This window comes from Myotis daubentonii, chromosome 4 (assembly GCF_963259705.1).
Source record: "Myotis daubentonii chromosome 4, mMyoDau2.1, whole genome shotgun sequence".
In the NCBI taxonomy this organism is placed as follows: domain Eukaryota; kingdom Metazoa; phylum Chordata; class Mammalia; order Chiroptera; family Vespertilionidae; genus Myotis; species Myotis daubentonii.
In genome coordinates this window covers 36,217,814-36,353,163 of record NC_081843.1, presented here as the reverse complement: position 1 = coordinate 36,353,163, position 135,350 = coordinate 36,217,814, and the positions used below count along the sequence as shown (strand labels likewise).

General features: G+C 43.5%; 3 protein-coding genes, 2 long non-coding RNA genes, 1 other non-coding gene and 2 pseudogenes across 17 annotated transcripts; 3 read left to right on the top strand and 5 right to left on the bottom strand.

Moving 5' to 3' along the window:
* Positions 1-9,804: 9,804 nt before the first annotated feature.
* Positions 9,805-17,813, bottom strand: LOC132233284 (paired immunoglobulin-like type 2 receptor beta). Of its 2 annotated transcripts, XM_059693695.1 has the most exons (5): positions 17,534-17,807; positions 16,841-17,245; positions 14,992-15,189; positions 11,808-11,857; positions 9,805-11,382 (listed from the first exon to the last, which is right to left on the bottom strand). In XM_059693695.1, the coding sequence occupies exons 1-5, from the start codon at positions 17,595-17,597 to the stop codon at positions 11,254-11,256; spliced, it is 846 nt and encodes a 281-aa protein (XP_059549678.1). In that variant the 5' UTR covers positions 17,598-17,807; the 3' UTR covers positions 9,805-11,253. The 2 variants fall into 2 exon arrangements, with proteins under 2 accessions (XP_059549678.1, XP_059549677.1); XM_059693694.1 differs by lacking the exons at positions 9,805-11,382; positions 11,808-11,857 and adding an exon at positions 13,333-13,721 and having other exon boundaries at positions 17,534-17,813.
* Positions 17,814-22,865: 5,052 nt separating this feature from the next.
* On the bottom strand, positions 22,866-23,592 carry LOC132232373 (androgen-dependent TFPI-regulating protein-like; annotated as a pseudogene).
* Positions 23,593-24,457: 865 nt separating this feature from the next.
* On the bottom strand, positions 24,458-50,156 carry LOC132233281 (NXPE family member 3-like). Of its 4 annotated transcripts, XM_059693693.1 has the most exons (8): positions 49,592-50,156; positions 47,903-48,011; positions 46,453-46,606; positions 39,561-39,675; positions 33,363-34,087; positions 30,020-30,093; positions 29,700-29,912; positions 24,458-27,659 (listed from the first exon to the last, which is right to left on the bottom strand). In XM_059693693.1, the coding sequence occupies exons 4-8, from the start codon at positions 39,654-39,656 to the stop codon at positions 27,127-27,129; spliced, it is 1,641 nt and encodes a 546-aa protein (XP_059549676.1). In that variant the 5' UTR covers positions 39,657-39,675; positions 46,453-46,606; positions 47,903-48,011; positions 49,592-50,156; the 3' UTR covers positions 24,458-27,126. The 4 variants fall into 4 exon arrangements, with proteins under 4 accessions (XP_059549676.1, XP_059549672.1, XP_059549674.1 ...); XM_059693689.1 differs by lacking the exon at positions 46,453-46,606; XM_059693691.1 differs by lacking the exon at positions 46,453-46,606 and having other exon boundaries at positions 49,786-50,156.
* A 119-nt stretch (positions 50,157-50,275) lies between these two features.
* LOC132233280 (NXPE family member 3-like) lies at positions 50,276-114,179 on the bottom strand. Of its 8 annotated transcripts, none has more exons than XM_059693683.1 (7): positions 113,423-113,533; positions 100,562-100,665; positions 88,499-88,606; positions 72,783-73,525; positions 64,549-64,628; positions 63,985-64,197; positions 50,276-51,001 (listed from the first exon to the last, which is right to left on the bottom strand). In XM_059693683.1, exons 3-7 carry the CDS (start codon positions 88,559-88,561, stop codon positions 50,469-50,471), a joined length of 1,632 nt encoding a protein of 543 aa, XP_059549666.1. In that variant the 5' UTR covers positions 88,562-88,606; positions 100,562-100,665; positions 113,423-113,533; the 3' UTR covers positions 50,276-50,468. The 8 variants fall into 8 exon arrangements, with proteins under 8 accessions (XP_059549666.1, XP_059549667.1, XP_059549668.1 ...); XM_059693684.1 differs by lacking the exon at positions 100,562-100,665 and adding an exon at positions 90,033-90,116; XM_059693685.1 differs by lacking the exons at positions 100,562-100,665; positions 113,423-113,533 and adding an exon at positions 114,015-114,179.
* On the top strand, positions 78,367-78,718 carry LOC132233283 (uncharacterized). Its single transcript, XR_009452579.1, has 2 exons — positions 78,367-78,589; positions 78,626-78,718. It is a non-coding gene; the product is annotated as an uncharacterized LOC132233283 (long non-coding RNA).
* Positions 109,070-119,243, top strand: LOC132233282 (uncharacterized). Its single transcript, XR_009452578.1, has 2 exons — positions 109,070-109,523; positions 116,682-119,243. It is a non-coding gene; the product is annotated as an uncharacterized LOC132233282 (long non-coding RNA).
* On the top strand, positions 111,638-111,744 carry LOC132233896 (U6 spliceosomal RNA). The gene has a single exon (XR_009452750.1). It is a non-coding gene; the product is annotated as a U6 spliceosomal RNA (small nuclear RNA).
* A 12,359-nt stretch (positions 119,244-131,602) lies between the features above and the next one.
* LOC132232372 (dynein axonemal light chain 1-like) lies at positions 131,603-132,375 on the bottom strand (annotated as a pseudogene).
* Between the last annotated feature and the right edge of the window lie 2,975 nt (positions 132,376-135,350).

Genomic DNA, 135,350 nt, shown 5'->3' with positions numbered 1-135,350 from the left:
AAGATGGCCCCAGGCAAGGTGGCAAAGTAGACCCCAGCACTACCACGGTGTGGGGGTCCTGGCCAGGTCCCGGACCATGGAGTGCAGGGAAGCCACTGGTGTGTAAAGGGTGTGCAGGGACCCCTGTAGGCCTTCTAATGCAGCACTATGCTCTGGGCGGTCTCCATAGCCATCAGGGACCCTGTCTAACATGTGGCATGTAGGTAGATCCTCTCGTTTCAGGACTGTGGGGAAGTCGGGTTATTTAGAGCTATGCACTCCTACCTTGGACAAACAAATTCCTGCCCTCACTTTCCAGAACATAGGTATTCTGCTCATTACTCAGGCCTGGCCATTCGGGGCAACACATCACTTTGGCCACACTGATTGTCTTCAGGATGGACAGGTCACCTAAACAAGTCCAGTCTTGGTACTATTAAGGTTTTCGCTAGAGCTAGTGGAAAAGTCTAGTTTTTTCTACAAGACTGACATAGGAGGATGCATCATCTTGTCATTTGTCCAGACAGCCCACTGCTGCTGGAGACTAAAAATGAAGCTAATCAGTAGGGGCAGAAGTGAGCAGTTACGAGAAACAGACCTGATGACAAGTTTGAGTGCTGAAAGTCAGATCCTCTGCCTCGAACTCATCAGTCACCTGACTAATCAACTCCTTTCCTGCCTAAGCTTCTTTGACTGTTTTCAGTTGCTTGCAGCAAGAGAAGTTCTGAATGGATACAGACACGGGTGAAATGAGCCATTACAGGCAGTGAGGATAGTGTGGAGAGAGGGTTAACAGAGGGAAAGCAGTGCTTAAGATATTAAGTTGGGCCCAGAGTGTACGCTTAGAAGTTTCTCTAAAGCTTCCTTTTTGTGAAAACTCTCAGGAACACTTGACCTATATGATTAGATTCCTCTGCTCATAAATATTCAATGGCTCCACATACCTGCAGGACAATCCAAACTTTCTCTTCTGGTCCTTTTCAAGTCAAAGTTTGTCCAGTTTGGCTAGACTGCCTGCTTCCTTCCAGACAAGCCCACATCCTCTTTTTTTTCTGCAGGCCTTTGATTTTGTTCTTTCCCTGTTGTCTTCCCTCTCTTCTCTACTTTCCAGGCTCAACTCAGGTCACCTACAGAAACCCTCCCTGATGTTCCCAACCCTACCTTAAACTCTTGTAATGCAGTCTCTATATTATTATTATTTTTAAATATATTTTATTGATTTTTTACAGAGAGGAAGGGAAAGAGATAGAGAGTTAGAAACATCGATGAGAGAGAAACATCGATCAGCCGCCTCCTGCACATCTCCCACTGGGGACGTGCCCGCAACCCAGGTACATGCCCTTGACCGGAATCGAACCTGGGACCTTTCAGTCCGCAGGCCGACGCTCTATCCACTGAGCCAAACCGGTTTCGGCCAGTCTCTATATTATTCACTTAGCCTGGTGTTGGTAATTTTTTTCTGGAAATGTCCTCTCCCCATGGTTCCCCTTGAGAGCAGAAACTATGCAAGATACTTCTTTGAATGCTACAGAGCTCAGTATTTTGTCTATAAATGTTATGAAATAAATACATGCTATTTTTCTGATCTACCTGGTTAGCTGTTACCTGCTGCCCAGCTCTAACTCCTTGTCTAGGATTTAGATGTCAATCCCTGCCCAGCCTTTGAGAAGTTCCAACATCATGTCCACTTACACAAACAAGGGGGTGTCTCTCAAAGCCCTCCCTATTCACCTTTCTTCACAAGGCTCCAGGCGTCTTGCCATCTCCTGTCATGGCCATTCACGGCAGTGACACACAGATCCTCCATCACTGCCATGGGATGGAGTCCCTCATCATATGGATGAGTTGGCCCATTAGGCAGCCCAAGATTCTATCAACAGTGCAGAAGGAACATCCGGAGCAGGACACCAAGTGCTCCATATCTCAGTGGTAGAAGCCAGAGGGTTTGGGAGCTAGAAGTCTAGCATGGTATGGGGGTCATGGGAAGAAGAATATAACAGGGTAACTAGTAAAAAGCTAACATTTTTTGAGTGTTTACTCTGTGCCACATGCATGTACTATAACCATCCTCTTAAAATAGGGAAATTAAGTGAAGTGAGTTGGTAAATGTCAGAGCAAGCATGTGAATGAAGGCTTCCAGACTCCAATGCCCATTCCTTAATTACTCTAGGGGGAGGTTAATCCCAGGTTATGGACATAACTCTCTAGGTCAGCTAGCCTCTACTCCAAACTATCCCAGATGCACTCATTCCAGCTGTTCCTTCTCTTGGCTGCCATTTGGCTGTGCGTCAGAGAAAGGCCCTGAAGGAGAGCTTTGTTGGTCACATTCCTGGAGAGACAAATGTCTGTGATAAGAACGAAGGCATGCTGAGGGCTAAAAGCTTGATTTTAGGTAGGAGACTATTATAATTTTAACTAAGTGGCTAGATGTATGTATACAATCTATATATAAAAAAGCCTAATATGCTAATTGTCCCTCCAACTGTTCAACTGTTCAATCAGTCGCTATGATGCACACTGACCACCAGGGGGTAGATGTTGTGACCAGTTGGTTAGCTTGCTGCTGGGGTCGGGCTGATCAGGACTGGGTGAGATGGGCCCCAATTGTGCACCAGGACCCCTCAGGAAATGTTGGAGAGCCGGTTTCAGCTCGATCCCCACAGGCCAGACCGAGAGACCCCATTGGTGCACGAATCTGTGCACCAGGCCTCTAGTATGGTATCTGATATAATAAAAGGATAATATGCAAATCGACCTAATGGCAGAATGACCAGTTGCTATGATGCGCACCGACCACCAGGGGGCAGATGTTTAGTGCAGGAGCTTCCCTCTGGTGGTCAGTGTGCTCCCACAGGGGGAGTCCTGCTCAGCCAGAAGCTCATGGCTGGCAAGTGCAGCAGCGGTGGTGGCGGGAGCCTCTCCCGCCTCCGCAGCAGTGCTAAGGATGTCTGACTGCTGTGGGGAGTGGGCCTACGCCGTCAGTTGGACATCCCCTGAGGGCTCCTGGACTGTGAGAGGGCACAGACCGGGCTGAGGAACTCCCTTCCCCCCCAGTGCACGAATTTTGTGCATTGGGCCTCTAGTAATTAACATAAAGATAAAAAGGAAGTTAGAAACCAGGTAGAAGGTGAAGATAACTTTATCAGGAACTTGAAAATTGTATCAGGATACTTCCTGAAATTGAACACTGTATTCACTATCTCAGCCTCGCTTCCACTCTAACCACTCCACTAAAATGGCTCTGGATGACATTACTCATGAATGTCGTAATTGACAAATCCAAACTTCCTAGACACACACACACACACACTGGATTTTGTATTTTTCCTTTTGTAGTAATAGAAAACATAAGAGCTTGTTTGGAGAGAAATTTTTTCTTGTGTTTACATTCCAAAAGGATCAAGGAGTGGATGAAAACTTAGACAAACGCATGATTGGAAACAACCAGAGAGTTATGAATATGCTTTAAAAATCATCTAAAGAATGAATGAATTAGCTTTTATTGTACAACAAACCACCCCAAAAAGTAGTGGCTTAAAACCACGAAGATTATTTCTTAGAATTCCATGAGTCATCTGGACTGCCTTGGCCAGGATAGCCTCATCACTCATCGATGCTTCAGCTGGAATTGGTGGATGGTCGCGCCTCTCTCTCTATGGTTTCTCAATCTCTGATAGCCAGCCCAAGCTTGCTCAGAGGGTGGAAGAGGGATTCCCAGTGTTAGGGCAGAAGCTCCAAGGCCACTTACAGTTCAGGTTGAGGTTTAGAAATTGCACAATATCGCTTACATCACCCTTCAAAGCAAGTCATAAGGCCAGTTCAGATGCAGGGATGAAATACCCTCCACTTCCTGAGAAGAAGCTGCAAAGAATTTCTGACTTTTTTGTTGTTGTTGTAAATGTACTACAATGGGCGTGTGCATGAATTGGTGAGGCTAAAAGTTCACCAACTTCATTGTTTGGTTAAGTCCTTTTTATACTTTCTGCCTTTCCCAGAAGCAGCTGCTAATCACACCACACCATTCCCTCCTCACTCCCAGAAGGGGGCAGCATTTATTCACAGAGAAAGCAAAGACCATTGTTCAGCTATCTCTGCTTCAAGATACCTTACCTGAGAACTCGTCAGCATCTGCACCCAGAGCCACCTCCAGAAGAGAAGCAGTCCCTTGCCCACTCTTACCAGGCATTTCCTTTATATCTTTTTGCTGATTTCTTTTCATACGTTTTCATTCAGTATCTCAGTCTGGCTTCCACTCTAACCACTCCACAAAAATGATTCTGGATGACATGGCTCATGAATGTCCTAATTGGCAAATGCAAAAGACATTTAGTGCTCATTTTACTTAACCATCCAGAAGCACTTGACATTCCTTCTTGAAACTTGCATTCCACACCCTCTCCCTTGGATTCCTAGACCACGCATAGCTCTGTTCTCTACTTAATGCCTACTTCCCTCACAGTCTCCTTTGAGGGCTCTTCTTTTTCCTCATGCTCCTTTATTAATCTAAACAACAAAAAATTTTTTTTTGGTCAAATGTCATTGGTTATAAGAACATTTATGAGAACAAAAAAAATTACAACCTGGCCAGTGTGGCTCCATTGGTTGAGTGTCACTCCATGCACTGAAAGGTCACTGGTTCGATTTCCGGTCAGGGCACGTGCCCAGGTTGCAGATTTAGTCCCCCGTCAGGGTGTGTATGGGAGGCAACCGATCGATATTTCTCTTTTGCATCCATGTTTCTCTCTCTCTCTCCCTCTTCCTTCCTTCCTTCCTCTCTCTCTAAAATCAATAAAAATATATAAAAAATAAAAGGTACAAGGAATACTAATGCAACAAATACCTGTGTCCTCACCACCCAGTATAAGAAAGATGCTTTGTCATTACTTTGAAGTCCCCTTATGTTTTTCTCTAGTTCTATCCCTTTCTTGGCCCTTCAGAGGCAACCACTATCTTTTATTTTAAAATATGTTTTTATTGATTTCAGAGAGAAGGAGGGAGAAGGAGAAAGGGATAGAAACATCAATGATGAGAGAGAATCATTGATCAGCTGCCTCCTGCATGCCTCCCACTGGGGATCGAGCCCAAAACCCAGGCAATGACTGAGAATTGAACCCTGACATCCTGGTTCATGGGTTGATGCTCAACCACTGAGCACACTGGCCAGGCACAGCCACTATCTTGAATGAGGTGTTCAACATTTTCTTGATTTTTTTTGATAGTTTTACCACAATTGCATTTCTACACAATTTTATATTTTATATAAATGAAGGATTAATTTTATACTTTATGTAAATAAATCATATTGTAAATATCCTTCCACAAATTGCTTTTTTCATCAATATTATGATCCTGAGATTTATTCATTTATTGTGGGTAGCTGCAATAATGTGTAGTAATTAATTTTATGGAAAACTACATAATGTTGGAAAAACTAAATATCCACATGCAAAAGAATGAAATTGGATCCTTAACTTAAACCATACACAAAAATTAATTTAATTTTGATGTAGTCCCATTTGTTTATTTTCTCTTTAGTTTCCATTGCCCTAGGAACAGTATCAGTGAAGAAATTGCTTCGGCATGTCTGAGATTTTGCTGCCTGTGGATTCCTCTAGTATTTTATGGTTTCCTGTCTTATGTTTAAGTCCTTTATCCATTTTGAGTTTATTTTTGTGTATGGTGTAAGTTGGTGGTCTAGTTTTATTTTTTTGTGGTCCCACTTCTAGGAATATATTCCAAGAAACTAGAAACACCAATTAGAAAGGATACATGCACCCCTATGTTCATAGCAGCACAATTCACCATAGCTAAGATCTGGAAACAGCCTAAGTGCCCATCAGCAGATGAGTGGATTAAAAAACTGTGGTACATCTACACAATGGAATACTACGCTGCGGTAAAAAAGAAGGAGTTCTTACCATTTGCAACAGCATGGATGGAACTGGAGAGCATTATGCTAAGTGAAATAAGCCAGTCAGAGAAAGATAAATATTACATGATCTCACTCATTTGTGAATATAATGAATAACATAAACTGATGAACAAAAACAGATCCAGAGACAGAGAAGCATCAATCAGACCGTCAAACCTCAGAGGGAAGGTAGGGGAGGGTGGGGGTAAGGGGGAGAGATCAACCAAAGGACTTACATGCTAGCATATAGGCCTAACCAATGGACACAGACAACAGGGGGGTGAGGGCATGAGTGGGGGGGATGAGGAGGTAATGTGGGGATACGGACACATATGTAATAACTTAATCATAAAAAAATAATTTAAAATGAATTAAAGACTTAAAAAACATAAAACTCCTAGAAGAAAACAAAGAGACAAAACTCCTTGACATTAATCTTGGTCATGATTTTTTGGCTATGATACCAAAAGCAAATGCAATATAAGCAAACATAAATAAGTGTGACTACATCAAGCCAAAAAGTTTCTGCACAGCAAAGGAAACAATCAAAATGAAGAAATAATGCATGAAATGGCAGAAAGTACTTGCAAACTATATATCTGATAAGCATTTAATATTCAAAATATATAAGGAACTCATACAATTCAATAGCCAAGAAACAACCCCCCCAAAAAACGATTTAAAAATTGACAAATGGCCTAGCCAGTTTGGCTCAGTATATAGAGTGTCAGCCTGTGGACTGAATGGTCCTGGGTTCTATTTCAGTCAAGGACACATGCTAGGGTTGTGGACTCAATCCCCAGTGTGGGGTGTGCAGGAGGCAGCTGATCGATGATTCTCTCTCATCATTGATGTTTCTATCTGTCTCTCCCTCTCACTCTCTGAAAATAAGAATATATATATTTTTTACAGAGAGGAAGAGAGAGAGATAGAGAGTCAGAAACATCGATGAGAGAGAAACATCGATCAGCTGCCTCCTGCACACTCCCTACTGGGGATGTGCCCGCAACCCAGGTACATGCCCTTGACCGGAATCGAACCTGGGACCCTTCAGTCCGCAGGCCGACGCTCTATCCACTGAGCCAAACCGGTTTCGGCAAGAATATATTTTTAAAAAATTGACAAATAACGCGAATAGACATTTTTCCAAAGAAGGTATACAAATGGTTAACAGATATATGAAAAGATGCTCAACATCACTAATAATCAGGAAAATACAAATCAAAACCACAATGAGATATCACTTCATACCTGCTAGGATGGCTATTATAAAAAAGACAAGAGATAGCAGGTATTGGCAAGGGTGTGGAGAAAAGAGAAACCTTGTGCATTGTTAGTGGCAAAATAAATTGGTGCAGCCACTATGGAATCAGTATGGAGCTCCCTCAAAAAATAAAATAGAATTACCATATGATCCAATAATCCCACTTCTGGTTATCTATTCAAAGGAAATGAAATCCGTATCTCAAAGAGATATCTGCACTCTGATTCTCAATGAAGCATTATTCACAATAGCCAAGATATGGAAACAACCTAGGTGTCCATTGACAGATAAATTGCTAAAGAATGTGTATGTGTACATACATATAAATACACACAGGAATATTACTCAACCTTTAAAAAAAGAAGAAAATCCTTCCATTTGTGACAACATGGATGGTACATTTTTATTTTTAAAAATGAACCTGCCGTAACCGCTTTGGCTCAGTGGATAGAGAGTGTCGGCCTGTGGACTGAAAGGTCCCAGGTTCGATTCCGGTCAAGGGCATGTACCTTGGTTGCGGGCACATCCCCAGTAGGAGGCGTGCAGGAGGCGGCTGATCGATGTTTCTCTCTCATCGATGTTTCTGACTCTCTATCCCTCTCCCTTCCTCTCTGTGAAAAATCAATAAAATATATTTTAAAAAAAATGAACCTGTCTTTTGACCCAGTGATCCCACTTCTGGGAATATATCCTAAGAATCCTGAAACACCAATCAGAAAGGATATATGCATCCTTATGTTCATAGCAGCATTATTTGCAATAGCCAAGATCTGGAAACAGCCAAGTGTCCTTCAGTAGATGAGTGGATAAAAAAGCTATGGAATAGCCCAGCCAGTGTTGTTCAGTGGTTGGGTGTCGACCTATGAACCAGGAGGTCAGGATTTGATTCCCAATCAGGGCACAAACCAGGATTGTGGACACGATCCCCAGTAGAGGGCATGCAGAAGGCAGCTGATCAATGATTCTCTCTCATCATCTCTCTCTCTCTCTCTCTCCTCCCCCCTCTCTCTCCATCTCCCTTCCTCTCTGAAATCAATAAAAATATATTTTCAAAAATAAAAAAATATTTTAAAAAGGCAGTAGTATATTTATACAATGGAATACTATGCAGCCATACAAAGAAGGAAATCTTACCTTTTGCAACAGCATGGATGGACCTGGAGAGTATTATGCTAAGTGAAATAAGCCAGCCAGAGAAAGACAAATACCATGTGATTTCACATGAGGAATCTAATAAACAAAATAAACTGAGGAACAAAATAGGTCCAGAGGCATGGATGCATGGAACAGACTGACAGCTCTCAGAGGGGAGGGAGGAGGGGGAACTGGATGAAAGGAAGTGAAGGGATTAGCCAAAGAATATATATGCATAATCCACAGACACAGACTGCAGTGTGGTGATGGCCAGAGGGGAAGAGGGGCAGGGGCTGGGTGGAAGCGGGCAAAGTGTGTATGTGGGGAAGTGGGGACATCTGTAATAGTGTCAACAATAAAAATAAAGTGGGGGGGGGGGAAGGCATCACCACACCCAAGGTTTTCTCCTGTTATCTTCTATCTGTAGTTTTGTGGTTTACATTTAGGTCTATGATCCATTTTGAGTTAATTTTTTTTAAGAGTGTAAGGTCTGTGTCTAGATGATTCTTCTTTGCATGTGACTGCCCCATTGTTCTAGCACCATTGTTGAAGAGACTATTAAAAATATTTTTATTTATTTCAGAGAGGAAGGGAGAGGGAGAGATAGAAACATCAGTGATGAGAGAGATTCACTTATCAGCTGCCTCCTGCACTTCCCGTACTGGATATTGAGCCCACAACCTGGGAATGTGCCCTTACCAGGAATCCAACCTTGATCTCCTGGTTCATAGGCCGACGCTCAACCACTGAGCCACACCAGTTGGGCGAGATTGTCTTTTTTCTTTTTCTTTATTGTTTTCAAGTATTACGTATGTTTCCTTTTTCCCCCATTGACCTCTCCCCGGCTGTTCCCACCCCACAACACATGCCCTCAACCCCCTACTGTCTGTGCCCATGGGTTAGAAATTATCTTTATTCCATAGTATTCCTTTGCTCCTTCATCAAAGCTCAGTTAACTATGTAGGGATCCATTTCTGGGCTCTCCATTTAAAAATTATCTATTTATTTATTTATTTATTTATTTATTTTTAGAGAGAGAGAGAGAGAGAGAGAGAGAGAGAGAGAGAGAGAGGAAGGGAGGGGAGAGAGGAAACATCAATTTGTTGTTCTACCCATTTATGCATTCATTGGTTGATTTTTGTATGTGCCCTGACTGGAGATCAAACCCAGAATCTTGGCATATTGGGATGATGCTCTAACCAACTGAGCTACCCAGCCAGGGCTGGGCTCTCCATTTTGTTCCATTGACCTATTTGTCTGTTCTTTCACCAATACAATTCTGAAGCTTTATAGCAAGCATTGAAGTAGACTGGGGTCAGTCCTCCAACTTTGTTTTTCTCCTTCAATATTGTGTTGGCTACTCTGCATCTTGCCTATCCATATAAACTTTAGAATAAGTTTGTCAATGTCCATAAAATAATTTGCTGGAATTTTTAATTAGAATTGCATTGAATCTATAGATAAAGTAGGGAAAAACTGACATCATGACAATATTAAGTCTTACTACCCACAAATATGAAATATCACTTGATTTACTTAGTTCTTGATTTTGTTCATCAGAGTTTTATAATTTTTCTCATATAGATCTGTATATAGTTTGTTAGAGTTATACCTAAGTATTTCATTTTTGAGGAGGATGCTAATGTCAATGGTATTATGCTTTCAATTTCAAGTTCTACTTGTTCATTGTTGGTATGTGAGAAATCAATTGACTTTTATATATGAATCTTGTAACCTGAAACCTTGCTATAATCATTGAATAGGTCCATGAGGGTCTTTTTGTGTGTTGTATTTTTTTGTGTGTGTGTGTTAATTCTTTCAAGTTTTCTATGTGGACTATCATGTCATTTGCAAAAAAGTCTGAGGAAAAAGAGGCTAGAATGGTGCCAAAGGGCCAGCTCCTGGTGGGGACAGAAGGACCTGGATCCCAGGAGCCACTGCCTCAGGAGGCTGGTAGTGTACCCGCTGACGATGAAACCTCCAGTGAACTGAACCTGTAGCAACTCATGGAAGATGTTGGGGGAAGAGTTGGAACAGAGGGTGAAGCCACAGCATACAGATGACCAGAGTTCAACATGGCTTCTTTGAGGAGTCCTTTTGTGCTCCTTTGCTCTCTTCCTCCGGAACAGGAGGAGAGCCTCTCAGAAGGTACATAGAGCTGGTATGTGTTGGGGTTAGTCACTGGCTACAAGGTGAATTGACTAAATTAAACCAGTTTATATGTTAACTAAACCGGTTACTGGTTTACTTGGTTTGGTCATCCCTAAGTAGATGCTTCCTTTTGGCTTCTCTCCCTCCTCCTCCGTGTCACTAACATCATTGTTTCTGTGGGAGGCCTGTACAGTATAGGAATCTGGGAAGGCAATGACATCTTAGTCCTGGGTGAAGGACATCGAGAAGAGAAGGAGTAAGTTCAAATCCTGGCTCGCCATTTGCTAGCTGTGTGGCCTTGAGAAAAGCACAGAAACCATTCTGGTTCTTCATTTCATGTCTCAAATGAGTACATCCTATGCCATATAGGGTTGCTTATGTTTAAGTGAGGTGATGCATGTAAAGGCTTAAATTGTAAGGGAAGTAGAGTGGTTGGGCTGGAGGGCAGACCTTGGGTTACAGCTGCCTAACAGTGTTCAGGGACTTGCAGTCATTGAGCAGAAGCACTAGAGGAGGGGTCTTGGGCATGAGCTATGTATTGTAGTTTATATTTGGCAAGAAGGACAGAAGTTGAAGGTGACATCAATTTTTTTTCCTAGATGCATGCAGGCAAATCCTACAGGTACTTTTATTTTTGTGGGCAAGGGAACGAGACGAAGAGGGAACTGGAGCAGATGGCTATTTTTCTTCGGTCCTTGGTGGCCTTTGACCCCTGCTGGCTTCTGAGTCATCGGTGTCTGGCTGGGATTGTTATGGGAAGTGGTGATCCTTCTGTGCAGCTTACTCTAAGGAGGTCGTCACTCAGTCACACTCCTTAGGTCTTTAACATAGAGTATAGGGTCTCTTCCTGGGGGCTCTCGTGGAGAAGGTGGCTGGGAGGTGCTGTCGGTGAGGGTGAGGTTGAGTTGGAGAGGGTAAGGGAGGCATAGAGGATGCTGTCAACCTGTGTGAGAACAGAGAAAAGGGGTTAGAAGTGGAGGGGGAGCTGACCTCATCTTACATCAGTGATCTCATACCTGAGTGCCCTGCTGATACCACAGTCCCTCTATTCTTTCCACCCCTACTTCTCCAAGCTTCTCTCTAATTCTTTCAGGCTCTAGTCTGAGCTACTTACTTTTGGGTCCAGCTTGGAGTCTCTAGAAAAAAATTAAAATGTGCCAGGATCAGAGGCATGGCAGCCAAGGTAGAGAAATGGGCAGAGGGCTCAGTAGTGCGGTCATCTGCTAGGTCAGGACCAGGGTCCATGGGAGGGATGGGTGAGGCATGGGAAAGAGGAAAACGCTGAGGGGCACGTGTGTGGGGAGAGAGTGTGTAAGGCAGAAGGAAGGGCCAAGGTGGAGAGTGGGAAGTGATGGTGGTAGAACTGACCTTTATGCCCCATGTTCTCGTGCTTCTCCTCAGTGTTATGGAAGGATCCCCTGCATGGGAAGGAAAGGGGAATTGTGTCAGAGGCTGGGTAGAAAGGAGTCAAAACCCGCATCAGGCTGGTTCTCTTCGGGGCTCTGCGACCTGCTTGGACCTACTCAGAAGATGTAGGCAATGGTGTGAGGCTCTCAGAAGGAGGCTGCCTGGAAGAGCTTTGAGAGGCAGTGTGTGGTGCAGCCCAGGAGAGGCCCCTGAGTGCACCTGAAGGAGGGCTGTTCTAGGGAACCGCTGTTGTAGGAAGGGGCACAGGAGGAGAAACCAGAGCGGTGAATTCCTGTCCTCTCTGCCTCGGTTAAAACTGGAGAAGGAAAACCAGCGGCGCTCATCTCACAGCCTCGGGGTGGGTGCTCAGGCCTCGGTCCCCAGGAGGAGACACCATCCTGGGATGGGTGAGTAAGGCAGCTGGCAAAAGTCAGCGAGGGAGAGAGGGTGGGAGGGGGTTTAGGGAAGGGAAAGTGTAGAAATGGGAAGAAGGATGGAGAAAAGGAAACTGGTGGGAGGGTGAGGAGGACCAGTGCTCAGGGCAGGAAGGAGATCCCAGCACAGAGGAGAGGAGGCCAGGCTGGGGGCTGAGGGGGGAAGGTGCTCTGAGAAAAGGCAGACGGCAGAGATGATGGAGGCAGATGATTCTTGTGGTTCCTTTGAGCACCTCACCAGGGAAAAAGGCAGAAAGTACAATGAGCAAAAAGAGGAAAAATGTGGGAAAGGTAGATGTGTTCCAGAAGGATGATGGCCAAGATGGAAAGAAAATAGGATGAACAGAAGGAAAAACTTAGGAAGAGGGACAGAGAAGGTGAAAAGAGGATACCAGAGAAAGAGAAAAGGGAGACATTCTGGGAAAGAATCAGAGAAAGTAATGAGATCCTCTGTTCTTAGTAGGAGAAGTGCTGACCTGTTATGGAACATAAGAAAACGCGGATGGGAAAGTCGAGGATGAGAGCAGCTGTGAAAGGCATCCTAGCGCTGTCCTCAGAAGGAGCTTCCCGTCTCCTAAGTCACCCCCCGCCCCCCGAAACCCCTATGTCTCACTTTGAAGACAAACACTCACCTAGCTGGGGCTCCGGTTTGGTTCACAGACCTGCAGAGGAACCAACAGCATGTCAGTGTGCCTTCCACGAACAGCATCTCTCCTGCCTTTCTGCCTCATCCTACTCTGAGGCCATCCTTGGATAAACCAGGGCAGCAAAGCAGCTCTGCTGAAACCCCTGCTGGAAGGGCCTAGGACTCAGAGTGGCACCAGCTGGCATCCTGAGGCTGCCCACACCTCTCCTGCTTTTGTCCTCAACACCAAGTCAGGAGAGCAGCTCTTCTCTGCACCCTGTGCCCCCTTCACCCTGCCCTCGCTCCCCAACGTTCCCTCTGCTTCCTTCCTCTTTTCCTTCAACTCCTTGCAATCCCTCAACCTTCTCCTTCCACTGCTGAGCCTGGCCCACCTTCCCTCCCCTCCCCGTCCCCCCCCTCAGGCACCATCGCTCCTCCTGCTGTGACAAACCAGCTTCTTATGCTTTCCTTTGAGTGGTGGCTGTTTCTCTCTCCTACCTCTGAACCTCAGGGCTGGGATCTGTGTTTACACTGCAGCCTGTTCCTCTCTTCCACCGAGGACTCTGTTGTTCCTCCCCACCTCCCTGCACTCTCCCCCCCAGCCTCCTTCTCAAGTCTCTCCACAGCATTTCCCAAGCATTTGGCCCCAGTTCACACACATCCTCTCCACCACTGCCCACCTTCCTGTGGGGTCTCATCATCCACAGGGACAATCCTCGCAGACACTGGACTCACCCATCCCCCAACTCCAGTGACCTCCACTCCACTCTGCCATACCCTGGACATTATTTTTTTTAATCACTGGGAATGAAAAGTCTGAAATATTAAATGCTAGTATTATTTTGGTGCAAATGATAAGGTAGGGAGATAATGTTATCTCAAATGGCTATGCAATTGTTCTAGTAATATGTATTGATTATACATGCTACCTTTTAACCTACTAAATTCCTGCATATATTTGGGTCTACTAGTATTTTTATCCTGCCTATATTTGAATTTTTTCTTTTCTTCCATTACTTTATCTTTTATATGCTAGCATTGCATCCTTTAATTATTGTAGCTTAATAATTATAAGTGCTGATGCTCATCTAGTTGAAGAATCATTTTTCTCCCTGAACCATGGTCTTTGACTGTTTATGTTCCCTAATTCACTTGGTAGTTTCATCACAGCCTGTTCACCCAAGTTGTAAACATGGGACTTCTGGCTCCCTCACACCTACATCAATCCAACCCCCATATCTTACTTGTTCCTTCTTAACCTTTTCCAAGATCTGTCGCTCTCTTTCCACTCAAGCTGGCACTGCATGCCCTGGTCTAATGCCCTGGTCCCTCCACTGCAGACTGGATGTATCTGCAATACCAAGTGAGGTTGCCATCTGGCTGCTTCACATTGCCTTTGGGATCTAAGGCTTTTGGATGTGATTTACAAGGTCCTCTTTCCCCATCTCCTGCCTCCTCCACAGCACTGAGCTACTTACAGTTCCACAAATGGTTTCCTTCTCCTGAAAGAACAGTGACCTCTACACCATCCTTGCCACTTGCCTGGCTAATTCTTTTTTATTCTTTGAGACTTTTTTGCAGGTGTCACTTCCTCTGGGAAGTACTCCTTGGTTACCCCCTCCTTTATTGCAACTACTTTAGCTCTTTCCAAATGAAGCAATAAGCCCTTCAGGCAACTGGCCCCACCCCTTCCTTCCCCAATTAGTTCCATGAAAGGGTCTCTGCTTTGTTTACTTTTGTATCTCTAATTACAAGTCAGGCCCTAGAAAACAGGTACCCCACCAATGCTCGCTGAGCTCAGTCAACTTCTTGTTTCTTCTTCTCTCTAAATTTTTCATGGCAGACCCTCCCCTCTCCATGAACAAAAAGGAGAGGACGGATGAGAAATGATTAAGTCAAGAAAAGTTGTGGAGAGGGGCTGGTTTAGAGCCATGATTTTCAAACTTGATCACTCCCAGACAGCACTTGAGGAGATCATTAACAACGATTCCCAAGACTAGACCTCATCCCAGCAGGGATCTGCAATCATCCTGGTGCAGGTGATTATGGGAAGCCTGGGGAGAGAGGAGGGTCCTGGACCACTCACCTTTGCTTCTCTTCCACATGAGGTAGACCATCAGTCCTAAAATTGCAATTTTGAGCACAGTGCTGACCACTGCCATGCTGACCACAACTTCCTTACTCAAGGGCCAAAACCCTGATCTCCCTTTGTTCCCTGGGACACCGAGGCCATCTGTGGTGGTGGTGCTGGTGCTGGTGGGGTCCTTGGTGGTTTTCTCAGTGGCTGAGAAGACATGAGAAATAAGCAAATTCTTCCTTAGGGGATTGGAGTATCTGAGTGAAACTGTCACATCCTGTTCCCTAGTTTGGGGAACATTGGGGGTGGGGAGCAACCCTCTGAAGCTCTCACACCAGGAGAGGAGTAACAAGGTGAAATGCTGAAGGCTTATCACATATATCATTCAGTTCAAATCCTGAATCTACCACCGATCAGTGGTGTATTTCATCACCTACAAATAGGGATAACTAGATCACAGGACTTAAAAAACCCATTTATTGTGGTCAAAGACACATAACATAACATTTATCATTTTAACCATGTTTAAGTCAATGTAGTGGCAGTAAGTACATTTACATTGTTGTGTAACTCTCACCACCATACACTTCTTTCTAAAATAAAACTCATCCCATTTGAACAACTCCCCATTCTCTCCTTCCTCAGCCTCTGACAACCACTATTCCACTTCCTGTTTTTATGAATCTGACTATTCTAGACACCTCATATAAGTGGAATTTCCCAGTATTTGCCCTGGAGACAGGAAAACCCATGTTTAAGATTCCATGCCCCACTAAGCAATATAGGAAGAACTATTAGTGCAACACACCCCATATTGGGTTAAAAATAGGTCAGGATAACAAGATGATTCAGTCAATAGGTGAGGTAAGAGGCTAGTGGTTCAGAGAGTAGGCTCTGAGGTTACATTGGGTTCAAAACCCATCGGCACTAGTGGGAATTTGGGCCAGTGTTTAGGCTCTGCAAGCCTCAGTTTCCTCATCTGTAACATAAAGATGATAGCAGTACCTACTGTTATTGTGGGGTCATGGTGCAGACTCACTAGGGCAATGCATACCAAGGATTCAGCCAGACAGTGCACAGTAAGCAGGAACTGCCCTTATTGCTGTTGCAGAGGGACCTCTAACAACCAGGACAGAGGAACAGGAGCAGGATGGAGAAGGGGACAACACAGAGGCTCCCATGTTGTGTGTGTGTGTGTGTGTGTGTGTGTGTGTGTGTGTGTGTGTGTGTGGTGGGGTGGAGCCCTGAGAGAGGCAAGGAAGGTAAAGAGGATTAAGACAGAAAGAGGGAGATGGAGGAGAATAAAGAAATGGGACTGGGAAGGGAGCATTGAGGGTCATGTTCTGGGAAGCAGGGAGATTGGGACAACAGGTGCTGGGGTGTTACCAGGGGTGGAGGGAGGGGTGGGAATTCCTTGGGCCGATATGGGGTCCCTCCTGTGTGTGCCAGGCTGAGCTCATGGCTGTGGGGGGACACAGACGTGGGGCTAGCTGGGGCTCCACCTGCAGACACAGGACAAAGGAAAGCCAGGCCACATCCTGTAAAAGTCAAGTCCGCCTGGAGGACATGGGGTGAAGGCAGGAGGCAGGGCTGGAGCCCCAACGTGGAGCAAGAAGGAGGATAACCGGGGAGCCTGGAAGGTCTGAAGCCTGGGGATGGGGTGGGGCTGGATCTACGGGGCAGTGAGGGAGGGGCAAGGAAGGCAGCCCACGTTGGGGGAGATCACGGTGAAAAAGGTAAAGCTGGCAGAGGCTGGCAAGCAGTCAGGGAGAGGCGTTTGAGAGAAAGGTCAGGAAGAGAGGCGCCTGGACCAGTCCTGGGGGATGAGGGCACCCGTGGCCGGGGCAGCGGGACTCACCTCTGGTGATGGTGAGTTTGGTCCCTGGGATGGACTGCCACACCTTCTCGCCTTCGTTCCGTGTGGTCAACCGGACTTGGCAGAAGTAGCTACGTCCATCCTCTCTCCACAAGTTGGAGATCCGGAGGGAGCCGTTCCTCTGGCCCTTTGCCCAGTTCAGGGAGAGGCGGTTTTTAAAATCCTTATGGATGAACGGTGAGGTGGTGAACGGCGGGGTTGTGTTGTAGATGAACTCTCCATGGAAGTCTTTCCATCTCCAGGATATACGCACGTTGGGGTCGCTGGCTAACTCCCAGGGGTAACAGAAGGAGAAGGGGATGTCGATGGAGCCACCCTCAGGGGCTGAGAGGTGCTCTGGTTGGTGGACTTCATAATTAAGGTTTGAAGTGCATTTTGCTGAGCCACCTGGAGGAGGGAGGGAGAGGGAGGGACTTTGAAGCCACTTGGAGGGACCGAGAAGATAACCCCGGACCATCTGGCACCCTCACCTACGGGCGGAAGTGTGGCAGAGAATAGGACTGGCCCTCTGGCTGGGCGGGTAGAAAGGAGGGTGAGGGATGTGGGGGACCCAGCACTGTGGGACCAGCCCAGCCCAGCTCACTGCTGTGGCAGGTGGGAAGCCTGGCTGGCCACAGCCCCTCCCTGGGGCTCCCCTGGGGCCCTGGTCAGAGCCAGGGGGTCCTGGCCACTCACCAGCCTGCAGAGCTGCTGGCGGCAGCAGGGGCAGCAGCAGGAGCAGCAGCAGGGGCAGACCCATGGCCTCGCTCTCCGCTCTCCTCGGGAGGATGAGAAAACAAGCAGCGCCTCTAGGCCAGAGGGGAGGCTGTGTGGAGGGGCTGCCTCAGGCTAATCTGACCACCGGAGAGGCAGGACCAGGCTCCTTCCGAGGACTGGGAGGTGGGAGCCCTCCCCAAACATGCCTGCCCAGGATGGGCCGCACTTCCGTTTACAATCTGGCTTCTTCTTTTCTGATATTGCCAAAGAGCTTCCCCTGTGGTCAGTGACCAAGAGCCATGATATCGGCCCCCCAGTCCCCACCTTCATGCTGATGGGTGTGGTCCTGACCAGGGCTGCCTGGGGCCTCTCCCCTCCCACCTCAACACCCTGTCTCTGCCAGGGACTTTCCCATCTCCTTAGGAGTCAGTCCCGTCTCTGTCTCTCACTCGCTCTCCTTTTCTCTGCTTCTCTGAGTGCCTCTCAGCCTCTGTTTCTCTCATTGCAGGGGAAGGGGCAGCAGCAGGACCAGCTCAGGCTCTTTCAAGAGAGGAAAGGCAGCCAGGAGTCTCTGTCCAGCTACAGCCCCTGGAAAAGGAGGCGGGAGGTGCTGGTGGAGATGCCCCCAGCCCCAGCCCCAGCCCCACCCAGGTGCATCCAGCTGGCTCTTGGCCCCTCGCCCTCCCCTGTAGTTCACAGGCAGAAACAAGACCCACAGGCCCATTCTGTTCCCTCTGCATCTCCCCCGCGCTGGGATAAGAGGTGAGTGTGGTCTGACCCTTCCATCTCCCCAGAGAGTGGCTTTCTGGAGGCCATGCCTTTACCCACAGAATTCAAGTGTGGATCTGCAGGGCCCTCTGTTCTCACCCTTCGCTTATGAGACAACCAAGGCTCGGAGAGGGTGTGCCCAAGTCCGTGACTCTCAAGTGATGGGTCCAGGACTGGAACTCCACTCTTGCTGAAGCCACAGAGCCTTCTGGATGCTTCCACCTGGCTGCACCACAGAGTCTCCAGGCCTCAGCACCAGAGTGCAGAGCTCTGGGGTGAGCCGCAGGAGGCTGTATTTTTATAACGCTCCTTAGATAGTCCCATCTACCGCTGTGGGAGCCCTGGCTAATCCAGAGTCTTCCATGGACAGAGGGGCTTAAGGCTCAGAGCAGTAATGGGTCACCCCAGGGACAGTCCCTGGGACCATCCCTACTGGAGGGCACTGCCAGCCTGTGACGTGGTGAACGGGGTGAGAGGTTGGGAACTGGGACCTTTGGTGACTCACAGGAGGCTCTGCCCATTGCCTCCCCGAATGAGGTTGCCATCAACTTACTGAGTAGACTGTGGGAGTGGGTGGGCATGATTTCATCAGAGGAAGTGGCCTTGGTTTTCTGGAGATGGAAGCAGCGGACAGACTTCCTTCCTTCCTTCCTGCCTTTATTTATTTATTTAAAATGTTTTTATTGATTGCAGAGGGGAAGGGAGAGGGAGAGAGAGAGAGATAGATACATCAATGATGAGAGAGAATCATTGATTGGCTGCCTCCTGCATGCCCCACACTGGAGATTGAGCGTGCAACCGGGCATGTGCCCTGAGTGGGAAATGAACCATGACCTCGTGGTTCGTAGGTCGATGCTCAACCACTGAGTCACGGCAACCAGGCCTGACTTCCTTTTTAATCAGTTTCTTCCCCAATCCTAACAGGTTTCTTCTACATTTCTCCCACAGTCAGCAAGGCAGTCCCCGCCTATCTCTGTATCTGCTTTCCTTTACCCCCTCCCCAAGGCCTGAGAAGAAATGTTTCCGGTTTTTGAGTCAGGCACTAAACATCCTCTTATCTGAGTCAGGCACTAAACATTCATTGCCTCATTTCAGCTTTGCAGCATTCTGTGGTGGGTGTACTGCTATCTTCACTTTACCCACAGGGATGTTGAAGCATCTTCACTCTGTTGACGAACTCCTTGTCTCTTCTTCCTTGTTCCTTCTACCTGCTGTAATTTAATTTAGTCCATTTCAAAACTTTTCTCTTGTCACCCACATGCCTGAAGGGGCAAAGAGAGGGAACAGTTATCAGGACCTAAAATAAGTGCCCCTAGGTGCAGGGAGAGGGCCTTTGGCGGAGGCAAATAGCAACTCAGGGTAATTCAATAGGGAGAGGATCTCCTCCCCTTGGTCAGCAGATGTCTCCCATGGGCAGGTCCCAGTGGGCAACCAGAGGGCGAAGGCCCCGGGTTATGTGGTCAATAGGAATCAGCCGTCATGCAGGGTGGAGAAGGTCGAAGAGTGGATTTAGGGGGACGAGGAACAAGTGGATAATCTAACATCCCATTCGTTGCATTCTCCGTCATTAAAAAAATTAATAAACTTTTAATGACAAGTTTTAGGTTGAACTGAAAGTATAGTGAGCTTTGAGTAGGAGAATTAACGTGCCCTGATAAAAGCTCTTCCATGGTGTCCTATTATGTGACACCTTTGAAGCCATGGCCTTCACTATCATGCTTGTTCCACTCTCCCTGACCTCTCTCTCCACCCTTCCTCTTGCTCTTTAGGTGCAACCATCCTGCTCTTCTTCCATTTCCTCACACTCCTCACACAGCTTTCCACCGCCAGACACTAGTCCAGGGGTGGGCAACCCCTGGCACGCGTGCCAAACATGGCACACCAGTAACTTTTGCTGGCACGTGAAACCCTCTCTTATAATCTTCCATTTACAATTGTGAATCTTTGTTCTCAGTGATGAATTTTGTTAAGTCTCGCAATAGGAGTAGCCTGAGGGATGAAAGTAGTAGCTCGTGCATATCTCTGAAGGTCACGAAATATAAACCTGATGTAAAATCTCTGTCATCAGTGATGCAGCAGCAAAAGTCCCACTGATAATATCAAACGGAGTCAAAAAACTTTTCTGTCGGACTATCAGTTGTCATGTATACATTAAAAAATAAATGTATTTTTTCATCATCATATACTGTGTTTTTGTCGCTCGAATGAATTTTATTATTTCTTCAAGGTTCTTCACATATGTACACCTTAAGAGATATCAAGTAGGAGTAACATGTTCTCAAAAAATTAGGGTTGGCACGCAGAAGAATTTTGAGTCAGAGATTTTGCTGGTTTTGGCACGCACTCACAAAAAGGTTGCCCACCCCTGCCCTAGTCTGATGTTTGTATTACCTGACATGCTTCCGCTCCCCAATTCTACGTCCACCCTTCAGTTAACTTATAAGACTTTGTTAGACCTCAGTACAAACATTGCTTCCTCAGGGAAGTTTTCCTGACCCCCGAACCAGATCAATGTAACTTGTGATGCAGCTTTGGGGTACCTGGTGCTGTTTCTTCCTAACGTTAATCACAAGTTACCCTTCATGTTTATTTCATTGAATGCTCTCTCCCTGCAGAAGCTCCACGAGAGCCGACTGTGCTTGCTTTTGCTTCCTGTGCCATCCCCTGTACATTGCACAGAGCCTGGCACATAACAGGTTCTCAGTAAATAATTTTTGGGGGGAAAGGTCAGTAAATATTTTTTTAATAAATGAATATAAGCCAGAGAGATAGCCAGAAGAATGGAAACCTATGAGACTCTCTATGTCCTGAGAATTGGGAGCTTTGCTTTACGAGTTTTAAAAAAAATCACCCTAGCCGGCTTGGCTCAGTGGCTAGCGTCAGCCTGCAGACTGAAGGGTCCCAGGTTCAATTCTGGTCAATGGCAGGTACCTCGGTTGCAGGCTCCTCCTTAGCCTGGGCCCTGCTTGTGCAGGAGGCAATCAATTGATGTGTTTCTCTCACATCAATATTTCTATCTTTCCCTTTCTCTAAAAATCAATGGGAAAAAATCCTTGGGTGAGGATTTTTTAAAAAGTGCATTTTTGCCTTTTATTTGTTTTTATTTTAATTAATTTTTTTTAATGTAGCAATCAAGATTTAATTTAGTTCCAGACACAGTGTTATCAGGTTTTACTCATTTTCACCAAATTTCTCCTGTATCATGTTTGGTTGGGAAGCCCAAGTACAATTTATTTTGGTGCCCAACTCCCCTGGGCTTTATGACACACCAATAGATTTGACTATTTTTTTTAAACCCTTTTTTTCTCATGTGGCTCTTTTTATTTATTTATTTTTTAAAATATATTTTATTGATTTTTTTTTACAGAGAGGAAGGGAGAGGGATAGATAGAGAGTTGGAAACATCGATGAGAGAGAAACATCAATCAGCTGCCTCCTACACACCCCCTAATGGGGATGTGCCCACAACCAAGGTACATGGCCTTGACCGGAATGGAACTTGGAACCCTTCAGTCCACAGGCCAGCGCTCTATCCACTGAGCCAAACCGGTCAGGGCAGATTTGACTATTTTTACCCACCACATATTTCTTTACAAAAACAGACCTGGAAAATTCCATTAGGAAAATCGAAGCAGGGTTCCTGAATGTGCTTGCTGACAATCAGTTTTGTTAAATCATAAACTAGCTCAGCAAAGTATTTTGTACCAAAGCAATCTCAGCAGTCCTCATAATTATATCACTTCCCACTTAAACTGTTCCCCAAGTAAAATGCACATTCATTTGACAAGTTAATCAATACTTGAACGGAAGACATTTTGACAATGTCATTATGTTCAGTGTTTATACCTGCCTTGAACGCTTGTTCATAAGGGGGAAAGAGTTCCTAATATTTTTATAACTTATCTTCTCATTATCCCAAATAATTTGCTATTATACCATATGAGGTAGAATCTCCCTACACTCCTGTCTCAATTGAGGGGAGAAAAATAGATAAGAAATTCGTGAAAATAACTAGCTTATGAAAATGCTTGTTTTTAGGAAAGTTGGGATTATTAAAAAATGGCACAGGATTGGGAGTTAAAATATCTGGGAGACAAAAGCTCTTGGCTCAGTTTTGACACTAACTCTTTGACTTCATGCAGGTAACTTCTCATCTAGGTCTTCAGCAACCTCCTCTGTAAAGTGAAGAATTTGAATGATCTTACATTCCTTTCTCTGTCTAAACATTCTCTAACACTGAGTTTATGAGTTTCTTTGGGTTATGGTCAGAATTCTACAGAGTTCAGACAAAGGTAACAAATTTTAAGACAGCAGGAGTTATTTTTGCATGGCCAGTAAGCCTTTTAAAACCCGAGTCTTCAAATTGAGCTACCTTCATAACCCTCTTCTTAAATTTAAATATTGTTTCCTGTCCTTTCTACTTTCTTATGTGTCTCCACCACCTCCCTACACACACACACACACACACACACACACACACACACACACACACACCAAAAACCCCAAACAAACAAAAAACCCCAGAAAAAAACCCCCACCCTCTTGTGTTTTCTTCCTTTTGAATTCTTGAAAGACAGCATATAATCACATGTTTTTCTTTGGCTGCCTCTTGTCACCCCGTTTCCACTGTTTGAGCTTTTCTCCAAGTAGGTAGATGCAGGCAGTAAAGATGTAGTTGAGAGAGAAGGCTGCTAGACCCACTGGGCTGAGTTGGGCAAACACAGGATACACCCACGTACCAGTCTCAGAGTAGACCCATAGGACCCTGCTAATGTAAGGAAGACCGGCAGCAGCCAACAGGTGAGGCCTTTCTTCTTCAATGGATAGCAGTGTGGCCTGAAGATGACTTCAGCCAGGGAGAAGGGGAGTGTGAACGTGTGCATGGCATGATTGAGCCACACTGGAAAGATATCATCTAGGGCCGTAGGGTAAATGAGTTCTCCATCGTAGAGAAAGAGGATCCAGAAGGACAAAAACACAAATGTGGATACAGGAAAAGCCAGTGCGGTGAAAAGCAGGTCTCTGAAGGCAATTATTAACTTAATGTCTTTTTTCCCTTTAATTCTCTTCAGCACATCTTCCAGGCAGGCGACCCCATAGAAAATGGCCTGCAAGAACAGATTAAGGAATGTCAAGTACTTCTACTGGCCACCATTTAGAAAGATTTTGGACATCTGCTTATTCCTTCCTTTTTGTGAGATGTGATAATTGAGGAAAATATACCAGATCAAGACAAGGAAGTGGTATGCACATGTAGAAGTCCTCGTCATGGCTTGCTCTGACCAGGAAGCTGTGAACGTCTGAAGTGGCTTTGGTCTGGCGTCCTTGTGCCGGGTAAGGGCTGAAGTCCTGCAGCAGGCAGGGGGGCGGCGAGGCAAGCAGCCCTTGGCTCTTGTCTTCTTGAGGGAAAGATTTCAATCAAGAGACAAAGTGTTGAAAAGCAACCAAGAACTTATTGACCACAGCAAAAGAATATTTAGGACAGCAAGACAAGGAAGGGCATGGAAGAAGCAATAGGAGCGCCGAGGCGGACTGCCTTCGCTCCCTGGGAAGAAGAGAATGGGGGCCTTGGAGACAGGTCCAAGGGGTTAGCCCTGGACGAGATGCTGCTGCCCGTGGCTCCCTTGGTTGCAAGTCTCATGGAGTCCCTTAGAGGTCAGGGGATGCCTGCCTGTGGGAGAAGGAGAGAGGGAAGGGAATGGCACTGGAGTGCTCCCTGGAGAGGGAGAGAGAAAGAGAGAGGACCCGTTTTTGCCTTTTAAATGGGAAGGTAAAAACTGTGAATAAATAGCAAAAAGGTTTCTTTTGTTCTTATGAAAGAACTCTGTAAAAACCGGAAGCTGACACAGGTTCAAGTTCTTAAGACCCAAGCTGTGAAGATGTGGATGTGACTGAGACACATTGTGCCATATTAAGGTAAAATAACTCCCATAAGGAGGGCAGGGAGAGTGGGAAGTTAAGCGGGTACGTATGTATCTCACCTTTATTCTTTAGCATTATTTCACCAGCGAGGCTAAAACTTTACAAATTGCTATAATGCAGTGTTTTTTTTTCTTTGACATTTGAATTAATTAATTAATTAATTAATTAATTAATTATTTTTAAAGCAAAAACAGAAATATATCATTGGGAAAGTGTATCAAATGACTAACCCAAGAAAGACCCTCTTTTATTTTTTAAATTGAGATACAATTATCAAATAACATTGTTAGTTCCAGGTCTACCACACAATGATCCAATGTATACAAATATTGTGAAATGATGACTACAATAACTAGCTAACATCCATCATCACACATAGTTACAAATTTTTTTCTTGTGATGAGAACTTCTAAGATTTACTTTCTTAGCAACTTTAAAATATACAATACAACATTTTTAAGGATTTTTAACTCATATTTAATTACAATATACTTGTAATGATGACACCTCACTCTCTAAACATTTCTGTTACTCAACATAGGAGAACTATTTGTAGGTACTAAATTCTATAGGTGGGAAAATCAGTATGACTAAAATGATTATTAAAATTCTACTTCTAGATGCTCAAACCACACTCCAGCAAGTGGCATAGTACAAAACAATGATGAATTATTAATCACAGTTTTTCAGTTAGTTCATTGATTTGAATGTGGTAAAAGTTGAAGGTTAAAGTTGAAGGTTGACCAACTAGCTCTGAATAGAGCAATCCTCCTGAGTCCCAAGGTTCTCCAGTGGACCCCATTCAGTTGCCTTCATCTGACTCCTCCAGAGACGAGGTGCTGATAAAGTTCTCATGCAATACTGTATTATTTACTACTAGAGGCTCGATGCACGAAATTCGTGCAAGAGTAGGCTAGGCCTTCCTTCCCCTGGCTGCTGGCACTGGCTTCCCTCCAGCACTTAGGACCCGGGCTTCCATCGCAGCCCCAGCTTCGTCCGGAAGGATGTCTGGAAAGACATCTGGTCTAACTAGCATATTACATTTTTATTATTATAGATTATTATAGTAGACTAGTGGCCTGGTACATGAAATTTGTGCATGGGGGGGAGGGGTTGTCCCTCAGCCCAGCCTGCACCCTCTCCAATCTGGAACCCCTCGGGGGATGCCCGACTGCCAGTTTAGGCCCGATCCCTGCCTGCCTGCCTGATTGCCCCCAACTGCCTTTCTCTGCTGGCCTGATCGCCCTCTCCTGACCTGATCGCCCCTAACCGCCTTTGCCTCAGCCCCATTACCATGGCTTTGTCTGAAAGGACGTCCAGAAGGTCTCCCGGTCTAGTTAGCATATTATGCTTTTATTAGTATAGATAGTCACCATGCAGTCATTACATCCCAGGACTTATTTATTTTATAACTGGAAGTTTGTACCTTTTGACCCCCTTTATTTATGTTACTCATGCCCCTCCCTCACCTCTGATAACCTGTATCAGTGATCTAATTTTTGTCTTGTTTTTTTCAGATTTAAGATATAGGTGAGATCATATGGTAATTGCCTTCCTTTGTCTAACTTACTTCACCTGCATAACATCTTCAAAGTCCATCTAGGTTGTCGCAAATGGCAATATTTCTCTTTTTCTATGGCTGAATACTATTCCATTGCCTATACATGCCATATTTTCTTTATCTATTAACCCATTGATGGACACTTAGCTTGTTTCTATGTCTTGGCTATTGCAAATAATGCTGCAATGAACATTGTGGGCCCAGATATCTTTTTAACTCTGTGTTTTCCTTTCCTTTGGATAAATACCCAGAAGTGAAATTGCTGGGCCATATCAGTAATGTTTTGTTTGACTGAAGTTTGACTTTTGTTATTCTTTTAGGACATCAACTATATTTCCTGAGCTATTACATATTTGAAATGTTTGTTGCCTTTGTAGCTGAATAATACTTTAGCTAAGTGCAAACTTCTGAAGTTTTTTTAGTTTGTCAGCTTTGCAAGCATTGTTCCACTGGCTTCTAGTGTTGAATGTTTTTGTTGTTTGTTTGTTTTTTGGTGTGTTTTGTTTTTGTAAATATTTTTTTAATGATTTCAGAGAAGAAGGGAGATGGAGAGAGAGAGAGAAACATCAATGATGAGAGAGAATCATTGATTAGCTGCCTCCTTCATGCCCTCTACTGAGGATTGAGCCCACCAACCCAGGCATTTGTTCTTGACCGGAATCAAACCCGGGACCCTTCACTTCTCGGGCCAATGCTCTATCCACTGAGCCAAACTAGTTAGGGTTTAATGTTGTTTTTGATTAATTTAAGTCAGTGGTTTTGAACCTTGGCTGCACATTGGAATCACCTGGGAATCTTTTTAAAATCCTGATTTCTGGGCTTCATCAACCGGAAATTCTGTTTCTTTGTTACTAATGTTGCGGCCCCACCCCATAACAAAGAAACAGAATTTCTAGAGGATGAGGCCCAGAAATCAGGATTTTAAAAAAAGATTCCCAGGTGATTCTAATGTGCAGCCAAGGTTGAGAACCATTGATTTAAGTCAATCTAAGTTTTCCTCTTGTAAGTGACTTAAGCCTTTTTTGCTTAAATGCTTAAAGGATTATTTCTTTATCTTTAAAAAACCAGTGATTTTACAAGTGATGCCTTGAAGCTGGCTGTTTTGTGTCAGATTTCCTGGTAATGCATAACAACATGGACTTCAAACATGTAAAAGAAATGGTCTAAATAACAAGTTGAAAAATCCACAATTGTGTGAATTATGACATGGATTCAGTGCATTAGAAAGGTCAGACAAGGGGAATAACGGGCTGAGAGGCAGAGCTTGCAGGCTTGATCATCACACTAGCTTCTCTGTCCACACAGCCCAAGGCAGAAGCATTCAGGTGGGGCAGATGAAGGAGAGGAGGGAGTCCACCTCATTTTGGACAATGAGCCGCACTGGGTGGATGCTGTCAGGCAGGGCCAGGCTGGAGGTCATTTCCCAGGCATCCACAAAGGCCACACGGAGGTCAGCAAAGGCAGCTCGGAGGAGCCGGTTCACCTGGAGGGTGAACCAGTCACTGCCATACACGGACTTGTAGCCAGTGTTGGCCAGTTTGATGACCACCAGAGTATGGGGCTCCCGGGCCAGCAGCGCAGCCACAGCTGCCCGGATCCCTGCCAGTCGCTGCACAAAGACGGATGGAGGGAAGGTGGTGAAGTGTGCGCCCAGCCCCAGCACCACCACGGTGTGGGGGCCCCCAGCCAGGCCTCCCAGCTCCTGGACCACAGAGTGCAGGGAGGCCACTGGTGTGCGGAGGGAGCGCAGGGGCCAGCCGTGGGCCCGCCAGTGCAGCACTATGTTCCGAGTGGTCTCTACGGCCATCAGGGGCCCTGTCTGATACGTGACGTGTAGATCCACCGGCTTCAGGGCTGTAGGGAGGACAAGAGAAAAGGCTTAGGGGTTAATATAGGACTGTATTTCCTGGTTTAAAAATTTAGCACCATTTTCCTCCATCATTCTATGGCCCAACCATTGATTTTGCTCTCCTTAATCTATAATATTGTCAGTGACCACCTAGTTACCAAGTCTGAAGACCCAGTTCTCAGTCCTTCATCTCCCTGGCTCCTTGAGCATTTTGTCTTATTGATTTTCCTTTGGAATCCCTTCCCTTTCTTAGCAGTGTGTTGTCACTCTCTACAGTCTCCTTGCAGATCTAACACTCCAACTCAGATTCATTCACTGGTTCCACCCCTGTATAAAGGCTTGAGTCAGGCTAGAGTTTCAGGGTTGCCCAGTTTATGTCTTTGCAGAATGGTGGCCAGCCCAGGGGGCCTGAGACTCCTGAAATACAGTCTGTCTGCTTTGTCATGTGCCCTGGCAGAGAGCTATACACACCAACAGAAAAAGGCCCTTACTTTCTTTGCACGAAGTCTCTACCTGCTCGCCCCACCGTGTGCTCCATGGCTGTGTGGGCACAGAGGGGCACCTTTCTCTAGTCCACAGAAAGGTGCCAGATCAACTAGCACAGTCTCTGGTTTTCCCAGACTCTGTCATGAGCTTCCATTCATCTTTAAAAACAGCTTTTGGCTAGAAAACTCACCCACTCCACCCGGCCATGAGCAGAATTGTCCCAAAATGATCCTGGGAAGTCACTCAACGTTGATGAGACATCGAATTAGTTGGGAGTAGAGCTCCCTTTTTTTCTAAAGGGAGGGGCTGCATCCAGGCTCACCCTCCTGGGCGGTGGGAGCGTCAACCCTTCAAGCAGGAGTCAACGTCCCACAGGCCTCAAGGTCTCCAGGGGGAGGCAGCAGGTGTTTTCTAACTTCTGTGAGCAAATGGCAGCCCACATGTATCTTGTGCCAAGAAGTTTGTAGGTAAGAAGGAAGAACTATGGCATGCGTGTATGTGTGAGGGCGGGGGGGGGGGGTCTCCTCCACTAGAGCACATAGACCCACCCTGTGGGCCCCACGCACCTCTCTGTAGGATGGTGGGAGGACAAGTGGGGGACGGGGCTGGGAGCTGATGCTCTTCCTCTCCTTGACTCTCAGGTTGCCCCTTTCTCCAATAAAGCATATCCCTTCATTCCTGTTATGTTATATTGTGGAGCTTGTGCCTGAAAGGCAGAGACCCCGTGTGACATTCTCACCTCCTTGAACATCTATCTTCAGAGGAATAAATACCAAAGTCTGTCTGAAGCTCAGACATCTAAATGCACTTCCAATCCCATGTCTTCAAATGCCTCATCCACATGCTCCACAGAGACCCCGACCCCCACCTTTTTAATCCAATATGAAAAGGTATAAAATAAATATGTCATCTTCTCCCACTCCTGTCTCTTGCTCCCATATCTAGTAAGCATGCCAGTGACTTTTATTCTGAGTTCATTTTATGGTTATCCATAGTGATCTGATCACCTCCCTTCATTGCAGAGCCAATCAGTTAACAAGACTGTGAATTTTTCCAGCATATTACTTCCTTTACTGCTGTTACTCTATTTCTTGTACCAATTTAGCCTCTCTTCACCTCACATGTTGACCATGCAATTGTCTTATGACTTGTCTTTGATCTTTCTTTTTCAATCCAGTCTATCCAACAAACCAAAAACTGCTTAAAAACAGTTGGTGTCTCCCAAATGTCACAAGACAAAACCCCTGGTTTCTCTACAATTATTTTCTTAAATTCCAACTCTATTCCTCCAGTATCCCCCAAGCAACTAATTAGTTCCAGCCAAGGCTATCTATTCATGGTTCATCAAACATATCTACTCTCCTGTTAGAGCTTCTGATTAATTATTGAGATTATGCATAATCTGGGCATTGTTTCCCATCCCTTCCTTAAGGGAATCAGGTGTCCTGTCCTTTTATATCACTCTCCTGAATCCAGGTAGATGCTTTATGCCTTCTCAAAGCCCTGGTTCTGCTCTTTTTCTCTTAGGAGTTGTGCCCTCTCCCCTCACGGCCACTCACAAGGCACAGTGTCACGCAGATACTCCCACCACTGCCGCAGCGTGGAGTCCCCCATCATGTGGACGACGTGACCAGCCAGGCAGCCCAGGATGCTGTCAACAGTGGAGAAGGAGCGGCCAGAGCAGGAAAGAGAGTGCCACACTCCTCGGTGGAAGAAGCCAGAGGGCTTTGGGCCCGGGATCCCAGGATGGCACAGTTGTTTGGGAGACAGCACTGTAAGCAGTTGTTTGTAAGCAAAACAATCAGTGGACACAGAAGAAAACTAAAGCTACAGGCACGGGGTAAGTGCTGCCTTTTCTGTAGGCCCCAGTGTTACTTACCAAGGCTCCTATCGCTCTCCTTGGCCACCCAGATTGGAGAAATACCCTGAGGGAGGACCTTGTCTGTCACATTCCTGAAGAGAAACCAATTGGCAAGAAAGGAATCCTTAATGGAAATGTGTTATAGGAAGGAATCTTGGGCTAAGGTGAAATGGGGGTTCTTGGGGAAAAGGAAGTTCTCAAAGTCAAGGGCACCTGTCCAGAGTCAGGGCTTCTGGGAAACAGTGAGGGCTCTAGGACTAGAGAGGGGCTAGAAACTAGAGTTCAGGGATCCAGGCTTTTTGAATTTCCTGGCCTCAGGATTTCATCAGTGTGGAAAGCAGATGTTTTAAAATGTACCTAGGAGTCTGGTGTGACTCAGTGATTGAGCATCGACCTATGAACCAGGAGATCATGGTTCTATTCCCAGTCAGGGCACATGCCCAAGTCCTGGCTCCATCCCTAGTAGGGAGCATGCAGGAGGCAGCCGATCAATGATTCTCTCTCATCATTGACATTTCTCTTTCTCCCTTCCTCTCTGAAATCAATAAAAAAAATTAAAAAAATGTACCTAGTATTTTGGTTTTATTTAGATATGGTAAGGTCAATAGATCAGGAGATGATCGCCATGGAAAAAATAGTGGTACAGTCCTGAGACGCGGGGACATGATGCACCATGCAGGGCCACATGGGGGAAGCACCAGGGTTGGTCAAGAGGCATAAGGAGCAGGAGAAAATGTGGGCAAAAGTCTTTATTGTGTTTTTTGCAGGAAGGAATGGATGAGGAAAGGTTAACAGCTGAGTAGGTTTAGGAATGAATAGTTTGAGTAATTTCAGTGGGCTCTGGGCTATAGGGGTAATCTCTAGTTGTCTGGGCTAGGGATGGAACTTGCAACCCAGGTACATCCTAGGTACATGCCCTTGACCTGGAATCAAACCTGAGACCCTTTAGTGTCCGAGCCAACACTCTATCCTCTGAGCAACACCGGCCAGGGCAGATGTCATCTTCTTAACGAGGTCTACCCTGATCCCCCTATTTAACATTGCAACCTGCCCTGGACATACTCCTAGTCCTCACTCACCTCCTCCATATTTAAAATTTCCCATAGTACAGATCTTCTTCTAACATCCTATGTAATGTACTTATTGTTATGTTTATTGTTTATCATCTCTTTCTTCGGTCATATGTAAGCTTTACCAGGGCAGGGTCCTTGTCTGTTTGTTCACTGCTGCTTTCCCAGTGTCTTCAGCAGAGCCATACTCATAAGGGGTGTGCAGTCAGCATTTGCTAAAAGAAGGGATGGACTGATTGAAGAGGTTGTGTCATAGAGGAGAGGGAATTTACTTTCAGAGAGGAGGAGGAGGAGTGCAAGAAAATATTCCTGGAATTTTGAAAGATGTGCAAGCATGGTCTATCCTAAGAGTGTTAGGGCCCTGGTGGCCCATAGAGGTATAACATTTCAGGAAGCAGGTGTGGGATTATTCCAGGGGCTCTGGACCCAGTTGGCGATGCCTGTCCTAGCAGAGCTCAAGACCATTCAGGCTTGGACAATGGACACTTTGAAGTGACCAGTGTGGACAGTTGACTAAAGAAGGGAAGATCCCTCATGGTCAAGTGTCAGTTCCTTGGCAGAGCCCTAGACAAGGAGAACACTCCTCACCAGCCCTGTTGCAGCCGTCCTCAAAATTCGACTAAAGTTGATGTAAAGAAAACACTTGAGCTTGGGTTGCAAATGCATGCCCACTGCACATTTGTCGCATGTGTGGTTATCTGTTTAATGCCTGTATTCCATCAGTACACTGTTAGCTCCTGCAGGATGAGGCCATCCTGCCCTGCTCTCCTCTCCCCAGCACCTCCAGGACTTTGGATGGTATCTAGCACAGAGTTGGGGGTGGGATAAGACTCAAGAGAAGCAAACATCTGAAATCAGATGATAAAAGTTCTAAGCCCTTTACACACATTAATTTATTAGTTTCTTCCACAAGTCTATGACAGTGGTATTATTATTATCCCCTTTACAAATTAGAGAACAGAGGTACAGAAAGGATAAGTAACTTGCTAGAGGTCACATGAATACAAGCTGGCAAACAGTGACAGTTGGAGAAGGGATTCAAACCTCACAGTCTCACTCCGGAGACTCTTGGGTTTTCCTCCAAGCAACATCCTGAGACTAGGATGTCAGTATTGAATCTTAGATTTATTTCCAGTTGACTAATGCAAATGAGATAGGTGGTTCTCCCTTTCTGACCAAAGGGAGCATGAAAATTGGTCCTGGTGCTAAATTTTTAAGTTAGGAGGTAAATGGTAGTGGGAATTTTCCAGACAAGAAGAGTGGCCGAGAGCCTCCAGAGATGGGTGTCTGGTGGAGCTGGCACCTCGGGTGTCTCCAGCTCAGCTTGCCTTGGTGCTTTATCCTCATAGCAGCAGTGATAACTTCCATGCTCTTTGGGGTCACAGAGCACCAGACACCTCACCTGTCAGTCCTCCCACCTAAAACATCTCTGCCTCTGGCTCTAGCCTCTTCTCTTTCTTCCCCCTCAGAGGGGGTGTTCCTCCACTTCTTCTCTTCCCCATCCCACCCCCACCCTCAGCCATCTTCTGGGACCCTGTTTTTGCTTCCTTCTTATACTGTCTCTACTGGAGACCAGATACCTGGGTGTCCCATTTTAAAAAATGCTTCCCTCATCCCTGGGGGCTCTCCAGCACCAGCCCTGCCTCTGATCTCAAGGCCAGAAGGGCTCACTGTGAGCAAGTCTGTTTTCATGGTCTCCTCTCCCTCAATCCCATTCTCTGTCCACCCAGGAGGCTTGCTCCCTGAGACTGAGGACAATTCTCAGCCTCTTTTGCTTGGCTTACAGGCTGCAGCCTCTGTTTCTGTCTCATTCAGTGAAATCATATCCATCCTCTCTACTCTCTGACCATACATGCCGGTGACTTCTAAATCTACATCTCTCCTTGCAGGGGCCATCAGAAGGGGGGAGGGGATTAGGACACTTCTCCTTTGCCAGGGGTCTGTGGTTCCTCCTTAAGTTTCAGCTAAATTGTCACCTGCCCTTACCGTCATAGACCAGATGGGGTGCCCTTTCTCCATGTCTTCAAACCAGGCAGTGCATACAGTTAAGCACCTATTACACTTCATGTTTTAAAAAGGCATGCATCTCTTCATTGAAAATGTGTAGAAGGCAGGGAAGTTGATGATTATGCATAAGTAGTCAGCACTTGGCATGGGCATATAATAGGTGCTCAGGAGGTGTACATAGTAGGAGTGAATAGAGAATGATAAGGGCAGGGACTCAGGCAGAAGACTCGTAGGGACCAGGATTTAGGAGTTGGGGCAGTTTCCAAGAATGCTTGGTTTCTTACCACAGCAGCAGGGCCTCCTCTTGTGGTGTGGTCACATTCCAGTAACGTCCACTTGAATGTCCCACCAGTGAGTCGCAGGGCAGGGTGGGTGGTCGAGCGCAGAACCAGAGCTCCCCCGAATCTTCATCCCTATAGTGACAGGTAGACTCTTCCTCCCCAGTTAACAGGGGGTTAATATTGCAAGTCACAGTTTCTTCATATCCTGTGGGTCCCCGAAAATAGCCCATGAAATCGACTGTGGCCCATTGGTCCCTCCAGATTCTTCGAAGAACCCCAACTGCCTCACTGGAGTGGATTAGCCGAACTTGCACCTGGGCCTGCCCAGACCAGAAAAGGGGGAAGGACAGCAGGTATGTGCCGTTCTCTAGATCCTGGACATCCCCAGGGACCCCTGCCTTCAAGTCAGGACCCAACAGCTTTGTCCTAAACAGATCCCCACCGTGGGTCTTGGGCCTGCCCCTATGGTCTCTGGCAACAAGGATGGCCTCCAAGTAGCCTCCCAGGGCATAGCTGGCCTGCGCAGGACCCTTCAGGTGGTAGGTGGAGGTCTCAGGGCTGGTGGAGGTCAAAAGGTCCCCCCCATCTCCTGGAGTGAGAGGCCAGTGCAGAAGGTGGGTCAGGTCCGAGAGCTTCTGGGGGAGAGAGCCAGAGGATTTGCGGGCAGGGCGAGGCCTTGGGGACAGAGGGACAGCACTATCAGGCCAGGAAACCCTGATATACAAGATCTGTGGGGAGAAAAAGAGGAACCAGTCAGTGATTTTTGCCTCTTCATATTTTTTTCTGTAAAGAAGTTTTCAATTTACCAAACTTAGTCCTCCTCTGCTTGGTAGGTCTCAGGGATCCTATCTGCCTTCCTTTTTGCTGCTTCTGACCCAAAGCTGTTGTCTGAGCCATCACCACACACATCTGCAAATACCATCTCATGTTTAAAACCATATTTCTGTGAGTTTTGCTAAATCCCAGAGAATAAATAACAGCTCTGACTGCTGGTCCCTACTGGCTTCTGCTGACCACCTGCTTACCTCTGACACACACATTCCACTGCCACCAGAGGGGGTCCAGGCTTGGACCCACCCCCACCCCTCATTTCTAGCCCTCCCCACTCCTTACAAGTCCATCTTCTCTCTGGACTCCAAAACCAGAGTAAATCCACCTTCCCCTTCTATTTCTCTTTCCACAACCCCTGTCTCTACTAGACATGTCCAACCTGGACTTAGAAGGAGGAACAGTTGATGGAGTGGATATGAGGGGTCCTGAGGCACAAAGGTGAGCCATGTGCAGAACGAATGGGGTTTGGGGGAGGGTGTAGGCTGGGTCTCCAGTTCTCTTCAGCCCCCAACAAAAATCCAAGTCCCAGGTAAGCACAAACCTAAGTTGGCCTTGTTTCACAGGAAACACCCATACGGCTCAAAATCATAGTACAAGTGCTTAGCAATTCTTCCCAGGGAAGGAAGTTAATCCAGTTAGAAGGCCCATCAGCATTTGGTGGTCTCTAGCATTTATCTACCCTGCGTCTGATTTATTTTCTGACTACACCTTAGCATTAAGGATCTAGACCCTCTTTCTCAGAGTTCCCTCACAGCATAGACATTAAGTTACATAAACACACTCCTGGCCATTAGATATTACCAGGTCTCACACGGGTCAGGGCACTAGGGATGCCCAAACACCTCTCCTTACATTTCTCCCGGATAAAATCAACACAAACAGGAAACAAATACTTTGGAAGCCCATCAGGAAGGGAGAACTGGTACAGAGGGGAAGGGGCAGAAGGAGAAATTTCCTTCATGCCAAGTATTGAGACCTATCCTAGGGGCCCTTAACTAAGTCCCTGGAATTTGAATTTTTCTGTGTCGTATCACAGGAGTTGCTGGTGCAGTTTGTGACCGAGAACTGGGGTGGCCACTGTCTGACCAGAGACCAATGTACCATGCGGTCAAGAGACATATGCAATTGGGGAATGAGACATGATATGATGGAGAACCACGAGAGCCCACCGATGACTCTGGGAGTGGCTTGGGATTAAGCCCTTTATCCACAGGACCTATTGGAGCCACCACCCCTTCTTCAAGCCAATAGCCAGTGAGATGGTCAGCAACTGTGATCAAGAAGCAATGTCCACTTCACGCAGGTTGGTGATAGGAAGGAACCTGCTTACTTTTCAGTCTCTTGGTTTTTCTTCCCAATATCGAAGGGAAAATAGAGGGAAGAAGAATGAGAAAGGTATGTGTGAGCAGAGCATGCCTCTCTCTCCAACTCAAATCAGCGGGCGCTTTAGCTGAACTTGGCAAGAGGGGAGGAGGGAGAAGGGAAGGAGCTTTAAATAGGACATAAGGTTGAAGTTGCAAATGAATAGCACTGAGTCTTAGACAGACAAACTCGACTGATATAAGAACTGAAATTGACTTAAAATGTATGGAATTAGACTGAGATGTGGTTAAGGAAACTCAAGGGAAGGATAGCATTTAACAGACAGTTGATGGCAACAATGGGAAGAATTAAAATTATTTCAAGTTTATACTCCAACTAGGTCCTCCCTAAACTGGCTGCATGTTCTTTAGTAAGCACCGGCTTCTGGTCCCTGCAGGCACATCGTGGTTTATAGCAACTGTCTTGAAGCTATATTTTAACTGCTTGGGCTTCAACAAGCAAAAACTGGGCATCTGCTATTGACTTTGATCTAACGATCTGTTCCTAAAGCTAGAGTTAGATTACCAAGACAAGAGAGCATAGGGGTTTGTTTGTGTTGTATTCCAAAGTATATCACCTCCACCCTAGGTCAGGTTGAGGGGGCTCATCTCTCTAGAGGTAGATAAGAATTGGTTAAAAAAAAAAGGGGGGGGGAATGCAAAGAAAAAGGTGACATATAAAGGCAGTAATGAAGGAGAGGAAAATGGACTAATTTAAAAAGCATGTTAAAATATTAAAAGCATAGTTGAAACCTTCTGAAGTGACTAGCGAACAATGGAGAGAAATATCATGCCAGAAACAAACCCTCTTCTACAAAGAATGATGTGACACTGAAATATTTTTGCCGATATTGAGTAACACAGGTTACTCAAATACTGAAAAATGCAAAAATAGGAGAAAGGCAAATGTGTTAGGTAGGAATTGCTTTTGGCTGGTAGTAACAGACACTATCTTCAGTGACATAAACAAAGGAAGGTTTATTTTTCTCACAGTAACTGTCTGGAAATAGACAATTGGTGGCCTTAGTTCAGTATCTTAAGGATGTAAGGGCAAGGTCTTTGTGATCTTTTGACAGTTGTCTCCTGGTCCCAAGAAGGCTGCTGGAGCGCCAGCCATCATGTTTACTTTGGGATCAGCAGGAAGGAGGAATGATATAGCACCAAAATAGCTTAAAAAGTCCTATATTATTACTTATGTTTCATTGACCACTCTTGCCTGTAGTGGAGTCTGGACATACAATCTTCCCTGTTTTCCTTACTAGGCACAGGTTTGGGTTAGTAGGGAAGAATAGGAGAATATTTCTAGAATGAGGCAAAAGCTTCAGAGCCACCAGATGTAGTTCAGGAATCTGCTGAAGATGAAACCAACATGGGCTGAGACAGAAACTACCTCCCTGGAGGCATGTTTCATGGGACAAAGCGATTTCCATGCAAGAGGCAGTGGCCATAGCCTTTGCACAGACCACAGAAGACAAAGATATGGTGATGGATTTTGGTCCATCGTGCCACTTGCAGAACCCACAGTGTATGCAGCAATTGGATATCAGGACCATGGAACTTAGTGGGGAACAGGAAATTAAGAAGTTTTAAACATACATGATAGGGGGAAGATGGACCCTTCAAGTAAGAGCTGATGCTGAGGGTCTTGTTACTGCACATTTTCACATGCTTTTTAAATTTGTTATTGCAGATTTTCACATTTTTTGAAAGGAAAGCAATAGCCCACACCGCTTCCTCTGCAAGAGGAAGCAACATGCAGAGGTGGATGTCCCCTGCTGCTGTTGTACGCGCAGGACACCATCCATCACTCTCAGTGGGAGAAGTTTCCCAATAAAATTTAAGCTCATAAGTTGTTCTATGCAGAGCAACTAGTAGTCTGGTGGGGCTAAAACCAAGAAACTTTTCTCTTCTTTGCCTATTGACTTATCTTCAGATACCTCTGAAGCTCAGCTTTGGTCTTTGGCAAAACCAGAGGTTGGATTATACTACGTACAGGGCTCTAGGAACTTTGTTTTCTGGTTTGCTGCTCAGAAGAGGGGGAATTTGCCATCATTTTCTAAATCAAGTGGGTGTGAGTTTTGTGTGGTGATAATATAAGATTCCTATTGACATGGAGGCCCTTCTTGCTTCTTTTCTCTCTTCCCCCATTTCTGAACTCTCAGGACCTGCATATGTGAAACACTGATTCTGCATATGTGTGTCTTTTGTGCAGATCCAGCTCTCCTAAAGGCAGGTTTCCAAGTGTCTAGATTTGGGGAGAGTGTTTCTGACTGACACTGTTGGTTGCCTATCCAATATCCCATTTTTATTTGGGGTAGAATAAAGCTAAATGTGATACATTATCATCATGCAATACATTGTTATTGGTCCAAGCCAATAATGACGTTCACATTCCACATTTTTTCAATTTTCTCTAGAGTTTCCCAGTTCTGGCTAGTAAGATATGAGGAGAGATCTGAAGAGAGGTATCAGAGACAGCTTCCACTCACCTAATAAAAGGGACCAGCTTGCTGCCCTATTTTATTTCCACCTGGGATGTGGATTCGGTGCCTGGAGATGCATCAAACATCTTGCAATAAGAAAGGAAAGGCCATTTCAAACCTTGTTTGTCTTCCACTCCCCACATAATCCTGGTGCTGAGTGTCACAGGAAACACTAATATCATGATAGGATCTCTGGCTCTTTCTTTGTGTCATGATGCTGAGCTGGCACAGTGTGGGATAGGAGTGCTCTTGGAAGCCATTCCTATTCCAAGACATTTAGCTATAACTTAACTATATGCAGGAATGATGGAAAATCACATTAAATAAAAACTAAATGTTCCTCAATTCAAACTTACTTTAATGGGCTCTAAAAAAAAAAAAAAAAAGAAAAGAAAAAGAGAGCCTCTGACCACTCCAACATCCCCTGACATGAAGGAAGCTGTAATAGAAAGATAATGACCTTACCAAGTTGAGATTAAAATATTTTACTATGTAAATTTTACAAAAACACATGACAGTGTTAGCATCCTTCCCAAGGTCTTGGAAGAGATCTATATAAATGAAGGACTCTGAAACTTGGCTTCCTGGCAAATATACCTCAGGTTATGACTACTGCAAAGCCAACTCTGCCCCCAGTCGACTGCAACATGAGATACCATATTTTATAAGACACATCTCAATTTCAGAAATGTTCAAGTATGAAAAAATAAACATCTTAGAATTGACAAAATATGGTATTTGCAACATATATAATAGACAAAGGATTAAACCCAGAAAACAGGAGGAATGAACACAAATCAACATGAAAAAGATAAATAATTCAATACAAAAATGGGCAAAGTATATAAACAGGCAATCTATACTACACTGAGTGGCCAGATTATTATGACCACCCCATCAGTACTTCATTGACACTTCCAAAAATACTGATACAGACCTGAGTTGGACTAAAAATAAGAAAGGATATTTTGTCCTTTGTTCAAATGGTTTTCCTTTGTAAACACATAGATTTATGTATTTGAGTTTTCTTTTACTTGTTTCCCTTAATTATTCCTGGTAAAGCTCCTTTTTTTTTTTTTTTTTTAAAGAATTCAACTTTTTTAAAAAAGCAGAACCAAGAGGAAAAGGAAACTTTTACACGTGCACCAGGTAGGAAGAGGGAAGAGGGTATCCTTAGACAAGGTATGGAGGTAATAGTGGCCTTTTTAGTTTTAAGAACTGGAAAGAGCCAGGAGAATTAGGACAGAAATATAACAATTCAGGGATATAGAAAGCATAGATAGCTTAGGTTTCTACTTTCCCCTCTAATAACTCTTTTGGGCTAGTGTTTTGGATACTCTTACAGCTGCTTCTACCTGATACTATGTGCTCATTCTCTCTCTATGAACTAGTCCCTCCATGACACTTCTGTTCATGGATTAGAAACAGGAAAATGGAATGTCGAAATGGAGAGCCTCTTTTGCCTAGAAAGTAACTGGTTCATGCTCTATGGATAGACAGAGACAAGTGGAAAGAGGCATACTTACCCAAATTGCAATGACTGATCCCACAACCACAATCTTGTGCCACTTGAGCTGCTTGATAAATAGGTCTGTAGAAGCCTGGACTTGTTTGCTAGACATCTGGTATGTGACCAAGACACTAGGTAGATAAAAGTGTAAAACCAGGAGGAATGACATCATAAACATGATGAAATAAGAGTTTCCTACCATTTACCTACTCAAAGAACATCAACTCTGGTAATCATCCATGGATGAGAAGGCTTTTGTAGAAGTTCAGGTAGCCAGTGGAGAAGTTGCATCACACCCTTAGAGCAATTATGATCCAGCAATTCTAGTCATGTCCACAAAAATCTTATGTGAGAATGTTGATAGCTGCCATATTCATAATATTCCCAAATTGAAAAAAAAGTAAATATCCACCAATGGAAAAATAGATAAGCAAGTTTTGATAGATTCATAAAATAAATAGCACTCAGCAATAAAATAAAACAAGTGTCTGGCCTGTGTGGCTCAGTTGATTAAACATTATCCCAGGCACTGAGAGGTTGTCGGTTTGATTCCCGGTCAGGTCACATGCCCAGGGCACATACAGGCTGGATCCTGGGTAGGGGGCATGAAGAAGGCAGCCTTGTTTCTCTCCCATTGATGTTTCTGTCTCTCTCTCCCTCTCCTTCCCCTCTCTCTAAAATCAATAAAAATATTTAAAGTAAAATAAAACAACTGATAAATGCAACAACAAACACAAAAGGTACATATTACATGATTCTCTTAATAATAATTCTAGAAGCAACAAACTAATCTATGATGATAGAAATCAGAATAGCAGTTGGCTCTAGTGAAAAGAGTTGACTGGAAGGGTGCATAAAGAAAATTTATAGTGTTCTGTAATGTCCTTTATCTTGAATTGGGTGATGATTATATGAATACTTACATTTGTCCAAATTAATTATACACTTAAGACCTGTGAATTTGACTATATATAAATTATATCTCCATAAAAATGAGGAAAAACAAAGATTAGAGAAGGAAAATATGTGTATTCATATAACTCATAACTAACTTCTGGACAATATTAACATAATGGAGGTGGTGCATGGGGTAAGATTAAGGGATGTGATAGTATTTGTATTGTTCAGGAGTGAATATACAGATATTGATAGACTTAAGAAAACAGGGGTAAGTAAACATAAGTGTAACAACATAAGACTAAAATTAGAGCCTCCTCAGACTATTCCAAAAAATCAAGAGGAAGGAAGACTTCCAAGCTCTTTTTACAAGGCCAACATTATCCTAATTCCAAAAACAGATACTCTATAAAGAAAGAAAATTATAGACCAATATCCCTGATGAACATAGATGCTAAAATCTTCAACAAAATATTAGCAAATCAGACCCAGCAAAAATAAAAAGATCATACACCATGACCAAGTGGGATTTATTCCAGGGATGCAAGGTTGGTACAATATTTGCAAATATTACCATAAAAAAAATGAAGGATAAAAATTAGCCCTGGCTGGTTTGGCTCACTGGATAGAGCGTCGGCCTGGGGACTGAAGAGTCCCGGGTTTGATTCCGGTCAAGGGCATGTACCTGGGTTGCAGGCACATCCCCAGTAGGGGGTGTGCAGGAGGCGGCTGATTGATGATTCTCTCTCATCGATGTTTCTAACTCTCTATCCTTCTCCCTTCCTCTCTGTAAAAAATCAATAAAAAATATTTTAAAAATTATATGATCCTATCAATAGACATGGAAAAAGCACTCGACAAAATCCAGCTCCTATTTTTATTTTTATTTATTTATTTATTTTTTAAATATATTTTATTGATTTTTTACAGACAGGAAGGGAGAGGGATAGAGAGTTAGAAACATCGATGAGAGAGAAACATCAATCAGCTGCCTCCTGCACACTCCCTACTGGGGATGTGCCCGCAACAAAGGTACATGCCCTTGACCAGAATCGAACCTGGGACCCTTGAGTCTGCAGGCCGACGCTCTATCCACTGAGCCAAACTGGTTAAGGCAAAGCTCCTATTTTTGAAAAATTCTCAGCAAAGTTGGAATAGAGGGATCATCCCTCAACATAATTAAAACCATATATGACAAACCTACAGCCAACATTATACTCAATGGACAAAAACTAAAGGCATTTCCCTTAAGATCAGGAACAAGACAGCGATTTCCACTTTCACCACTCTTATTCAGCATAGTACTGGAAGTCCTAGCCACAGCAGTCAGACAAGAAGAAAAAATAAAAAGCATCCAAATTGGGAAGGAGGAAGTAAAACTGTCATTATTCACAGATGACATGATATTATACATATAAGACCCAATAGACTCCACCAAAAATGATTATATTTAATAAGTAAATTTGGCAAGGTAGTAGGATACAAAATTTATATCCAGAAATTGATGGTGTTTTTATACAGCAATAATGAACTCTCAGAGAAACTAAAGAAATTATCTTATTTACTATTGCAATAAAATATAAGATATCTGGGAATAAACTTAACCAAGGAGGTAAAAGACCTGTACTCAAAAAACTATAGGATATTGAAAAAAGAAATAGAGGGAGATACAAACAAGTGGAATCATATACTGTGTTCATGGATTGGAAGAATTAACATCATTAAAATGTCCATACTACTCAAAGCAATCTATAGACTCTATTAAAATATCAATGCCATATTTCACAGAACAAACATTTCAAAAATTTGCATGGAACCAAAAAAGGCCTCAAATAGCCTCAGCAGTCTTGAAAAAGAAGAACAAAGTTGGAAGGATTGCAATATCATATATCAAAATATACTACAAACCCATTGTAATCAAAACAGCTTGTCCCTAGCCAGTTTAGCTTAGTGGTTAGAGTGTTGGCTCATGGACTGAAGGGTCTCGGGTTTGATTCTGGTCAGGGGCACATACCTTGGTTGCAGGCTTGATCCCTGGTCGGGGTCAGGGCCTGTGTGAAGGGAACCAATAGATGTGCCTCTCTCACATCAATGTTTCTCTGTTTCTACTCCCCTCTCTTAAAAAAAAAATCAATGGAAAAAATATCCTTGGGTAAAGATTAACAAAAAAAAAAAAACAACAAACAAAAACAAAACAAAACAAAACACACACACACACACAGAACCCACACCAAAAAACCCACAAAAAACCCCAGCCCAGTACTGGCACAAGAACAGGCATATAGATCAATTATACAGAATAGAGACCCCAGAAATCAATCCATGCTATTATGGTCAATTAATATTTGACAAAGGAGGCAAGAGCATACAATTGAGTAAAGACAGTCTCTTCAACAAATGGTGTTAGGAAAATTGGACAGATACATGCAAAAGAAGAAAGAAAGAAAGAAAGAAAGAAAGAAAGAAAGAAAGAAAGAAAGAAAGAAAGAAAGAAAGAAAGAAGAAAGAAAGAAAGAAAGAAAGAAAGAAAGAAAGAAAGAAAGAAAGAAAGAAAGAAAGAAAGGAAGGAAGGAAGGAAGGAAGAAACTAGACCACCAACTTACACCATACACAAGAACAAACTCAAAATGAATAAAAGACAAATATAAGTTGAAAAAAATCATAAAAATCCTAGAAGAAAACATAGGCAGTAAAATCTCAGACATCTCACAAAGCAGTATTTTCACCAATATATCACCTAGGGCAGTGTTGGCAAACCTATGACATGTGTGTCAGAGATGACACGCGAACTCATTTTTTTGGTTGATTTTTCTTTGTTAAATGGCATTTAAATATATAAAATAAATATCAAAAATATAAGTCTTTGTTTTACTATGGTTGCAAATATCAAGAAATTTCTATATGTGACATGGCACCAGAGTTAAGTTAGGGTTTTTCAAAATGCTGACACACCGAGCTCAAAAGATTCACCATCACTGACCTAGGGCAAGAGAAACAAAGGAAAAAATAAACAAATGGGACTACATTGAACTAAAACACTTCTGCACAGCAAAAGAAATCATCAACAAAATGAAAAGTGACCCACTGTATGGGAGAACATATTTGCCAATGATACATCTGATAAGAGGTAATTTCCAAAATATATGAAGAACGTATACAACTCAACACCATAAAGACAAACAACTCAATAAAAAATGCGCAAAGAACCTGAATAGACACTTCTCCAAAGAGGATATTCAGATGGCCAATAGACATATGAAAGAATGCTCAAAGTCACTAATCATCAGAGACATGCAAATTAAAATGACAATGTGGTATCATTTCACACCTGCCAGAATGGCTACAATCAAGAAATCAACAAAGAGCAAGTGCTGGTGAAGATGTAGTGAAAAGGAAACCCTACTACACTGCTGATAGAAATGCAGGCTGGTGCAGCCACTGTGGAAACAGTATGGAGTTTTCTCAAAAAATTAAAAATGGAATGCCTTTTGACCCAGTGACCCCACTTCTGGGAATACATCTAGGAACCCTGAAACACCAATCAGAAATAATGTATGCATCCTTATGTTCAGAGAGAGCAGTGTTATTTACAAAAGCTAAGATCTGGAAACAGCCCAAGTGCCTATAAGTAGATTAGTGAATAAAAATGCTGTAGTACATTCACATAATGGAATACTATGCTGCTATAAGAAGAAGGATCTCTTACATAGATGGACCTGGATGTTATTATGCTAAGCAAAATAAGCCAGTCAGAGAAAGACAAATATCACATGATCTCACTTATATGTGGAACACAACAAAATAAACTGACAAACAAAATAGGTCCAGAGGCAAGAATGAAAGGAACAGATTGACAGATCTCAGAGGGGAGCAGATTGGAGGGACGGGAAGAGATTAACCAAAAAACATACACTCATATGTGTACAGCCCATGGACACAGACAATAGTGTGGCAAAGGGCTGGGTTGGAGTGGGGGCTGGATGGAGGGGGCAAAGTGGGAGAAATCTGTAATACTGCCAACAATAAAAAAAATAAATTAAAAAAAGACTAAAATAGAATGTAAAATGTTCAAATCATCAGAAAAAAATTGATTCATTCATTGGAAAGCAGGGAAAGAGAAATAAAGTATAATAAATGAGAAATGTGAAATAAGTTGGAAGAAATGAGTCCTAATTTATACGTGATCATGGCAAAAAATGTAAATAGACAAAGGAGTACAATCAAGAGCATCTGGTCTCGGTGGACATCTCACTGAGAAGAAGGGACTGTGTTTACCACACCCAACCTCTCCCAAACTAAAAGTGTCCTTTTATGGAGAAATTATCTTCCTCCTCCTCTGAGGCTGGACCTCAGAGAAGGGCAAGATTACGTGGGGGCAAAGGCAGGCACACTCCTAGGTGTGCTTTGGTGGCTGGTGACATGTTCAAGTACAACAAGATTGAAGAAGGACCAGGTGGCCCAGGAGCAAATCCCAGGAGGGCCCAGGGGACTACTTATATGGGGCCCAGAGGCTCGGGGCTTATCCAGGTTGTCTCCAGTCAGAGAGAGATGTATGTATTCCCTGGAAACCTGGCCTGGAGCTTGAGAAGCAGGCTTTCCACTGTCCAGCATGAATCCTGGGGGTGGCAAAGAGCTAATGCCACTTGACTCAGTGACCACCTGGCTCCAGTTTGGGGGACTATCAAGCTGAGGATAAACTGAAACTGCTTTTGACCCTCTGCATTTAACTTCTGCCTGTTCTCTACTGTAGAGCTGCAAAGAGCCCTGGGCTAGGGGACAGTATAGCAAATGAGTGGTGTCACCAGTATCATTGTACTTTTCCTTATTATTGTCACCAATAGCATCCGTGCAGGGATTGAGTAAGATATGATATGCAAGTGTAATTAAAATTATGAGGCCCCCCACCCTGGCCAGTGTGGCTCAGTTGGTTGAGTCTTGTCCCATGCACCAAGAGGTTGCTGGTTCGATTCCCAGTCAGGGCACATGCCCAGGTTGCAGGCTTGATCCCTGGTAGGGAGCGTGTAGAAAGCAGCCAATCAATGTTTTTATCTTTCTCCCTCTCCCTTCCTCTCTCTCTCTACAAATCAATACAACGTATTTTTTTAAAAAATTATGAGGCACCATAAAAATGCAAAGCAGTAACAACGCAGGAATACAGTATAGTAGCAACACAGGCCACCTGGGCAAACTTGGTGGCTGGTGACATGTTTAAGATCCACCCAAATGAGGATGGAAGGCAGGAATAAATGTATGAAAGAGATTCCATCCCCCAACTGCTATTAGCAAACTCCAGATACACTCCATGTTATTTCTCCTTTTAAAAAATTTTTTATTTTTATTTTTTATTGATTTCAGAAAGGAAGGGAGAGGGAGAGAGAGAAACATCAATGATTGAAGAGAATCATTGATCGGCTGCCTCCTGCATGCCCCCTACTGGGAATTGCAGGCAGGACTATTTCTTTTCTTGAAACACTGTTGGTGGGACCTTAGCCTCCAATTCTACCTACCTTCTCACCCCTCTCACCTCTTTTAAGCACCTAGAAATTTCACCCTTACCTTCTTGTATCTATAATGTTGTACAGACATCCTTAAAATCTAAAAGCCACCAACAGCCTGGCTGGCGTTGGTTGAGTGTGGACCTATGAACTAGGAAGTCAAAGTTTGATTCCTGGTCAGGTCACATGCCCGGGCTGTGAGCTTGATCTCCAGTGTGGGGCATGCAGGACAAGGATTCTCTCTCATCATTGATGTTTCCCTCTCTTTAATAATAAAAATAAAAGTCACCAACAGGGCTCTAATAAACCCAGTCATCCTGCACTCTTAGGCATCTGCTTCCAGCATGAATACCACATCATGTTTATTCAACATCTCAAACCAAAGGCAAATAATAAGAGAACTTAACTTAGGGCAGAGACAGTGATCACCTCTCTGACTTCATAAAGCAGCTGCTGCCTACGCTTTTATTCCTCGCTATCATTTAGTAGGGAGCTTACTTCCTCTTCAGCACTTACTTCTTGTGGCTGATGGAAAACCCAGGAACCCAGACCACTCTTCCTTCGAAATCCAGACATCCTACCACTCAGTTGATCCTTTTCACTCCTGGACTCGGTTACAGGATTCATATACTCTCCAACGCAGCCTTAGGACCTAAGAAGATACATTCAGCTAGAGAAGATCAAGAAGAGGAATCAACCTAATCGCAAATGATGCACCAGGCAGAGTGACATCATAACTCAAATCCCAAAGGGATGCCAGCAAAGCCTCCGCAGGGAAGTTTGTTCAGCTGATGGGTGAATACGTTACTACTGTAGATACACTTGAACTTACTTTTGGAATTTGGGTGGCAATCAGTGTACATGATTCCCCAACCAACAATGCATTCAGGGCCATCTAGATGATTACCTTGCATCAGGCAGTGGTCCATTGAGGCAAAAAGGGAATGGGCACCATAGTGGCTGGGGCTGCTGCCACTGCCCACTGTCACCTCCCTCTCTCCTTTGCCCCAGTACATGAATGAAAATGAATATTCAGGAAAAGCATGAATTGGGCTACAGAACCACAGGGCCAGTGTTGGGCCTATTGCTACAGCACTGTGATCCAAGACACCTTAACCCTCATTGCTGGACCTGCCCATTTGGACACTGGTTACTGGCTTGTGGAAGGTGGACATCCAATATCCTATCCTAGAGATACTCCAAATATTCTCAGAATAAAAGATTCATTTCATCCCCTCTCAGCCATGAATCTACTCCCAGTTCTCCTTCAAGATTTCCTGTGCTAATTGTCATCTCTGAGGTCTCCTTATTCATTATATTTAAGTTCTCAGCAGTATTTAAACTGTTGACCACTTTCTCCTCCTTGAAGTCCTATCCAATATTGTTCTTTTTTATAACTGCCTGAGTCTCCTACCTTCCTGACCACTCAGATGCTGTCTCATACTCAACATTCTATTTGTTAAGCCCTGCACACATCTCTTTCTCAAAGCCAGACCTCATATCTCATGCCCTTATTGTATTCCACACATTAAAACCAGTAATTTGCCCAGATTGTGATTTTATTTTTATTTTATTTTTAAAGTTTTGTTGTTTTTTACGTAGGGGTAGGATACTATATTCTTTCTTTTTTTAAAGATATTTTTATTGATTTCAGAGAGTAAGAGAGAGGGAGAGAGAGATAGAAATATCAATGATGAGAATCATTGATGGGCTGCCTCCTGCATGTCCCCTACTAGGGTTCAAGCCTGCAACCCAGGCATATGTCCTTGACTGGAATCAAACCTGTGGTCCTTCAGTCTGCAGGTCGACACTTTATCCACTGAGCCAAGCCGGCTAGGGCCAGATTGTGACTTTAATCAATACTGGTTGCTTGATAATCACACTAAATGCCCTATTCCCTAAACCTGCATCCACCCTTTCATCCTATTTTGCTCTCATTTTCTTTCTGAAATCTAAGCCTTCTTACCTCATTGCAGGATACTTCTCAACACTTCCTGTTCTTTCTCTCATTCCTCTATAAAGTCGTGATTCTTCTCTTCATAGCAATTCACAGGGTAACATCCTGCTGATGGCACCTGCAAACACATGGATGATGTGGCCACTCAAGTGCCCAGAATAAGGTCAAATGTGGGGAAAGGGCAGCTGCAGTAAGAGAGAACCACACTTCTTAGCAGAATAAACTTAGAGGCAGAGAACACAACAGCAAAGAAGAAATGTGGGAATAAGGCTGTAGGCAAGAGGAGCTTAATGACTGTAGAACAGTTTGGTCCAAACCCCCAGACGAAGAATAATAACTTCCTCTTCCCACTTGCCATGTGAGCAGTAAATTTAGCCTTAAGTTTTCTAGCAGCAAGGTCAAAGCTAAAGGATACAAAAGGTTTTCTTTCCCAGGAAAGTAAGACACAACTTTGTTAACTCCCTGTTAACTACACGGTAGAAGACACAGGGACGGGAGTTGAGTTGTTTTGGGGAGAACTTGAGATAACAAGGTCCCTGAGGGGAATGGGAGTTTGGCTGAGTAGGATCAGAGTTGCCAGGGCTAAGGGAAGGGAGCGAGGCTCAGGAGACTGCAAGGTAGGGGTCCGGCCTGCTGGTTTCTTTTCAGGTCAGCAGGTTCCATGACAGGCTATGGTCACTTGCAGCTGACTCTTCCCTGAGTGTTCAGGCAAGGCTGGGTGCCAATATAAAATAAGTACTCACCTAAAGCCATAGCCAGGTGATTTCCGGCATCTACCTTGTCCCAGAGTATACATTGAAAGGCCTGGCTCTAGCCCTGCTACTAGTCCAGGGAACAACTTTGAGCGTGGTATATAAAGTCCTCAGGGATCCTCTTGTTCAACTCTGCCATCCGACCTCTTGCCTCAGCCCATTCCCGACTTGAAAATATTGTGTAGCTTTGAGCATAACTGTTTCTCCGCTTGGAGTGCCCTTCTGTGACTCTGTGCCTAGGTAATCCACGATCTTCTTCTGAAACTCAACTCAGGTATCTTTGTGGAAATCTTCCCTAGACCACAAAGGCTGAGCTACATGTCTGTCTTGTACATTCTCATAGCTCACTTCTATTATAGCATCTAACATATGAACCTGTAGTTACCAGGCACATAATCACACACTCTGATTAATCCAAGTTCTTTCAAGAAATGGAAGCCAATTCTGGCTGATTAATGAGTAAGGGGTATTAATAAAAGGACCTTGAGTAGCCCACATACTGCTGGGAGACTGGAGAAGCAGGCCCAAATGCTAAGCTTCCAGGAACTGTACTTTATGCCACCAGCACCACTGATGTCCTACTGAGCAGCAGGAGAAATTCCTGCTATGGTTTACATTGTACCAAGGATGCCCTTTCCATGCCAGGAGCCGGTTCTTGCAACCACCACCACTATTGAAAATTAGGTGCTGTCCTAGATGGTTTTGCTCAGTAGATAGAGCATTGGCCTGTGGACTGAAGTGTCCCAGGTTCGATTCCTGTCAAGGGCATATGCCCAGGTTTTGGGCTTGATCCCCAGTACGAGGCATGCAGGAGGCAGCCATTCAATGATTCTCTCTTATCATTGATGTTTCCATCTCTCTTTCCACTCCCTTCTCTCTGAAATGAATAAAAATATATTAAAAATAAATAAAAAATAAAACTAGGTGCCTCTGTGACCACCCTCACCAGCAAAATGGATTCTGGTGGACCTCATTTTTCAAGTTACTCATGTCTGAATCAAGGGATCTGATATTATGAAGCCAAGAGAAGAGGTGGTTTCAGCAAGGAAGGAGTGGCCCAATGATGAAGGGGGGAAAAAAATCAAAAGGTAAGAATTGAAAATTGTTCATGGGATTTACCTCCAAGAGGATCTTATTTACCTTCGTGAGAATAGTTCACCTTTGCTTGATTAAAGGAAGAGTGGATTGAGAAGTGAAAGGGTGTGAGGTACTATTTTTGTATTCTCTTTAGCCTGAGGGTAGAGTCCATTGAGACTCTAGTTTATTCCGGGCTCTCCTATTAGATTTGCCACGTCGTATAAACCCTTGACCATGTCTTATCTCCTTTGCAAGGCTACAAAACAGATGCTAATGAATTAGACACAAACCCACACAAATGACAAACTTTCATAAAACTAAAAACATACAAATGAGTACCGTAAAACTAGGGACATGTATGTAAGATTGGTGGATTGTGTCAATGTTAATATCCTGGGCAGGATACCGTGCTGCACTATATAGTGTTGTAAGATGTTGCCATTGGGAGAAACTGAGTAAAGTGCATGAGAGATTTCTGTATTATTACTTACAACTGCGTAATCTGCAATCACACCAGTAAAAATGTCCCCCGAAGTGAACTAAAAAGAAGGTATGTAAAATATTTCATTTATGTAAAATCTTTCATTAATGTACACAAGGATTGTCTCCTAGGGCTATCAGTAATTAAACATTGGGGTAGCCCCTCTTCTCTGGATCATTGTTAGTTCGGAGTCCCTTTGTCGCTCTGATCCTCTTCACAATTCCTATGGCTTCCATTCACAAAGCCCCAGAATCCACAGCAGCGCTCAGGTGGGACAGATGAAGGAAAGGAGGGAGTCCACCTCGTTTTGGACAATGAGCCGCACTGGGTGGATGCTGTCAGGCAGGGCCAGGCTGGAGGTCATTTCCCAGGCATCCACAAAGGCCACACGGAGGTCAGCAAAGGCAGCTCGGAGGAGCCGGTTCACCTGGAGGGTGAACCAGTCACTGCCATACACGGACTTGTAGCCAGTGTTGGCCAGTTTGATGACCACCAGAGTGTGGGGCTCCCGGGCCAGCAGCGCAGCCACAGCTGCCCGGATCCCTGCCAGTCGCTGCCCAAAGACGGATGGAGGGAAGGTGGTGAAGTGTGCGCCCAGCCCCAGCACCACCACGGTGTGGGGGCCCCCAGCCAGGCCTCCCAGCTCCTGGACCACAGAGTGCAGGGAGGCCACTGGTGTGCGGAGGGAGCGCAGGGGCCAGCCGTGGGCCCGCCAGTGCAGCACTATGTTCCGAGTGGTCTCTACGGCCATCAGGGGCCCTGTCTGATACGTGACGTGTAGATCCACCGGCTTCAGGGCTGTAGGGAGGACAAGAAAGGACGTTTACGGGTTAATATGGGATTGTGTACCATCCTTTCGTACAAATGAAAATATTAGTCCCCACTTCCCAGGACAGAAGCATTCTGTCTCTAAAACCTAATGCACCCCTGCCCCCAAGTTTCAAGGTTGCCAAGGATCTCATTACTGTCCTTCCAAACACCTCTGCAGTGTGCTTTTATTTCTCTACAGTATTTGACTTCCCTCTGCTGGGTGACCTCTTTTACAAACCTCTGCTTGCCTTCTGTAACCCTACATCACCCCATTCGCCCGCCCCTCTGGTCACTCTTTGCTCAACTATTTGCTTCATGTTTTCCTTGCACTGTATACATGAGGCATTCCCTAAAATTCTGTCATTATCATCCACTTTTCCTTACTATCTATATCTTAGGGAATTCATTCATTTCTACCTCTTCAGTTTTTGACTAAGAGCTAATGGCTTGCTGAGCTTCGATTCCACACTTCCAATTTCCCAATCAATGTTTTCTCTCTAATGATCCGCCATGGCCCTGAACTTTGTACATTGCCTTGACAAATGAATCTACCATTTCTGCACAAATCTCTCTCCACATCCTGAACCTCCCACTACTGCCCCACACCTGTCAGCTATTGTTGTTGGTGACTCTCTAATGTTTTATTGTTTTTTCCTTAGCTTTCCATGGGGAGGCCTTTAGTCATAGCTGATACCTCTGTGTCTCCATCTGAAGTCAAATAACTCATCAAATCCTATTTATTATTCATTTTTAAGGTTTCCTATGTCTAACTCCTGCATCCAACTTTTAGCTCAGGCTCTTAGTAACGCTTGGCTACGCGAATCTTTACAAGTACAAATTGGCACTGTTCTGGCACCTTTGTATACAATGTGACAAAGAGACCAATGTCCTCGCCCTCATGGAGCTTACTGTCGAGAGAGAGAGAGAGAGAGAGAGAGAGAGAGAGAGAGAGAGAGAGAGAGATTTCCTGTGTAGAAGGGAGGATGGAGATTTTGAGGAACTTAAAGAAGGATGGTGCTCCTGGAGCAGAATGTATGGCACCAGGGGAGGTTAGAGATATAGGTGCAGTCTGGTCATATAGTCCCTTACCATCATGTCAATGATTTTTATCTTTGTACCAAGGAAAATTGGAGTCCATTGAAGGTGAGTAGCATGATGCAACTTACATTTTAAAAAGCTCATGCTTGCTCCTTTGTGAAAACCTGGGATGGAGGCAGCGGTACTAAGAAGTGAAATGGGAAGCCCAGTTTAAAGGACTTTTTAACAGGCCACGATGGAGAGAAGTAATGATAGAGGCAAGAGGGTGCTGTACCTTAGCTCTCTAGAACTTATTCATCCTGAATCATTGAAACATATATTTTTTTATGTAGACAGGATTAGAAAATTAATTGGATACCAATTTCTGGTTTTAGCAATTGGGAGATAATGATACTTACTATGCTTTAGGAAGTCTGAATTATATTTTAGTGACTGGGGAAGGAGGATGATGATCCAAAAGTTAGTGCTATATTGAATTTTTGTATGCTTGAGAGCATTAGCATGGAGATATCAAATTGGTATTTGGAGTTCAGAAGGTAAGTATGGACCAGAAAGGTAAATTTGTAATTCATTATAATTACATATGGCATTGGAGCCATAGGAATGGGCAAAATCATTTAAGAAGATGATAACAAGGAAGAAAAGAAGAGGGTCCAAGAATAACTTCAAAAAATTTTATTATTTAGATAATGGGTAGAGGAGGAGGAGATTGAAAAGGAAAGACCAGAAAAATAAGAGGAAAACAATTACAAGTAGTGATAGGAAAGTCAACATAATAAAATGCTTCTAGTTGAATAGGTTATATTTCTCATTTATTCAATTAAGACAAAAATCCAAACCAAACAACATAGGCTGTTGAAGCTATGAGGTTAATTTGTTCATTGTTGTTGGGCATATAAGATGGGGACTTTTGGCAATATCAAATAATTTACTTTGTATTTACTATTTGACACATACAACTACTAGGAGTCTATCCTATAGAACTACTTCAACAAATAACAAACACCGTATGATGAGTAATTCATAGTAGCATTGTTTATAATAGCAAAAATTTGAAAAGGACCAGGTGTCTAGAAATAAGGAACGTTCATACAATGAGTCTTATACAGCAATAAAACAGAATGTACTGATAAAGAGATATATCCCAAATATAACAAGAGGGGGGAGAGGTGCAGAATATGCTATGCTATGTGTTACCTTTTGCTAATGATGCATTGTGATACCCATCATACCCTGATGAAAACAACTGAAAAAATAATGTAAAAAAGTTTAAAAAATTATCATGAGAGAAGAAGGAAAGCATAGGAGATTAAAGAGATAGATTAGGACTGATTCTGGACTGCGGTTATTTGTGAGTAAAGATAGCAGAGATATGAAGCTCTGCTTTTGCCATTCTCAAGAATTGGTGGTGTGCTGTCTTTGGAGATTGTCATGTCATGAATTTGTCATGTCTATGTGAATCCCCCTTGCACAATTATTAAACTTTTATTTTCTCCTGTTTAGAAAGAGAGAGTTGGTGTGAACATGGGTCAAAGTCCTTTGGCACTCAAGGAGGAAAACTTTAGTGAAATACTTTCTGCTTTTGGCTGAGGCTCTAAAAACTGACTTGGAGCCCAAGCTGGTTTGACTCAGTGGATAGAGCATCGCCTGTGGACTGAAGGGTCCCAGGTTCGATTCTGGCCAAGGGCACTTCAAGCCAGGTGGGTGAAAGAGGCAGCCGATCAATGATTTACTCTCATCATTGATGTTACTATCTCTCTTCTCCTCTCCCTTCCTCTCTGAAATTAATAAAAAAAATATTTTAAAAAGCTGACTTGGATCATTTACCGATCCATAGAAGTTCACTGAAAGGCAGATAAGTATTTTTGGTGGCTTCATAGGCTGGAACAATGGGGATTGGAACTTAATATTCACCAAGGGAGAGAACCTAGTGTAATATTCCATGTACCGGGCTAGAAACTGAAGAACTATACTCTGGGTGTGGATGTGTATTGTACTTCCAAGGATTATTGAGATGGCCCACAAAACTTCAAATTTTATTCCTGAACTGTAAGCACTCTTAGCTATCTGCCAGAAAACTCTTTTTCAGAATAAGATAGCATTGCCTTAGGTCTTACGTTATACATAAAAGTATTTTGTCAAATAAACATCCAGAAAAACCATCAAATATCACAAAACATATGATGAGGCAAAACAAAACACAGCAGGGACAAGAGAAAATGGGGGGTGGGGGGGGAGCCTATGGGACCTCCAGATACTGTAATTATCAGTTACAGATTGTAAAAAGCAATTATCCTTACTATGTTCAAGGAAATAAAAGTCTAATTTTAAAATCTCAGTAATAAACCAGAAACTAAAAAAGAGATATTGGAGATTTTAAAAAGAGTCATCTAAAAATTATGGAAGTAAAAAATACAGTAACTAAAATTTAGAATCAATGATTGGATTTAATAGCAGATTTGACACAACTGAAGAGAAAAGTAGTGAATTGATACACAGATTGGGAAGAAAAGCCCAGAATAAGTAAAGAGGGGAAATATGAAGAACACAGGAGAGATGACACAGAGAACAGAATGACAAAAATAAAACATAATTTAATTGGAAACCCAGAGAGAAGGGGGAAAAATAGGAAGAGGTAATATTTAGGAATGGCTGAGAATTTCCCAGAAATATTTAAAGATGAAATGAAGGGCATCAACCTATTGTTTCAAAGATCCCAACAAAGCCAAAGTAGAATTTGGCTAAATAAATAAATAAATAAATAAATCCTTATCTAATCACACTTGATTGAAGATATAAGAAATTAAATGAAAAGTAAGAGAAGAGCCCTAGCCGGTTTGGCTCAATGGATAGAGCATTGTCCTGCGGACTGAAGGGTCCCAGGTTTGATTCCAGCCAAGGTCACATGCCCGGGTTGCGGGCTCGATCCCCAGTAGGGGGCGTGCAGGAGGCAGCCAATCAATGATTCTCTCTTATCATTGATGTTTCTATCTCTCTTTCCTTCCCCCTTCCTCTCTGAAATCAATAAAGAAATTTTTTTATAAAGTAAGAGAAGACAAAATTACCAATGCCAGGAATGAAATAGAGGCTATCACTACAAATATCAAAAGTATAATAAGGAAATACAACAAACAACTTTACACACATACATTTGACATCTTAGATGAAACTAACCAATTTATTGAAAATTACAAACTATTATAACTCGCCTAATATGTAATAGATAATTTGGATAGCTCTATAATCATTAAGAGAAATGTAAGCAACTTAACCAAATACAGTGTGTGCACCTTGTTTGAATTCTGATTCAAACCAAATCTAGTACAAAATGATAAACAACGCATATAGTAACCAAAGAAAGTTGATACAGACCTTAAGGAAACATCATTTTTAGAAATAAGAAAGGTTTCTTCCTCATGATAAAAAGTTCAATTTGCCAGGAATTTGTAATGATTCTAATAATATGGCATTAAGTAAATATAGCAAATTTCAAAATAAACTACCTGGGAAAACAAATTCACAATCATTCTGGAAGGTTTTTTTTATATCTGTCTCTCAGTAATTGGTAAAATAAGTAGACAAATGATTAATAATGATGTAAAGATTTGAATGACATGATTTTAAAACCAGTCCTGTTTAGACAATAAAGCTATCAATTGCAGATTATATATGTGTAACATTTACAAAACTGATTGTTTACTGAGCCACAAAGTGAGTCTCATCAAATCTCAAAATATTTAAAATTTAAAAAATATGTTCTCTGGTCACAATGCCATTATATTAGAATTAATAACTAAAATAGTATTAGTAGAAAGGATATATCATTTTTAAATATCTCAGCAGAAACCAAATTGAACTACAGATTCAATATAATCATAATGAAAACCCCAACAGAATTTTTGTTTTGCAATTCCACAAGTTGATTAAAAGATCCATATGGAAGCACAAAGGGGGGGGGGGGGAAGCACCAAGACTCTTTAAAAAAACAACAAAAATGTAGGTTTTGTCCACCAGAAGTCCAAAATTATTACCACACTATAGTGTTGAAGGCTGGGTGATATTGGTACTGGTATAGACAAATGGATTCCTTAAACAGAATTGAGAGCCCCCACAGGGACATATGGACACCCAGTTTATGATGAAGATGCACTGCACAGCTATGGGGAAAGGATGAACTTCTCCGTCAGTGGTGCCCAGCCAATCATATATCCAAATACCCAAAACTTTAAAAAATAGCAAAGGTGTTCTCTCATCCCTAATCAGAGAAATTCAAATGAAGACCACAGGAGCCACTGCTTCATATCCATAAATTTTTCCAAATGCTAACATTTGATCGTATCAAATGCTGGCAAGAATGTGGAACAACAAGAACCGCCTGTGAAAGAGTAAACCAGTAAAACCACTTTTTAAAGATTGGCAGAATCCAAAAAGTCTCCAAGCACACCTACTCTCTGATTAGCAAAACCACTGCGAGGTGACAGCCTACAGAAACACATGCTCATGTGGACTGTAGTTACTTGAACAAAAAATATTTGTAGCAGCATTTTTCATGATAGTCCCACCAACAATAGAATGTAAAAGTGTAGTGTATATGAGGTAAACATACAATGAAATACCATATAACAGTGAAAATGAGTGAACTATAATTACATGAAAGTATATGGGTGAATCTTAAATACATAATATTAAGCAAATGAAACCAGTGATAACAGGATTTACAGCATACCTTTTCTTTTATATGAAGTTGAAAATCAGGCAAAATTCATATATATTGTTTAGAAGTGCCTAATAAGTTGACAAAACTATAAAAACCAAAGACATAGCCCAGCCAGTGTGGGTCAGTGGTTGAGCGTCGACCTATGAACCAGGAGGTCATTGTTCGATTCTAGTCAGGACACATGCCTGGGTTGCAGGTTCGATTCCTAGTAGAGAACATGTAGGGGGCAGCCAATCAATTATTCCTCTCATCATTGATGTTTCTATCTCTCTCTCTTCCTCTTCTTTCCTTTCTAAAATCAATAAAATATATTAAAAAATAATAAATTTGAAATATCAATATGAATTCATGATTTTTAGTGTAGCTATCTATCATCTATCAATCATATATCTACATCTTCTGAATGTTAAATGGCCTAGAAACAATGTTACCCCAATAATAATGAATACTTACAGTACCCAGATATTAATTTTTCATTTACCATGAATCCTTAAAGAATCAACAAATTCCAAGTCTGGGCAGAATAGTACATAGCGAACTTGGAATACCTCATGCCAGAAATCAAGGAAATTTTCTAATGTTGGAGGTATATCAAAAAGGACATAGGAGCCACCTTGGTAGAGATTGTGAAAATTTGAATATTAGAGAAAATGATGAAAGAAAGTATTTAGAGAAAAGAATGATTTTATAGTAAAATATTGGCCAATTACAAACCAAATTTATAAAAATCCATGTATCTATAATGATACTCAAAAAATAGTCATTTGTCACCATTTTAAACCAGATCTCTTCTTTGTAAATTGATAATTAAAGATAGTTTAATTTTTTCTTGCCTTTTTGGGAGAAGTTATCTTTCAAACTAGCCTATTAGCTCCAGTTAATGTGAGAAAGCATTATTTTTTTTAAAATAAAAGACCATCCCTAACCATTTTGGGGCCTGCAGACTTGAAGGGTCCCAGGTTCAATTCTGGTCAAGGGCGTGTGCCTTGGTTGTGGGCACATCCCCAGTAAGGGGTGTGCAGGAGGCAGCTGATCGATGTTTCTCTCATCGATGTTTCTAACTCTTTATCCCTCTCCCTCTGTAAAAAATCAATAAAATATATTTAAAAATAAATAAATAAAAGACCAGCCAATATGTATACAAAGAATAATAAGAGTTAGAAAACCACCCTTTGGTAACACTTATACGATGAATGATAAAGGCAATAATTGTTTGTTGTGTTAAAATCATAATGACAATGATTAATGGGAATTTCTGGAATTCATACAATGCCAAAATAACACCACTAGATTCCTTTCTGGTCCCAAGGGGAAAACATACTGCACTGTGGAGGGATCAGCCTTAATCCCCTTATCCAGTGGTCATTCCTCTCATCACTAATGATAAACAATCAGATACTATGCAAACAGAATTTACATCATTTATGTACATGCTTAAGTTCAATCTATCCAGCCTTGAACTTTCAATTCTAGTTTATAGGAAATGCAAGAAATAGAGGACAAACTAAATGTCACCATAGTGAAGCAATCAAAAATATCCAGAAGGTGGAACATTTGACAGGGCAGCTGGCCCTGACTTTTCCATAAAGGAAAGTGAAGAAAAGAAGGACTGGCCTAGATGTAACGAAATTAAGGGACAAAACAACCACATCCAGGAATGGATCTTGGCTTTGAAAAAAACGATTGTAAAGAATTTGATTATAAACTGGATATTAGATTTCAGAAAGTATTATTCATTTTTTTAATTGTGATAATCTTATTTGGGTAATGTTTAAAAAGATTCTGTTTTTAAAAGACATTGGAATATTTGGCGGTAGAATGTCAAGATGGCTGTAATCGACTCAAATGCTTAGAATATTAAAGTAAAAAGTAACATGTATATGCCGATGGGAATGTGATGGAAATAATGCTGTTGGGGAAGGTGATGTAGGAGGGAGGGGGAAATTGGTAGGCAAGATGTCCTTGAATAGATCTAGAACTGAAGTAGAAGGATAGGAGCATGGAGAATTCACTTTCAAAAACATGTAGGAAAACAGAGGATACTAGTACCGATGCCCGTAGGAGAGGAGATGTGGTGGAGGTATATCCCTGGAGGTATCTCCCTACAGAAAGCAGATTAGTGACTGCCTGGGACTAGGGTGGGAGGACAGGGAGGGGCACCGGGAAAGGGAGGCAACTGTTAATGGGTATGGGTTTAAAGTCCTACAATTGGCTCCTCTCTGAGGGGGCGTGGCTAGGCCCTGGGGGGCGTGGCTGGACTCTAGGGCGGACCCAGCCAGCTTAAAACTCTGCGGAGTGGCGGCGTCCCGCTCTGTAGTGGCTGTTAAGCGCGGAGCATGGAGGAGTGTGCTTGCCTCTGCGGCCTGGGCTCTTCTCGGGGATGTCGGTGTTATCAGGAGTCCCAGGGCCCAGCTGAGATGGCAGCGGCCGAGGCAAGCAGTGTCTTCAGGAGTGCCAGGGCCCAGCTGAGACCGCAGGGGCTGAGGACAAGCCGGCCCCGGCAGAAAAGCACCTCAAGGCGGACACGGCAGCGGGGTGCTGTGCAGGGAGTGGAGGAATCGCGAGCCCCATGCCGCCCCCGCACTGCTCGCTGCAGGACCTGCCGGTGGAGATGCTGGTGGAGATCTTCGCCTCGCTCCCGGGCACCGACCTGGCCAGCCTGGCCCAGGCCTGCACCAAATTCCACCACATCCTGCACACCGACAGCATCTGGAGACGGCGCTGCCGGGAGGAGTTTGGCATTCGTGAAAACTTGGAGAACCTGGGGATGATCGGTATGTCTTATCGAGAAGTCTATGCGAAGATGTTCTCATACAGAAACCTTTTGGGATTGTGGCAGCTAGATGATAGCTATGGGAGACTGCTGAATGTCGTGGTGGACGGCTTAGGCATTACTGGTTGGACGTGCAGGCCTTCCAAGAACACCCATGTGTACGGCCCACTGCAATCCGAGCCCTCGTTTAGAATTCGCCTGTCGGAGGGGAAATCAGCCGCGGTGGAGTACATGGACCACATCTACAGCTTTTACTACAGCCGCCACCTGCAGAGTCAGAAGGACAGGTTCAGCATCCAGTGGGTCAAGAGAGACCACCGAAAGGATTCACCAACGCGGCTCAGGGGAGAACGGGGGCTGGTGCTGTTGGAGAAGGACAGACGGCTGTATGACTGCCTGACCTCATACCGCCGCGTGATGCTGTCGCAGGAGGACAGACAGCCGCATCGCTGCCTGGCCTACCGCCGCCTCTCCCTCCCGCCGAGCCACCCGGACGACCTCATCAGGCCAGGCCTCTTCCACGGCAAATACGATGGCTTCGGCCCTATGATTGCCCTGCTCAGCTTCCATGGGAAGTACGCCAGGGTCACCAAGATCACGGGAGACTCCATGGGGACGTTAGAGATCCACCTCAAGCGCCGCATCCAGCTGCCAGATGGGGAGATCTTCCGCAACTTCAACGAGCTCTCCCGCGTGGTCCAGGAGATTGACGAGCAGGTGATCTGGGAGCAGCAGCAGCAAGAAGACAGGACTGAGGAAAGCGAGGGCCATGGCTGGCAGAGCCCTGCCCAGCCCAGCGTCGGGGAGTCCGGGGCTGAAGCTTCGGAGGAGCAGCCTGTCCCGTTTGTTCTGCCAGCGGGCGTGCGCTCAAGACTCCACAACTACCCCCAAACCTGCAGGATGTGTTTCTATGGCGTTTACATTGGTACCTTAGATCCCTTCACCTACCCCGGGCGCTTCCCTGGAGTCTTCATCCTGTTCGATGAGAACCACTTGGGGTTCATCGATCTGGAGATGAAAAACTTAATCCTGTTTGGCAGAGTCCAGAACACCTTCCAGAATGTGGAGGCACCATCTCCACAGGACTTCCTGGAGATGCTCTCAAAAATCAAATAAATATCAAAATATAAGTCTTTGTTTTACTATGGTTGCAAATATCAAAAAATTCTATATATGACACGACACCAGGGTTAAGTTAGGGTTTTTCAAAATGCTGGCACGCCGAGCTCAAAAGATTCGCCATCACGGTGTAGGGGGACCCAAAAAAGCTCAGATATATTTCTTCTCCCAGCAAGGAACCTCTCTTCCCAGGTGTGTGGACCTGATATTGAGAGTTCTGTCCCAATTCCCCGCTTCCCAACCCGCCCTACTCTGTATTGAGGAGGAGGAGGGGGAAGGAAGGAAGAAGTAAAGCAATAAAAAGGGTCCAGGAGAAGAGCCCTTCAGTGTACATAGATGCCAAAGACTTCTGTTGGGAAGTACTCTGTCCCGCCACCTAGGAATGAACAAAGCTCAGTTGGAGTCTTGAGTCAGAGGTGTCCCCCGAGGAAGATGAGCTGGAGCTGCTGGCATCTTCATCGCTACTGCTGGAGTCTGAGGAGCTGCTGCTTTCTGCCTTTCCCCCATGCTCCTTCTTTTCTTCAGATCCCCGTGAGGAATGAGAACAGTCCCCATTTGTCTCTGAAGACGCCTTCCCAGGAGCCTGTGGCCCCTGCTGTTTAAAATAGCCCACAGCCTTAGTGCCAAAGCACTAGCTATGCTTTATGGAGATAATGTATCCGTTAGATAAGCTTCCTTAAGGAATGCGCTCTATTGCTATTGGCGATGAATTCAATGTTAATAAATAAACAATATATATTAACTGGGATGTCTTTAAATAGAAACACACATAGAGCAGGGTGATGTACTGACTGATGGATGGGTAATCTGTGGCCGGGGGCTGGAGGGAGGCTGGCCCTGCCTTTTGGCCGAGGATGGTGTTTTTGTGCTTGCTGGTGCGTGGAGTGTTTCTGCTGTATTGTGGAACATGAGGGGAATTTGCTGTAGGCATGTAGTATCTGTCATTTTAGTCAGAAAGTAATTTGTTTTTAGAATGCCATGAAAAATCTATACTTACAGATAATAAAAGTAGTAGATTATGCAATAGAAATATGAAGAAAAAGAATTCAAAGTAACGTATACACTGATTAAAATAAAATTGACTCCAAGAGGGATCTGAGTTTCCATTGCCACCTGGCTGCAACATGGCAGAAAATGGTGGAGTGAAGAAATGCTAGTTGGCACTGTAACCGCCTGTCCTTGGTGTGGAGCTGAAATGACGCCTTCACCCAGTGGCAACAAGGCCATGGAGCTGGTTCTCCATTTTCACTGGGGTGGTAGCAACAGAGCCCCAAAGCGAGCTGAACATACACTCCACCTGGACCTGCATGCTACACCCAAATGGTGTGAGTGCTTGTTAAAAAGAACAAAGACCCACAGTCTCACACCAGAATACCCAAACTGTCCAGGAAACAATAGAAAATTACATATCATCCCAAGAACCATGGTGATCACAAGTTGAATGAGAAAAGACAATCATGCCAACAAGATTACTCAGATGTTGGAATTATCTGATAAGGACTTTAAAAGCAGCCATTGTACAAAATGCTTCAATGGGCCATTATGGACACTAATACCTATTAGTAAAGCTAAAATGTAAAAGATTGACATTCCCAAGTGTGGGTGAGAATATATAGGAACTAGAAGTCCTATCCAGTGATGGTGGGACTATAAAATGATACAGTTTGGAGAACGGTTTGGCAGTTTCTTAACAAGTTAATCATATGTATTCACCTGCCATCTGATCTAGCCATTTCACATTAAGGCAGCAGTTCTCAACCTTTGGGGGTCGAACGACCCTTTCACAGGGGTCGCCTAAGACCATCGGAAAACACATATATAATTACATATTGTTTTTGTGATTAATCACTATGCTTTAATTATGTTCAATTTGTAACAATGAAATTGGGGGTCACCACAACATGAGGAACTGTATTAAAGGGTTGTGGCATTAGGAAGGTTGAGAACCACTGCATTAAGGTATTATTTACTCAAGAGAAATGAAAGCATATCCCCATATAAAGACTTGTGCACAGCCTTTGCTAGTTTGGCTCCGTGGAAAGAGCGACGATGGCCTGTGGACTGAAGGGTCCGGGGTTCAATTCCAGTCAAGGGCACATGCCTGGGCTGCGGGCTTGAACCCCTGTAGGGGGCGTGCAGGACGCATCCAATCAATGATTCTCTCTCATCATTGGCATTTCTCTCTCTCTCCCTCTCCCTCTCTGAAATAATAATAATAATAAAGACTTGTGCTCAAATATTCATAGCCACTTTTACTTGTAATAGCTAAAAATTGGAAACAACCCAAACGTCCATTAACAGATGAATGGATAAACAAATAATGGTATATGCATATAATGGAATACTTCATAGCACTAAATAAGGAACCAACTATTGCCACACTCAGAAATGTGGATCAATATCAAAAGTAATTATGTTGTATGAAAGGAGCCACACACAAAAAAGGGTATACATTGTATGGCTCTACATAAATTAAGTTCTAGCAAATGCAAACTAAGCTGAAAAGTCAGAAAGCAGATGTGTGGTTGCCTGGGGAAGAGGAAGGGTAGAAGGCAAGGATTAGCAAGGGCCACCAGAAAAGTTTTCTGCCACATGGATATGTTAATTATCTTTTTTGTGGAGGTTGTTTTCCAGGTATACATATATGTTATAACTTACTAAATTGTACACTTTAATATATTCTATTTATGACTTGTCAATTACACCTCAATGTTTAAAATAAAGAACCTCAAATTCGTTCTAGTGACTGAGGATGACAATATGGCAAATTTCTAAACTTTTTAAAAATGTCTAAACTTCTAGGAAGACAAGAATGCATCTGAACTACCTGAGATCAGAGATAATATGCTTAGGTGGACTGTCCTCAAAAAACATGGTAAGCAGGAGCCACAACTAGTCTGTTGCTAACTTTACAATTGAGCTCACAGAGAATATGACCACTGAATAGTGGGCCCAGTCCAGCTGTCATTCAGGCCAGCTTTTCGGTTCTACCTTCCCACTCCTCAGATATCTTTGAGACTTGTAGTAACTTTGTACTGGCTGCTTGGATATAATTTTATTTAAAATAACTGATAGAGATGTTGTGTTTGTTTTTCTTTTCTAAATGGGAGGTTATTCACACATCCTGTGACAATTTTCTGTTCTCCATTCATCTTGACTATTTAGAGAAATGGTGCACATGGAAGGTTTGGGATGGTGTTAATTTAACTCGGGAGAGGCTGAGGAAACAACATACATTCCACAGAAGTCACTTGGGTTTTAGGTAATAGGAGAACCACAGCTTTTTTACCAGGAGTCCTACCCTGTCCCCGCAGGGCCACTCACAGGGCACGGTGTCACGCAGATACTCCCACCACTGCCGCAGCGTGGAGTCCCCTATCATGTGGACGACGTGGCCAGCCAGGCAGCCCAGGATGCTGTCAACAGTGGGAAAGGAGCGGCTGGCGCAGGACAGCGAGTGCCACACATGCCCGTGGTAGAAGCCAGAGGGCTTGGCGGCAGGGAGCCCAGGACTGCACGGGGGTCGAGAGGGGAGGGCTACAGAAAAGGAAAAACCAGAACACAACTAACATTTATTATTACAAAATTCTGGGCGCTCTTCTATGTGCTTTACATACATCATTCCATTTACTTTTTTGCAAAAGTCCATGAAGTACTATTCACGAAGGCCCTGAATTGTTAAGCAATTTACCCATGGTCAAGAATAGTGACGGGCAGAGATAGACTTTTACCCAAGAAGTCTGACTTTACAGCACAGATTACTAACCATTATGCATACTGCCCTGGCAGGAGGACTGGGGCTCAACTCCCAGTCAAGGACTAAAACCCCCTACGTCTATTCCCCACCCCACACCTGCCCGGTCCCCAGCAATTGCCAGCCCCACTCACCCAGGCTGCTGTTTCCTGGGGCTGCCCTTCTGATTCGGATTGGAGAAATGCCCCGAGGGAGCACCTTGTCTGTCACTTGCCTGGAGAAACACCAAGAGTGAGCATTGAGGGGGCTGAGCAGGTGAAAACTGGAATCCAGTATAGGGATATGATGGTTGACTTATAATTTCTACTCTGCCTAAGTCCTAAAAGAGTTTGAGGTAGCTACAATACAATGAGCACTTTTATAATGAAGCAATTACAATCAAGAATCAGAAAAAAGGGATGGAAGAAAGAGAAAATCTTAGCAGGAACCTGGACTTCCTGCAATCAGCCTACCCACGAGCTCTCAGTTTACTAACAGGCCAGGCAACAAAAGAACATCCAAGCTGGACCATGCAGTGCTTCTCTGATAAAGAAGGGTACCCAAGCCAGGAGAAAGAAACTCTCTCTTCCTAGCACTACATTCAGAAGGAACATGAGCAGAATAATTTTTGTTACAACAAACTCGGACAGTGGAGATCATAATCCCTCACTACGGAAGTGTGGGCCGTACCTAGCGCTGCCCAAGGGCACAGTGTGGAAGGAGGGGGTGTGGGGGAGTAGTTTTGTGGTGGAGAAACACTGCCAGCCAGGTTAAAGTCCGCACTCAGAAATCACGGCGGTGGCATGTACACTTGGTATAATGTGATGGAAATGTAACCTGGTCTCTGTGACCTTCTTCCTCAAAACCATAACCCGCCTCTAATCATAAGAAAAACATCAGACAAATTTCAATAGAGAGGACTACTACAATATAATTAACCAATACCCCTCAAAACTGTCAAAGTCATCAAAAATAAGGAAAGTATAAGAATCTGTCACAACCGAGAACCTTGACGACTAAATGTAATGCAGGATTCTGGATGGGATTCTGGAACAGAAAAAGGACATTAGATTAAAATAGCAATGTTTTCCCTGGCCGGTTTGGCTCAGTGGATAGAGCGTCGGCCTGTGGACTGAAGGGTCCCAGGTTTGATTCCAGTCAAGGGCACATGCCTGGGTCGCAGGCTCGATCCCCACTAGGGGATGTGCAGGAGGCGGCTGATCCATGATTCTCTTTCATTGATGATGTTTCTATCTCTCTCCCTCCCTCCCTCCCTCTCCCTTCCTCTCTGAAATCAATAAAAATATATTTAAAAAATAAAATAAAATAGCAATGTTTAACCTTCTTTCATCTCATGACAGACACAAATTAATTACTACAATTCTGTGACACACCAAAAAATGCTATTTTTTTTTTTTTTTGCTGATCTGACAAAAAAAAAAAAGGTATAATTTTGATTCATTCACGCTGGACAGCTATTGTTATTTGACTGTTATTTTTTGTTTGTTTGTTTGACAGTCTAAGGGAAAAAAGGTCAGTGCCCCCGACTAGTCAGGTATTGTATGTTTTAAAAATTATTGCAGCTCACCATTGAAAAATCACTGGGTTAAAACTAAAGAAACCTAAATAAACTATGGACTTAATAATAATGTATCGATATTGGTTCATGAATTGCAACAAACATACCACACTACTATAAAATGTTAATAATAGGAGAAATTATGGGGGAAAGCAGATAGGGGAATCTCTGTACTATTTCTTTGTAAATCTAAAACAGTTATAATTCATAAAGTCTAGTAGTAAAAAAATTCCACAGAGAAACAAAAATATTTGTCTATGAAAGTCTTATGCCCCAATATTAACAGCAGTTTGATTCATAATTGCTAAAAGTGGAAACCACCCAAATGTTCAAGAGGCAAATGGATAAATAAACTGTAGTATATCTGTACAATGGAACACCGTTCATCGATAAAAAAGAGAAAATTACTGATATGCAACAACATGGATGAATCTCAAAAGCATGTTACTGAGTGAAAGAAGCCAGATACAAGAGTACAAACTGTATGATTACATTTTTATGCAATTCTAGAAAAGGCAAAACTAATACCTGCTTTCAGAAAGCAAATCAGTGCTTGCCTGGGGCTGGAGGTGGATGAGGAAAATTGACTGTAAAGGGACACAGGGAATCTTTAGAGGTGGTGGAAATGTTCTATTTCTTGATTGTGGTGACAGTTAATGGGTATAAACATTTATTAAAACTCAGTGGATAGAGTGTAGGATGCAGGCTCCTCCCTGGCCCGGGGCCCTGGTCGGGGCTTATGCAGGAGGTAATCAATCGATGTGTTTCTCTCACATCAATATTTCTCTCTGTCTTTCCCCATCTCTTCCACTCTCTTTAAAAATCAATAGAAAAAATCCTTGGTTGAGGATTAAAAACAGAACAAAACAAAAAATCTCATTGACCTGCACATTTCAAACAAAACTATTTCTTTTTAAAAAAATATATATTTCTTTATTGATTTCAGAGAGGAAGGGAGAGGGGAGAGAGAGAAACATCAATGATGAGAGAGAATCATTGATCGGCTGCCTCCTGCATGCCCCCTACTGAGGATTGAGCCTGCAACCCAGGCATGTGCCCTTGGCCAGAATCGAACCTGGGACCCTTCAGTCCGCAGGCTGACGCTCTATCCACTGAGCCACACCGGCTAGGGCCAAACAAGACTATTTCATTGTATATAAATTATACTGTAATAAAGCAGATTAAAGTTTTAAAAAAAATTTCACCAAAACAAAAACTCAGACAATCCTGTATAATAAAGAGCTAATATGCAAATGGTCATCACACCCTTGCACCCTTGTGCCAGAACTGCTCAGACACTCAACACTGGAGAGAGAGGAATGGGACCAGCCAGGCTGCGGCCCGGGAGAGGGACAAGCCGCCCGCCCTGCTGTCCTGGGCACCTGCAGCTGCGGGTCGGGCGAAGCCAAGTGCCCACGGTCCCCTGTGGCTGCAGCGGGCCCAGGCGAAGCTGGCTTGGGTCCTGGGTGCCTGGGACTAGCTGGTGGAGGGAATCTTGGGTCCCAGGTGCAGGGCAAGGCAGAGGCGGTTAGGGGCAATCAGGCAGGCAGAGGTGGTTAGAGGCGATCAGGCAGGCAGGCAGAGGGGTTAGGGATATAATCAGGCAGGCAGGCAGAGGGGTTAGGGGTGATCAGGCAGGCAGGCAGGCAAGCAAGCAGTCAGGAGCCAGCGGGTCCCGGATTTCGAGAGGCAGTCCGACATACCCTGAGGGGTCCCGGATTAGAGAGGGTGCAGGCCGGGCTGGGAGAACTCCCCCTCCCCCCCCACTTCCCTGTGCATGAAATTCATGCACTGGGCCTCTAGTAGGAATATAAGTTGCTGAGGAGGCAATAATGAAATAAGTAGCTATTAAATAAGAGTAAATATTTGAGTGTATGAACTGATGGACGACAGTTCCAGTGAGGCTGGAAATGCTATTGGGCAATCTTTTTGTGTGTTTCCACCATTCCCCAAGTGTAGGACATTTGAGATTGGGAGAAGCATCTTTCTTACCTCATCTTTCTTCCTTCACTTCCCAGGCCCGGGAGAGAGGGATGGGGCAGCACCTCCTAATCAACAGGAGCTTTCTTAACATTCACTTTTTTATCAGGAAATATGTCAGTCTCTGCACCCATCCTCACTTCCTGCTCTCTCTACTCAGGAGATCTGACACATCTATCTGCTACTGCTACCTCCTTCCGCATCTTTTAGATTGTGCCCCCTTTTCTCTCTCTCAGAATATAAACATAATCACATCTGCTCCACTGAATAAACTGCCTCTTCCATGACCTCTTCCTATAGCTACAACTCTGTCAGGTTCCTTTCCTTCATAGGACAACTTCTTGAACGACTCATCTGCCCTTGTTATCTGCCTTATTTTCCTACCTCCTACGCACATTTTAAAATTTACTTTTTTGTGTACACAACATCCAGCTCTACAGGATCTTAACGTTTTGCCAGGTTTGAATTAGATCTTTCTTTAGAAATGAATAGATCAACAGATAAAATTAGAAATAATGTTAAAACTAAATGTTGGGGAGGGTGATGAGAAACTGGACCTCTCAGACATTGCTGACGGGATTGTAAATGGTAAGGCCACTCTGGACAATAATTTGGTAGTTTCTTATAAAACTAAATGTCCACTAATTGTACAACCCAGCAATCACATACAGGCAGCTATTCCAGAGAAATGAATAAAAACCTATGTATGAATATTCATGGAAAGTTTACTCATAATAGTAAAAAACTGGAAATAACCCAAATGTCCTACAATGGGAGAATGGTTAAACAAACGTATACAATGGAATACTAGGCAGCAAGGAAAATGAATGAGTTATTGATACATATAACAACTATTTTCTATTGTAAGTACTAATTCTGTATTAATTATGTATGTTACAGATATAATCTTCCAGTCTATATCTTGACTTAAACTATGTTTATGGGACTTTTTGTAATGGAGAAATTTTTGATTTATATAACACCTAATTTATAAATATTTTTTATGATTTGTGCCGTTTATTATATCTTAAATAATATTTTCCTGACCCAAAATAAAAACAATATTTTCTTTTTGAAGTTTTCCTTTTTTTTTTTTTTTTTTTTACATTTAGGTCTTTAATTTTCCTAACATTGATTTTTATGTATATACTCTAGAGTTCAAATAGAATTATATTCTTTTCTATTTATTTACTATTCAACATATTCTCCATTGGTTTGAATACCTATTATGTTTAGGTAAAGTTAGTTATCTTCATGGATTTAGTCTATTTTATGATTTATTTAACTGTGCCTAAACAAATGAAACTATGCCACATTTCATGTCAAGAGACCTACCTACAATTATTTCACACAAAATGTTAAAATATAAAGAGAAGAAAAAATATATACTATGAAAACACTAAACAAATGAGAATTGTTATAATATTCATAGTATCAAAATTAGAACTTAAGACTAAAAGCAAGAAAGTAACATGAGTAATTTACCATTAACATAAGACAATCACAAAGTTGAATATACTTAACAACATAACCTTGAAAAGTATAGATTGAAAACAGCCTGAATCACAGAGAAATAGTCAAATCTACAAACACAGTATGATACACTTATGTCTAAGCTAATAGATTGAGCACTCAGAAAAATTAGTGAAGATATACATGTTTGGAATAAAAATGTCAACAATCTAAATCAAATAGGTTCAGAATTCCATTCTGGAGAAATAGAGAATACAAATTATTTTATTTATTTTTAAATATATATTTGTATTGATTTCAGAGAGGAAGGAAGAGGGCGAGAGAGATAGGAACATCAATGATGAGCGAGAACCATTGATCGGCCACCTCCTGCATCCCACAACCTAGGCATGTGCCTAACCGGGAATTGAACTGCAGCCTTCTGGTTCATAGATCGATGCCCAATCACTGAGCCACACTGGCTGGGTGAGAATACAAACTATTTTTTAAGAAAATATAGCCCTAACCTGTTTGGCTCATTCGATAGAGCATTGGCCTATGGACTGAAGGGTCCCAGGTTTGATTCCGGTCAAGGGCATGTACCTTGGTTGCGGCACATCCCCAATGGAGGGTGTACAGGAGGCAGCTGATCGATGTTTCTCTCTCATCGATGTTTCTAACTCTCTATCCCTCTCCCTTCCTCTCTGTAAAAAAAAAAATTAAAAAAAAATCAATAAAATATATTAAAAAAAGAAACTAAACATAATTCCTAAGTAGTTCATGAATTAAAGAGAAAATTACTGTGTAAATTACAAAACATGTGAAAATGAATAAAAATGAAGTTTCCATATATAAAAATTTGAAGAATATAGGCTAAAGCTGTACCCTGAAGGAAATTTATAGCCTTAACTATTTTTATCCCATATAAGGAAGATTGATAGATTTGTGAATTGTTTTGAATCATGAAATTAGAAAAAAAAGAAATAAGGGGCTATAATGAGGTATTCCACATATGCTTGCATAAGAGGCTGTTCCCATTGGGCGCTATCACAGTTACTCCTCACCAGATTCCATCCCACTCTGCTTGAGGCTGCTGGATGCTCCAGCAGGCCTGCCCCAATTTTCTGCTTAACACAGGGCTGCTTGCCTAAAAATCTACGATTTCAATAGGCATACTGTCTCTTTTGGTTATTACCACTGATAGGAGTATCTTTTCATATTAATAAATATAATTGTATAAAATAAAAAAGAAATAAATCCTGAAATAAATCAAAGGAACACATATCAAAGATATAGTAGGAACAAATAAAATAGAATGGAGATTCATTTTTCTGATAATATGGCAGAACCAAGTATTCACACCAACCCTTACACTGAGAACCACTAAAAATTCTGAACAAAAAAATTTTTTAATGTTTTTAAAAAATAGATTTTTAAATAATTGAAGATCTAACAAAAGAAGGAATTTTTATGTATTTATTTATTTTTAGATGAAAATCTAAGTGCAGGCAGGAATCCTATACTAATAAAAGAGAAAAATGGTAATTGGCGTACAACCGATACCTTTTTCGTTGGCTAATCAGCGAGATATGCAAATTAACTGTCAGCCAAGATGGCGGCTGGCAGCCAGGCAGCTGAGAATAGGAGGCTTGGTTGCCCCAGCGATGGAGAAAGTCAAGGATCCCCGCAGTTGCGGGGCTCTGAGCTCCTGAAGCAACAACTCCAAAAGATACAATGTTTCAATTATAGAAGCTAAAAGATGGCGGTTAATTTGCATACTCAGGCTCCAAGCAGAGCGAAGCCAAACAGCCCTGAAGCAGCAGGGCAGAGAGGCCTCAGGGCCTGGGATCAGCGGAGCCGAGAGGCCTCCCAGCCCCGGTGATCAGCGGACTCGAGAGGCCTCCCGGCCCCGGTGATCAGCGGAGCCGAGAGGCCTCCCGGCCCCGGTGATCAGCGGAGTCGGAGGCCCCGCGATCAGCGGAGCCGAGAGGCCTCCCGCCCCAGTGATCAGCGGAGCCAAGAGGCCTCCCGGCCCCGGTGATCAGCGGAGCCGAGAGGCCTCCTGGCCCGGTGATCAGCGGAGTCCAGAGGCCTCCTGGCCTGGTGATCAGCCGAGAGGCCTCCTGGCCCGGTGATCAGTGGAGTCCATAGGCCTCCCAGCCCCGGTGATCAGCGGAGTCCAGAGGCCTCCCGGCCCGGTGATCAGCCGAGAGGCCTCCCAACTCCGGTGATCAGCCGAGAGGCCTCCCAGCCCCGGTGATCAGTGGAGTCCAGAGGCCTCCTGGCCCAGTGATCAGCGGAGTCCATAGGCCTCCCAGCCCCGGTGATCAGCGGAGTCCAGAGGCCTCCCGGCCCCGTGATCAGCGGAGTCCAGAGGCCTCCCAGCCCCGGTGATCAGCGGAGTCCATAGGCCTCCCAGCCCCGGTGATCAGCGGAGTCCAGAGGCCTCCCGGCCCCGTGATCAGCGGAGTCGGAGGCCCCACGATCAGCGGAGCAGAGAGGCCTCCCGCCCCGGTGATCAGCGGAGCCGAGAGGCCTCCGGGCCAGGGATCAGGGGAGCCGAGAGGCGTCCTGGCCCTGGGATCAGCGGAGCAGCGAGGCTTCCCAGCACCGGGATCAGTGTGACAGGGTGCGGAGCCCCAACCCTCTGATCGGCCCTGCTCTGTGCATGACAGGAGTGGCGCTGCAACCTCCCTATGGACCCTGCCTTGAGTGTGACAGGGGGTGGTGCCCCAACCCCCCAATCGGCCCTACCCTGAGCATGACTGAGGGTGGCATGGCAACCTCCCAATCCGCCCTGCTCTGTGCATGACAGGAGGCGGGGCCCCGACTCCCCAATGGGCCCTGCTCTGAGCCCGACCAGGGGTTACACCTAGGATTAGGCCTGCCCTCTGCCACCCAGGAGCAGGCCTAAACCAGCAGGTCCTTATCTCCTGATGGGTCCCAGACTGTGAGAGGGCACAGGCCAGGCTGAGGGACCTCCTCTCCCAACCCCGAGTGCACAAATTTTTGTGCACCGGGCCTCTAGTTTAAATAAATAAATGAGGCACTCAAGACACTTTTGCCCTGAGGTCATCTGCTCTGCCTTGAACATCTTATCTCTTATCTTTCTGGAGAATTCCTATTTTTTTCTTTAAACCCCAGATCAATTGTAACCTTCCTTAAATGGATAGCCTGACCAGTTTCTTGTGGTACATATCTGTTTAGAAATGTCTGTCATATAATAGGCCCGCAACAAGCAGCTGTTGAATGAGAGTATAAATAAAGGAGTGGTATACTAGTAAACTGGGGAGGGTCATTGTGTCCCAGGGACAATATTTAGAAAGAAGGATGTGGCTTCCTGTTGGTACAAGCTTCCCTACTCTTATGTTTCCTTACCATGCCAGCAGGGCCTCATCATGTCGAGTAGTTACATTCAGGTAACTTCCACTTGAGTGCCCAACTAAAGAGTTGCAGGGCAGTGTAGAGGGCTGAGCACAGAACCAGACTTCACCCGAATCCGTATTTCTGTACTGGCAGGTAGGCCCTCTTGTTCCAATGGACAGAGGGTCAACATTGCAAATCACAGTCTCTTCAATGCCTGTGGGTCCCCGGAAATACCCTCTAAAATCAACAGTGGCTCTTTTCTCTCTCCAGATTCTTCGCAGAACCCCAACTGCCTCGCTGGAATGGATCAGCCGCACTTGCACCTGGGCCTGCCCAGCCCAAAGAAGGGGGAAGGACAGCAGGTATGTGCCGTTCTCCAGATCCTGGACATCCCCGGGGGCCCCTGCCTTCAAGTCAGGACCCAGCAGCTGTGCCCGAAACAGATCCCCACCGTGGGTCTTGGGCCTGCCCCTATGGTCTCTGGCCACAAGGATGGCCTCCAGGTAGCCTCCCAGGGCATAGCTGGCCTGCGCAGGACCCCTCAGGTAGTAGGTGGAGTTCTGGGGGCTGGTGGAGGCCAATAGGTCCTTTTCTTCTCCTGGGCTTGAAGGCCAGTACAAAAGATGGGTCAGGTTGCCAAACTCCTGGGAGACAGACTCCAAGAGGGAGGGCTTGGGGACAGGTTTAGAGGCACAGCAAGGTGCTGGGGGCCGAGGGATGGTGCTGTCAGGCCAGGGCATCTTGACGTAGAAGACCTGTGGGTGGAGAAAGGAGAATCTATCAATGGTTTATGTTTTCTGCACTTTCCTTCAGGGAGGAGATTTCCACTCACCAAAACCAGTCCCCTCTGCCAGCAGTCCTATCCTGCCTGCACCAAGCTGTCTGTCATTCACTAGCCTCATCAGTGTCTGAGTCATTATCCAGTTAGTTAAAAGGAGCACCTCCTGTGAAGATGAAGTTATATCCCTGGATCTCAATTGTATCCTTATCTCAGCCTTATTCCCTCCACTACCACCCTCATCCCCACGCAACATGCACAGAGATATGTGCAGGCCTACATCTAATTGTCGTATCTCTTGCTTACCTCCCAGAACCTGGCATTCTGATGAAGTGTCCTCTTTTTTCTTCCTATTCCCTCTCTCTACCATCTCACCCCCACCATCTCCAAACTAGATTTCCAACAGAGAACTGGGGGTGGGCAAGTCCATTACTCAGTGCTGTTGAGGGTTTAAAAAGCATGAGGTTAGAGATCGTTTCTTAGGGAGCTCCCGCTCTAATTGGGCTCAGTGGACAAAAGAAGCAATTCGACCACAGAAACTATTGGAAAAGTAAGAGGCTGTAGAAAGGCAGAGACAGAGGTGATGGCTGGAAAAAGAACCGATATATGGTAGGTTCTTTTCTAGGAAGACAGGGTGTTTGCTATGACAAAGAGTCTCCTCCGGGGGCCCAGCGCTCTCTGGTATCACATCCCAGGAAACACAAAGTCACAAATACAGACCGGAAGAGCAGTAGAGGGAGGCCTTGTGTTGTGTGGTGGATACGAGAGTGGGCCTATGTGCATGACCTACACCCACCAATAGTCCCTTCTATTCAAGCAAGTGTGATTCAGAAAAGAAGCAACCAGTGACACATCTCAAATTCCATGGCAGCATATGGAGGGTGTGTTTGAGGCTGAAATCTCAGTTTTGATTGCTGGAGGAGAAAACACTCGCAGGACTGGCTCCTCTCCGGGCTGGAGAGAAGCAGGGTTCAACATCACAGAAGCTGGGCTCAGATGCAGTATTATGCGGTTTCTTGGAATGCTTAGCCCACACAGGCCAGTGGTGTCTTGGAGGAAAGTATACCTGGCAAGGTGTCTGGTCCTGATGGGGCCTGTTTACAGACCCTCATCCTGGGCTGGGAGAATATCAGGGGAGCACTGAATTGGCAGATCACAAGTCAGAATGGCTTCTTGTCCATCTTAACAAAGGGCAGAAACGTGCCGGTGAACATGTTTTATATTCTCAGAGGCAGAGACTGTTTTGCCTCCTGTTGCTTGCAGCTTTGCCACCACACAAAGTGTCCTGAAAATTTGAACTGACCAGCAAGAGTGGCCAAGCGTTCTGTTACGGCAAATTTGAACAGAGTTGAGAAAGACCAAAAGTATCAGTTCAACATGAAAAGAATTATTAGTTGGGGGAGGTTACATGAAAAGAATGATTAGTTGCTTGTTTTGTTATTCCTATGTCATATGCACATTATATATATTCTTTGGCATGTGAAAAATGTTTCATAATAAAAACAAAAATTGTAAAAAATTCTCTGCTTAATTTCTTTTTAACCAAAAAGGAACTATAAAAATAAAAATACAATCTGTCAAGGCAGAAATAAAAGAGAAATCTTCAGAAGTAACATCTTTAAGGTGGTGACTAGAAAACCCTGAATCCTCTTTCCCCCATGAATTCACAGATTCAGCAACAATTCAGTCACTGAAAGGCTTTTATACCAGGTGAATAGGAAAACAAACTTACCAAAGTGGGAGGAGATTCAGGACACCCCTGGTATGCTGTAATATGGTCAGGAAGAGAACCCCAGCTCCCAGCTTCTATCAGCTCTAGTGTCCCAACTTTTCTGTAAGGGTCTTCAGTGAACTGGTTTCTGGCCTGCCAGTTTGCAATGCTGATGAGACCAGCACAACCTAGCTGCCTGGGAGAGAACAAGGACTACTAGCTTAAGCTGGTAGTCACCATAGCTCCTTCCCCCTGGCTCAGCATGGCTCTCTATGCTGGTGGAAGAAGCCAGTCACAGAAAGACAACTATTGCATGATTCCTTTTATATGAAGAATCTAAAATTGTAAAATTTGTGGAACTGAAGAATGGTGTTTGCCAGATGGCAGGGAGAGGAATAAATGGGGAGTTATTGATAGATCCTCCCTTCGCCCCAACTGGTGGGCGGAGTATGATGTAACCTGCAGCCTAGAGATACCTGAGCGACTAACCATGTACCTTATATGGACTATACATTGGACCACCAATCCACACCTGCCAAATACCCTAAGCCCTTGTCCTATAAGGACCCTACATTAAGCCACCAATCAGCGTGCGCCGAGTACACTAAGCCCCCATTCCTTCCCATTCCGTCCTGCAAAAGGCATGCCCACCCCTGCACGTGCTGCTGTCCTCCAATTGGGAGATAGCCCGGCAGGTCTCTTGGCCCTAATAAGGCCTGTAATCCTGGTTTTCGGCTCCCAACTGTTCTCACAGTTATTAGTTAACAAGCGTAACATTTTAGTTAAGCAAGATAAACTCTACAGGTCTGTTGTACAACATTGTATCTAAAATACTGTATTGTATACTTTAAAAATTCTTAAGCAGGCAGATCTCATGTTAAGAGATAATAAATCTTATAATAATAAAATAAAATTTAAAATATTTCTTTTAGCCCTGACCAGTTTGGCTCAGTGGATAGAGCGTTGGCCTGCGGACTCAAGGGTCCCAGGTTCGATTCGGGTCAAGGGCATGTACCTCGGTTGTGGGCACATCCCCAGTGGGGGATGTGCAGGAGGCAGCTGATCGATGTTTCTCTCTCATCAATGTTTCTAACTCTCTATCCCTCTCCCTTCCTCTCTGTAAAAAAATCAATAAAATATATATTTTTAAAAATATATTTCTTTTACTCAAAAGACACTATTAGAATGAAAAGCAGGCATGACACAGAGCTGGAGAAGATATTTGTACCATGCACAACAAATGAAGGAGCTTGTATTCAGAATCTCTAAAGAATTCTCATTCTGTCTAATAATAGACAAACATGGTAATTGACCGTACCTTCACTACGCTTCCCATCGGCTAATCAGTGTGATATGCAAATTAACCACCAACAAATATGGCGGCTAATTTGTATACTGCAGGCAGTGCAGGACAACGCAGCTGCCAGCGTGAGCCGCCATCCCATGCCACAGGCTAGCCCCAGAAGCTTCCCCAAAGCCAGTGATCGAAGTGAGATGGGGGTCTCCTGCCCAGGCCTGACACCTCTGGTGGAGGCGTCAGGCCTGGGCAAGGGGCTGATCTGGCAATTGGAGGGTGATGGGGGTTGACGCCTCTGGCTGAGGCATCAGGCCTGGGCAAGGGCAGAGCCGGTGATCGGGGGGAGATGGGGGTCTCCTGCCCAGGCCTGAAGCCTGGGCCAGAGACATCAGGCCTGGGGTGCAGGTGGGGGGCCAAGCCGGCAATTGGTGTGAACTACAGAGGAAACACCTTTTCTGACCGCTCATTGGTTAAGCTCCCTGTATGCCACTGGTAATATTCTTAGTAACTTGGGTAATAAGAATCCAAAAAGTGATCTAGGGTTTTTCACCACACTCCTGGTGAAAAAAACAAAGGTCTGCTGCTGGAGGGCTAAGAAATGTCATATCCTGCCCTAGCCAGTTTGGCTCAGTGGATAATGCTTTGGCCTGCCAATGGCAGGGTCTGAGTTCAATTCTGACCAAGGGCATGTACCTAGGTTGCAGGCTCCTCCCTGGCCGGGGCCCAGGTCAGGGCTCATGCAGGAGGCAACCAATCAAAGTGTTCCTCTCACTTTTTAAAAAATATATATATTTTATTGATTTTTTACAGAGAGGAAGGGAGAGGGATAGAGAGTTAGAAACATCGATGAGAGAGAAACATTGATCAGCTGCCTCCCACACACTCCCCACTGGGGTTTTCCCATAACCTAGGTACATGCCCTTGACCGGAATTGAACCTGGGACCCTTGAGTCTGCAGGCTGACGCTCTATCCACTGAGCCAAACTGGTTAGGGTGTGTTCCTCTCACTTTGATGTTTCTCTCTGTCTTTCCCTTTCTCTTCCACATTCTCTAAAAATCAATGGAAACATATCCTCAGGTGAGGATTAAAAAAATAATAAAGAAATTATTATTATATGAAAGATACATCTTGAAAATGCTTAAAGAAAGTTGTTATTTTTTTTTTTTTATGGTGAAGGGACTGAAGTCTGTGTTTATGAAAATACCTTGCTGGCTGTGGTGACTGGCAGTGGGTGCAGCAGCGGGGTGATGGGGCTGGTGCCTTGCCCTGATCAGCCCGGTCACCTCCCACAAAGGGTGGCCAGACTGCGGCTTAGGCCCGCTCCCCAAGGGGAGCAGGGAGCGGGCCTAAGCCGTCACTAGGTCATCCCCTGAGGGCTCCCAGTATGTGGGAGGGGGCAGGCTGGGCTGAGGGACACCCCCACCCCAGTGCACGAATTTCGTGCACCGGGCCCCTAGTAGATTAATAAGAAAAGACAAACAACCTAATTGTTTCACAGAGGAAAGTCAATGACCAATAAATATATGAATAGGTGCTTAGCTGAATTAGTAAGAAAAGGATTGCAAACTAAAACCACAATGAAATACCTTTACATATTCAAAGAAAGGTTACAACTAAAAGACAATACCAATGTTAGTGAGGATGTTAAGCACTGAATCTCTCATTGTGCTGGTGAGAACATAAATTGGGAAAACCACTTTGCAACACTGTTTGTCAGTAGGTACTAAAGCAGCGGTTCTCAACCTGTGGGTCACGACCCCTTTGGGGGTCGATTGACCCTTTCACAGGGGTCGCCAAGACCATCGGAAAACACATTTTCGATCATCTTAGGAACTGAGACACAGCTCCTCTATCCATCTCCAGGCGGGTCTGCCCACATGCAGATACGCCCACATACGAGTACCCGGCGTGATGACATCATCGCACCAACCCCATCACATACACCCCGTACAAATACAGGTGTATGTGACAGGGTTGGCACCATAATGTACTTATGCGGACCAGTCACACATGTGTAGAGAGCAGCTACTGTGTAGAAAGCAGCTGCTGTGTTGAAAGCAGCTACTAGGTTGAAAGCAGCAGTATTGGAGGTAAAACGACACTTCATGAATTATAATTACTGGGTAAATGTAAAATCATGTACTGTAAAATCATCAACTACTGCAAAAAAAAAAATATCTGTACCATGGGAACTTAATCTGGATGCTGATCGGTCTATTTATATTCAGAGGTGGTTGCTGTGAATACTGCCCCCTTGTGATAGTAACAGGTATGTAAAAACAACCACACAGAGAATGGTAAATCATAGGAAACTTTAATGAACTGAATTAACTGAACTATGCCATGTATCATCTTTTGTATTATTAAAGCTATTGTTATATATTATTTTCACTAGCAAACCATCCCATGACAATGGATCGTGTAGAGAAGAACGTTAAGAAAAGAAAATATAGTGAGGATTTTTTACAGTATGGTTTTACCTCAGTAATTACAGCAGGAATTGAAAAACCGCAATGTGTTATTTGTTGTGAAGTTCTATCAGCCGAATCTATGGAGCCGAACAAACTAAAACGCAGTTTTGATAGCAAGCATCCGAGCTTTGCCGGCAAGGATACCAACTATTTTAGAAGCAAAGCTGATGGACTCAAGAAAGCCAGACTTGACCCTGGTGGCAAGCACCACAAACAAAACGTAGCAGCCGTTGAAGCTTCATATTTGGTGGCACTCAGAATCGCCAGAGCTATGAAACCTCACACCATTACTGTTGCCAGCGGCCAAAGACAGTGTTCGAGTTATGATTGGAGACGAATTTGTTATGAAATTGAGTGCAATTTCCTTATCTAACGACACTGTCCGCAGAAGAATAGATGACATGTCTGCTGATATTCTTGATCAGGTAATCCAGGAAATTAAATCTGCTCCACTTCCAATATTTAGTATCCAGCTTGATGAGTCTACAGGCGTTGCAAACTGTTCACAGTTACTGGTTTATGTGAGGTATAGTAATGATGGCGACTTTAAAGATGAGTTTCTTTTTTGCAAACCTCTTGAAATGACAACTACTGCATGTGATGTATTTGACACAGTTGGTTCATTTCTGAAAGAGCATAAGATCTCTTGGGAAAAGGTTTGTGGTGTTTGCACAGATGGTGCTCCAGCTATGCTAGGATGTCGATCTGGATTTCAACGTTTGGTACTGAATGAGTCACCAAAAGTCATCGGAACTCACTGTATGATTCATCGGCAAATATTAACAACGAAGACGCTGCCACAAGAGTTATAAGAAGTAATGAAAAGCGTCATAAGTTGTGTCAATTTTGTAAAGGCGAGCACTTTATTTTCATTTTTTAAAAAAAATATTTTAGTGATTTTTTTTACAGAGAGGAAGGGAGAGGGAGAGTTAGAAACATCGATGAGAGAGAAGCATCAATCAGCTGCCTCCTGCACACCCCCTACTGGGGATGTGCCCGCAACCAAGGTACATGCTCTTGACCGGAATCGAACCTGGGACCCTTCAGTCCCCAGGCCGACACTCTATCCAGTGAGCCAAACCAGCCAGGGCAAGGCGAGCACTTTAAACAGTCGACTGTTTTCGCAACTGCAATGAGTTGGATGCACTGAACGATGCTCTGCTATTTCACACTGAAGTGAGATGGTTGTCGAGAGGAAAAATTTTAAAATGTGTTTTTGAGCTTTGTGATGAACTCAAAACGTTTTTTAAATCAGAAAGCAAGACAGCAGTTCGAAGCACTTTTCGGCGATAAAAGTGAACTGCAGAAAATAGCTTACTTGGTTGAGTTAAATTTATCACTGCAAGGACCAAATGCAACATGCCTCGATTTGTCTGAAAAGACCTGATCATTCCAAATGAAACTTCAGCTTTGGCAAAAAAAAAATTGGAGAAAATAAAATTTACATGTTGCCTACCTTATCTGCTTTCTTTGAGGAACATGACATTGAACCAGACAAAAGGATTATGATGATAATTTCTGTGAAAGAATACTTGCACAAGCTTGCCGACGAAATTTCATCGTACTCTCCAAATCTGCCTGACACCCCATTTGCACTTGCCAGAAGCCCATTCGCAGTCAAAGTTGAAGATGCTCCTGAGACAGCACAAGAGGAGTTCATTGAACTTATTAGCAACGATGCAGCGAGAACTGATTTCTCTACAATGCCAGTCACAAAATTCTGGGTCAAGTGTTTGCAGTCATGTCCTGTTCTGTCTGAGACTGTGCTGCGCCTTCTTCTTCCATTTCCAACAACATATCTTTGTGAAACATTTTCCAGCTTGTTGGTTATCAAGTCTAAATACAGAAGTAGACTTGTTGTGGAAGATGATTTTTGTTGTGCTTTTGCAAAGACTGCCTCGAGAATTTCTGATCTGGCGAGAAAGAAGCTATCTCAACCTTCACACTGACGTTGGCTTTTTACGCATACTGTCGCAAAATGTAGCAATGTAGTTTAACTGTTGTTATATTAAGACTGTTACCCGTGCTACACCATGCTTCAAGACAAAATTTCATTTATTTGTAATTAGAAATAAATATTTCATAATATATAATTACATATTGTTTTTGTGATTAATCACTATGCTTTAATTATGTTCAATTTGTAACAATGAAAATACATCCTGCATATCAGATATTTACATTACGATTCATAACAGTAGCAAAATTACAGTTATGAAGTAGCCACAAAAATAATTTTATGGTTGGGGGTCACCACAAATGAGGAACTGTATTAAAGGGTTGCGGCATTAGGAAGGTCGAGAAGCACTGTACTAAAGGTTAATGTTTGCATATCTTAGAACCAAGCAATTTAGCTGGTTGGTATATACTCAACAGAAAGGCATGCATATGTGCACCAGGCAATATTTTAAATAGTTCAAAATTGAATACAATCCAAATGGCCGTCAATAGTAGAATGGATAAGTAAATTGTCATATATTCATATACACTAGAGTACTAACAGCACTAGAGTACTAACATAAAATGAGCAAATCATGGGTTTACACTACAACATGGATGACTCTCATAAAAACAGAATTGTTAGTGGCGGTGTTTGACCTCAGTTCTTGAGTTCAGCAAAGAAAGAATTCAGAGCCAAGAACTCTAGTGCAAGAAGTTTATTTAGAAAATCACAGAGGTAGAAGAAGTGAGCCAGCTGGGCTGCATGGGCTCAGGAGACAAGTTACAGAAGCCAAAGTGCTATTGGAGTTTAGGAGATGGAAAGTGAAGATACTAGTACATGCCTTGAGGAAATAAGGGGACAGGAGGAAGGTACCAACAGAGGGAGATAGAGAGAGTGCAAGTGCACTGGGTCCCTTGTCTTGAGGATTTTTACCTGTTTTCTAAAGACAGGGACTTTAGGGGAGGACTCAGGGAAGGATCACAATAGAATATTCATCAGCTTTTAGTGTGTCCTTTCAGGATTGGTGGTTTCTACTGATTGGTCTGCACTATGGTAGGAGGTCATTAGTCATTGCATCTGGTTCTGATGTCAGCGAAGGCATCGCTTCTTCTGGTTTTGCTGTGTTTCTGGGTTCGGAGCTGAAACAGAACTGAGGCCTGGGTGTTATCTCTAGTTTGACCAAAACTCTGTGTTGATGGTCAACAGACCAGAGGCTTTGTTCCTAAGATTATTTGATGCTGATGAGAACCTCATTGTCCTGAGGGCTTAATGCTTAAGGGAGAAGGCAGCAGGTGAGGCAGGGTGCTGGATGAGGCCAGTGTGAATTAGCAATCTGTTTCACTTTCCCCATTCTACCTGCCAAAGAATTTTCCTAGCTTCTTACTCTCCTGCCTTTAGAATGAAAGAACACACACATAAAAGAATACATAGTATACGATTACATTTCCATAAAATGCAAAATCAGGCAAAAATAAACTATCCTATACTAATAAAAGAGAAAAATGGTAATTGGCGTACGACCGATACCTTTTTCATTGGCTAATCAGTGAGATATGCAAATTAACTGCCAACTAAGATGGCAGTTAACCGCCAAAAAAGATGGCGGCTAATTTGCATATTGCAGGCAGGATGGTACAGCGCCATCAGAGAGCGGGTTGGGGGTGTGAGTGCCAGCAGTCGCCTGAGACCTGATCCCGCCGGTAGATCCGGAAGCGGGCCGGCGAGGCGGCTGCGGCGTCCGCCTGCACTCACGCCCTCAACCCGGGAGAGTGGGTTGGGGGCGTGAGTGCCGGTGGTCGCCCGGGACCCGATCAAGCAGGCCAGCAGGGCAACTCGCCCCCAACCCGCTCTCCCGCCCAGCAGGGGACCCTCATTTCTCCCCATCACTGGTTCTGCCCCCAGCCCAGGCCTGACGCCTCTATCAGAGGCGTCAGGCCTGGGCTGGGGTCAACGCCTGAGGGCTCCCAGTATGTGAGAGGGGGCAGGCTGGGCTGAGGGACACCCCCGACACACACACACCCAGTGCACGAATTTCGTGCACCAGGCCCCTAGTAATGTTTATAGTTGGAAAGAAGAGAGGGTGATAGTGATAGAGAAGAAGGCAAAAATGGAAGCTTCTGGGGTACTGGTAATTTTTATTTCTTGACTTGTGATGATTACACAGCTGTGTTATCTTTTATTTAATTGAGCACTTATGATTTATATATTCTCATGTATGTTATAATTCAACTTTTTAAAAAGTGGAAATTTTTGGCTGCTGCACCAAGATGTCTCACTCTCTCACAGTGAAAGTTTACTCTGGAAATGAAATCAATACTTTATTTTGATCTGATTTCTTTTTCTTTTTTTTAAATTTTTTTTAAAAAATATATTTTATTGATTTTTTACAGAGAGGAAGGGAGAGAGATAGAGCGTTAGAAATATCGATGAGAGAGAAACATCGATCAGCTGCCTCCTGCACATCTCCCACGGGGGGTGTGCCCGCAACCCAGGTACATGCCCCCAACCGGAATCGAACCTGTGACCTTTCAGTCCGCAGGCTGACGCTCTATCCACTAAGCCAAACCGGTTTCGGCTGGATCTGATTTTTAATGTGGACAAAAAGGGGCCACTTACAAAACCTGACTAGATCGGGGAGGCCTGCATGGTGGGCCTTACAAACTCAAAGACTGAAAGTAACCACAGAGTGAGACAGTATAAGGACTTGGGCCCAAGAGTGGAAAAATGCTCAGTGACCAGGAAGCCAGTAAGATGCGGTAGCTAGAAGGAATATCAGATCTGAATGTCACTACCCCCTCACACTCTGCTCAAAGCAATTGCAGAATTTTATCTCCCTTCTAATAGCTTGCTTTTCCTGCCCTGACATGGAAAATTCCACAAAACTTCCTTTTCCCAAAAGCCTATTGTTTCTTTTTTCATGTCCTTTCAGGATTGGTGGTTTCTACTGATTGGTCTGCACACACCCACTTTGTCCCCAGCTTATAAAAACAGCCAAGCAAACTCAGTCCCCAAGCCAATTCAGAGGACCGTCCTTCCTTTTGTGCTGCCTCTTTTGTGCTCAAACATAAGCCTAATAAAAAAAATCTGTCTGGAAATTTCTCTGGGGTTTCCTCTTGATTTCTATGTTGGGGAACTCAAGAACTCCAGCACCAATAACAACAGGATGATCTGAACATAAGAAGTCCTAACTAAAAGCGAGCTGTGGCAGGTGGTGACATCCTAGGCTTATAGTTTCCTTGACAAAGGTCAGTATTTACTAGAAGTAAGCCTGTCTATCCCACACCCTCCAGGATAAGCTCCCACTGTCCCAGTGTCTGTGTCCATTGGTTATGCTAATATGCATGCAAGTCTATTGTCTTTTTGCATCTAAAATAACATACCCTTTGAGCCCTAGCCGGTTTGGCTCAGTGGATAGAGCATGGACCTGCGGACCCAAGGGTCCTGGGTTGATTCCAGTCAAGGGCATGTACCTCAGAGGCAGGATCCTCCCTGGCCCAGGGCCTGGTCAGGACATGTGCAGGAGGCAACCCATTGATGTGTTTCTCTCACATCGATGTTTCTCTCTTTCTTTTCCTCTCTCTTCCACTCTCTCTAAAACCAATGGGAAAATATCCTCAGATGAGGATTAATGGGAAATAAAATTAAAATAACATACCCTTTGAAAGTTTAAGCAACCCCCTTTTTCCAGACCCTCAGAGTACAACCCATACCACTGAGTCCACAGAACCCCTCATTGTTATTTTGTTGTTGTTTTTAAAAAATATATTTGTATATATTTTTATTAACTTCAGAGAGAGGAAGAGAGAGATAGAAACAGCAATGATGAGAGAGAATCATTGATTGGCTGCCTCCTGCTCACTGCCCTCCCTTAACCTAGGCATGTGCCCTGAATGGGAATCCAACCGTGACCTCCTGGTTCATGGGTCAATGCTCAACCACTGAGCCACACCAGCCAGGCAGAACCCCTCATTGTTATCTTGTTCCCCAAATACCATGTTCTACATGCTATAACTGTTCATTGTTAACCATCCTGTATCCTCCAATTTAAAAGAAGTATGTGTCTCTCCATTTTATTCTTTTTTTAAAAATATTTTTTTTATTGATTTCACAGAGGGAGGGAGGGAGAGGGAGAGAGAGAGATAAAAACATCAGTGAGAGAGAATCATTGATTGGCTTCGTCCTGCACAACCCCTACTGGGGATCGAGCCCGCAACCTGGGCATATGCCCTGACCAAGAATCAAACTGTGACCTTCTGGTTCAGAGGTTGACGCTCAACCACTGAGCCACGCCAGCTGAGCTCTGTTGTGCTCTTTATCCAATCTCAAAGATTTCCCTGCTCTGATTTCTTCCACCTCCCTAGTTTACCACCAATGAATTTCATGTAAATCCCTCCCCCCTTTCATGTAACATCTCCTCCTTTGATTCTAATGTATAAAGTAAGCTATAAAACGGCCATTCTCTGGAGCATTTTCTCAATCCATTGAGATTTTGCTTCCTGCAATTGTCAGTTTGGCTCAAATAAATTCAGAAAAATTCTCTACAGGATTGGACGTTTCTTTTGTCAACATTAAAAAAAATTAGGGTTTCCATACCAAACCCCTCCGTGCTATTAGAATAAAGACCAATTTGTGAACTTGCTGTCCTGAGGTTAAACCACTTTTAAGAGAAACCAGAAATTCATATTTTTATGTGAAATATCATACTGTTTAAATATCAATAACTCATTCAATTGTTTTAAGCATAAGTTGAAACAGGCCAGAAGAACTAGTGTCGGAGAGAACCAAGATGGCTGCATAGGTTAACGCCGGAGATTGCTGCCTCGAACAACCACTTCAAAAAACAACTAAAAGACGGAACTGACATCATCCAGAACCACAGGAAGGCTGGCTGAATGGAAATTCTACAACTAGGAGGAAAGAGAATATCATACCCAGACTCAGAGGAGGCGCAGTGCTGAAGTGAAATACTCAGGTGCAGAGTGCGCGCGAGGAGCGGGCTGGCGGCAGAGGGCGCGGTTGTTGTTTTCAATCGGGAGGGTGTTTCAGACTCTGAGCTCCAGATCCGGACGAGTCTTTAGGGACCCAGACTCAAACGGGAGAAGTGGGACTGTCTGACTTCGCTCGGAACTCGAAGGCAGCTTTCTCTCCGAGGTTTGCAGCGGTTGCTGGGACTCTGTGAGGCAGAGCCCCTAGGGGCAGAACTGAGAGCAGCCATAACTGCTTGCTCCAGCCCGCCCTGTAGGTTCCCCGGAGACCCACCCCGCCCAAGCCCTGCGCAGAGCCATTTGCCGGATAGCCTCAGGCAAACGCTAGATTAGCACCGCCCTAGAGATCCAGCACAGAAGCTCTCCCACTGCAGACACAGCGGACTCTCATAGCCAGTTGGCCTGGAGGTCAAATCACCCCTGGTATTGCTGACAACAATCAAGGCTTAACTACAACAAGACTGCGCACAAAGACCACTAGGGGGTGCACCAAGAAAGCATAAAAAATGCGGAGACAAAGAAACAGGACAAAACTGTCAATGGAGGATACTGAGTTCAGAACCACACTTTTAAGGTCTCTTAAGAAATGTCTAGAAGCCGCCAATACATGTAGTGAGATCCTCAAGAAATCTAATGAGACCCTCGATGTTATGATAAAGAACCAACTAGAAATTAAGAATACATGGACTGAAATAACGAATACTATACAGACTCCCAACAGCAGACCAGAGGAGTGCAAGAATCAAGGCAAAGATTTGAAATGCAAAGAAGCAAAAAACACCCAACCGGCAAAGCAAAATGAAAAAAGAATCCGAAAATACGAAGATAGTGTAAGGAGCCTCTGGGACAGCTTCAAGCGTACCAACATCAGAATTATAGGGGTGCCAGAAGATGAGAGAGAGCAAGATATTGAAAACCTATTTGAAGAAATAATGACAGAAAACTTCCCCCACCTGGTGAAAGAAATAGACTTACAGGTCCAGGAAGCGCAGAGAACCCCAAACAAAAGGAATCCAAAGAGGACCACACCAAGACACATCATAATTAAAATGCCAAGAGCAAAAGACAAAGAGAGAATCTTAAAAGCAGCAAGAGAAAGAAACTCAGTTACCTACAAGGGAATACCCATACAACTGTCAGCTGATTTCTCAACAGAAACTATGCAGGCCAGAAGGGAATGGCAAGAAATATTCAAAGTGATGAATACCAAGAACCTACAACCAAGATTATTTTATCCAGCAAAGCTATCATTCAGAACTGAAGGTCAGATGAAGAGCTTCACAGATAAGGAAAAGCTAAAGGAGTTCATCACCACCAAACCAGTATTATATGAAATGCTGAAAGGTATCCTTTAAGAAGAGGAAGAAGAAGAAAAAGGTAAAGATACAAATTATGAACAACAAACATGCATCTATCAACAAGTGACTCTAAGAATCAAGTGAACAAATAATCTGGTGATCATAATAGAATCAGGGACATAGAAAGGGAATGGACTGACTATTCTGGGGGGGAAAGGGGTGTGGGAGATGCGGGAAGAGACTGGACAAAAACTGTGCACCTATGGATGAGGACAGTGAGTGGGGAGTGAGGGTGGAGGGTGGGGTGGGAACTGGGAGGAGGGGAGTTATGGGGGGAAAAAAGAGGAACAAATGTAATAATCTGAACAATAAAGATTTAATTAAAAAAAAAGAACTAGTGTCATCTGTTGGTGGTAGGCAAAGGTGAAGGATGTTGGCCTGGTTTTCTGATTAGATCGCTAAGATAAGCAGGCGAGCTTCTGTGCTAAATTCTCAGATACTGAGTTTTTTCACAGAGCTATCCATTTATTCAAATGTATATCTTATTTTTTTCAAACAGCATGTTCTGATTATATAGATAAAATATTTGTTCAAAAATATGGAAAACAGGAAATTCTGAACAATAAAGTTGATGTTAAAATGAAACAAACAAAAAAAAGAAACAGGCCAAACAAAATGTACCTATAGCTACATTAAACCCCCAAACTCCAGTTATGATCTATGGGCAAACAGGGAAATGCCTTCTCTTACAGGTATTCATAGCTTCTTGTCACAGCCAAGTTCTTCCAAAACACCACAAAGGTCACTCCAGCCAACTCCCCACTCGCCTTTTGGACAGGGATTTTTTTTCTTGAATCCCTAACTTTTTCTGTGCTTAAAAAGCAGGACTGGACACCACAGACTTCTATCTCATACACTGTGACAGAAAGGGTTAGAGAGCTAAAAACAATGTGAATTGCTCCCTTTCCCCTCCACTGGGATTTCCCTGGAACAATCTCTTCTGGGTTTGTGTTTCTAACTCCTTAATAGACCCCAACACCCAATCACTCACCCTTCTCCTAAGGGTAAGGCTTCACCTTGCAATTGCTGCCACTGGAGTCCCACTGAGGCAGACGGAAGGAAACTGAGAGCTCCCTCAGTCCCCTCTTCTGGATATCAGGCAGTAATCAATTCAAACTTGAGGTTGCACAAGGAGAGAACAAATGAGCCAGCGACAAGAGGTAGTGGAGCAAGGGTAGTACTCACCCAAGCCAGGACGACCAACACCACAGTCAGAAGAATCTTGGATTGCCCCGTGAATGAACCCATGGCGGTGTAGATTTTTCTCCCAAGTAACCAGTATGAACCATGGATCTAGGTGGAATATAAAATAAAAATTTAATAGGCTTGTTAAGTTACTGAGTTACTTCTTGTAACTTTCCAAGAGAGGTACATGTTCTGCCTGATACTATAAACTATTCCAGACCCTGTGTCTTTCAAAATCCACCTTTCTAAGTCCTAGGTTTCCCCCAGAATTTAAAGTCTCTTTTTCTGGACTTTGAAACAATTGCAGCTTCCAGTGAGCAGTGTCTAGTAACATTCCATTCTGGGTTGTCATGTGTGCCTCTTGGTCTTTGCACTAATGACCTCTTTCACAATTGGGTTAGCTAATATTTCACCACACCGCCAAAAACATCAGTGAGAGAACATACGTTGTCATTCACTTGTAAATTTTCATAAAATATATTTGGTGTTAATTGTAGTTCTTCTATTGATATATAATATCTCCAGAAGCAGGGATGGGGAACCTTTTTATCTGCCAAGGGCCATTTGGGTATTTATAACATCATTTGGGGGCCATACGAAATTATCAACTTAAAAATGAGCCTAAAATATTTGGTCAAACATTTTTTTAAAAAATACATTTTATTGATTTTTTACAGAGAGGAAAGGAGAGGAAGAGAGATAGAGAGTTAGAAAGATCGATGAGAGAGAAACATCAATTCAGCTGCCTCCTGCACACCCCCCACTGGGTATGTGCCCGCAACCAAGGTACATGCCCTTGACTGGAATCGAATCTAGGGCCCTTCAGTCCACAGGCCAACGCTCTATCCACTGAGCCAAACTGGTCATGGCTTTGGTCAAACATTTAATTAACTCACCCTTAGTGCCTTAGCAGAGCTAGACCAAATGGTTTCATGGGCCTTATGTGGCCCGCCAGAGGCTCAGAGATTTCCCACCCCTGCATAATAGGAGGACTTTAGCATGAGGGACAAGAGGGCATCTATCTATCTGAGAGTGTCAGCATGGGTTATTCCAGAGGGTGATGGAGAGGTGACAGGTCTGAGTCAGAGTGGATTTCAGCGTGTCGATGCCCACTGCCCTGAAATACATACAATGAAATAATGTAAGGTTAAATAAAGAGCTGGAATATCAAATCTGAAGAGAAATACAAATATGCCAAAACAATGATCAATGGGAGGTGGGAGTAGCCAGGGAGGGGTCAATCAGGGGAAAAAGGAGACACATGTAATACCTTAAACCATAAAAAAGAAATAAAACAACAACAATGATCATTGTTATTTGTGCAAATTAGATTCTAAGACTGAATCAGCTGGAGTAAAAAGGGCAGTACAAACCATATCAGAATTTCCTAACCTCCAGTCACACACTAGGAATTTCATATGATTTTGCAATATCCATATCCTGTCTACACTATTTTTTCTTAACATTTTCCTTTAAACTTACTCATTATAAAAATTCAGACATTCATTTTGAAGAGAGAAGCAATAATACCTACAAAAGATAGGTGTGGGCCCTGGCTAGTATGGTCCAGTGGGTTGGAGTGTTGTCCTGTGTTACACCAGCACGGCCAACGGTGAACCTGAGGAGGGGTGGTGAAGGATTGAAGAAAAGACAGACAAGAAAACACAGCTGGGGCTCGGTGGATCTCCCCTGCCTGGATGAGGACATGAAAGACCCAGCCTGCAAGCGGATGCTTTATTTTATAGTCTGATTAAAACAAGGGTAGGAAAAAAACCCAAGATGGCGGCATAGGTAAACACCGGAAATTGCTGCCTCGCACAACCACTTCAAAAATACAACTAAAAGACAAAACGGACATCATCCAGAACCACAGGAAGGCTGGCTGAGTGGAAATTCTACAACTAGAAGGAAAGAGAAAAGCACACTGAGACTCAGAGGAGGTGCGGTGTGGAAGTAAAGAGCAGAGGTATGGAGGCGCACGTGAAAAGGGCTGGCAGCTGAGGACATGGTTGTCTTTTTCAATTGGGAGGGAGTCTCAAGCTCCTGACTGCTCTGAACTCCAGTTCAGGGAGAGTATCTGGGGACCCAGACTCATACAGGAGAAACTGGACTGTCTGGCATCAGTCAGAACTCGAAGGCGGCTTTCTCTTAGAGGTACTTGCAGCGATTACCGGGACACTGAGACACAGAGCCTCTTAGGGTAGGACTGAGGAGCAGCCATAGCTGCTTGCTCCACCCTGTTGATCCCCAGAGACTCTGCTCCACCCAAGCTGTGCGCAGAGGCTTTTGCATATGAAAGGCCTGGCCCTTTGCAATCTGAAAATTACCTAATAAACTGCAGCTGGGTCAGAGAAACCCAGAACTTCCAAAAGAAGGCCCAAGGCCCCACAGCAGCTTGCATTGCTTCACAGCTGGGCTCCTGATGGGCAGCCTCAGGAAGAGGCTAGATTAGCACCTCCTTAGAGATCCAAGTGCCAGTGTACCCAGTGGTCAGAGTGGGACCATCCAGATTACAATTTCTCAGATCCATAGGGGACACACTCAGGGGGCAGACTCAGTGAGCACCAAAGCCCCACTGAAGCAAGTCTTGCCCCAGAAGGGTGTCTCCAGCACAGAATTTCTCCCACTGCAGACACAGCTGATTCTCACAGCCAATTGGCCTGGAGGTCAATTCCTCCCAGTGATACCTACAACAATCAAGGCTTAACTACAACAAGACTGTGCACAAAGCCCACAAGGGGGTGCACCAAGAGCGTCCACCTCAGGTAATTGGGAAGGCTGAGCCACTGGGCCCTATAGGACACCTAGCACAGAAAGCCACTCTATCAACACAGGGAAGCATAAAAAATGCGGAGACAAAGAAACAGGTCACAAACGACACAAATGGAGGAAAGCAAACTACTGGATATAGAGTTCAAAACCGCACTTTTAAGGTTTTTCAAGAATTCTCTAGAAACTGCTGATAAACTTAGTGAGACCCTCAAGAAATTTAGTGAGACCCTCGAGGTTATGAAAAGGACCAACTAGAAATTAAGCATACACTGACTGAAATAAAGAATATTATACAGAGTTCCAACAGCAGACTAGCGGATTGCAAGAATCAAGTCAAAGATTTGAAATACAAAGAAGCAAAAAACACCCAACCGGAAAAACAAAAAGAAAAAAAAATCCAAAAATATGAAGATAGTGTAAGGAGCTTCTGGGACAATTTCAAACGTACCAACATCCGAATTATGGGGGTGCCAGAAGAAGAGAGAGAGCAAGATATTGAAAACCTATTTGAAGAAATAATGACAGAAAACTTCCCCCACCTGGTCAAAGAAATAGACTTACAAGTCCAGGAAGCACAGAGAACCCCAAACAAAAGGAATACAAAGAGGACCACACCAAGACACATCATAATTAAAATGCCAAGAGCAAAAGACAAAGAGAGAATCTTAAAAGCAGCAAGAGAAAGACAGTTACCTACAAAGGAGTACCCATACAACTGTCAGCTGATTTCTCAACAGAAACTATGCAGGCCAGAAAGGAGTGGCAAGAAATATTCAAAGTGATGAATACCAAGAACCTACAACCAAGATTACTTTACCCAGCAAAGCTATCATTCAGAATTGAAGGTCAGGTAAAGAGCTTCACAGATAAGAAAAAACTAAAGGAGTTCATCACCACCAAACCAGTATTATATGAAATGCTGAAAGGTATCCTTTAAGAAGAGGAAGAAGAAGAAAAAGGTAAAGATACAAATTATGAACAACAAATACACATCTATCAACAAGTGAATCTAAAAATCAAGGGAATAAATAATCTGATGAACAGAATAAACTGGTGAATATAATAGAATCAGGGGCATAGAAAGGGAGTGAACTGACTATTCTCAGGGGGAAAAGGAGTGTGGGGGGTGCGGGAAGAGACTGGACAAAAATTGTGCACCTATGGATGAGGACAGTGGGGGTGGGGGTAAGAGCAGAGGGTGGGGTGGGAACCGGGTGGAGGGGAGCTGTTGGGGGAAGAAAGAGGAGCAACTGTAATAATCTGAACAATAAAGATTTTAATTTAAAAAAAAACTAAACAACAAGGGTAGATTAACATGTATACAAATGTGCTTGTTTTGGCAACACTTGCTGCACCTCCCACAACCCATTAGCTACTTAGGAAGGAATTAGGGAGGGCTACAAGGTCAGGCTTAATTACGCTAGGAGAGTTCTGCCCTCCAGGCTGGGACTTGCTTGTGGCCCTGCCACAGGTCAGCCCGAGACTTGACCGTAGAGCCGTTCCCTACATTGTCCCATACACCAAAAGGTGGCGGCAGGTTCTATTCTTGGTCAGGGCACATACATAGGTTCAATACCTGGTTGGGAATGTGCAAGAGGCAACAGAATGATGTTTCTCACATCTATGTTTCTCTCTCTCTCTCTCTCTCAATTTTTTAAAAAGTAAAGGTGTGTGTATGTATGCTATTTATGAAAATTTCAAATTACAGAGGAGTATAAGGAAATAACAAAATTCCCACCACTCAACTCTATCACATCATAGCACTTTGATTTTGGGTAATGTTGAGGCAATATGACCCCAGTTTAGCCATGTGTTCTTAGTTTGCAAGTTTCTTTTTTTTTTTTCCCCTCAACCTCTTTATTTTACAGATAAAGATACGAGACCCAGAAAGGTTATGACCTCTTCAAAAACACATAGCTAGCTGAAATGTTCCAGAGCCTACAAACAGACCAAAAGTTTCCTGATACCCCATTTTCTTTCAACTTTCCTTCTCATGTTTTAATTATTTTTCTGTTCTTTGTGTCTTATTAATTTTTTTGCAAGTTTTTTTTATTTGTGTCAGTTTCAGATGTACAGCATAGTGTTTAGATCAGCGGTATTCAAACTGTGAGTTGTGACCCCTTTGGCGGTCGAACGACCCTTTCACAGGGGTCGCCTAAGACCATCCTGCATATCAGATATTTACATTATGATTCATAACAGTAGCAACATTACAGTTATGAAGTAGCAACGAAAATAATCTTATGGTTGGGTCATAACATGAGGAACTGTATTTAAAGGGCTAGAAGGTTGAGAACCACTGGTTTAGACAATCATATATTTTACAAAGTGTTCCCCCCAATTTTTCCAGTACCCACCTGGCACTGTACATACTTATTACAATACTAGGGGCCCGGTGCACGAAATTCGTGCACTGGGTGTGTGTGGGGGGGAGTGTCCCTCAGCCCAGCCTGCCCCCTCTCACATACTGGGAGCCCTCAGGCGTTGACCCCCATCACCCTCCAATCGCAGGATCGGCCCCTTGCCCAGGCCTGACGCCTCTGCCAGAGGTGTCAGGCTTGGACAGGGGACCCCCATATCCCCCTGATCACTGGCTCTGGCCCCCGCCCAGGCCTGAGGCCTCTGGCCCAGGAATCATGCCTGGGCAGGGGACCCCCATCTCCCTCTGATCGCTTGCTCCACCCCCCGCCCAAGCCTGACGCCTCTGACCCAGGCTTCAGGCCTGGGCAAGGGGACCATCATATCCCCCCAATCCCCGGCTCCGCCCCCCGCCCAGGCCTGATGCCTCGGCCAGAGGAGTTGACCCTCATCACCCTCCGATCACCAATCACCGGATCGGCCCCTTGACCAGGCCTGAGGCCTCTGGCAGAGGTGTCAGGCCTGGGCAGGGGACCCCCAGCTCCCCGCGGTTGCAGGCTCCGCCCCTGCCCAGGCCTAATGCCTCTGGCCTAGGCGTCCCGCCCGGGCAGCGGGGACCTGCAGCTGCAGCGGCCCCGCAATCGTGGGCTCCGCTTTAGGCCCAGGCAAGGGACCCCTAGCTCCCGGGACTGCCAGCTTCGACCGTGCCCAGCTCCCATCGCTGGCTCCACCCCTACTTCCTGCTATCACTGGCCAGGGCGGCAAAGGCGCCTGATTCTCCGATCATGACTGGGGGGCAGCTCTTAGCTCCCCCCTGGGTTTCTGATCACTGTCAGTGGCAGGGGGCTTCTTCCTGCTTTCCCTTTCGCCTCCCTGCATTGTGCCTACATATGCAAATTAACCACCATCTTGTTGGCAGTTAACTGCCAATCTTAGTTGGCAGTTAACTGTCAATCATAGTTGGCAGTTAACTGCCAATCATAGTTGGCAGTTAACTGCCAATCATAGTTGGCAGTTAACTGCCAATCATAGTTGGCAGTTAACTGCCAATCATAGTTGGCAGTTAATTTGCATATAGCCCTGATTAGCCAATGAAAAGGGTATCGTCATACGCCAATTACCATTTTTCTCTTTTATTAGATAGGATTATCCTATATAATAAAGAGGTGATATGCAAATTAACTCTCACACCCTCACAAAACAGCTGCCAATGACCAGGCTGGCAGGGGGGTTAGTGAGGGATGACCAAACGACTGAACAGCAGGCTACGTGGGGCAACCAGGCCGCCAAGGGGGCGGCGGGCAGTTGGGGGCAATTAGGCTGGCAGGGGGGGCAGTGAGGGGTGACTAGGCTGGCAGAGGGGAGCAGTTGAGGGCAACCAGGCCAGCAGGGGGTGGGCAGTTAGAGGCGATCAGGCCAGCAGGCAAAGGCAGTGAGGGGCAATCAGGCTGGTGGGGGGGGGGGGAGTTAGGGGCGACCAGGTAGGCAGGCAGGTGAGCAATTAGGAGCCAGTGGTCCAGGATTGTGAGAGGGATGTCCAACTGCTGGTTTAGGCCTGATCCTGGGGATTGGGCCTAAATCGTCAATCAGACATCCTCCAAAGGGTCCTGGAGAGGGAGCAGGCTGGGCTGAGGGCTCCCCCAGGCCCCATGAATTTCATGCACCGGGCCTCTAGTTGACTATATTTCCTATCCAGTTGACTGCTTTATAACTACCATTTTGTACTTCTAAAACCCTTCATCTTTTCATCCCCAGAGCTCTCCCATTTGGCAACCATCAATTTGTTCTTTGTATCTATGAGTCTGTTTCTATTTTGTTTGTTCATTTATTTTGTTCTTTAGATTCTATATATAAGTGGAAGTATATGGTATTTGTCTTTCTCTAAGTGATTTATTTCACTTAGCATAATACTCTCTAAGTCTATCTTTGTTGTTGCAAATAGTAAGATTTCCTTCTTTTTATGATATTTTAATCTGAATATTTATTTTGTCTTCTGCTACTTTTCTGAATTCATTTATCAGTTCTAATAGTTTGCGTGTGTGTGTGTGTGTGTGTGTGTGTGTGTGTGAAATCTTTAGGGTTCTCTATATACTGTATCATGTCATCTGCAAATAATGACAGTTTTACTTCTTCCTTTTCAATTTGGATGCCTTTTATTTCTTCTTCTTGCCTGATTGCTGTGGCTAGGACTTCTGTGCTATGTTGAATAAGAGTGATGAAAGTGGATGTCCCAGTCTTATTCCTGATTTTAAGGGAAACACCTTTAGTTTTTCTCTCCATTGAATATGGTGTTAACTGGGGGTTTGTCATATATGGCCTTTATTATGTTGAGGTATATTCCTTCTATTCCCATTTTGCTGAAAGTTTTTATCATAAATGGGTGCTGGATTTTGTCAAATGCTTTTTTTGCACCTATTGATATGATCATATGATTTTTATCCTAAATTTTGTGTATGTGGTGTACCATGTTAATTGATTTGCAGATATTGTATCAACCATACATCCCAGGAATAAATCCCACTTAATCAAAGTGTATGATCTTTTTAACGTACTGCTGAATTCAGCTTCCTAATATTTTATTGAGGATGTTTGTATCTATATTCATCAGAATTTACTTTCTTTTTTTAAAAAATATATTTTTATTTAGTTCAGAGAGGAGGGGAGAGGGAGTGAGAGATAGAAGCATTAATGGTGAGAGAGAATCACTGATTAGCTGCCTCCTGCACACCCCACACTGGGGATGGAGTCCGCAACCTGGGCATGTGCCCTGACCAGGAATTGAACCATGACCTTCTGATTCATAGGTCAGTACTCAACTACTGAGCACATTGGCAAGGCAGAATTTACTTGCTTTGTAGTGTATTTATCTGGTTTTGGAATGAGGATAATGCTGGCCTCGTAAAATGAGTTTGGGAGTCTTCCCTCCTCTTGACTTTTTTGGACTAGTTTGAGAAGGATAGGTGTTAATTCTTTGAATGTTTGGTAAAATTCACCTGTGAAGCCATCTGGTCCAGACTTTTTGTTTGTTTGGAGTTTTTTTTAAATTACTGTTTCAATTTTGTTGGTTATAATTGGTCTGTTCAGATTTTCTGTTTCTTCTTGGTTCAGTTTGGAAAGATTGTAAATTTCTAGGAATTTATTCATTTCTTTCAGATTGTCCAATTTACTGACATATAGTTGTTCATAATATTTTTTCATGATCTTTTGTATTTCTGTAGTGTCAGTTATTACTTCTCTTTCAATTCTGATTTTATTTATTTGGATTCTCTCTCTCTCTCTCTCTCTCTCTCTCTCTCTCTCTCTCTCTCTCGTCTGGTTAAGGTTCATCAATCTTTTTCACCTTTTGAAAGAACCAGCTCTTGGTTTCATGGATCTCTTGTATATTTTTAGACTCTATTTCATTTATTTCCACTCTTATCTTCATTATTGTCTTACTTCTACTCACTTTGGGTTTTGTTTGTTGTCCGTTTTCTAGTGCCTTTATGTGTAAGGTGAAATAACATTATATTTTTCTTGTTTCCTGGTGTAAGCCTGTATTGTTATGAGTTTCCCTCTTAGAACTGTTTTCACTGTGTCCCATAGATTTGGGGTTGTTGTTTTCATTTTCATTTGTCTCAAGGTATCTTTGATTTTTTTTCTTGATTTTATTAACCCATTCATTGTTTAGCAACATGTTATTTAGCCTCCATGTCTTTGTGTGTTTTCAGTTTTTTCTTGTAATTGATTTCTAGTTTCATACCATTGTGGTCACAAAAGATGGTTGATAGGATTTCAACCTTATTAAATTTATTGATACTTATTTTGTGTCCTAACATTTGGTCTATCCTGGAAAATATTCTATGTCCACTTGAAAAGAATGTATATTCTACTGCTTTGGGGTAAAATGCTCTGAAAAATATCAATTAAATCCATCTGGTCTAATGTGTCATTTAAGGCCACTGTTTCCTTGTTGATTTTCTGTCTGGAAGATATATCCAGTAATGTCGAGGGTAATTAAAGTCTCCTACTATGACTGTATTTCTGCTGATCTCTCCCTTTATGTCCATTAAGATTTGCTTTATATATTTAGGTGCTCCTATGTAGGGTGCATAAATGTTTACAAGGATTATATCCTCTTGCTAGATGGATCCCTTTACAATTATGTAATACGTATTCTTCATTGTCTCTTATTATAGCCTTTGTCCTAGTCTATTTTATGTGATAGAAATATTGCTACTCCAGATATTTTCATATCTGTTTGCATAAAACATATTTTTCCATCTCTTTACTTTCAGTCCGTATGTGTCTTTCGTTCTGAGGTGGATCTCTTGTAGACAGTATATATATGGGTCTTGTTTACTTATTCATTCAGATACCCTATGTCTTTTGTTAGAGTTAAAAGCATAATTTTATTTAGATGTTGCTTGTACCTAATCTATAGTAAAATATACAAACAGATAAAAATTGCTTAATAGGAGGTTTTTTAATACCACTTTAAATTCTGTTTATAACAGCATTGGTAATACTGCAGGGTGACAGATATAGTACTCTGGTTTAGAAAACAAAAAGTATTTGCTACTCTGGCTGATACATTCCCACTAGTCTTTAGTGGATTAAAAGTGGCTAGGATTCACAACCTAGCCATTTGGTGCTCAGAAAAGATTTTGATATTCTAAAAACTGAAATGAAAATGTTAATTCCTTAACAATATACTTTTACTAAAAAAATATAAGTATACCAATATTATGATTTGGTTTGGGGCTAGCAATAGAAAATCAACCATATCATGTTTGTGTTGCTAATGTGTGATACTGAGTGATCCTCTCATCTCCTCTGCCTAATTTATATGAGAAAAAAGTTTATAAAAAATTAAATTAAGATCTCAACAGCAGTCTTAAAATATTCAGTAAATCATGTTATAAACAGATGTGCTGTCACCAGCCTTTATTGTGCCACTTATGGAGTACAGGTAGAGTAGATTTAGCATAATTCTTAAAGGCCCTGGGAATTTTGGAATGATAAATGAGCACTGGCTTCAACTTAAAGTGGCCAGCTGCATTAGCCCACAACAAGAAAGCCATTCTGTCCTTTGAAGTTCCAACGCCAGGCATTGACTTCTCTCTAGCTATGAAAATCGGCATCTTCTTCTAATACAAGACCTTCATCTACATTAAAAATCTGTTTTTTGGTGTAGCCACCTTCATTAATTATCTTAGCAAGATCTTCTGAGTAACTTGCTACCTCGATACTTGCTGCTTCATCTTGTACTTTTATATTATGGAAACAGCTTCTTTCCTTAAGCCTCATGAACAAACTTCTGCTAGCTTCAAACTGTTCTTCTACAGCTTCCTCAACTCTCTCAGCCTTCATAGAATTTGAGAGAGTTAGGGACTTGCTCTGGATATGCTTTGGCTTAAGGGAATGCTGTAGCTGGTTTAATCTTCTACCCAGACCACTAAAACTTTCTCCATATCAGCAATAAGGCTGTTTTGGTTTCTTATCATTCATGTGCTCACTGGCGTAGCACTTTTCATTTTCTTCAAAAACTTTTCCTTCCCGTTCACAAATTGGCTGTTTGGTGGATGAAGCTTACCTTTTGGCCTGTCTTAACTTTTGAGAGGCTTAATCATTTCTAGCTTTTTATTTATAACTAGAGGCCTGGTACACAAAATTCGTGCACGGAAGGGGGGGGGCGGCGTCCCTCAGCCCAGCCTGTACCCTCTCACAATCCAGAACCCCTTGGGGGATGTCCAACTGCCAGTTTAGGCCCAATCCCCCAAAACCAGCAGTCGGACATCCCTCTCGCAATCCAGGACCACTGTCTCCTAACCGCTTGCCTGCCTGATCACCCCTAACTGCTCGCCTGCCTGTCTGATCGCCCCTAACCACTCTACCTGCCTGACTGATGCCTCTAACCACCTCTGCTTTGGCCCCCGCACTCGGGACTTAGGCTTCGTCCTCCGGCTGGCTGCAGGCAACCAGGACCTGGCTTCCCTCCCTCTGGCCAGCCACAGGCACCCGGGACCCGGGCCAGCTTTGCCCGGGCCGGTTGCAGGCACCCAGGACCCCAGGAGGCACCACCTGGGCCACAGCTTTGTCAGGAAGGACATCCGGAAGACGTTCAGTCTATCCGGTCTAATTAGCATATTACCCTTTTATTAGTATAGATGAGAAATGTGTAAATCTTCCTTTCACTTAAATACTTATTGACCATTGTAGGGGTATTAACTGGCCTAATTTCAATATTGTTGTGTCTCAAGGAATAGGGAGTCCTGAAGATAAAGAAAGAGATGGGGGAATGGCTAGTTAATGGAGCAGGTAATAGATACATTTATCGATTAAGTTCACCATCTTATATGGTAACAGTTTATGGGACCCTAAAACAATTATAATAGTAACTAGAGGCCCAGTGCATGAATTCGTGCACCAGTGGGGTCCCTTGGCCTGTCCTGTGGGATTGGGCCAAAACTGGCTCTCCAACATCCCCCAAGGGGTCCCAGATTACAAGAGGCTGCAGACCAGGCCAAGGGACCCCACCAGTGCATGATCAGAGCCAGCAAGCAATGCAGGAGGTTAGCCAGCCGGGGAGGGACTGCAGGAGGGCTCCAGGGCATGTCCAGCCCGTCTCGCTCAGTCCCAATCGGCCGGACCCCAGCAGCAAGCTAACCTACCAGTCAGAGTGTCTGCCCCCTGGTGGTCAGTGTATGTCATAGCGAGTGGTTGAGCTGCCTTAGCATAACATTAGCATATTATGCTTTGATTGGTTGAACGGATGACTGGATGACTGGACACTTAGATATTAGGTTTTTATTATATAGGACAATAGAGATCACTGATCACATATCACCATAACATCTATATTAAAAGCATATGCTAATTAGACTGGACATTCTTCCAGACAACCTTCCAGATGAAGCTGGGGCTGCAAGAGAAGCCTGGGTCTCAGGTGCCTACCTGTGGCTGGAGGGAAGCCCGGGTCCCCGGTGCCAGAGGGAAGCTGGTGCCAGCAGCCAGGGGAAGGAAGGCCTACTCTTGCATGAATTTTGTGCATGGGGCCTCTAGTATATATAATAATGAAAATATTTGAAATATTACAAGAATTACCAAAATATGAAACAGAAAAACAAAGTGAGCAAATGATGTTGGGAAAATGGTGCTGATAGACTTGCTCAATGCAGGGTTGCCACTAAACTTGAATTTGTAAAAAAAAAAAAAAAGAAATGCAATATCTGTAAAGTACATTAAAGTAAAGCACAGTGAAACTAACACAAATTATACTAAAATACATATGGGGGAAACACTAGGGACAATTTATAATAACCTCACAATATACTACTTTAAAATGTAGAATTCATAAACATAAAATTATATTAATTATTTTCTCCATTTGTTCTGGTAAATACTTTTTGAAAATAAAAACTGAAAATCCAAAATATTCACTTTTCCTTTTTTTATGTAACAACTAATTAGGAAATGCCTACGTTTAAAATTTAGAATTAAATTTTGAGAAAAATACTGCAAAAACATTCTAAATAGGATTTTAGTTCTTTTTTAAAAAAATAATTTTATTGATTTTTTTTTACAGAGAGGAAGGGAGAGGGATAGAGAGTTAGAAACATTGATGAGAGAGAAGCATCGATCAGCTGCCTCCTGCACACCCCCTACTGGGGATGTGCCTGCAACCAAGGTACATGTCCTTGACCAGAATCGAACCTGGGACCCTTCAGTCCCCAGGCTGACGCTCTATCCAGTGAGCCAAACCGGCTAGGGCAGGATTTTAGTTCTTTACCATTCTTTTAAAGGTTACATAACACATTAGAGCAAAAGTTTTTTTCAGTAGTCATAAAATCAAGTTGAAAACAACTTTTTGATTAAACTATAGGAAGACAACGAATAAACTGAGGCAAGAGAGTAAGAGTCTAGGAAAATTCCTAGGTGAGTGGAATCAGAAAATGAAGATAAAATAATTAAGCAAGACCAAACAGGCAACTAGTGAATCACAAGACCTCATCTTCCTTAGCAAAAAAAAACACTTGAGAGCAAATGGTTTATACCTCTCCTCCTTAAGTAGAGAATAAATAGCTAAAATTGCCCTAGTCCAGGAGATAGATAACAGAGACCCAACGAATGCCATTTGTGCCAGCCAAACCCAAGGACAGATGAGGTCAGGGGAACCAACAACAACAACAACAACAACAAACAATTAGAGCCAGACATACCCAAGGTGGCAAGGCAGTAACGCTGACCAAAGAACAATCCCAAACTCCCCAGTACACTCATTTTGACGCATCAGCATATTAAAGAGCTCACCTGGGAAGCTGAAGAATATTCTGCTGAAAGTCTCCCCTGTGACCTTCCCTAAGATCCTCCCACCTTCCACACCCTCCCCACCACCCGCTGCTGCCCTGCGTAAGAGAGATAAAAACCCTCCAGGCAAAGGATGCCAGCGCTGGCTCTCTCTCTGGAGCACGCTCATGCCTTTCTTCTCTCTCCGGTATGCATATTTACTCTTCTCTCCTAAATTCTCAGGGTCCCCAAAAGACTTCCAACCAGGGGAACAAGGGGCAGCAGCAGCTTGTCCTGGACTAAGCCCCTGAACCTGTCTCCAAGGTCCCTTTTCTCTAACTTTTCAGTGAGCTAACAGCAGCTCAGTGTGGCCCACTTCTTCCCTATAACATTTCTAGAGAGCCATAGAAGAGCACTGCCTAGGGCCAGGCTCTCTCCGGTTGCTTCTTCTATCCTAAACCTTTCAGTTAGCCCAAAGCAGCCCTGCCTTGGCTCAGACCTCTGTCACCGTGACTCCTGTTTCTCAGTGACTCCACGCAGCCCCGTGTGGCGCACTTCTTTCCTACGATGTTCCTCGAGAGCCAAAACACCACCGAGGTCCTGGGCTCTCTCCTGTTGCTTTTTCTATCCTAAGCCCGCCCCTTGTTTCACTGTCCCCAGCTTTAATAAATGTACTCTAAAATCACCTAAACTCATATTGTGAAAGCTTTCCGGCACAAAGTAAAACACCCACACACTCCTGGGCAGCCTGAGGCAGACCTGCCCTGGGCCTGGTCCCTGTCCTGTGGCATTCTTTGGTGACCCAGATGGGACCTGGAGTTTTGTTCTCTTTACTCTCTCTCTAATTCACCTTTCCTGTCACTTCTCATCCTTGGTGTGGTGGAAACTTACATGCCAACTGCAAAATAAGTGTTTCATTAAAACGTGCCTCATCAACCCTGAGATAGAAGGTAAGCCTGTCCCCTGGATACAGAGTAATCTGCCCACATGACCGTCTTCAGGTGACACCTGGGTGATGGGGTCCAGTGAGTCAGGACCCGATGATCCCTGACTCGCTGGACCCCATTTTGCAAGTATGGAGTTGAGTCCCCTATCTGAGCAGATTAAATCCATCCTCGGGGTATCTACTTCCAAGATCATTGGTAAAGCCACCCTCAGAACACAGGGTAAACATGCCCACAGGACATTTATCTATTAGGGACCTGACTTCCTTTACCTGGTTCAAGGTATATTAATCAGGCTCCCCCAAAATGCTACTATTGTGCTTCATACTATAACTCCTGGTCCTCTATCTGGATCATTTATTACACTGATTTTGACAACTTCATTCTTGTCATGGTACATCTTATCTTCTGTCACTGGTTTATCTTTCTCCCATTTAAACAACTCTTTGGGATGTTACATACGTAATTCCTTGAACTGGGGCTGACACTATATTTGTTTCTACAGTTCATTCATAACCTTTAAAGTTTTGAGAGTCTCAACAGATTTTCCTGTTGGGTAATTAGGAGTGTAAACAAGGGTAAGGTAATTGAAAGAAAAAAAAAAGCCACTTTAAAAAATAACAGCTGAAGTCACCAAAGCTTAATATCTCCCCTCACTCTTCTCCAGACTCTTTAAAAGTTGTCAAGGACAAATAAAAAATCTTGTCTTCTCCACAATTATTAGCAACTAGTGGCCTGGTACACGGATTCATGCACACTGAAAGGAAATTAATTAGAAGAAATATTTTAATATCGCTATTCTTCCTTTCTCTATAATAGAAGTGTCAACCAAATTCATAATCAACAATGACAGATTGAAACACATGCGTGCAATTGGCATCAGCGAGAGCTTTGTGTGTAGGGAGCGGCTATAGGGTCAAGCCTCAGACTGACCTGTGGCAGAGCTCTGCCCTCCAAGCACAATAAAGTTTGACCTTATAGTCCTCCCTGGGCTGTGGGAAGTACAGCAAGTGCTGCCAAAACAAGGCTTGAGTAACAAAATAGATTTGGAACTCACAAGAACATTGTAAACATGTTAATCACTCCACTTGTTTTGCTTTGTGGGATCCGACTATAAAATAAAGCTTCAGCTTACAGGCTGTGCCACTGTTTCCTCATCTAGCACAGTGATCCTACCTGGCTCTAACTCTATTCTCTTGTCTGTCTTCTTTAATCCTTCACCACCCTCCTCAGGTTCAGCCCTGGTCGTGCTGGACATGGTTCAGTATGGGACATGCATGAGTCAATGTAGCCTTTTATATATATAGAATACAGTTGCTTAATTAGACCTGCTTTCTGATATAGCTAAACTTTTTTCAGCCCAATGAAGCACCCCAACTTCTCTTTCAGGTCATTATCAGCAACACAGCAGTAAATATCAACACAAAGCAGATTACTATTGTAGATCACACAGGGAGAACAAAGGGTGAAATATTTAACTGCAGCAGTGTTTGACTATATTCTGCGCAGTGAGAAAACCTGAAGTCATTTTCAAGGTCCACCATTTCTTACTTCTTTTCAGTCAGGTCAAGTTTCTAAACTTTCTAAATCTCCATTTTCCAGCTAATGAAAAGAAAATGGGATTCCACCGAGTCTCCTATCTACCTACTCCAGGACTTCTGTGAGGATCAAATGAGATGAGGCACAGGAAAATGCTTCACAGACATTTGGTTAAAGTGTAAATGTTTCTACCTGGCTATAAAGCTCATTGTGTTCCTGGGCTGAAGAAACTGCAAGGAGGCTAGTCACTAGGGCAGTGGTTCTCAACCTTGGCTGCACATTAGAATCACCTGGGAATCTTTTTAAAATCCTGATTTCTGGGCCTCATCCTCCGGAAATTCTGTTTCTTTGTTATTAATGTTGTGGCCCCACCCCATAACAAAGAAACAGAATTTCTGGAGGATGAGGCCCAGAAATCAGGATTTTAAAAAGATTCCCAGGTGATTCTAATGTGCAGCCAAGGTTGAGAACCACTGCACTAGGGAGAGGAAGCTGGGCGTTGCTACATGACATCATTACCTGGCACCCACAGAGACTATTTCTGGGTTGGGCTGGGCTGTGGGCTGCATTTTGTGCCATGGGGTCTTGGCAGTGTTGGCTGCAATTTGGTGGGCTGTGGCTCCGGGGTGGTGGTGGGGGCCTGCCCCCTTGGAGGAAGCTGAGTGTTGCTTTGTTGGCGCCAGGTCCGCAGTGCCATTTCTTTGTAAATGGCCAGTGCACATCACGGCAGCTCCTGCATTGAGGTTCTGCCCCCTGGTGGTCAGTGTACATCATAGCGACTGGTTGGATGGTTGGAGGGACAATTAGCATATTAGCCTTTTATATATATAGATACTGTTTATGTGTATGGTAAAAAAGAAAAACTATCCCAAATATTTTTTCCAGGATTCTATGGTCTGAACAAAAATATTTGATACTAAAGCTAGTTTAAGTTTAGTTAATGTCTTTTAGAGTGATTAACATGATATATGTTTGTTTTACCTGGGATTACAAAAATAAGTTCATGTTAGTTATCTCTGCTACAAAATTTGTCAATAAAATGGTTTGGGTAATAATTGACTTTAAAATCTCATGTAGTTGTTAAGAACTAATAAATAAATGTAACTGAAATGAAAAGTTTTTGGTAAGCTTTTTAGTAACAATCTATATATATAAAGAGGTAATATGCTAATTGGTCCTAACAGTGTCCCAGTCACGACCGTTTAACAGGCTGCGCGCACACAGGAGCTGGTGGGCGGGGACAGGGGTGGGGACTTGCATCACTGGGACATGAGGCTACCGCGGGGGGCGGCCCCCCCAACAGAGGCGCGCACAGGCCCACCATGACACCTGACCCGGAGGGGGCATCAGGATGGGGGCAATTCCCCTCGCCCCCCGTGCACAAATTTTGTGCACTGGGCCTCTAGTTATATATATGTCTAAACATAGTTTTCTAAAGTCTATTAGTAACTTGAAACTTTTGAGTTTATCTTTCTCCATTCTAAAAACTATAGTTTTACTAGCCAGTATTTATGTTCATACCTTTTATTGTCACTTTGGGTAATAAATAATTTAGTGTTATTTCATAATGATATAATCTTTTTGGTCAAATGTATTTGACAAACTTCCCAGGGTTGAAGTTTTAACAGGAGACTTTTTCTTAACCTAGAAATAGCTTTAAGTTATTCCAATGTGCCCCTGGAATACCTCAAGGATTTGTTCTTTCTCCTTACAAAAGAGAAATTTTAGACTAATCAGGCCTATTTGATATGTTTGAAGTACATGGGAAGCTTTGTCAAATAAAGAAATAATAACTATGTTCTATTTGTATACATATATTTTTACTATTAAAGTAGATGTTCTAGAGATTATATAAAAAGTCTGAAGTTTTTGTCAATTGCATTATAATCAAATCTACGGTCATTGCCTTATTCTGATGCTTCTAAATTATAGATTTCTGAAAAGTAAATTTTTAAATGATCCCTTCAAATTAGACAAACATTTATAGAACTCTAAGGAATAACTGAATTTACACTTCATCTCATGACCAACCTCCTGGTACTGGAAGCCTCATAATCAGTCATCAGCTGTATTGACCAGGTAAAAAAGAGACAAAATGGGTTGTGCCAGCAGCATTCCCCAAGATTACCCGCTAGGGTGGCTCCTTAACAATTGATTGACCTTTAAGGGCAATGATCAAAAGGAAAAAAAATCATCCTTTTCTGTTGTAATGTCACCAGACCTCAATACAATCTCAGGGACAGGGAAGTCTGGCCTGTAAATGGAACACTGAATTATGACACTATCCTCCAATTAGATTTGTTTTTGCAAAAATGAAGACAAATGGAGTGAAAAACCTTATATTCAGATATTTATGGCCCTTTACCAAGATAAGGATTTAAGGAAGTCTTCTAGGATATTCCTTAATTGTCACAATGTCTTATGAGTTAAAGCTCACCTTCCTCACAGCCCCTGCAAGAAGCTGGCTTCTGTCTCTCGTAGATAAAACAGAATCCATCCAGAGGGTGGAACAGCCTGCTTCCCAGCTCACTTCACTGCCACCACTCAAAGTACAGCTGCTCTATTATCCATGAGTGAGTGAGGTCATGTGGTGTTTTTCCTTTATTGACTGGCTTGTTTCACTTAGCATAATGCTCTCCAGTTCCATCCATGCCATTGCAAATGGTAAGAGTTCCTTCCTTTTTACAGCAGCATAGTATTCCATCGTGTAGATGTACCACAGTTTTCTAATCCATTCATCTACTGATGGGCACTTAGGCTGTTTCCAGATCTTAGCTATGGTGAATTGTGCTGCTATGAACATAGGGGTGCATATATCCTTTCTGATTGGTGTTTCTGGTTTCTTGGGATATATTCCTAGAAGTGGGATCACAGGGTCAAATGGGAGTTCCATTTTCAGTTTTTTGAGGAAACACCACACTGTCTTCCTTAGTGGCTGCACCACATGATCTCACTCATTCATGGATAATAGAGACCATTATAAACTTTTGAACAATAATAGATACAGAGGCAGAGCTGCCTCAAACAGATTGTCAAACTGCAGCGGGAAGGCCGGGGAGGGTTGGGGGGCAGGAGGTAGGGGGGTAAGAGATCAACCAAAGGACTTGTATGCATGCATATAAGCATAACCAATGGACATAAGACACTGGGGGATAGGGGAGTCTAGGGGACTGTCTAGGGCGGGGGGAAAAAAATGGACACATATGTAATACCCTTTGTAATACTTTAAGCAATAAAAAAAAAAAGTACAGCTGCTCCATATAACCCCTCCTCCACTACAGAACTGCTAGCACTCACCCTAACTTGTAGCCCTGTCACTACCAGGAGGGGAACTCAAAATCATCCAAACCCTAGCATGTTGTCTCTGAGGGAAGTAGCTAACAGGAAGCCTGGTAAAGAAATTATTTGGATACATGTTCCCTTTTTTATGTCTGATCTGGCCCTTTGCAAACAAAAACTCGGTTGGTTTTCCAAAGATACTAGCAAATTCACACAGGGGTTTAATCACACTGATTTACTGAAACAGGTAGAATAAAATGTTCCCCAAAATTGCACCATCGAGTCAAGCCCTACCAGAACAAATTGCTCTATCAAGTTAAACGCTGCCAGAATTATGGCAGTTATCAACCGGTAGTTCTAAAACAGTGGTCTAGGAACTACCCTGACTTCTTTTAAATGTTTTTTATAAGCATTCTTTTTTTATTATTATTAATCCACACTTGAGGATATTTTTCCATTGATTTGTAGAGAGAGTGGAAAGGAGAGGGAGAGACAGAGAGAAACATTGATGTGAGAGATACCCCGATTGGCCTCCTGTATGCACCTGGACCAGGGCCAGGGAGCCTCCAACCAAGCTACATGCCCTTGACTGGAATCCACTGAGCCAAACCGACTAGGGCTAAATTTTTTTTTTTTTAATCCAAAGTCAAGCCATCAATCACAGCTCATTAATGACCTTAAAAGCTTTGAGAGTTTCAGGAACTAGCTGAGAAAGTCCCTTCTTGCATCTCATAATAAGTGCTGCATAATCCCAGAATGATTCGAGTTGCTGAGTATACTGGGACAGCCGTATTCCAAACAAGTTTAGAGCCAGCCAACCGACACCCTGATTTAAACCCCACCTTTGGGGCATAGATCCTGAGGCCCTATCTCAGTGCTCTCACCCTCTGAAGAACCTCAATAAATCTGCCTTTGCTTTTATCAGTGTCCCTGGTCTAAATTCTTTTATATCAGGAGATAAGAACCCAAACTCATCGGTAACATTATGACCTAATGGAGTGATTTACAGACTGTTCTCTTTCACTGCTGCACTGTAAATGAAAAGCAGTCATAATAGAAGATGCTAGGGCTTATTCTGATAAATTTGCCAGTCATCATGCTAAATCAACATTGCATATACAGACTGGGGGAGATGCACACCCAGATCAGGACCCTAATTAAGTCTATCAAACTGGGACAGATGAAAAACCAGAGGAAAAGGACCGCTGGACCTATATACTAGTAGTTACTTCTCTCATCTCATAGAAGGGATGACAAAATATACTATTAAGCCTTTTAATTATGACAAAATAAAAGAGGTTACTTTAAAAAGAAAAGATTGAACTCCACCCTTTTCCCGGTATGATTAACAAAAACATTAGGAAATTACACAACATCCATCCTGTGTCTGTTAAGGGCCCAGCACTTCAGGAAATGCCTTTTATCCGGGAGGCAAGCCCAGTCAGCCTGAGAAAGTTACACAAACTAGCCTTGGGACTGCAGATCTGCACTGAGCAACGGATAGAGATAGCTTTCAGTGTTTTTAGCAACCAAGACAGGGAAGAGGAAGAGCAAAAAAGCCACCAGATGGAAACAAAAGGCATAATTACTTGATAGCCGCAGCTTTAAATCCTTTGCTCGCCCTGTAGACAAGAAGGACACCTAAAGGAGTGCCTACGACTAACTCGGGACAGACTACCTCCAGGACCATGCCCCATCTGCACCGGGAAAGGCCTTTGGAAAAGTCCTAGGCTTCTAAGGGAGCTTAGTGCCCCAAACCAATGATGTTTAAAACACCTGAGAACTGATGGTGCCTGAGGCCTCCTACTGCCCCCACCGGCCATCTGAAACCATCACACCGGAGGAGTCTCCTGTGACTGATGTGACAGGTAAGCCCATTCATTTTTATTAGACACAGGGACTGCTTACTCTGCTGACTCACTCACCAGGGCCTCTTTCTTCCAAAACCCATTGGATCACTGGGGTGAATGGGCATCCATTTCATTCAACCCCTCGGCTGCTGCCTCAGGAATCTCACTTTTAGTCATACTTTTCTTGTAGTTCCAGGGTGCTCTATTCCCTTATTAGTTAGGGAGGGACAGCTTGTCTAGTCTAGAAGTGACCATAGAAGATAATAAACTCTCATTGTTACTCCTGATGGCCAACCTAACTTCTCACCCTGAACCAAAAATTAATAATATTCTAGAACAAGCTTGTCAAACTCAAAGGCTAACGCGGGCCAAATAAACAAGGTTTAAGTTTACGTGGGCCACAAAAAAACAAAAGCTTCAATTTTCATAGAAACGTAGGTTTATTTCAATAGAGACATGCTGAATACAAAGGGCTAAAATAAACAAGTAGTCGTCAACATAAAATAATAGAACATTTTAATAAAAATTAATATTTTTTCTTGAACATCAACTTACCAGACACCGAATAACCGCACAAATGAATAAGCTTAACTCAAATAAGCCTATTTTCCTTGTTTTCCGAAAGCGAAATATTTCCTGTTGCGCACACCAAACAAGTCAGTACAAGACTGATGTGGCAATCAGCTGCTAAAATATTTGCTGCTAGTATTAGTGGAGAGAAATGGTGTGCCTGCGTGTAAGGCACGTAAGGAAAATGAATGCAACACGATTATAGTCATCAGTCATTAGCGAACATCGTAGTTCGTTATTAATAATTATGTATAACAGGATATTGTAAAAATGAAGTTACGAAATTTTTATTAAAACGTTTCTTACAGACCATTATATTGGCCGGGCTGCAAAAATATTCATTGTGGGCCATGAGTTTGACATGCTTGTTCTAGAATCTGTCCTCTTCTAAGTCAATCCTGAGGTATGGAAAACTGGAATACCAGGCAGGGCAATGGGAGCAAAACCAGGGGCCCCCTACCCTAAAAAAAGACAGCACCCTTTAAGACCTAAGGCCATAAAAGGGATCGACCCTCTCATTAAATATACACTGAGTGACCAGATTATTATGACCACCGCATCAGAACAATGAAGTGAATTAGTTATGCAAATAATAATAATAATAATAATAAAACATTGAGAGTATTTGCTTAGGAAGTTTTCAATATTCAGTATTTTTGGAAGTGTCAATGAAGTACTGATGGGGTGGTCATAATAATCTGGCCACTCAGTGTATATATAAAGCATGGGCTTCTCAGGCCCTGCCAGTCCCCAAGCAATACCCCTCTCCTCCTAGTACAAAAGCCAAATGGCAAATTCCAGTTTGCGAAAGACCTAAGGGCTGTAAATAAGATCGTAATGCCGGAACATCCTATAATTCCAAACCCATACACTATCTTAAATCCCAGGAGAAGCCAAATATTTTACTGTATTGAATTTAAAGGGTGCCTTTTTCTGCATCCCCCTTCATCCTGATTCCCAGTACTTGTTCACATTTGAATGGCCTAACCCCCAAACTAGGGAGACCTGCCAATGTTCACGGACTGTACTCCCCCAGGGCTTTAGGGACAGTCCCCATTTGTTTGGAAATTCTTAAGCCAAGAAATTAAGAGAACTCCAGTTGACCAACAGGCCCCTCCCACAATATGGCGATGATACTAATTTCTAGTACTAACGCAGAAAACTCAGATAAAAATCCCATCCTGGTATTTACTTCCTCGTAAATAGAGGATATAAAGTATCTCCCCAAAAGGCCCAAATAACCTTCCAGGGGTCCCATATCTGGGGTACCTACTTACCTCAGAAGCCCAGGCCCTGTTACCTCAAAGGAAACAAGCCATACTGGCTCTCAGCATCCCAAAAGGTAACCAACAGCTTGGAGAATTTTTAGGAATCGCTGGCTTCTGCCACCTGTGGATCCCAGGTTTGGGGCTAAATGCTAACCCTCTAGAGAAGGCTTTAAAAGAAGAGGACAAAGGGCCAGTAGACTGGACCCCTGAATGCCAACGTGCCCTTGAGAAATTAAAAGTGAAATTGAGCAGTGGATCTGTTTAGTCATGCCAAATTAAGAAAAACAGATTACTGTGCTCACTTCCGCAGCACATATACTAAAAGTCAAACGATACAGAGAAGATTAGGATGGCCCCTGCACGAGGATGACACGCAAATTTGTGAAGCATTTTATATTTAAAACAAAAAGGAAAGAAAAATGGGTTACTTTGCATATAGCGGAAAGGCAGGAAATAACATGTGGAGTCCCCACCCAAAATTTCAATTGGACTCCTAGCTTACTTTTCAAAACGCTGGATGTTGCTATAGTAGCCGGCTGGCCACACTGCTAACCAGCTGTAGCTGCCACTGCTCTCCTGGTAGGAGAGGTCAATACACTTACCTAGGGCAGGCACTGAAAGCCCCCCATCAAGTAAATAAAGGGTTATCAATGGCTCCCGGGAGGAAGGCTTAAATAAATAGCAGGCTCTCCTTGACTCTCCTGAATTAACCCTAAAGCCTTGCCAAACTCTCAATCCACTACGCTCCTAGTAATAGGAGGGTAGCCCACCAGGTCACACACCAATGCATAGAAACTACTGAACAAGTCCAGCAGGCCTGACCTAAAAGACGAACCTTTACCTAAATCTGAAGCAGAATAGTTTCCGTATGGCAATCATTTTGCACAAAATGGGGTCAAAAAGGCAGGCATGCCATTGTCGGTCTTCAAGAAACAGTAAAAGCCTGCCCGCTACGACTTCGGACCAAAAAGCTGAACTCACAGCACTCACTAAGGCAGTGGCCCTTTAAATACAGTTCCTCATGTTGTGACCCAACCATAAAATTATTTTCGTGGCTACTTCATAACTGTAATGTTGCTACTGTGATGAATCGTCATGTAAATATCTGATATGCAGGATGGTCTTAGGCGACCGCCAAAGGGGTTCGTGACCCACAGGTTGAGAACCACTGCACTAAGGCCTTACAACTAGGGGAAAACACCTGAGTTAATATCTACACTGACTCAAAGTATGGGTTTCTCATATTACATGCCCATGCTGCTATTTGGAAAGAAAGAGCACCTTGAACAGCTAAAAATTCCCCCATAAATCATCATATAGGACAGTGATGGCGAACCTATGACACGCGTGTCAGAGGTGACACGCGAACTCATTTTTTTGGTTGATTTTTCTTTGTTCAATGACATTTAAATATATCAAATAAATATCAAAAAATAAGGCTTTGTTTTACTATGGTTGCAAATATCAAAAAATTTCTAGCCCTGACCGGTTTGGCTCAGTGGATAGAGCGTCGGCCTGCGGACTCAAGGGTCCCAGGTTCGATTCCCGTCAAGGGCATGTGCCTTGGTTGTGGGCACATTCCCAGTGGGGGGTGTGAGGAAGGCAGCTGATCGATGTTTGTCTCTCATTGATGTTTCTAACTCTCTACCCCTCTCCCTTCCTCTCTGTAAAAAATCAATAAAATATATTTTTTAAAAAATTTCTATATGTGACATGGCACCAGAGTTAAATTAGGGTTTTTCAAAATGCTGACACACCGAGCTCAAAAGGTTCGCCATCACTGATATAGGAATTTATAACTCCTGGCAACTGTAACACTTCCCCAAGAAATAGCAACGATACACTGCCAGGGCCACCAGAAGGGAACACAGATATAATCAAAGGCATTACATTGGTAGATCAGGCAGCTAATATAACAACATGGTCTTCCTCAATCACCCTAAAGGCAGCTCTGCCCCCTGACCTCCCTCAGCCACCAGAAGGCCCCTTCTACATCACCAGGAAATCTCTTGGGCCTTAAAGAATGGATTCTCTAGAGATGGGCAGGCTGGATATCAAGGGATAATAAACATTTGTTACCTCAAACCTTAAAATGCTCCATGATGGCACTCACATAAGGAGAGGTGTTCTTGCTATCCTTGTCTCCCAGCTGGTTATGATATGAGAGCGTTACGAAGCAGTACAGAATGTGACCCAAGGATGTACTTTGCTCCAAAATAAGCTCGAGTTGCCTTCCTCCTCCTCCCCTCCTGGCACCAATACAAACCGGGATACATACCCTGGGAAAGGGTGGCAAATCGATTGCACTCAGATGCCTCCTAAAGCTAGATGTAAATATTTCCTAGTATTTGTCAACACTTTTACTGGGTCGATTAAAGCCTTTCTACCAGAACACAAAAAGCTACTAAAATAGCCAAGTTAGAAAAATCTTACCTAGGTTTGGACTACCAAGAAGCTTCCAGAGTGACAATGGACCCTCTTTAGTAGCCCAAATTACCTAACAGCTAGCTCAAGCGTACGAATCAACTATCGCTTATACTCATCATGGAGACCTCAATCCTCAAATAAGGTAGAAAAAAGCTAATGAAACCCTAAAAAGGACTCTAGCCAAGCTATGCCAAGAAACGTGAACTCCTAAAGAAAAATGGCAAGCTAGCCCTTTTGCACTCACCTGTGGCAGAGGCCTTTCTCAGGTCTTCCAGCTGGTGTCTTACACCATTCATCTAGGACAGATAAGTTCAACCAGGCGACAAGGTCTAGTTAAAAACCCGGAGGGACGACTGTCCTAAGTCCCAGCTACAGCCCAGATGGAAGGGTTCACATCAAGTCCGACTGAGCACCCCAACTGCAGCAAATCTCCCAGGGACATAGCCAGTTCCGTTCACAGATCTCAAATTAAACATGCTTCCTGTGAGTCCCCACAGAAACCACAAGCTCAGACCTACTCTTGTTTTTTTTGTGTGTGTGTGTGTGTTTTTTTTCTGAGACCTACTCTTATGAACCCTCAAACTCCTTTTCAATAAACAAGAACCTGTTACAAATAAGTCATGTAATGGCTGGGCCTTAGTGTAATCGTCTTCCTCGTATTTCTGACACTCGTTCTCCCAGCCTGTGGGTATGCCCAGCCTCCATCCCCCAGGAAGAGAATTTTTCTGTCCTTGTTGGATTTAATCCTTATCAAATAAAGTCCCAAGTCCTCCCCGCCACTCAAATTATTCACATTTTAACCAACAATATTTATCCTTCTTGTTTTCATATCCCTACCATACTCAAGACCCCTATGAAAAGAATGGAAGAGTAATACACTACTAAACGTTCCCAATATCGTTGCTGATGGAAATGAACTTTCTGATTGCTGGATCTGCCATAAACAGCCGACCACAGGAGCCCTCCCTCCTCAGTTTTCAATCTACAGCCCTCAACTTAAATCTAACTCTACTAGCAGGGTCCCAAAATAATTTTGAAAAAGCTAGTACTTTTTTAGTAAGCTTCCTTTCCGTTTCTAGCAACTTTTCTTGCACCAACCTCATCCTATTTGTTAATCAGACTAATAACTGGTCAGTTTTGAGGCTCTTATGCAAGACCCTTACAGAACTCTGCTGTCATTATATTACATCCAACAAATATATCAATTAACTTGAACAAAATAATTCTGTCCTCTCTCTGATATATCCAAAGATTTCTTCTAACAATGTTTCCTGTACTCCCAATCTGACACACTGGTGTCCACTAAGCTACAGGGTCCAATCAGATGTCTAGGAAACTAATTCTCAAAATAACCCCCCAGAACATTTGCAGTTATTGACAAGGAGAAACTAGTGTTAACTGGAAACTTGTTTACCAAGTCCCCACAGCACAGAAAGCCCCCACAGGGCCAAGGGACCTCCTTGTAAAAGGAGAATCCCCTTACCCCTGACTTTAGGGAGGACACCTACTGAGGTCCACGTTTTCTTTCTTTAAAAAAAATATATATTTGAAGGAGGATCGCACGAGGCCAAAGAAGTAAGGGATTATAAATTTACTAGAGGCCCTGTGCATGAAATTTGTGCATGGGGCTGGGGGAGGAGAGAGTCTCTCAGCCCGGCCTGCATCCTCTCACAATCCAGGACACTGCATGCACCAATGACCATACTTTTCATACAGGTGAAAGGCATCTTGCTGCTGTATGGGTAGCTACATTTTTTTTTGCCCTGATTATAAAAAGTAGTACATAACATGATCCTTCTGAGGCAGTAGTACCATTTTCCCCATCTTATGGGTGGAAAAACTGAAGCAGAGAGAAGTTAAGTAATTGGCTGTGTTACACAGTTATAAGTGTCAGAATCAAGGCTAACCGCAAAATGTTCAAGCCAGAGTCCATGCATATCATCACTGCATCATCCTGTTTTTTTCAGTGTTAGGGTAGGGTAGGGTAAAACCTTGCAGGTTTTAATTTTTAAATCTAAGAGATTGTTCCCAATATATAGGGTAGGGTCCCTAGGCCTGGCCATCTATGGGGTGACCAGTGGGCAGGGCAATCGTGGGGCCCCTGCTGGCACCCACCTTGGCTGGTGTCCTGTTGCAGCTTTCTGGCCTGCCCCACCCCCCTGATCACCGCCACCAGTCACTTCCCTCTCAGGGGGAAGACGCTCAGTGCAGGAGCTTCCCTGGTTGAGCGTCTGCCCCCTGGTGGTCAGTGCATGTCATAGCAACCGGTTGTTCTGCCATTCAGTCGACTTGCATATTAGGGTTTTATTATATAGGATTAGGTCATCTGAATACCAAATGGGCTGAGCCCCAAAATAGCGCCAGCCCCCAAAGACAGGGTGTCAGAGGTTTTTAAAGGACTCTAGGCAGGTTTTTTTTTCTGGGTGGAGAATTCTCTGTTCAGGCCTGGATTCTGGGAAACTCTGGAGGGGAGAGATAATAATCTTAGCAAGTGGAATGTGTTCTAAGCAAGTGGAATGTCCATTGTGAAATGGCCTAAAGGTCAGTTCCCAGGGGAGGGGATATTGGTTCAATTATTTGATCAAACCTAACAATATTTTTATTGATTTCAGAGAGGAAGGGAGAGATAGAAACATCAATGATGAGAGAGCTCATTGATCAGCTGCCTCCTGCATGCCTCACACTGGGGATTGAGCCCGCATCCCTGGCATGTGCCCTGGCCGGGAATTGAATTGTGTCCTCCTGGTTCATAGGTCGACACTCAACCACTGAGTCATGCTGGCCGGGCTGCAGGTAGTAAATCTGCCACTACTGTGAGTTTCTTAGGCAACATGTCTTTCCCCCACTCCCCACCCCCAGACGTAACACCCTGGTTATTGTACAGTAATTATGGTTTTTCCTATTTTGTCAGCCTGAGGAGCAACCATCCTCTATGAGTTAAGCAAGATACACCATTAAGAAGGAAGACTTGGAACTACAGGGCCTCAACAAAGGATTTACAGCAACTTTGGGATGTGATGGAGATTTCAACATGGCTTATTTTGGCTTCTACTACGTCAAAAGCATTGTTCCTATCTATAAGGTTCCAACCTTGGAGTTTTTGAGAAAATTTGGGATTGGTCTTCTAGTGGGCACAATAGCCTCAATCATTAACATCCCATTTTTTGTTGCCAAAAGTAGAATTCAAGGGCTTCAGCCAGTTAATAGAGAGATCAATACAGAGCCTGTTTTAAAACAATGGCAGCAGTCTATCAGGAAGAAAGGATTTTAGCTTTGTTCAAAGGCCTGCTTCCCAGGATTATGAGACTTTGACCAGTGGTGTAGTGATGCTGCTGGTTTATGAATGCAGCCATTCATGGCTTCAGGAGAACTTGTGATTGCCTATGAAGTATATTTACCCCTTGAGATAATGCACATTTTCTCTACAGTACCTTGAGACTATTAATCAGCTAAGCTGATGCAATTATAAATTATACAATCCTATATAATAAAAGTGTAATATGCTAAGTGTCTGACTGGACGACCATTTGGTCAACCGCTTGACCAGTCACTATGATGTGCACTGACCACCAGGGGGCAGACACTCAGACTGGTAGGTTAGCTTGCTGCTGGGGTCCGGCCAATTGGGACTGGGCGAGAGGGCTGGACATGCCCTAGAGCCCTCCTGCAGTCCTTGATTGGCCCTGATTGGGACTGGGCAAGATGGCCTCGATTGGCCCCAATCGCTGGCCAGGCCAAGGGACCCCACCCATGCACGAATTCATGCACCGGGCCTCTAGTTACATATAATTATAAAATGAAAAAAATTAAGAACAAAACTTATTTTGATACTTCAAAAATTATCTCTAGCCCGGCCGGTGTGGCTCAATAGTTAAGCATCAACCCATGAACCAGGAGCTCACGGTTAGATTCCCAGTCAGGGCACATGCCTGGCTTGTGGATTTGATTCCCAGTAGGGGGCATTTATGATTCTCTCCCTCTCCCTTCCTCTCTCTGAAATCAACAAAAATATATATTTAAAAAAATTATCTCTAGACAATTTGAGGCTGTAGTTATGGCTATATGTGTCATAAAATTGTAAGAAGAAGAATATGAAACCATGAGGTATGTAAACTGAATATAGAAAAATAGTATAGAACTCAGATATGTTTCATAAAAGCAATATAAATTTTGTGACATGTTTTAATTACACTGCTTCACAATAAAAATTCATTGTATTAATAATCGTTTTTTCCCAAGAGGCCAAGAAATGCTTAAAGGAAAAAAAAGCCAAAATTTAAACAGTTTTTATCAGAATAAACTCTTCCATAAATAATATTTTTGGAAGATAATATTATTTTTTGTTTAAGAAGATATTTTTATTTTTTAAATTTTTTTTTTTATTGATTTCAGAGAGGAAAAAGGAGGGAGAGAGAGACAGAAACATCAATGATGAGAGAGAATCATGGGTCAGCTGCCTCCTGCATGCCCCCCGCATGGGATCGAGCCTGCAACCCAGGCATGTGCCCTGCCCAGGAATTGAACTGTGACCTCATGATTCATACATAGGTCGACACTCAATCACTGAGCCACACCGGCTGGGCAAGAAGATATTTTTAAAATGCACTAAAATGGCCTTTTAAAAATGTTGACTTTGATGTTAAAATGTAAATTTGTTTGGTTTTCTAGTAATAATACACATCTCAGCTTTATTTTCCTAAATCTACTTTATAGTTTGCACTATTGTTTAAAGCAGGCCATACTTTGAAATCCTGACATTTAAAGTCTATTATGACAAATAGAAAATGTGAAGTTAACAAAACAACAAGAAAGCCCACTGCGTGGGAAAACATATTTGCTAATGTCATATCTGATAAGGGCTTAATCTCCAAAATTTATAGGGAACTCATACAACTTAACAAAAGGAAGATAAACAATCCAATCAAAAAATGGGCAAAGGACCTAAATAGACACCTTTCAAAAGAGGACATTCAGAAAGCCAAGAGACATACGAAAACATGCTCAAAGTCACTAATCATCCGAGAGATGCAAATCAAAACAACAATGAGGTACCATCTCACACCTGTCAGACTGGCTATCATCAACAAATCAACAAACGACAAGTGCTGGAGAGGATGTGGAGAAAAAGGAACACTCGTGCACTGCAGGTGGGAATGCAGACTGGTGCAGCCACTATGGAAGACAGTATGGAGTTTCCTCAAAAAACTAAAACTGGAACTCCCATTTGACCCTGTGATCTCACTTCTAGGAATATATTCCAAGAAAACAGAAACACCAATCAGAAAGGATATATGCCCCCCTATGTTCATAGCAGCACAATTCACCATAGCTAAGATCCGGAAACAGCCTAAGTGCCCATCAGTAGATGAATGGATTAGAAAACTGTGGTACATCTACACGATGGAATACTATGCTGCTGTAAAAAAAAAAAGGAACTCTTACCATTTGCAACGGCATGGATGGAACTGGAGAGCATTATGCTAAGTGAAATAAGCCAGTCAATGAAGGAAAAACACCACATGATCTCACTCATTCATGGATAATAAAGACCATTATAAACTTATGAACAAAAATAGATACAGAGGCAGAGTTGCCTCGAACAGACTGTCAAACTACAGTGGGAAAGCCAGGGAGGGTTGAGGGGCAGGGGGGTGGGGGAGGGAGGTAAGAGATCAACCAAAGGACTTGTATGCATGCATATAAGCATAACCAATGGACATAAGACACTGGGGGGTAGGGGAGGCCGGGGGATTGTTAAGGGCGGGGGAAAAAAGGAGACATATGTAATACTCTTTGTAATACTTTAAGCAATAAAACAATTTAAAAAAAAAGAAAATGTGAAGTTATATTAAACTACTTTCCTTCACATAGTTAGTTCCCTTTGAAAACAAGTTTTGTTGCTGAAATATGTTCATGTTAAATCACAAATTCGAACCACTCCTTGGGCCCATTTGTACTGTCTGTATTTGCATCTAAATACCTTTGTTCAGGACTCTTATCTATGCCATTCTTAAAATGAAGGTAAAAGTAAAAGTACAGCCCTAGCCAGTTTGGCTAAGTGGGTAGAGTGTCAGCCTGTGGACTGAAGAGTACTGGGTTTGATTCTGGTCAAGGGCACATGGACTTGATCCCCAGTCGGGGCATGCAGGAGGCAGCCAATCAATGATTCTCTCTTATCATTGACGTTTCTATCTCTCTCTCCCTCTCCCTTCCTCTCTGAAATCAATAAAAATATATTGAAAAAATAAAGTAAAAGTACATTTCCAGATTATAAGTGACAGCCTGGGGTTAGGGGGTGGAAACTCATGCTCTAGGGCCTGGTTAACTGACCCATGTGGTGGTGCCTCATTCTCTACATATGAAGGGGTGATGAGCTGTGGGTGTAGAGAATGGTTGGGAGTGGCCAAATAAGAGTGATCTAAGAAAAAAATGAGTGATCTGTAACATCCAATGTGTGAAACGTACTATTTGGGGATAGGAATCTCTCAGAAGACATTCCATGGTACACACTCTGAGACAACCTGTTGTAAGTCTGAGCTCTTTGTCATATGCCATCATTTCCACTCTTAGCTACCATTTCTGGCTTTTGTAACCTTTTCACCTTGTGGATTGTGACATCTATATGCTTTTGCTTCTTTTGACACCTTTACTCTTTCCTTTTGTCTTCCTTCCTGATTTAGATGCATTTTATTTGTTTCTCTTGCCTTACTGCTCTGGCTAGAACTTCCAGAACTATGTTGAATAAAAGTGGTAAGAGTAGGTATCCTTGTTCCGGATTTTAGAGGAAAAGCTTTCAGTTTTTCACCATTGAGTATAATATTGGTTGAGGGTTTGTCATATATGGCCTTTATTTTATTGAAGTACTTTCCTTCTATTCCTATTGTCTTGAGTGTTTTAATCATAACTGGATTTTGTAGCTTATCAAATGCCTTTTCTGCAGCTATTGATAAGATCATTTGATTTTTATCCTTTCTTCTGTTAATATGGTGTATTACATTGATTGATTTACATATGTTGAGCCATCCTTGTGCCCCTGGAATGAACCCCACTTGAAGAGGGCCTCTTTGGATTAAAGTAACTGTGTTCTGTTTCCTTCTTGGATTTAAGGATCTAGTTCGTTCTGTAGGTTTGGAAAATTACCATCCACTACAGTGGGGCCTTGACTTACGAGTTTAATTCGTTCCAAGACCGAACTCGTTAAGGAGCTCATTAAGGAGCTCGTTAACTCAAATTACTCTATCAACTCAATGCAAAAAATCGGACGAGAGACAGCTGGTATCTCAAAAAACTCGTTAGTCGGGACACTCATAAGTCAAGGCCCCACTGTATTTGTTTGAATAGGCTCTCCATTTGTTTCTCCCTGTCTTCTGGTATGCCTATTATTCTTATACTAGAGGCCCAGTGCACAAATTCGTGCACAGGTGGGGTCCAGTCAGCCACAGGAGGTTGGCTGGTGGGCCCCGCCCCCAATTGGGTTTTGGGGGGCTGACCCAGGGGTAGGGCCAGCCGGGGGGAGGGGCCACGGGAAATTGGCTGGCTGGAGGGAGGGCCGGTTGGCTGGCCACAGCATGTGTCATAGCGACTGGTTGTTCCGGTCGTTACAGTCATTCTGGTCTTTCTGGTCACTTGGCTTTTATATATACAGACTAGAGGCCTGATGCACGAAATTTGTGCAAGGGTCTCGGCCCTTGCATCAATAGCTTCATCTGGAGTGTCATCCAGAAGGACATCTGGTAGGTCGTTTGGCTGTCCAGTCTAATTAGCATATTACCCTTTTATTAGTATAGATTGCTTTTTCTGATGGAGTCAGATAGTTCTCATAGAGCTCTTTCTTTTTTTCTTTTTAATTTAATGCTCAGGTCTCTCTCTTCTTCCTTCTATGTCATTTCTAGATTCATATCTTTGATATTACTTCATGTGATTGACTCTGTTTCCTATGTTCATTTCTTGATCTCCTTAATTGAATGCTTCATCTTTAGGATGTCTTCTGGTTCTTTTTTAAAGCTTCAACCTCTTCGGTAAAGTAATCATTTTGTTCATTAATTTGTTTTCTGAGTGCTTTAAATTGTCTGTCTATATTTTCTCACATCTTGTTGAGTATTTTGAGAATTGAAATCTTGAATTCTGTCTTTCATATCACGTATTTCCATGTGTCCCAGTTTGCTTTCTGGAGATTTTTCATTTCCTTTTTGAACTGCCTCACTGCAGTGGTTATTCATGGTATTTGCTGGACTCCTTCTCTGTGTAGGCATCTATATATTACTAGAGGCCCAGTGCATGAAATTGATGCTGAGAGTGATAGGAGGAGAGTTTTGAGAGTCTGTGGCTCCATTTTCTTGTTTGGAACACTGACTACCTGACAGCAGACAGCTGCAGCAGAGCTTCTGCACTGTGTCCTTGCCCAGGTATCTGGCTGGCTCAGCCAAATCTCGCACCACTCACTCCTAAAGGAGTCCTGACCAAGACTCTTTTCCTCCTGGCTGAAGGGAGCCCCTGCTACAGACAGCTTTCTCTCCTCTTCTGGCTGAAGTCCCTTTAACATTTTGTATAATACTAGTTTGGTAGTAATGAATTCCTTTAGCTTTTTCTTTTTGGAGAGCTCTTTATCTTTCTGTCCATTTTATTTATTTATTTATTTATTTATTTATTTATTTATTTATTTATTTTAACTAGGGGCCCAGTCACAAATTTGTGCACCTTGAAAGGAACTGTGGGCCACGAGGCTGTGGTAGGCACAGGGGCAGGTCTCGGCCCCTCCTGCACAGCCCCTCCTGCTGCGGTCCCTGGTCCTCTGTCTGCCTGCAGCTCTGCTCCCACTGCTGCTGCTCCTACATGCTGAAGGCGCCGGCCCTGCTCGCACCCACTGATGGCACAGAGCTATTAGGGCCAGTGCTGTCAGTGGGTGCGAGCAGTGGCTGCTGCCCTGATCACTCCTCAGGAGCAGGGGGAGGTGGAGAAGCCCTCAGGGGCAATCAGGGCTGGCAGCCACTGCTCGCAACCCCTGATGGCACAGAGAGATTGGGGCCAGCGCCAGTAGTGGGTGCGAGTGGTGCTGGTGCGGGCAGTGGATATGAGCAGTGGCTTCAGCACCAGCTGCAGGTGTGAGCACCGGGCAGGACTACAGTGCACAGGAACAAAGAATTTTCAGTAACCACCAGAGGCTTGCTCTGATGACAGTGACTGGCGCCCCGCCTTAGTCTGGCACCCCCGCTCACCTGCTCCACCATCCCACCACAGCCAATGCCCACCATGTTCTGCACTCTGCTGCCTGCTGCCAAAACCTGCCATGTTCTGCGTGTGCCCCCTGGTGGTCAGTGCACATCATAGCAACCAGTTGTTCTGCTGTTTGGTCTATTTGCATATTAGCCTTTTATTACACAGGATGAGGTCACTCATTGTATTTTATTTATTTATTTATTTATTTATTTATTTTTAATCCTTACCCAAGGATATTTTTCCATTGGTTTTTAGAAAGAATGGAAGAGAGAGTGAAAGACAGAGGAATATTGATGTGAGAGAAACACATCTATTGGTTGCCTCCTGCATACACCCCAACCAGAGACCGGGCCAGGGAGGAGCCTGCAACCTAGGTACATGCCCTTAACTGGAATCAAACCTGGGACCTTCCAATCCATAGGCTGACATTCTATCCACTGAGCCAAACTGGCTAGGGCTCCTGCCATTTTAAATGATAACCTTGCTACGGAGAGTAGTCTTAGCTGTAGGTTCTAGCTTTTCATCACTTTGAATATTTCATATATTCTGGCCTGAAATGTTTCTGTTGAGATATCAGCTGACAGTCTTATGGGAGATCCCTTGTAAGTAACTAACTGCTTTTGTCGTGCTGCTTTTAAGAGTCTCCCTTTGTCTTTAACCTTTGGCATTTTAATTATGATGTGTCTTGGTATAAGTCTCCTTGAGTTCATCTTGTTTGGGACTCTGTGTTTCATGGACCTGTGTGTATTTTTTCTAGAGAAATTTTCAGTCATTTTTCTTCAAATAGTTTCTCAATCTCTTGCTTTCTTTATTATCCATCTGTTATATCCTACAATGCAGATGTTGTTTTGCTAGGTGTTGTCATAGAGATCCCTTAAACTATCCTCATTTTAAGAAATTTTCCTTTTAGTTGCTTTGATTGGGTGTTTTCTGTTACCTTGTCTTCCAAATCACTGATTTGATCCTCTGCTTCATCTAATCTGCTGCTGATTCCTTCTAGTGTATTATTCATTTAAGATGTTGCATTCTTTATTTCTGACTGGTTCATTTTTGGTTTGGTTTTGTTGTTGTTTTTATTAATCCTCACCCAAAGATATTTTCTCCGTTGATTTTCAGAGAGAATGGAAGGATAGAGAGAGAAACGTCACAATGTGAAAGAGACACATTGATTGGTTACATTCTACATATGCCTGGACTTGGGCCAGGGATTGAGCCTGCAACTGAGGAACATGCCCTTGACTGGAATCGAACTCAAGACCCTTCAGTCCTCAGACTAATGCTCTATCCACTGAGCCAAAGTGGCTAGGGCATGACTGGTTCTTTTTTATACTTACTATGGTTTCTGTGTCCTTTTTTTATATTAAAGCTTAGTTTTTATTTAAATTTTTTAATTTAAGTTCTTTATTATCAACACTAATAAAAGAGAAAAATGGTAATTGGCGTACGAGCTACCCTTTTCATTGGCTAATCAGGGCTATATGCAAATTAACTGCCAACTAAGATTGGCAGTTAACTGCCAACTAAGATTGGCAGTTAACTGCCAACAAGATGGTGGTTAATTTGCATATGTAGGCACAATGCAGGGAGGCGAAAGGGAAAGCAGGAAGAAGCCCCCTGCCACTGACAGTGATCAGAAACCCAGGGGGGAGCTAAGAGCTGGGGGGCAGGGCAAAGGCGGCCCTGGGGCCGCCTTTGCCCTGCCCCCCAGCCATGATCGGAGAATCAGGTGCCTTTTCCGCCCTGGCCAGTGATAGCAGGAAGTAGGGGTGGAGCCAGTGATGGGAGCTGGGCACAGTCGAAGCTGGCAGTCCCGGGAGCTAGGGGTCCCTTGCCTGGGCCTAAAGCGAAGCCCACAATCGTGGGGCCACTGAAGCTGCAGGTCCCCGCTGCCCGGGCCGGACGCCTAGGCCAGAAGCATCCGGCCTGGGCAAGGGGCCGATCCTGCGATTGGAGGGTGATGGGGGTCAACGCCTGAGGGCTCCCAGTATGTGAGAGGGGGCAGGCTGGGCTGAGGGACACTCCCCCTCACACACACCCAGTGCACGAATTTCATGCACCGGGCCCCTAGTTTAAAATATTACACAAGTCTCCTTTTTCTCCCATTGACCTCTCCCTGGCTGCTCCCATCCCCCAGCACATGCCCTCACCCCCCTACTGTCTGTGTCCATTGATTATGCTCATATGCATGCACACAAGTCCTTTGGTTGATCTCTTACCTGCCTCACCCTCCCCTCCCACCTTCCCTCTTAGGTTGGATGTTCTGTTCGATGCTTCTAGCTCTCATTTTGTTCACCAGTTTATGTTGTTCATTATATTCCACAAATGAGTGAGATCATGTAATATTTATCTTTCTCTGACTGGCTTATTTCACTTAGCTTAATGCTTTCCAGGTCCATCCATGCTGTTGCAAATGGTAAAAGTTCCTTCTTTTTTACAGCAGTGTAGTATTCCATTGTGTAGATGTACCACTTCTGTGTCCTTTTTTATGCTTACTATCTCTTTGTTGAAGTTCTCACTGAGTTCATTCATTCTTCCCCTAAGTTCAAACCATTGTTTTGAACTCTGTATCTGATAGGTTGCTTGCCTCCATTTCTTTTCTGGGGATTTCTCCTGTTATTTCATTTGAGATACGTTTCTTTGTCTCCCTATTTTGACTGCCTCTCTTTATTTGTTTCTGTGTATTAGGTGGATCTGCTATGTCTCCCAGTCTTGGTATGGTGGGCTTATGTAGCAGTGTCCTGTGGGACTTAATGGCACAGTCATCCTGATCACCTGAGTTTGGTGCACCAGGATGTTCCTTTGTGGGTTGTGTAAGTCCTCCTGTTGTCGTTGATTCTTGATTGCTGTTGGTCTGTCCATGGGTAGGGTTAACCCTCAGGCTGGCTCACTATGAGGATTGACCCCAACCACAGTGCACAAGCTGCTATGTCAGAGCTGACCTCTTGAGGTGGAATTTGCCCCGGCAGGGTCCGGTGCCTGCTGAGATTTCCCTTTGGTTGTACTGCTTGTGGAGCTAATTGGATCAGGCTCAGTTGTGGTCTGAAGCCTGCCACTGGGTGAGTTGGCACTGGGACTTCTAGGGAGGGACTTTGGTGCAGGTTAATGTCAGACACTGCTTATGACTAGTTCTGGCCTTCCTGCTATGAGCTACAAAGTGATCCACAGTTTGTGGCTGCCTCTTCAGGACTGGATGCATGTAGGAGGGGCCAACCTGTGTACCAAGGCCAGATTCCATAAATACTGAGCCAGGAGGCAGGTCAGCAAAATGCCCTAGGAACCTTGAGATTCACCTCCGCCTGTCAGCTGCTTGTTAGGCTCAGTCACTGAAAGAGCCTCTGGCAGTATGTGAGTTGCTTGAAGGCTTTCAGTGAGTCACTAGGTTGATATAGATTCAAACTCAGTGCCAGGGCTGGGTCTGTGGCCACTGAGCAGAAGTCTCAAGGTACACCAAGGAAGGCCAGCCACCAAGTGCCTGGGGCCTGCAGACCTTTGTGATAGGGCGGGAACTCAAGGAGTCCTCAGGAGCCCTTCTTTACCCCAGCTCTCAATCTGCCTGGTCGCTTAGTGTCATTGACTGGCTGGCTCTGGGCAATGGCCCTCCTGCTCACAATGCTATTCTTCCTCTGAAGTCACATTTCCCCATCCTCACCTATCTCACTCCAAGATTCACTTTTTTTTTTTAAGCTAGAAATAGGAATGAAGCCAATATTTTTTTCAGGGCCTTTCAGATCCCACTGCAAATTGCTCCTGCTATCTGCCAGCCACCATGCCCTTCTTTTCACTTCTAAACAATGTTAGCTCCTGGCTTAGTATCAATCTCTTAAATTCACTACCTGTCCTAACACTCAGCGATTTCAAAATACATGTAGGTGAACCTTTCAACACGATGGCTTTTAAGTTCTGTGAGCTGCTCTCCACCGATGATCTTGTCATCCATTCTTTTTTTTTTTTTTTTTTTTTAAATATATTTTATTGATTTTTTTACAGAGAGGAAGGGAGAGGGATAGAGAGTTAGAAACATCGACGAGAGAGAAACATCGATCAGCTGCCTCCTGCACACTCCCCACTGGGGATGTGCCCGCAGCCAAGGTACATGCCCTTGACCGGAACCGAACCCGGGACCCTTGAGTCCGCAGGCCAACGCTCTATCCCCTGAGCCAAACCGGTTAGGGCTTGTCATCCATTCTTTATCAGCCACTCACTCTAGGCCAGTGGTTCTCAACCTTCCTAACGCCGTGACCCTTTAATACAGTTCCTCATGCTGTGGTGACCCCCAACCATAAAATTATTTTCGTTGCTACTTCATAACTGCAATTTTGCTACTGTTATGAATCGTAATGGAAATATCTGATATGCAGGATGTATTTTCATTGTTACAAATTGAACACAATTAAAGCATAGTGATTAATCACAAAAACAATATGTAATTATATATGTGTTTTCTGATGGTCTTAGGCGACCCCTATGAAAGGGTCGTTCGACCGCCAAAGGGGTCGCGACTCACAGGTTGGTGACCCACAGGTTGAGAACCGCTGCTCTAGGCTCACACTTGAGTCTCCGTCTTTAAACTCCAAATACCCCATCTCATCCCCTCTCTCAGGCAAGGAGCATGGTTCCCACTTCTTAAAAAATTTCACAGACTCCCTCATTCATAATCTATCCACCTTTCAGCATCTGCATTCATATAATCAGTCTGCCTCTCTGTCACCATGGATGACCTGCCTATACTCATATCCAGCCCTTCTCTGGAACTCATCCTCTCTCACCTTCACAAAGCCATCGCCCCAGGAGTTCTCCTTTCTCTCTCTCTCTCTCTCTCTCTCTCTCTCTCTCTCTCTCTCTCTCATTACAATGGCTTGTGGCCTTCCAAAAGGCCAAGGTATATAAACAAATATGCTATATCTATAGTATTAAAATTTTATGGAAGGGTAACAATCTATATATATAAAAATCCATTGACCATAATGCCATAATGACTGGATTGACCAGTTGATATGATGCCCACTGTGGCCAGTGAACCAGCCAGATCAGAGGGTGGGCCCAGCCAGCCAACACCCCCCTCCCGCCCCCATGGCCCTTCCCTCTGGCTGGCCCCACACCGATCAGCCCACAGCCCCTCCCCCTGGCCGGCCCTGCCCCTGATTGCCCCCCCACCCTAATAGGGGGCGGGCCTGCCAGTCAACCTCCTGCAGCCCCTCTCCCGGGCAGCCCCACCCCTGATGGGCCCCCACCACCCCATCGGGCCACAGCCCCTCCCCCCAGCCAGCTATGCTCCCGATTGGCCCCTGCCACACAAATCAGGGTTGGGGCTGGTTGGCCAACCTCCCCCAGCCCAACCCCCAATCAGCCCCCCTACCCCATTAGGGGGTGGGGCCCACTGGCCAATTGCCTGCAGCCCCTCCCCCCAGCCGGCCCAGCCCTGATTGGGCCCTGATCAGGGCAGGCTGGCTGGCCAGCCTCCCCCCATCTCCTCCTCCCAACAGGCCCAGCCTTGATCTGCCCTGATTGGGTCCAGGCCAGCAGGACCCTACCCATGCATGAATTCATGCACTGGGCCTTTAGTTAGGTAAATAAAATCTTAAAAGCCTCCCAAGGGCATAGTAATTTTAAAAAGGTTAACAACCATTAATTCAGAGGCAAAATCCAATTCCTATAGGGCGCTACATAATCTGGCCCCATTACGTACCTGAGCTTGTCTCCTACTACTTTCCCCCCTTGATCATTTAGCTCCAACCACATTGAGCTCTTGGCTGATTCTTAAGCACATCATGCATGCACACACACACACACACACTCCCACTCCACCCCCACCCCCCACCCCCACACACTATCTAAGCTTTTGCATTCTCTGTTATCTTTGCCATGGACACTCTCTCTCAGGTTTCCTCCAGGATGATTCCCTCACCTCCTTCCAGTCTTTGCTTGAGTCAATGTCTCCGCAGAGAAACCTACCATGACCACCCTGTTTAATACTGTGGCATGCCCCGCTTCCTTCTACGCTCTAGATTTCATTTCCCCTGACCTGCTTCTGCTTTTCCCCTATAGCACTTATTATCTTCTAACATACCATTTCATTTTCCTTTTATGCATGTTGCTTGTTTTCTGTCTTCATCCACTAGAATATAAACTCCATGAGGGTAGAGATCTTTGTTCCATCCACAACTCCTAGAACAGTGACAGTGCTGGGCACAGAGTAACTCTCAATAATGAAAAAAATAGAGAAAAAGTTAAGTCCTAAAAGGAGCTATACATTCAGTTGAGTTAAATTCTATAACTGGGGAAAAAAGGAGACCATGGCTGAAGATATGACACATGACCACGTTATTAGTTCTGTCTGGGACTCCCCCTCTTTAGGGTCATAAAAATAACTAGAAATTAAGGCATGTTAAAGCTGTCTCCGGAGGTTAGCCTAGGACGAGAAGGACTTCTTGCCCGGGCCTCACATTCACAAAGAGCCTCAAATGTAGGTTTTGAACGTTCTCTCTAAAGGGGGTTGGTTATATATTCAGCCAGAGACACACACACAAGAAAGGGAGGAGACTTTCAGTTTACAACTTCACTAATGTCTCATTATAGCATTCTGTTGTGTGGATTAACTTGGAAAACTTGTAATTATTGCATGACTGTCAAAATCATAAACCTTTGTGTTAAAAGCATTCATTTGTTAATTGTAACTATTTTAATTATGCCACAATTTTGGAATTCTGTGTTTGCTTCTCTTTGGTTTTTCACATGTTGCTAAATTTGAGCAATGGAAGTGGCCTGGGCTTTAATAGACTTTGTCGCCTCTTGCCAGAGAGAAGCAAGGGAGTAGACAGCACATTATTACATGAGCTCCTGGTGCTCAGAGGTTACCAGGCCCAGACACTCAAATGCCTCCTTCCCTTCTGGCTCACCAGCGATTCCCCAAAATATGTACTTCCAAAGCATTCCTTCCCCGTTGCTTCATTATCCCATAATACTCCTGGGTTAGGGTGGAAGTAAAAGAGGGAAAACCAGGGGGAAGAATTACTCAGGAGTATTGGCCCAGGTCAGAATGCTGCCATGAACCATTATAGGAAGGGGACGCCCACTCTCTCTAGTTTTTGTGGCTGTGATGGTTTGTTTTATGAGTCCATTTGGCTAGGCTACGGTACCCAGCTGTTTGGTCAAACAGCAGTCTAGATGTTGCTGTTAAAGAAAATCAGAATGTGTCACACAAAATAACCCTCTTTAACAAAAAATTCATTTTGAGCTAAAAGGTAGTTTTTTTAAATAGTAGGTGCAGGAGGGACACTCTGGTCACCCCCCTTTTCTTCCTGAAAGCAGATCAAACTCTCATGTGGACGATGTCCTCCTTATATCAGGAGGAAAGTAATGTTCTTATCATCAAGGACGGGAAGTTGAAACCTAGAGAATCCTGTTAAATAGGCCTTATTAAAATAATTCTTACCTTCTTTGTCCTCCCCACATAGTTTAGTCACATTTCCACAAGTGCTTGTTCACCCTAGTATAAAAGTCTTTGGGTTTTGCCACTTCTTTGGGCTTTCATTTCCTTATGAAGGCCCCTGTGTCACATAAAATTTATATTAAATTTGTATCCTTTTCTCCTGTTAATCTGACTTATGTCAATTTGATCCTCAGGTCCAGCAGAAAACCCTAAGAGGGTAGAGGTAAAATTTTGCCTCCCATACACTGTGAAGGTCTTAAAAAAAAAAAAAAAGATATGATGAATACTTAATTTTAAATGAAGCAGATTAGCTTCCGTACTGTAGGTGGGCCCCATCCAATTGGTAAAAGATCTTAAGAGAAAAGACAGAGGTTTTCCAGAGAAAAAGGAATTCTCCTCTAAACTGTAATAACATAGAAACCCTGGCTGAGTTCCAGCCTGCTGCCCTGCAGAATTCACTCAAAATCACACATGAACTCTTCCCTGAATTTCTAGCCTGCCAGCCTACCCCACAAATTTTGGACTTGCCAGCCCCCACAAGTGCATGAGCTAATTCCTTAAAATAGCTCTTTATTTCTCTCTCACTCTCTGTAGAACCCTGACTAGTACAATGGTTAACTTATGGCTAATTTCTGTTGGTTTTGTGTCTTTACTGCCTCCTTTAGCATTCTCCTTCTCTTCAATACAGATTTTTTTCCCACAGGAGAAAATAAAAGTTTTTAATATATGCACATGGAGAATACATATAGGCATGAAAAGTCCAAAGACAGTGAGGCAACATTGGATATATAAGAAATTTTGGACAAAAGAGAAAATAGGGTGGAGGGACAGAGTATTAGATTTTAGAAATGAGAACGAGCGATTAACGAGAAGTTGAGAAAGAGTGAACATACATGGCAGGAAAATTCTTGCTAGGCAACTCAGAAACAATGGAACACAGGGGGTATCTAGCTAATAAGCCCCTGCCTGAAGCCCTCTTATTTGCCATAAATAAAAAATTTACAGTTTCTAAAAAGAGGGCTGCAATATATAAAGTTAGTGTTACCATTTGGGGAGAGAAACACTGAAAAGGTTAAGAAAAAAAAAAAGCAGGAATCAAAGGTTTATCTTAAAAAAACTTTTGCTCCACACAGAATCTTTAAGAAATAGAATTATTATTGCCGTAGCCCATTCAGGTTGCTATAACAGAATATCAGAGATGAGGAGGATTATAAAATAGACAAGTATACAAAACGTATCTATTGTTCTTATTGAAATAAGTTAACACAAAGCAGAAAATGTGGTGTTAGTTTTCTTCTTCCTCTTTCTCTGTGATTACCAGGGTACCACCGAGCTTTTTTTCAGTTTGGGCACGCTCTTGGTTGCCTCTTTAATCCAGTTCCCCTAGCAGGGTGCTTCTTCCGAAGGATTGCCTACAAACAACAGGTATGACAGTCCTGCCAGTCTCACTAACTCGGCCCAATCTTTCGCCAGGTTATTAGATAAGTAGGGAATAATGAAGGGATTCTTCATTACATGGATTCCTTCCAACTTCTCAATAAAATTGTAGGAGGTCAGTAACAAGCATGGAGAAGGCTGCACATTCATCTTCTCTGTAGGGGGAAGCTGGGCATAAAGCTTTATCTCTTTGGCTTCAGATGGCTTCTAACTGGTTTTCTCTTCCCATCTGGCTAGGGCTTCTTTGATTGTTGTTGCTTTTGCCATTCCTCGATTGCTGCTGTCACTCCAGGTTTTTTGTTTGCTTGGTTTTTGCTTTGAAACTAGACCTCTTTGTCTCTCACATACAAGCTCCTTTCTTTTCCCTAGTACTAGTTACTATTATCAAACAGCCATCAAAAGACTTCCCAACCCCAACTGTGCCTCTCTTAGTTCTCTTAACCCTGACATATCCATTCAACCAGCACTTTTCAAAGACTACAGGGGAATAGTCACGTGCTTTGGGCATGAAATGTTGAAAACATCACAGCCCTGGCCTCCATGCCTCTCAAGGTGTAAGTGAGCTAATCAGGCAAACAAAGAATTGCAGTAACGTATAGTAAGTGTTACACTAGATATATGAGCCTCTTAGGTACTGGTGGGACAAGGTGAGTGTGTTGAAAGAGGGCCAAGTTGTGGGTAAATGAAGGCCTGTATGGTTTCCAATCAGGATGCTTTAGTAGGCTGAGAGAGGGAGTATTGAGATCATGTGGAAATGGCTTGGACAAGAAGGCCAACTCTGCCACTAGGATGGATGGATGTAAGCACATGATTTCACATATCAGAATTTGTTCCCTCCTTTTCAAAAGAAGAAAGTGCCATGGAAGGGCAAAGAGCAGAGTTAGAGAGCATGAAGCCAAAGAAAAAGAGTCTCTGAAACCAGAATGAAGTCCTGGAAATGCCTGGGACAATACAGAAAAAAAACAACACAAAAGGAATCTACTTTCAGTTTAGCAATGTGCTAGATGCTGGAATTTCAAAGGCACATGAGGTCCTATGTTCAAAGAACGCATAGTCTAAGACAAGTCGTATGAGCACTCACCAGAATGTTCTTCCCCCGGGGAGAAAATAAGGGCGCGATGTACTCCCTCGGGCCTCTGTTTAGCTGTCACCTCATCAGAGAGGCTGATCCTCTCGCTTGATATAAAATAGCACCCACACACTCCCCTCAACCTTTCATATCCTCCCACTCCACCTTTTATTTTTAACCTTTTTATTCAAGTTTATATTATAAGTATAGTTCACTAAATTTTCACAAACTGAATGCACACAAAACTACAGCATCCAAATCAAGGAACAGCATTAGCAATGCCCAGAAATACCCATCTTGTCCAGTCTCAACCCTTCCCCCATGGATAACCACCATCCTGATTTCTAACACAATAAATTAGTTTTGCCTATTTTTGTACTTTACATAAATGGAATCACACAGAATGTACTCTTTGGGGATTGACTTCTTTCACTCAACATCAAGTTTGTGCAATTCATTCAGGTGATTGTGTGTCATTTTCATTCATTCATTCTCATTGCTTTATAGTGTTCTGTTGCGTGAATATGACACAACTTATTTGTCCATTCAATCATTGATAGGCATTTGGGTAGTTTTCAATGTTGAGTTATTAGGAATAAAGCTTCTATGAACATTCCAGTACATATCTTTGGGTGAACATTTCTGTTGGGTATAGACCTTGGAGTGAAATTACTGGGTCACAGACTTACATTTTTTTTAAAAAGATTTTAAGAAATTATTAAATCTTTCATGTATTAAAAACAGTGTGTAGATGTGTACTCATAGGTACAGACTTAGAACTTAAGAAATAGAATATTACTGCTATCGTCCATTCAGGTGGCTACAACAGAATACCAGAGATAAGGGGGCTTACAAACAGCAAGCATTTATTTCTCACATTTAGGGAAGCTGGGAAGTCCAAGACCAAGGCACCAGCAGGTTCAGTGGGAGCGCTCACTTTCAGGCTCATGGGTTGCCATCTTTTTGCTGTGTCCTTACGTGATGATAGGGGGAAAGAGACTGTGGGGTCTCTTTTATAAGAGCATTAATACCATTCATTAGGGCTCTATCCTTATGACCCAAGCACCTCCAAAAGTCCCCACCTCCAAACACCATCACATTAGGGATTAGGTTTCAACATATGAATTTGAAGGGAAACACAAACATTCAGTCCACAGCAATTATCAATATTTTTAAACTTTTTGTACTTCTCTCTATCTCATCCCCCTCTCTATGCTAATAGTAACCATTATTCCAAATTTTATTATTTCCTGGATCATTATCATTTTGAGATATATTTCCCTATTGTGAGTATGTGTGTGTATGTGTATGATCTCCCTAAATGATACATTATTTAGTTTTTTATGTTTTTGAACTTGGTGTAAATGGAACTCTGCTTTATTGTTCTTCATAGCACTTCTCACCAATTAACATTTATTTTCTTATTTATTTATTGTCTTGGTCACCCTCTCCCTCACAGCTCCTTGAAAACAAACAAAAATATGTCTTGTTCTTACTATTGTATGTCCAGTTCCAAGAAGAGTGTGTGGTACATAGAAGGTGCTCAATGAACATTTGGTGAATGAAATAATGAGAAATTTTGCTTTCTATATGACTAGTATGATTCAAGCTCTTTGTGAAAATGAAACAATTCGAATGATGGCTAATCAGCATTGTCCTGCTAAAGGCAAGAAAAATGAGTGCAGGAAATTCAGTAATAGTAAATGTAGATTAAAATAATAGGAAACATAGTTGGCCCGTGGAGCAATGGAAAAAGCATCAGCCTCAACGTCAGCAAAGTTAGACTGGAATCTGGCTCTGACACTTGCCAGCAATGTCCCTTAGAGCAAGGCTCAACTTCTCTGGAGTTTCCATTTCCTGGATTGCAAAACGAGAATACTATTACAGAATATGTAATGTGAAGATTAGATGAGTTCATGGATCAAATGCTCTGAACAATAAATTATACTATAAACTGTCATCAATACTAAGACCAGGAAAGGCTTTGCGAAATAAACATCTCCACAAAACTCTCTCTTTACATCTTCCTCCAGTTTAAATTTTATATTATAAACATAAAGGCAACTTCTCTAATTAACTGTCTCCTCAAGCAATAGTACTTTATTATACAAGAAACTGTATAATTCAGTTGTTATTATGTTCACAAGGTTGTGCAATCATCATCATTATGTAATTCCAGAACATTTTCATCACCCCAAAGAAACCCCATGCTTATTAGCAGTCACTCTCGATTATCCCCTCTTCCCAGCCTCTGGCAACCACTAATTTGTTTTCTGTCTAATTTAGATGTAAAGAGAATCACACAATATGTGGCCTCGTATGTGTCTGATTTCTTTAACTTAGCATAATGTTTTCAATGTTTATTCATGTTGTGACATGTATCAGTACTTCATTCCTTTTTTACAGTGATAATTTGCATTTATGGATAT

Coding starts and splice junctions, on each gene's coding strand:
- LOC132233281 (XM_059693689.1), bottom strand. CDS start 47,946: ATGAGAGAAAGAACAGGAAGTGTTGAGAAGTATCCTGCAATGAG. Junction 30,094..33,362: donor GAGGAGGCCCTGCTGCTGTG/GTAAGAAACCAA, acceptor GTTTCTCTTCAG/GAATGTGACAGACAAGGTCC. Junction 27,660..29,699: donor TCTGCGTGACACTGTGCCTT/GTGAGTGGCCGT, acceptor TCCTCCCTACAG/CCCTGAAGCCGGTGGATCTA.
- LOC132233280 (XM_059693681.1), bottom strand. CDS start 80,688: ATGAACTCCTCTTGTGCTGTCTCAGGAGCATCTTCAACTTTGACTGCG. Junction 64,629..72,782: donor GATGAGGCCCTGCTGGCATG/GTAAGGAAACAT, acceptor GTGTTTCTCCAG/GCAAGTGACAGACAAGGTGC. Junction 51,002..63,984: donor TCTGCGTGACACCGTGCCCT/GTGAGTGGCCCT, acceptor TCCTCCCTACAG/CCCTGAAGCCGGTGGATCTA.
- LOC132233284 (XM_059693695.1), bottom strand. CDS start 17,597: ATGGGTCTGCCCCTGCTGCTGCTCCTGCTGCTGCCCCTGCTGCCGCCA. Junction 11,858..14,991: donor CATGTGGAAGAGAAGCAAAG/GTGAGTGGTCCA, acceptor CTTCCCATGCAG/GGGATCCTTCCATAACACTG. Junction 11,383..11,807: donor CGAGAACATGGGGCATAAAG/GTCAGTTCTACC, acceptor GTTCTCACACAG/GTTGACAGCATCCTCTATGC.